Source organism: Coregonus clupeaformis, chromosome 9, assembly GCF_020615455.1.
Source record: "Coregonus clupeaformis isolate EN_2021a chromosome 9, ASM2061545v1, whole genome shotgun sequence".
NCBI classification, from domain to species: Eukaryota; Metazoa; Chordata; class Actinopteri; order Salmoniformes; family Salmonidae; genus Coregonus; species Coregonus clupeaformis.
In genome coordinates, this window is record NC_059200.1 from 29,239,638 (window position 1) to 29,383,816 (window position 144,179).

General features: G+C 42.9%; 8 protein-coding genes across 13 annotated transcripts in view; 4 read left to right on the plus strand and 4 right to left on the minus strand.

The window, feature by feature from the left end:
• Positions 1-2,186: 2,186 nt before the first annotated feature.
• Positions 2,187-48,984, minus strand: LOC121573792 (lysine-specific demethylase 2B). 2 transcript variants are annotated; one of them, XM_041886089.2, is made up of 21 exons: positions 48,627-48,984; positions 47,875-48,019; positions 46,871-46,949; positions 46,672-46,718; positions 46,039-46,217; positions 45,843-45,949; positions 42,094-42,187; positions 41,496-41,649; positions 41,179-41,294; positions 29,862-29,988; positions 29,123-29,532; positions 28,917-29,003; positions 12,976-13,212; positions 12,529-12,672; positions 8,351-8,437; positions 7,855-8,178; positions 6,453-7,513; positions 5,561-5,724; positions 4,694-4,855; positions 4,202-4,420; positions 2,187-2,809 (listed from the first exon to the last, which is right to left on the minus strand). In XM_041886089.2, exons 1-21 carry the CDS (start codon positions 48,657-48,659, stop codon positions 2,628-2,630), a joined length of 4,158 nt encoding a protein of 1,385 aa, XP_041742023.1. In that variant the 5' UTR covers positions 48,660-48,984; the 3' UTR covers positions 2,187-2,627. The 2 variants fall into 2 exon arrangements, with proteins under 2 accessions (XP_041742023.1, XP_041742022.1); XM_041886088.2 differs by having other exon boundaries at positions 7,855-8,187; positions 48,627-48,982.
• On the plus strand, positions 47,756-51,475 carry orai1b (ORAI calcium release-activated calcium modulator 1b). 2 transcript variants are annotated; one of them, XM_041886091.2, is made up of 2 exons: positions 47,756-47,832; positions 50,178-51,475. In XM_041886091.2, exons 1-2 carry the CDS (start codon positions 47,800-47,802, stop codon positions 50,736-50,738), a joined length of 594 nt encoding a protein of 197 aa, XP_041742025.1. In that variant the 5' UTR covers positions 47,756-47,799; the 3' UTR covers positions 50,739-51,475. The 2 variants fall into 2 exon arrangements, with proteins under 2 accessions (XP_041742025.1, XP_041742024.1); XM_041886090.2 differs by lacking the exon at positions 47,756-47,832 and adding an exon at positions 49,427-49,862.
• Positions 51,476-67,082: 15,607 nt separating this feature from the next.
• On the plus strand, positions 67,083-76,659 carry LOC121573794 (transmembrane protein 120B). The gene is made up of 12 exons (XM_041886092.2): positions 67,083-67,327; positions 69,318-69,436; positions 69,537-69,653; positions 69,740-69,799; positions 69,898-69,993; positions 70,093-70,182; positions 70,299-70,364; positions 70,527-70,588; positions 73,070-73,162; positions 73,765-73,829; positions 74,326-74,394; positions 74,631-76,659. Exons 1-12 carry the CDS (start codon positions 67,265-67,267, stop codon positions 74,745-74,747), a joined length of 1,017 nt encoding a protein of 338 aa, XP_041742026.1. The 5' UTR covers positions 67,083-67,264; the 3' UTR covers positions 74,748-76,659.
• Positions 76,660-77,315: 656 nt separating this feature from the next.
• On the minus strand, positions 77,316-89,172 carry LOC121573796 (rho-related GTP-binding protein RhoF). Of its 3 annotated transcripts, none has more exons than XM_041886096.2 (5): positions 89,104-89,172; positions 81,509-81,596; positions 79,502-79,611; positions 78,519-78,653; positions 77,316-78,307 (listed from the first exon to the last, which is right to left on the minus strand). In XM_041886096.2, the coding sequence occupies exons 1-5, from the start codon at positions 89,170-89,172 to the stop codon at positions 78,143-78,145; spliced, it is 567 nt and encodes a 188-aa protein (XP_041742030.1). In that variant the 3' UTR covers positions 77,316-78,142. The 3 variants fall into 3 exon arrangements, with proteins under 3 accessions (XP_041742030.1, XP_041742028.1, XP_041742029.1); XM_041886094.2 differs by lacking the exon at positions 89,104-89,172 and adding an exon at positions 88,448-88,615; XM_041886095.2 differs by lacking the exon at positions 89,104-89,172 and adding an exon at positions 82,624-83,144.
• LOC121573795 (histone-lysine N-methyltransferase SETD1B-A-like) lies at positions 88,735-110,809 on the plus strand. 2 transcript variants are annotated; one of them, XM_045222564.1, is made up of 17 exons: positions 88,735-88,821; positions 91,083-91,237; positions 91,556-91,654; positions 92,080-92,350; positions 94,423-94,544; positions 97,118-98,230; positions 99,922-100,662; positions 103,604-103,783; positions 103,928-104,212; positions 104,377-104,458; positions 104,572-104,991; positions 105,114-106,457; positions 106,679-106,845; positions 107,030-107,155; positions 107,266-107,385; positions 107,506-107,643; positions 107,774-110,809. In XM_045222564.1, exons 2-17 carry the CDS (start codon positions 91,097-91,099, stop codon positions 107,945-107,947), a joined length of 5,523 nt encoding a protein of 1,840 aa, XP_045078499.1. In that variant the 5' UTR covers positions 88,735-88,821; positions 91,083-91,096; the 3' UTR covers positions 107,948-110,809. The 2 variants fall into 2 exon arrangements, with proteins under 2 accessions (XP_045078499.1, XP_041742027.2); XM_041886093.2 differs by lacking the exon at positions 88,735-88,821 and adding an exon at positions 90,819-90,909.
• Positions 110,810-114,836: 4,027 nt separating this feature from the next.
• On the minus strand, positions 114,837-134,061 carry LOC121573798 (integral membrane protein DGCR2/IDD-like). Its single transcript, XM_041886097.2, is given in 12 exon segments — positions 114,837-116,188; positions 116,191-116,355; positions 116,505-116,741; positions 117,001-117,147; positions 117,350-117,553; positions 117,788-117,970; positions 118,151-118,227; positions 118,358-118,568; positions 118,730-118,828; positions 121,055-121,177; positions 122,293-122,325; positions 133,664-134,061. Coding segments are annotated over 12 exon segments (1,617 nt in total). The 5' UTR covers positions 133,746-134,061; the 3' UTR covers positions 114,837-116,132.
• Positions 134,062-134,335: 274 nt separating this feature from the next.
• On the plus strand, positions 134,336-135,765 carry LOC121573809 (testis-specific serine/threonine-protein kinase 1-like). Its single transcript, XM_041886119.2, has one exon. It carries the CDS (start codon positions 134,668-134,670, stop codon positions 135,760-135,762), a length of 1,095 nt encoding a protein of 364 aa, XP_041742053.1. The 5' UTR covers positions 134,336-134,667; the 3' UTR covers positions 135,763-135,765.
• A 98-nt stretch (positions 135,766-135,863) lies between these two features.
• The window catches only part of LOC121573806 (splicing factor ESS-2 homolog), a 14,342-nt gene continuing 6,026 nt past the window's right edge, over positions 135,864-144,179 (minus strand). The window contains exons 4-10 of the mRNA XM_041886113.2: positions 142,323-142,492; positions 142,044-142,161; positions 137,671-137,801; positions 137,412-137,514; positions 137,111-137,220; positions 136,880-136,995; positions 135,864-136,714 (exon numbers count right to left, since the gene is read on the minus strand). Of these exons, the coding sequence (XP_041742047.1) occupies positions 136,435-136,714; positions 136,880-136,995; positions 137,111-137,220; positions 137,412-137,514; positions 137,671-137,801; positions 142,044-142,161; positions 142,323-142,492 (1,028 nt within the window). The 3' untranslated portion in view covers positions 135,864-136,434. The remainder of the gene's footprint in view (positions 136,715-136,879; positions 136,996-137,110; positions 137,221-137,411; positions 137,515-137,670; positions 137,802-142,043; positions 142,162-142,322; positions 142,493-144,179) is intronic.

Here is a 144,179-nt window from a genome sequence, read left to right on the forward strand (position 1 = left end):
AACATCTGAATGATTCAGAGGAGAACTGGGTGAAAGTGTTGTGGTCAGATGAGACCAAAATCGAGCTCTTTGGCATCAACTCAACTCGCCGTGTTTGGAGGAGGAGGAAGGCTGCCTATGACCCCAAGAACACCTTCCCCACCGTCAAACATGGAGGTGGAAACATTATGCTTTGGGGGTGTTTTTCTGCTAAGGGGACAGGACAACTTCACCGCATCAAAGGGACGATGGACGGGGCCATGTACCGTCAAATCTTGGGTGAGAACCTCCTTCCCTCAGCCAGGGCATTGAAAATGGGTCGTGGATGGGTATTCCAGCATGACAATGACCCAAAACACACGGCCAAGGCAACAAAGGAGTGGCTCAAGAAGAAGCACATTAAGGTCCTGGAGTGGCCTAGCCAGTCTCCAGACCTTAATCCCATAGAAAATCTGTGGAGGGAGCTGAAGGTTCGAGTTGCCAAACGTCAGCCTTGAAACTTTAATGACTTGGAGAAGATCTGCAAAGAGGCCTGGAACAAAATCCCTCCTGAGATGTGTGCAAACCTTGTGGCCAACTACAAGAAACGTCTGACCTCTGTGATTGCCAACAAGGGTTTTGTCACCAAGTACTAAGTCATGTTTTACAGAGGGGTCAAATACTTATTTCCCTCATTAAAATGCAAATCAATTTATAACATTTTTGACATGCGTTTTTCTGGATTTCTTTGTTGTTATTCTGTCTCTCACTGTTCAAATAAACCTACCATTAAAATTATAGACTGATCATTTCTTTGTCAGTGGGCAAACGTACAAAATCAGCAGGGGATCAAATACTTTTTTTCCCTCACTGTAGATTATGCATGTATGAACGGCATTGACACATCCAGCTGAAAGTGGGAGGGTTTAAAAAAAGACTTACTAGTCGCCAAAGTTCCGGAGCGTGTCTTTAAAACCAGCATCTAAAGATATGAGAATCCCTTGTAAAAAATAAAAATAAAAAAAACAACTGGATGGTAATGTCACCAGCCTAGTATATGGAGACCGACAGATTCTTGGTATGCTTGATGCTTCCTCTAGCAAACGGTCACTGGTGCCAACTCACACTGGCTTGATAAACCTTGGAAAGTACAATAATATAAAAAAATTGTCAAACAGTGGAAATCGATTTTTCTAGATATTTAGAAATTGAAGTGGAGTAAAACAAATATCAAATGGAACAGCAGCACTTAAATAAATAAAATATAAAACACATGCAGAGAACAAGCTACTGCTCTATTGGCATACATCTTCAGAGAAGGTTTGAGTCTAAATAATAAAAAAAGGAACAGTGAGGCAGATTGAATAGTGTCAATCAAAATGGTACATGTAAATCAGTGCATTCAATACTGCACAAAAGTATGAAACACTTTGATTAAAATGAAAAAAAAATGTTCTGTATAATGCATAAACGGTGCATTGCAACAAAAGTACATAATGAACCAAATGAGAAAAACATGACCATTGTGTACATCAGGGGTGGCCAATCATTTTGGCTCGAGGGCCACATCAGCGTTTAAAAATTCAACTTTGGGCCACACAGATTAATTTTTTCGGACCGATTTGTTCGTCAAAAGCAATTTAGAGGCCAGAAAAAAAGGCAGTTATTTTAAAATATATAGGTCCATTATAATTTCTACATACTTTCTATCTAGTTTTAGATTTTCAAGAGTGGCCTGGAGTGTCTTTTTAACCCAAAATAATAATTCTTCATGGAAAGAGAACACCTGCTCTTTCCATGACAGACTGACCAGGTGAAAGCTATGGTCCCTTATTGATGTCACCTGTTAAATCCACTTCAATCAGTGTTGATGAAAGGGAGGAGCCAGGTTAAAGAAGGATTTCTAAGCCTTGCGACAACTGAGACATGGATTGTGTATGTGTGCCATTCAGAGGGTGAATTGGCAAGAGAAAATATGTAAGTGCCTTTGAACGGGGTATGGTAGTAGGTGCCAGGCACACAGGTTTGAGTGTGTCAAGAACTGCAACGCTGCTGGGTTTTTCACGCTCAACAATTTCCCATGTGTATCAAGAATGGTCCACCACCTAAAGGACATCCAGCCAACTTGACAGAACTGTAAGAAGCATTGGAGTCAACATGGGCCAGCATCCCTATGGAACTCTTGACACCTTGCAGAGTCCATGCCCCGATGAATTGAGGCTGTTCTGAGGGCAAAAGGGTTGCAACTCAATATTAGGAAGGTGTTCCTAATGTTTTATTCACTCAGTGTATATATTTGTTTTTACTCAAACCTCTCCGGATCCTTGGCCCACCCCGGTGTACATTCACTGCATGTTCATTTGCAGAAAGAACCAAAAAAATACTTCAATATCTTAGCAAAGACAAACGAAAATAAATGTATTTCCAGTAAAGCCGAGAGTCCTGTTGAAAATCCTGTTTTGGAAAACATTCTTGCTTCGGCAGCACAAGAGCCATTCAATGAGTACCAGGGCAACAGTCACTTTAAAATGTCTTATGCCATTTCCAATGTGGGTTGTACAACACTTTCTCCATGGCGATAACGCCACCCTTGCCAGTTCCTTATTCTAACGAGTGTCCTAGCTAGCCAGTGCATACAGTGCAGTCTTCGTCCACCTGCTGTTTGTCCACTAGCTGAGTTTCTGCAGTAGTTTCTCCTCTACTAGTCCAAACTGTACACTCACTGACATCTCAGCAATGAACTGCTCGCAGCCCTCTTTGGTCACCTGCTTGCAGTAGCGCAAGTCAATATGACAGATGCTTCCACAGCGCTTGAAGTAGGTCAGCGACTGGTCCGTGACTCTGTTGCACACTGCAGAGATTAGGGAAGGAGGAGGAACATACAGTATGAGGTTGATGTAATATGAGACCATTCATCATCTTCAGTTAATACACAGACAGATAGGCGCCTCCTATATACTTGATCATACCAGTCATTTGTTTTCTAGGATAAAGGCTCCAACCAAAACCTCACCATAGTCATGAGCATATCGAGTACAGTCAATAGGTGACAGCTTCCCCCATTAACAAGCTTTCATTGGGTTCCATCAGTGAGTGACTGACAGTGGATATTAAGACATCAGTGATGCCAGAGAGCTCATTAGTCTGCCTGCCACACGGTTCCCCCTGTCTGTCTGTCCCACATTGACCCAACCTTTAACAGCACTACTCAGGGAGAGGAGAACCATGGGGGTACTTCAGTTATGGTGTTTGGAATGGAGCCTAGTTTTACTCCACACCATGGCTCCAACTGTGCATAGACACAATTAAAGCTATTTATACTTTATACTGGCATCCATGGGGTCTTTATATGACTTTATGAGGCGTACATTCATCTCAGTAGGGAACATTTGTCGTCATTCATTCCTAACATCAAGGCGGTGACCCGATCCTGTAGGTTCATGCTCTACAACATTTGGAGAGTACGACCCTGCCTTACACAGGAAGCGGCACAGGTCCTAATCCAGGCACTTGTCATCTCCCGTCTGGATTACTGCAACTCGCTGTTGGCTGGGCTCCCTGCCTGTGCCATTAAACCCCTACAACTCATCCAGAATGCCGCAGCCCGTCTGGTGTTCAACCTTCCCAAGTTCTCTCACGTCACCCCGCTCCTCCGCACACTCCACTGGCTTCCAGTTGAAGCTCGCATCTGCTACAAGACCATGGTGCTTGCCTACGGAGCTGTGAGGGGTACGGCACCTCCGTACCTTCAGGCTCTGATCAGTCCCTACACCCAAACGAGGGCACTGCGTTCATCCACCTCTGGCCTGCTGGCTCCCCTATCTCTGCGGAAGCATAGTTCCCGCTCAGCCCAGTCAAAACTGTACGCTGCTCTGGCACCCCAATGGTGGAACAAGCTCCCTCACGACGCCAGGACAGCGGAGTCACTCACCACCTTCCGGAGACATTTGAAACCCCACCTCTTTAAGGAATACCTGGGATAGGATAAAGTAATCCTTCTACCCCCCCACCCACCCTTTACTCCAACCCCCCCCCCCAAAAAAATTGTTTGTAAATGTAAATGTAATTCAATAAGACCTATGAAGCAAATAATTAATGTTACAATGAGCAGACAATAGCCATGTCTGAATTCTCACCGGTATGTTCTAAATAGTGAATAGTACTGTTAGCAGTGAATACATTCTGACATAGCCAATGTCTATAGTGATAGTAGATATTGTGACATGGCCTTGTATGCTCCTACCGGAGAGGTTGACGTCAGTGAGCGAGTCTCTGGTGGAGGTCCCTGCAGCGGTCAGGATGTTGACTGACTGGTCAGTGACGTGGTTGCAGTAGCTCAGGTCCAGTCTGGTCAGCTGGGGCATGTATCGGATGAGGAGGCGCAGGGAGGTGTCCGTGATGTCCAGCCCGGCCAGACGCAGGTCCATCACGTTTCGCAGTTTACTCCTGTTGTCCAGCTGACCTAGGGAGGGAGAGAGAGACAAAGATTGAATGCATGTCAAGTTATTTTTTAAACCTTTCTTACTTCTACTAGGAGCAGAATCGAATGCAAGCGTTTCCAGCTGTGTGGCCTATAAAGACCGACACAAAGGGTCACCAAAGAGCACACTCAAGACCTGACATGGATGGGCTGCAGCAGCCTGACTGGACTGCAAAACAGATTGATATACTGCTCAATACTTCACACCACATGTCCAAATGGTCACTAACACAGTGCAGGATGGCGAGAACCTACCTGGTCTGTTGTCTGTGGGGGGTGAGAGCAGATCCCTCATCTGGGCGTCTTTGAGCCCCTCTACCCACTGGACATCCAGGGTGCGCAGCAGCGGGCAGCTGGCAGTGCAGAGGGCAGACACAGCCACCCAGGAGCAACCTGAGAGCAGCAGCATCCGCAGACCTGCAGGAACAACAAAACTCAACGACATCACTCACACTCTCTCTCAATTCCTACTAAACACACCCTAGCACTGTCAAAATGACAGAAACCAAACGCTATATTCATATTACAGAATTGGTGCTGCCTCCCTCGGACTAAGTCAGTCCTAACTAAGTAACTCGAAAACGTGTAACATTATCTGCTGCCCCTTTCAATCCTTTGAGGGGAAAAACAATCTTAATAGTCTCCAACAGTTCATTAACCTGAGGGTGCAAAAACAAGCAAACAAAAACCATCACTATGCAAATGTATTACAGTCGCTGCATAATTAATCCTGAGAAGAAACCGATAAGAAACAAAACAAATCCTCAGAAACACTCAGGAACCCCTGGGGATACAATTATTATGGAGCAGAGTCACAGACATAATGCAGCATTCTCTGAAACTTCCAGCTCACCCAACCAAGGAAACAAAGAGAGTGTTACATTATCCCCAAACTAGTCACATTAAATACGTTCTTATCAATGCTCTCAGTACAGAGAAGCCCAGTAACAGGCTGCAGTGGTGACACCAGGTTTGCAGTGTGTACCCAGAGCCATGGACAGAGACACAGTATAATGGCTCGGTGTATACTGTACATACCTATACAGTTCAGACCGTTCTATTATAAAGGCACAGAGGGATATGCACATTGCCTCAGTTACAACACTGCTGGCTGGTGTTTACCTGGCAGCCTGTTGATGAGCCAGCTGAGTTGCTTCTTGGAGATGTTGGTCCAGCTGAGGTCCAGAGCCACAGGCTGTCTGCGGATGATGCCACTCAGCATTAGGGGAGTGATGGATTTACAGCGGTTCAGATCGATCCGCGTCCACAGTCTCTTATCACAGCACCTGCGGAGGCAGGGACGAAGGTAACTACATGATCACACAGCCACCATAGCTACAACTGTGGAAAGACTACACTGAGGTGAGAGCTCTAGGCAAGCTACGAGCCTTACAGCTTAGTGTTCATACTGTCTTTCCAATGAACAAGGACCACTTTGAAAAACACAACCCACTATTCACAAGACTGATTTGTCCAACTTGGTATCAAACCCTTTGGTCTATCAGGCCGTGTCTAGACTTGACAGTTCATGCAGCTTTAGTATTCTGATAATGGAGTTCTGATCATGGAATTCCGAACACGTCATTAGTCTACATTTACATTTAAATGTGTCCACCATGTACACATTGTGTCCGTTCCCACACTATAATCAAATGCCAGAATGCATTCTACAAACGGTGGAATATCAAAATATGATAATAACAACAACTAATGGCAGTAGCTAACTACTGTAGCTAACTACTGTAGCTAAGTAGCCAGCTAACCTCTGTAGCTAGCAAGCAATGCTGAAGGGATTGCATAACACTAACCAAACAAAAGCATTTGAGGCCAGCAAACACGATCCCCACACGCAAGGAACGTATTTGAAAAAGTGCCTCTTGGTCCCAAAACACAAGTTGGGTGCCTGATCGCATTCAGACTAGACCCATCTTTTCAATGCAATCTTTGTATTCTGATAGCAGAAGTCGCATGTAAGTGTCAAGTGTAGACATGACCTCCGATAGCTACAGCTCACCATCTGTTCCAGGTCTTGCAGACGCGCATGCAGACACACAGGTCTCTGTGTGCGAGGTGGCTGAACACGACCATCCACAACTCCCTGCGCATCACGTGGGCCTGTCCGTCATCCAGGGGAAGTCTGTCTGGCGGGGGGCTGATGGGAGGCGGCCGGATCACGTGACGCTCCATCTGTACACACTTGGGCGGTGAGCGGCAGGGAGGGGGGCGTGGGCAAATGGGCGTGATCGGAGGGCTGCGGTTCCACCCCAGGGGCGAGAGCTGGCGGGGTGTCCCGTTCACCTCCCGCCCCCTGGGGTGGAGCCAGTCTCCGAGGTCACTGCTGCCGTTGTCGAGTGGCCGCTTGGGCTTAGGCTCCTCCCCATCACTCTCAGGCTCGGTCTTCATTGGCCTGTGGTTCTGATTGGCCAAGCAGTCCTCGGTCTTCAATGGTCGACGGTTGTGATTGGATAGGCCATCCTCAGTCTTAATTGGCCTGCGGTTATGATTGGTGGGGGAGTCCTCTGTTTTTAGTGGTCTGCGGTTCTGATTGGTCGAGGAGTCCTCAGTCTTCAGTGGTCGACGGTTGTTATTGGTTGGGCTGTTCTCCTTCTTCAGTGGTCTGCGGTTCTGATTGGCCAAGCAGTCCTCTGTCTTCTGGATCTCCTGGTTGAGCTCTTTGCTCAGCTCCTTGCTCAGCTCTTTGTTGGGGAGGCGGCGTCGCTGGTGTGCCTTCAGCTGGCCAAGTGTCTTCTCTGGGGCATCACCCCCCTCACTGCTGGGCCCTGCCCGGGGAGAGCTGGAGCAGGACTGGTCACTCTCTCTGGCTGCAGACGTCCGTAGCAGTGGACTCAGCATAGTCTTTACTTTACCGTCTTTCCTGTCCTCTACACCACCATCTTTCTCCTCTTCTTCCTCCTCCTTATCTTCATCCTCTTCTTCTCTTTTCCCTTTAGCTGCAACCCTGTCCCCTGTGTATCTGTCCTCCTCTTCATGGTCTTCGTCCTCATCAACTCTCTCTTGCTTGATGGGCCGTAACAGCTTGGGAGTGAAGGTGTCATCAGGTTTTGGGGGCTTCTTCTGTAAGGGAACATGGGGAGTATATGAATTACTCTGACATTCATTTGTTACAGTTTGAATTTGCATTTTTATAAGATCTTATTTATCATATATCTTTCTCCAAATAGTTTTATAAGATCTTATTTATCAAATATTTTTCTCAAAATAGTGTTTGACAAGTAAGTGGACTACGATTCTCAAATCAAAAGGGTTACTGTTTGGTAATAGAATCTTGACAAAATAAACTCTGGGCCTTATCTAATCGGTTTCTTATCAAATCAAGAGGAATGCTCAGTACAGACAGACACTTCAATATAAACTGAATTATCCATGGTCAGCCTAAAGCCTGTTGGATAAATTACCTTTTTCTTGACAACAGGAGGCTCGTCCTCATCTTTAATGTCGAACAGCTTCCTCTTCTTCCTCAGAGGGTTGTCCTCAGGCCTGGGTCGAGGATGGGGTAGCCCGCCCAGAGACAACATGGGAGAACGTTTCTTCAGAGGAGGATATTCCTCTGCTTTCCTCTTGGGGGTGTCATCACGCTCTGCCTTCCTCTTCACTGCAGTGGGTGACGTTGGCACACTGGGCGGGTCGGACTCTTCCTTGATGTCACGGTTCAATCGCGAGTCCTTCAGTAGCGACCCGGGAAGGTTGGACGCGTACTTGAACCCTGGTCCTCTTTTTTGCTTGACAGCCAAAAGGGAAGAAACAAGGGAAGACAACTTTATACCTTTTGCCTATTTGTTTTCTGGACACTTAATTCAAAATAATTTTTACAATAAATTTGATTTATTGAACAGTGCAGAGCCTAGATATTCTGCCAAGAACATTCATTTCCACACCCACGTAGATGCTTACTTTCCCGGTCTTCCCTGCATGGTTGCATTTTGGACACTCCCAGCAGTTTGGCAACTCTTCATTTACAACTCCACCAGAATTTTTAACCTGAACAAGACAGCACAGGTAGTGAGTGGGTGAAGGCGATAGTAAGCACAAGTAAAAGTGATACAGTTTGAAGCAAAGCTATCATTTATCATTTGCAGCATAAATACTTTATAGCAGGGGTAGGCAACTAGATTAATCTGCGGGTCGAATTTGTCGGAGCGGATGGTCGGGGGGGGGTCGGAACATAATTATAATTTGTACACTGCAAATTGACCACAACTTAGCCCCCCAATTTTTTAGCTGCGAGCAGCATTGAATGGGGTTCACAGGATGACAAACTACTGTATCTTCCTTCATGTGTACAAAATACAAAATCATTAGCGTTACATATGCAAAGTAGTTAACATACAGTGAGGGAAAAAAGTATTTGATCCCCTGCTGATTTTGTACGTTTGCCCACTGACAAAGAAATTATTAGTCTATAATTTTAATGGTAGGTTTATTTGAACAGTGAGAGACAGAATAACAACAACAAAATCCAGAAAAACAAATGTCAGAAATGTTATAAATTGATTTGCATTTTAATGAGGGAAATAAGTATTTGACCCCCTCTCAATCAGAAAGATTTCTGGCTCCCAGGTGTCTTTTATACAGGTAACGAGCTGAGATTAGGAGCACACTCTTAAAGGGAGTGCTCCTAATCTCAGCTTGTTACCTGTATAAAAGACACCTGTCCACAGAAGCAATCAATCAATCAGATTCCAAACTCTCCACCATGGCCAAGACCAAAGAGCTCTCCAAGGATGTCAGGGACAAGATTGTAGACCTACACAAGACTGGAATGGGCTACAAGACCATCGCCAAGCAGCTTGGTGAGAAGGTGACAACAGTTGGTGCGATTATTCGCAAATGGAAGAAACACAAAAGAACTGTCAATCTCCCTCGGCCTGGGGCTCCATGCAAGATCTCACCACGTGGAGTTGCAATGATCATGAGAACGGTGAGGAATCAGCCCAGAACTACACGGGAGGATCTTGTCAATGATCTCAAGGCAGCTGGGACCATAGTCACCAAGAAAACAATTGGTAACACACTACGCCGTGAATGACTGAAATCCTGCAGCAAGGTCCCCCTGCTCAAGAAAGCACATATACAGGCCCGTCTGAAGTTAGCCAATGAACATCTGAATGATTCAGAGGAGAACTGGGTGAAAGTGTTGTGGTCAGATGAGACCAAAATCGAGCTCTTTGGCATCAACTCAACTCGCAGTGTTTGGAGGAGGAGGAATGCTGCTTATGACCCCAAGAACACCATCCCCATCGTCAAACATGGAGGTGGAAACATTATGCTTTGGGGGTGTTTTTCTGCTAAGGGGACAGGACAACTTCACCGCATCAAAGGGACGATGGACGGGGCCATGTACCGTCAAATCTTGGGTGAGAACCTCCTTCCCTCAGCCAGGGCATTGAAAATGGGTCGTGGATGGGTATTCCAGCATGACAATGACCCAAAACACAAGGCCAAGGCAACAAAGGAGTGGCTTAAGAACAAGCACATTAAGGTCCTGGAGTGGCCTAGCCAGTATCCAGACCTTAATCCCATAGAAAATCTGTGGAGGGAGCTGAAGGTTCGAGTTGCCAAACGTCAATCTCGAAACTTTAATGACTTGGAGAAGATCTGCAAAGAGGAGTGGGACAAAATCCCTCCTGAGATGTGTACAAACCTGGTGGCCAACTACAAGAAACGTCTGACCTCTGTGATTGCCAACAAGGGTTTTGCCACCAAGTACTAAGTCATGTTTTGCAGAGGGGTCAAATACTTATTTCTCTCATTAAAATGCAAATCAATTTATAACATTTCTGACATGAGTTTTTCTGGATTTTATTGTTGTTATTCTGTCTCTCACTGTTCAAATAAACATACCATTAAAATTATAGACTGATCATTTCTTTGTCAGTGGGCAAACGTACAAAATCAGCAGGGGATCAAATACTTTTTTCCCTCACTGTATGTGCTAATATGCATCTACTGGCCAACATTGATTGCATAAAGGTTATTTTCTTAAACTCTTTAGGGACCATTGTGATGAGTCCAACAACCAAATTTGGAGTGAATCTAACTTTTAGTCCATGAGAAGATTTTTTATGATTATTTTAAGCAGTAGCGTTACATAGTCAAAAAAGTGAATCGTTAATAGTTTCCTTATTTGTTAAGATATCAATGCCAAACTTAACATGGTTCATCAATGTAATGTCTTTGATGACGTTACATTGGATTTACAAAGTGGATTTACAAAAGGATTTAAATTGACACATGAAATCTGATTTCCTGATTTATCAATAACTCAGCCATCTCTTAACTAATCCATTAGCTTTTCTCAAACTAAGGTAAGAGATGTACCATGGGCCTACATGCCGACTTATGGTTCATGAGAATACGTTTTTCCAAAAGGTTTTCCAAAATGTCAAGATGGAGGAAAATCTATCCTGATGGACCTTATCGGTCCTTGAGGCAAATGTATTCAACGTGAGTAAAGACACATACAGTGCATTCGGAAAGTATTCAAACCCCTTGACTTTTTCCACATGTTGTTACATTACAGCCTTATTCTAAAATGGCTTAAATTGTATTTTTTTCCTTATCAATCTACACACAATACTCGATAATGTCAAGCCCAAAATAGATTTGTAGAATCTTTGCAAATGTATTAAAAATAAAAACAGAAATACCTTATTTATATAAGTATTCAGACCCTTTGCTATGAGACTCGAAATTGAGCTCAGGTGCATCCTGTTCCCATTGATCATCCTTGAGATGTTTCTACAACTTGCCAAGAAACTGAAGATCTCGTACAACGCTGTGTACTACTCCCTTCACAGAAGGTCAGCATCCCGGAGTCGCCTCTTCACTGTTGACGTTGAGACTGGTGTTTTGCGGGTACTATTTAATGAAGCTGCCAGTTGAGGACCTGTGAGGCGACTGTTTCTCAAACTAGACACTATTGTATTTGTCCTCTTGCTCTGTTCTGCACCGGGGCCTCCCACTCCTCTTTCTATTCTGGTTAGAGCCAGTTTGCGCTGTTCTGTGAAGGGAGTAGTACACAGTGTTGTACGAGATCTTTAGTTTCTTGGCAATTTCTCGCATGGAATAGCCTTCATTTCTCAGAACAAGAATAGCCATTGGAACACAGGACTGATGGTTGCTGATAATGGGCCTATGTAGATATTCCATTAAAAATCAGCCGTTTCCAGCTACAATAGCCATTTACAACATTAACAATGTCTACACTGTATTTCTGATCAATTTGATGTTATTTTAAATGGACAAAAAATTGGCTTTTCTTTCGAAAACAAGGACATTTCTAAGTGACCCCAAACTTTTGAACGGTAGTGTATGTAAATGTAATATTTCAGTTTTTTATTTGTAATAAATTAGCAAACATTTCTAGAAACCTGTTTTTGCTTTGTCATTATGGGGTATTGTATGTAGATTGAAAACCCCCCCAAAAAAACAGTTTTAGAATAAGGCTGTAAAGTAACAAAATGTGGAAAAAGTCAAGGGGTCTGAATACTTTCCGAATGCACAGGTTCAAGTCTCTAAGTCAAACGGAGCAGCGGATATCGGGGTGTAAGTGAGACTGCTTATAACTGTGCCACCCAATCGGTGCCATTCTACTCATGGCCTCTTGTTTCTGTGTGCCAAATTAGAAAAAAAAGTTACTAATCTATGCTCAAGTTATTTGACCATGTCATGAAAAATATATATAATCTAAGAATAACAATAGGTTTCACAGCTTTGCTGTGAACCCCTAATAACAATAATTTCATACCATGATTACACGTATGTCAGTTTATTTTTATTTGTGGGAATACTTGGGAACAGATTTCCTAAATTAAACTCATTTTTTGGTGAATTCCTGATGACTTTACATTCTTTTTTGACCAAAAACATAAATCCTAAAAAATTGTAATATTTTTTTGGGGGGGTGGGGACAAAACCAAACCACTCTCGGTCGCCTGTTGCCGACCTCTGTTCTATAGGAGGAAGGGCAACCATAAACAAATACACTGCAGTAATGTAAGTGCTCACATTGAATCAAATCAGACAGATATAAGATGCTCAGTAACAGCATAATGTATTGAGCAGTTTACCTTGAGGCAGAGTGGATGGACTATCTCATTGCAGATGGAGCACTCCATGAGCATGAGGTTAAACTTGTCCTCCTCTTCCTCCACCGTGTCCTCCTTCCCTGCCTCCCCACACACCAGACACACTGCGGTGTGGGGCAGGACAGGCTGGAGACAACACAAACACTACATTAGCATATTATAAATCATAATCATATTATATGCCATTTAGCAGACGCTTTTATCCAAAGCGACTTACAGTCATGCGTGCATACATTTTTACGTATGGGTGGTCCCGGGGATCGAACCCACTACCCGGGCGTTACAAGCGCCATGCTCTACCAATTGAGCTACAGAGGACCACAAACTCACTCTCTATACATAGTCACCAGATAAAATGTCCACACACAAACAAAGAATGTCCAAATACTCTGCAGGTTAGTTTTAGTTTAAGATTAATAGGAGACCTACCGCGATACACTGCCTCATGATGCAGGATTGTTTCATACGACCCGGCCCTCCAAACTTCTTCATGTCTTTACAGAAGTGGCATTCTCCACACTCTGTCCTCAGGCACGCCTCACACTTCCGACAGCGCGTCCTCCTCCGCCGGGCGCCAGACGTGCTCCGGCTGGCCGACAGCTTGACCGCCGCCACAGGAGACGAGGCCGCCATTTTGGGTTTGGGCCTGTTGGGAGGTCTCTGCTGCTGAAAGGAGAAGAGGGAGAGGTAGGAGAGTGAGGTGTCGTTATAGTACAACAACACAAAACGTGAAAGCAAGGTCTGATACAGAGACAGATGGATCTGGGCCTATATTCACAACGCGTCTCAGAGTAGGAGTGCTGATCTAGGATCAGGTCCATATACTCTTGTTCATTATGATCTAAAAGACTGACCTTAGATCAGCACTCCTACGCTGAGAGGCTTTGTAAATACGGGATCAGGTCTGCAGGGTGTTGCAGTATTTGCTATAATATTGACCCCTGAATTCGCAGCTGATTAGGGAAACCAGGTGAATTGACTCATCTAATCAATCCCAGCAGTTGACCAATTCAGTTCTGAGTCACAAGAAGCAGAGCCTTTATTATGACCTGTGATACCCAGTTCGCTGGTCTAACCATCTACTACGGAAAACACAGAACCATGGACCGCACTCAAGTGAGAACATGCAATTTTTCTAACTCAAATCATCTGTACTCGAACATCTTAGAAGCTTGGTTTGAAAGTGTTTCCATGTTTCCCTAGCAACATTGTATGCCAAAACATGAACCACTAACAGTTTTACGTAACAGGGAGAAGGCATAAGTTTAAATGTGCTGTAAAATTAAATTGAAGGCAGTGAGAGATGGGGAGGGGAGGGGGGCTGCTTTGATGTGGAGCATTTTCCATTATTGAGTTATTTCTTCCTGACATAGTTTATTTTCCCCTCTGTTATTTCTGGCCCTGAGTCAACGCTGAGACAACATTGAATGTGCTGCTCATAAAACACACGCACGCAACGCACGTGCACACAGGTTACATTCTTTTTTTCTGGATCAAAAAGGGGCTTAGGTGGTGGGTGTGGCAGGGGGGCGTGGCAATAGGCATGGTCGGCCCATCGGCGCAGCTGAATTCGGTCCGGACCAGTCCATGGCCAAGAACATTTTAGAGGCCCCCAATCTTAGCGGTGTAGAAAAATGTTTTGCATTTTAAGCCAATTTCCTGCAATTCTACACATTTCTCCATGGAGCTGAGAGAAAATGTTGCAGTTTTAAAAGCTAATTTCCTGCGATTCTATGCATTTTGACATGGCTAATGCTGTGTTAAGCTCAAACATAATAACAAAATCAATACTCCTGAGTTCATAGTTTGTTTTATTTTCAATTCTCCCTGACTGTCTAGCTTTAATTTAGGTGAGTTAGTTCACAAAGATGATATTCTAATTATATATATATATATATATATATATATATATATATATACATACACACATACAGTGGGGAGAACAAGTATTTGATACACTGCCGATTTTGCAGGTTTTCCTACTTACAAAGCATGTAGAGGTCTGTAATTTTTATCATAGGTACACTTAAACTCTGAGAGACGGAATCTAAAACAAAAATCCAGAAAATCACATTTTATGATTTTTAAGTAATTAATTTGCATTTTATTGGATGACATAAGTATTTGATACATCAGAAAAGCAGAACTTAATATTTGATACAGAAACCTTTGTTTGCAATTACAGAGATCATACGTTTTCTGTAGGTCTTGACCAGGTTTGCAAACACTGCAGCAGGGATTTTGGCCCACTCCTCCATACAGACCATCTCCAGATCCTTCAGGTTTCGGGGATGTCGCTGGGCAATACGGACTTTCAGTTCCCTCCAAAGATTTTCTATTGGGTTCAGGTCTGGAGACTGGCTAGGTCACTCCAGGACCTTGAGATTCTTCTTACGGAGCCACTCCTTAGTTGCCCTGGCTGTGTGTTTCGGGTCGTTGTCATGCTGGAAGACCCAGCCATGACCCATCTTCAATGCTCTTACTGAGGGAAGGAGGTTGTTGGCCAAGATCTTGCGATACATGGCCCCATCCATCCTCCCCTCAATACGGTGCAGTCGTCCTGTCCCCTTTGCAGAAAAGCATCCCCAAAGAATGATGTTTCCACCTCCATGCTTCACGGTTGGATGGTGTTCTTGGGGTTGTACTCATTCTTCTTCTTCCTCCAAACACGGCGAGTGGAGTTTAGACCAAAAAGCTCTATTTATGTCTCATCAGACCACGTGACCTTCTCCCATTCCTCCTCTGGATCATCCAGATGGTCATTGGCAAACTTCAGACGGGCCTGGACATGCGCTGGCTTGAGCAGGGGGACCTTGCGTGCACTGCAGGATTTTAATCCATGACGGCGTAGTGTGTTACTAATGGTTTTCTTTGAGACTGTGGTCCCAGCTCTCTTAAGGTCATTGACCAGGTCCTACCATGTAGTTCTGGGCTGATCCCTCACCTTCCTCATGATCATTGATGCCCCACGAGGTGAGATCTTGCATGGAGCCCCAGACCGAGGTTGATTGACCGTCATCTTGAACTTCTTCCATTTTCTAATAATTGCGCCAACAGTTGTTGCCTTCTCACCAAGCTGCTTGCCTATTGTCCTGTAGCCCATCCCAGCCTTGTGCAGGTCTACAATGTTATCCCTGATGTCCTTACACAGCTCTCTGGTCTTGGCCATTGTCGAGAGGTTGGAGTCTGTTTGATTGAGTGTGTGGACAGGTGTCTTTTATACAGGTAACGAGTTCAAACAGGTGCAGTTAATACAGGTAATGAGTGGAGAACAGGAGGGCTTCTTAAAGAAAAACTTACAGGACTGTGAGAGCTGGAATTCTTACTGGTTGGTAGGTGATCAAATACTTATGTCATGCAATAAAATGCAAATTAATTTCTTAAAAATCATACAATGTGATTTTCTGGATTTTTGTTTTAGATTCCGTCTCTCACAGTTGAAGTGTACATATGATAAAAATTACAGACCTCTACATGCTTTGTAAGTAGGAAAACCTGCAAAATCGGCAGTGTATCAAATACTTATTCTCCCCACTGTATATATATATATATATGCTCAAAAAAATTAAGGGAACACTTAAACAACACAATGTAACTCCAAGTCAATCACACTTCTGTGAAATCAAACTGTCCACTTAGGAAGCAACACTGATTGACAATACATTTCACATGCTGTTGTGCAAATGGAATAGACAACAGGTGGAAATTATAGGCAATTAGCAAGACACCCCCAATAAAGAAGTGGTTCTGCAGGTGGTGACCACAGACCACTTCTCAATTCCTATGCTTCCTGGCTGATGTTTTGGTCACTTTTGAATGCTGGCGGTGCTTTCACTCTAGTGGTAGCATGAGACAGAGTCTACAACCCACACAAGTGGCTCAGGTAGTGCAGCTCATCCAGGATGGCACATCAATGCGAGCTGTGGCAAGAAGGTTTGCTGTGTCTGTCAGCGTAGTGTCCAGAGCATGGAAGCGCTACCAGGAGACAGGCCAGTACATCAGGAGACGTGGAGGAGGCCGTAGGAGGGCAACAACCCAGCAGCAGGACCGCTACCTCCGAGGAGCAGGAGGAGCACTGCCAGAGCCCTGCAAAATGACCTCCAGCAGGCCACAAATGTGCATGTGTCTGCTCAAACGGTCAGAAACAGACTCCATGAGGGTGGTATGAGGGCCCGACGTCCACAGGTGGGGGTTGTGCTTACAGCCCAACACCGTGCAGGACGTTTGGCATTTGCCAGAGAACACCAAGATTGGCAAATTCGCCACTGGCGCCCTGTGCTCTTCACAGATGAAAGCAGGTTCACACTGAGCACATGTGACAGACGTGACAGAGTCTGGAGACGCCGTGGAGAACGTTCTGCTGCCTGCAACATCCTCCAGCATGACCGGTTTGGCGGTGAGTCAGTCATGGTGTGGGGTGGCATTTCTTTGGGGGGCCGCACAGCCCTCCATGTGCTCGCCAGGGGTAGCCTGACTGCCATTAGGTACCAAGATGAGATCCTCAGACCCCTTGTGAGACCATATGCTGGTGCAGTTGGCCCTGGGTTCCTCCTAATGCAAGACAATGTTAGACCTCATGTGGCTGGAGTGTGTCAGCAGTTCCTGCAAGAGGAAGGCATTTATGCTATGGACTGGCCCGCCCGTTCCCCAGACCTGAATCCAATTGAGCACATCTGGGACATCATGTCTCGCTCCATCCACCAACGCCACGTTGCACCACAGACTGTCCAGGAGTTGGCGGATGCTTTAGTCCAGGTCTGGGAGGAGATCCCTCAGGAGACCATCCGCCACCTCATCAGGAGCATGCCCAGGCATTGTAGGGAGGTCATACAGGCACGTGGAGGCCACACACACTACTGAGCCTCATTTTGACTTGTTTTAAGGGCATTACATCAAAGTTGGATCAGCCTGTAGTGTGGTTTTCCACTTTAATTTTGAGGGTGACTCCAAATCCAGACCTCCATGGGTTGATAAATTTGATTTCCATTGATAATTTTTGTGTGATTTTGTTGTCAGCACATTCAACTATGTAAAGAAAAAAGTATTTAATAAGATTATTTCATTCATTCAGATCTAGGATGTGTTGTTTAAGTGTTCCCTTTATTTTTTTTTGAGCAGTGTATATATATATATATAGATAGATGTTGCTTCAATATATCCACATCATTTTCCTTCCTCATTTGTGAAGTGCACCAGTCCCTCCTGCAGCAAAGCACCCCCACAGCATGATGCGGCCACCCCTGTGCTTCACGGTTGGGATGGTGTTCTTCGGCTTGCAAGACCCCCCTTTTTCTTCCAAACATAACGATGGTCATTATGGGCAAACAGTTCTATTTTTGTTTCATCAGACCAGAGGACATTTCTCCAAAAAGTATGATCTTTGTCCCCATGTGCAGTTGCAAACCGTAGTCTGGCTTTTTTATGGTGGTTTTGGAGCAATGGCTTCTTCCTTGCTGAGTGGCCTTTCAGGTTATTTAGATAAAGGACTCGTTTTACTGTGGATATAGATACTTTTGTACCTGTTTCTTCCAGCATCTTCACAAGGTCCTTTGCTGTTGTTCTGGGATTGATTTGCACTTTTGGAACCAAAGTACGTTCATCTCTAGGAGACAGAACACGTCTCCTTCCTGAGCGGTATGACGGCTGCGTGGTCCCATGGTGTTTATACTTGCGTACTATTGTTTGTACAGATGAACGTGGTACCTTCATGCGTTTGGAAATTGCTCCCAAGGATGAACTAGACTTGTCGAGGTCTACAATTTATATTCTGAGGTCTTGGCTGATTTCTTTTGATTTTCCCTATGATGTCAAGCAAAGAGGTACTGAGTTTGAAGGTAAGCCTTGAAATACATCCACAGGTACACCTCCAATTTACTCAAATGATGTCAATTAGCCTATCAGAAGCTTCTAAAGCCATGACATCATTTTCTGGAATTTTCCAAGCTGTTTAAAGGCACCGTCAACTTAGTGTATGTAAACTTCTGACCCACTGGAATTGTGATACAGTGAATTATAAGTGAAATAATCTGTCTGTAAACAATTGTTGGAAAAATTACTTGTGTCATGCACAAAGTAGATGTCCTAACCGACTTGCCAAAACTATAGTTTGTTAACGAGAAATTTGTGGAGTGGTTGGAAAATGAGTTTTAATGACTCCAACCTAAGTGTATGTAAACTTCCGACTTCAACTGTATATATATATATATACACACACACACACACACACACACACAGTACCAGTCAAAAGTTTGGACACACCTACTCATTCAAGGGTTTTTCTTTATTTTTACTATTTTCTACATTGTAGAATAATAGTGAAGACATCAAAACTATGAAATAACACATATGGAATCATGTAGTAACCCAAAAAAGTGTTAAACAAATCAAAATCTATTTTATATTTGAGATTCTTTAATTAGCCACCCTTTGCCTTGATGACAGCTTTGCACACTCTTGGCATTCTCTCAACCAGCTTCACCTGGAATGCTTTCCAAAAGTCTTGAAGGAGTTCCCACGTATGCTTAGCACTTGTTGGCTGCTTTTCCTTCACCTCTGCCTTCCGACTCATCCCAAACCATTTCCATTTCCATTGGGTTGAGGTCGGGGGATCGTGGAGGCCAGGTCATCTGATGCAGCACTCCATCACTCTCTCCTTCTTGGTAAAATAGCCCTTACACAGCCTGGAGGTGTGTTGGGTCATTGTCCTGTTGAAAAACAAATGATAGTCCCACCAAACCAGATGGGATGGCGTATCGCTGCCGAATGCTGTGGTAGCCATGCTGGTTAAGTGTGCCTTGAATTCTAAATAAATCACAGACAGTGTCACCAGCAAAGCACCCCCACACCATAACACCTCCTCCTTCATGCTTTACGGTGGGAACTACACATGCAGAGATCATCCGTTCACCTACACCGTGTCTCACAAAGACACGGCGGTTTGAACCAAAAATCTCAAATTTGGACTCCGGACAAAAGGGCAAATTTCCACCAGTCTAATGTCCATTGCTCGTATTTCTTGGCCCAAGCAGGTATCTTCTTATTATTGGTGTCCTTTAGTAGTGGTTTCTTTGCAGCAATTCGACCATGAAGGCCTGATTCACACAGTCCCCTCTGAACAGTTGATGTTGAGATGTGCCTGTTACTTGAACTCTGTGAAGCATTTATTTGGGCTGCAATTTCTGAAGCTGGTAACTCTAATGAACTTATCCTCTGCAGCAGAGGTAACTCTGGGTATTCCTTTCCTGTGGCGGTCCTCATGAGAGCCAGTTTCATCATAGCACTTGATGGTTTTTGCGACTGCACTTGAAGAAAGTTCTTGAAATGTTCCGTATTGACTGACCTTCATGTCTTAAAGTAATGATGGACTCTCGTTTCTCTTTGCTTATTTGAGCTGTTCTTGCCATAATATGGACTTGGTCTTTTACCAAATAGGGCTATCTTCTGTATACCCCCCCTACCTTGTCACAATACAACTGATTAGCTCAAACGCATTAAGGAAAGAAATTCCACAAATTAACTTTTAGGAATGCAATTGAAATGCATTCCAGGTGACTACCTCATGAAGCTGGTTGAGAGAATGCCAAGACTGTGCAAAGCTGTCATTAAGGCAAAGGGTGGCTACTTTGAAGAATCTCAAATATAACATATTTTGATTTGTTTAACACTTTTTTGGTTACTACATGATTCCATATGTGTTATTTCATAGTTTATGTCTTCACTATTATTCTACAATGTAAAAAATAGTAGAAATATAGAAAAACCCTTGGATGAGTAGGTGTGTCCAATACATTATATTTCAACTTAGGCGGGCCGAAAAACACTTAGGTGTACGCAAACAACAAGAACAGACAGGCTATGCCTGGTCACTAAAAGAGAGGACCCACGTGATATTAGCTACTGTAAACAAACACTCATATTTTCATCATATTCAAATCACACTAATATTCATGTTAATATTTTATTTTATTTGTTATACTATTTTGATATTGAATACTGCACTGTAGAGTAGGGCTTGCAAGTTAAGCATTTCACTGTACTTGTGCAAGTGACAAATAAAACTTGACACATCCCCTGAGGGTACTGTGATCTCATCTATATTAGGCAGACTACTGGAGGTTTGTTTCTCTACTGAACACAAATACAAACGCAACATGTAAAGTGTTGGTCCCATGTTTCATGAGCTGAAATAAAAAATCCAGAAAGGTTCCATACGCACAAAAAGCTTATTTCTCTCAAATTTTGTGCACAAATTTGTTTACATGCCTGTTAGTGAGCATTTCTCCTTTGCCAAGATAATCCACCCACCTGACAGGTGTGGCATATCAAGAAGCTGATTTAACAGCATGATCATTACACAGGTGCACCTTGAGCTGGGGACAATAAAATGCCACTCTAAAATGTACCGTTTTGTCACACAACACAATGCCACAGCTATCTCAAGTTTTGCGAGAGCGTGCAATTGGCATGCTGACTGCAGGAATGTCCACCAGAACTGTTGCCAGATAATGTAATGTTAATTTCTCTACCATAAGCCAACTCCAACGTCGTTTTAGAGAATTTGGCAGTACATCCAACCGGCCTCACAACCGCAGACCATGTGTAACCACGCCAGCCAAGGACCTACACATCTGGCTTCTTTAGCTGCGGGATTGTCTGAGACCAGCAACCCGGACAGCTGATGAAACTGAGGAGTATTTGTCTGTAATAAAGCCCTTTTGTGGGGAAAAACTCAGTCTGAGTGGCTGGGCCTGGCTCCCCACTGGGTGGGCATATGCGCCCCTGCCCAGTCATGTGAAATCCATAGATTAGGGCTTAATGAATTAAGATCACCATGCGCAATGCAATGCGTCGGCTGGAGTGGTGTAAAGCTCGCCGCCATTGGACTCTGGAGCAGTGGAAACGCGTTCTCTGGAGTGATGAATCACGCTTCACCATCTGGCAGTCTGACGGACGAATCTGGGTTTGGCGGATGCAAGGAGAACGCTACCTGCCCAAATGGATAGTGCCAACTGTAAAGTTTGGTGGAGGAGGAATAATGGTCTGGGGACGTTTTTCATGGTTCGGGCTAGGCCCCTTAGTTCCAGTGAAGGGAAATCTTAACGCTACAGCATACAATGACATTCTAGACGATTCTGTCCTTCCAACTTTGTGGCAAGAGTTTGGGGAAGACCAATTCCTGTTTCAGCATGACAATGCCCCCGTGCACAAAGCGAGGTACATACAGAAATGGTTTGTCGAGATCGGTGTGGAGGAACTTGACTAGCCTGCACAGAGCCCTGACCTCAACCCCATCGAACACCTTTGGGATGAATTGGAACGCCGACTGCGAGCCAGGCCTAATCGCCCAACATCAATTTCCAACCTCACTAATGCTCTTGTGGCTGAATGGAAGCATGTCCCAGCAGCAATGTTCCAACATCTAGTGGAAAGCCTTCCCAGAAGAGTGGAGGCGGTTATAGCAGCAAAGGGGGGACCAACTCCATATCAATGCCCATGATTTTGGAATGAGATGTTTGACGAGCAGGTGTCGACATACTTTTGGTCATGTAGTGTATATACACTGAACAAAAATATAAAAACGCAACATGCAACAATTTCAAAGGTTTTACTGAGTTACAGTTCCTGTAAGGAAATCAGTCACTTGAAATAAATTCATTAGGCCCTAATCTATGGATTTCAAATGACTGGGAATACAGATATGTATCTGTTGGTCACAGATACATTTAAAAAAAGGTAGGGGTGTGGATCAGAAAACCAGTCAGTATCTGGTGTGACCACCATTTTCCTCATGCAGCGCAACACATCTCCTTCACATAGAGTTGATCCGACTGTTGATTGTGGAATGTTGTCCCACTCCTCTTCAATGGCTGTGCAAAGTTGCTGGATATTGGCGGGAACTGGAACACGTTGTCGTACACGTTGATCCAGAGCATTCCAAACATGCTCAATGGGTGACATGTCTGGTGAGTATGCAGGCCATGGAAGAACTGGGACATTTTCAGCTTCCAGGAATTGTGTACAGATCCTTGCGACATGGGGCCGTGCATTATCATGATGAAACATAAGGTGATGACGGCGGATGAATGGCACAACAATGGGCCTCAGGATCTCGTCACGGTATCTCAGTGCACTCAAATTGCCATCGATAAAATGCAATTGTGTTCATTGTCCGTAGCTTATGCCTGCCTATACCATAACCCCACCGCCACCATGGGGCACTCTGTTCACAACGTTGACATCAGCAAACCGCTCGCCCACACAACACCATACACGTTGTCTGCGGTTGTGAGGCCAGTTGGACGTACTGACAAATTCTCTAAAACAAAGTTGGAGGTGGCTTATGGTAGGAAATTAACATTACATTCTCTGGCAACAGCTCTGGTGGACATTCCTGCAGTCAGCATGCCAATTGCACACTCCCTTAAAACTTGAGACATCTGTGGCATTGTGTTGTTTGACAAAACTGCACATGAGTGGCCTTTTATTGTCCCCAGCACAAGGTGCACCTGTATAATGATCATGCTGTTTAATCAGCTTCTTGATATGCTACACCTGTCAGGTGGATGGATTGTCTTGGCAAAGGGGAAACGCTCACTAATAGGGATGTAAACAAATGTGTGCAGTATATTTGAGAAAATAAGCTATTTGTGCGTATGGGATCTGAGCTTTTTAGCCTACTCAAGTATTTCATATCTATTGCTTCTGATATTGCTATGTAGTCCAGATTGTCTCTTTCCAATTATATCTGACAAATGAATTGTCCATTTTTGATACTCTATATATTACTTGTTAATATGCATTGACTCCCCATTCGCCAGTCTCTAATTAACTATCTGCTTGCGCCTGTTGCGCCTGTTGCGCACAGCAGGTGTTTTAAGTACGTGTCTTCTTAATTTGTTTGTACAGCACGGATGAAGGCATAAGGCCGAAACGTATGCTCCGTTCATTTAATTTGTTTATTAGCACCTTGCACTTGCACTTTTTGTATTCTTTTGAGCATGGATTACATTGGGTTAATCCTCTTTATGGTTTTGAGTGCGAGTAGATATTTTCTCTCCCACGCACCAGCAGCCTTTCATTCTAGCCTGAGCGCTAACCCTCATACTGGCTTTCCATCTTTTATTTCAGCTCATGAAACATGGGACCAAAACTTTACATGTTGCATTTATATTTTTGTTCAGTGTATAACCTGGCTATGTACAGTATATGGTGATGGGCATGAGCTGTACCAGAGGAAATGCGGTTACTGTGTATTCAAATGGAAGGTATCCAATAGGCACTTGTTTCCACAGCAACCCACGGTACAGTACATGTGTTACTTCCCCCCCCACCCATCTTGTGATTATTCAGTTGGATAGGCCATGTACTGAGGAAATGCAGGTGAATGCTGACTGGCTGCTCAGAGCTGCACCAGCAACACTAGGTGTGTCTACTGCTTTATATTTCTTCTGAAGAGCATTAGGCAAAACACAATGCGTTAGTAAGAATAATAACAATATTGAAATTGCTAATTCACTAATCCCTTGATCCTCATACTAATTCACTAAGCCGTGCACACTCCACCTCCTCCCTATCCTCACTAAATGCCCAACCAGCGGGACTAGCAGGTTTTGCAAGAATAAATCCACAAACCGCTTTGGAAAGAATTTGCATGATGTAATGAGGTGTTTGAATTCAATGGAATGGTTATGTAATCATAACATTCTCCACCTAGCCTAGTGAGAGGAGCAAGAAGAGATGCGAAAAATCAGTGATCACAATTACAGCACGGAATGTAACAAAAACAGCCACAGGCAAATCAGGTGTATCAGATTTCTATAGCAACATCAGCAATGCACATTTTTCTAGGATCAGCATAGCAACAACAAACGTCCTACTATTCCTGTGACGGGTAACCAACCGAGTGCTGCTACCACTGGACAGAGAAAACACAAATAACCAAATCAGCTAAGAACATCAGGGTCAGAGGTTAAAACCTTGCCTTGTTCTAGACTTATCCTAAAACAAGTGGACACCAAGCAGAATGGCCAGGCTGGGGTGATCAGAGATCTAGGCAAAAGACAGGATTATTTTGGATATTGGGGCATCTGTAATCTGTGGTGGAATCCAAGGTTCTCTGTTAGGATTACAGACTCTAGGCCTGACTGAGCCAGAGAGGAAGTGCAGATAACTAAAGAAGACTTGTTTTCTCATGCCCTCTCTTGTCTCTCTGCAGCAGACATACAGTACAGTGAGCAATATGTTTGTAACTTCAAATCGCAGTATCAAATCACAATAAATATAGAATCGTGAGAATCATAATACATATCGTATTGGCACCTAAGTATCGTGATAATATTGTATCGTGAGGTCCCTGGCAATTCCCTGGCCTAGCATACACAGTGTTTTATGATCTATCTATGATCTGTCCTGTCACCTCCTTGACATATCGATGTTACAAGCAACCATAGACAAGGACGGAGGATCCATTTGCCCATATCAGATGTCCTTACCCAACAGGTTACCTGACAGCATTTAGAGATCTTCAAGTTAACCTGCCTCAAAAGGAGTAGATCTATCACTGTCAGATCGGACTTGAGCACAAAGGACCACGGACCTTACATGAGAAAATATGTTCCAGACAGCCCTCCACATTGTCCTGAAAGTCACCTAGTCTCACAGCAACACTCCTTGAACCAGGCGGTGTCAGAGGAAGGCCCTAAAAATTGTCAAAGACTCCAGCCACCCTAGTCATAGACTGTTCTCTCTGCTACCGCACGGCAAGCGGTACCAGAGCGCCAAGTCTAGGTCCAAAAAGCTTCTTAACAGCGTCAACCCCCAAGCCATAAGACTCCTGGCTACCCAGACTATTTGCACTGCTACCCACATGTACATATTACCTCAATTACCTCGACTAACTGGTGCCCCCGCACATTGACTCTGTACCGGTACCCCCTGTATAGCCACCCTACTGTTATTTTATTTTACTGCTGCTCTTTAATTATTTGCTATTTTTATTTTTTACTTATCTATTTTTTACTTAACACTTTATTTTTATTTTCTTAAAACTGCATTGTTGGTTAAGGGCTTTTAAGTAAGCATTTCACTGTAAGGTGTTGTATTTGGCGCATGTGGCATATAAAATTTGATTTGATTTAATTTAATTTGAAGGGACAAATACACAATAGGATTGGGAATCCTGTAGAGCAGTGACATAAGGGGGTACATTTCCCTCTACATTAAGGAAGTGAGACTAACTTTACAGAACCTGAACTGACCCATCAGTCACTCTCAGGAAGCTGGGGCACTGAGTGACATATGATGTTCCTCATCATATCCCAAATGGAGACTGTACGGGGAGCATGATATCTCCTTGCAAGGACGTGCAATGACATCAGAAATGTAGCTTATCAATCTCATCAGCGTCAAAGTCTTCCATGCCTAGTAGTTGGATAGCAGGTTTGTTATCTGTAAAATATGTACCGCATTCCCAGACCACACACACGTAGGTATGTTATGTAGCTAGGTAGTAGGGCCCTGTGTTTTGCTTAATCATGTCACATGACATGGATTTTAACCTTTATTTAAAGCTTTTTTATCAAAGCTGTCTCATTTCCCTTTTTATGTCTGATGGTCCAGAACCATCCTGAGACAATTGCTTTAACTTCTGGTCAAATTCTCATTTCTGGAAAAGGCCTAAAATAATGGTGAAAATCCAGGTCATGTGACATGATTAACCAAAACACAGAACCCTAGCTATAAGGTATGATGATGAACGTTGCTCTAAATCAGCATGCTATTCCAGAGGAGTAGGAGCAGGTGCCAGAGTGTAATAACCTACTGCGCCACAGTGGAACACAGGAAGACCTGCTCAATTTGAATAGCCCATATCCACAGGCACACACCCAATCACAGTCATACAGTACAAACACACACGATGTGTGATCTTAGATAAAACAACACCGCTGGTAAACCTCAAGAGGAAAAGCGAGTGAGGAATAATAGATGCAAGTCTCTCTCAGACTGAGGCACTGTGAGCGCCCAGAGGTCCTGTGGGATTTACAAGCCTATGGAACTTGATCTTGATATAACAAAAACTCAGACATTTATCTCAATCAATCTCTATCATTATCTCATAGACACTGTAAACAAATAAACTGCATCCAGACCGTTGAGATGGAAGTGACATGTTTTCATCTTATATTGAACACTGAAAACATGTACATCCCTATCGAACAGGAACACTACGTACAAAGGCTGTGCTGATATCAACAGCAAAAACAGGGAAGAAAAAAGATATTCCGCCATCTCATCTGTGCCGGGACCGAAAAGAATTCAACTGTATCCAATGATATCAACACACTCACAGTGAGTGTATAATTGGAAGGGGCTGTGGAATGCAGTGCTATGACTATGTAGCAGAGGAATCTATACACTAACACAATCTTCCTCACCGTTTACATGCACAATCTCGATGCTCATTTATGTGCCATAACCAATTCATACGGTACACATCAACTATATTTTATCTCATTATCATACACAATACAGGCACAATAAACCTATTAAATGCATCAGATTTCTTCTTCCCTGTTCATACATGCTTACACAAGCTCATACGAACCTATTAAATATTCATCTCTAATCTGAATCTTTCTGCCTGATCACACACACACACACAATCTTCATGTTGTTTATCTCGTTTCTCTTCCCTGTTCTGGATCAACCAGTAGCTGCCCTGAGGACTGACGCTGCTGTCTGAACGGTCTGTGCCTTCTCACCTCCTTACTGCATTTACCAGGTACACACACACACACACACACAACATGTAAATCAACCTACAACCACAGGGAAGAAAATAAAGAACAAGAGAAAGGAGGCTAACACAGAAACAGAAGCAGCATTTCTCTTCAGGTGGCTCCCTTTCCATACAACAATCAACCACTGCTCAGCTCAATTAACTGTGCCTCACACACAGACACATTCCTCTCCTCTGCTATGTCCCAAGGGGTTCAGTGCGCTAACCAACCTGCTCAGCCTCTGAGTCGTAATCCTCATCGTCAGTGCTCAGCGACATGGCCATGGCTGCATTTCATACCCTGACCAACTCACAGCAAACTGACATGGCTGCAGCCCGCCCCAGCCTGAGCCGCCTTCTCATCCAGCTGCTGTTGCCGTCTACCGCACAGCCCTCCCTCCTGCTCCACAATCACCAGCAAAGGCAAGACACACAGCAGAGCAGAGCAGGCTAGCTCATTAATAGGGAATGGCTAGGTCTCTGGGAGGGAGGAGTACAGGGAGACAGTGCAGCCAATGGGGAGTCCATATGCAGATAAAGTATTTGAATATGTGCAGTGGAGCCCCCCTTCTTCCAGTCAGGAAGAAGAACGCAGAACCAGTTTGGGGATATTCCTACATGAGCAGGATCACTGGCAAGGAAGACCAGACCAGTCCAGCCAATAGAGAGAGACAGATGGTGTTTTATTCCAAAAGGAGCACACAAAGAGCCCACAGAATCAGCAGCTGGCCTTTAAATTGACCGACGACAGGTAGGGGGAGCAGCAGACCACAGATTTCTATTCTCAAAATCCAGCACAATGCAGCTATGTGCTACTGTGTCCACATTAGACTGCTTTGTGAGGGTTTGATCTAGTCTGTTGCTTTCCTGCCTGCCCACTGCATCAGTGAATCTGGCTTTGATTGCTCTGCTCTGGCTTCTACTTTATGTCCAGCTGTACTGTAGTTGCTTGGAGCTTTAGATGCAGTACAGGAAGTTAGAAAATATCTAAAGGGCCTTCGCACAGACCATGTTCTATTATGCTACCACTCCTCCCCTCATTTCCCATTCTGTTTAATCAACACAACAGTAGAAGTGATGTCTAATGAGATGCAGTAACACAACAATTAAGCATTTTTGGACATTGATACAAAATAATAAATCAGACTTATTTGCAAATGATTTGTCAAGCTGATCAGTAGGCCTAGATCACCCATAAGGAGCATAGTTTTAGTTAACCTTTTATCAGTAAACACAAAGCCCTCACTTGGTAAACAAGATCACTCAGAACAGTGTTAATTATCCAACAATGACAGACACTGGATGAGACCCAGCTGTGACATGGAAGAGAAGAGGAGCAAAAAATACAGAATCTCATTATCTCCCTCGTTAGGCAATTCTGCAGCCCACTAAATCAAAATTATGCAAATAAGTACAATCTCTGCACTAGGGAAGAAGATCATCTAGTTTGAGAGACAGGAGAGTGAGAGACACACAAGTACCAAAACCACGACATGCGCCCTGCTCTACTGGGCCAAGACAGAGAATGAATATGGGCAGGCTTTCAGATGACAGATGAATGACAATACTGAGGCTACAAACACCGCATTCTCACCTTGGCAGACTTCTTGGGCCAGCACACCACAGGTACTCCAGTGGCAGCCATTTTGGGATCATCGTCTTCATGTTCCTTCAAGACAACCTGGGGAACGGGAAAAATATTCCAAAAATTCCTTTGTTTTGTAATGGTACGTCCAGATATTTACACAGAGACAGAAAATACATTAGACCGGAGCTGTATGAGCTGGACGAGGCACATACCTTCATGTCATCCAGCAGGGCCTGGGGGTCCTCGATGCCATCTGGGACACATTTCTTATTTTCGGGGAGTGCTTCCAGCTTCTCCACCAGGGCCTTAAGGCCCTTCAGTTCAAACTCAGTCAGATGAGTCCATTTACTCTGAGACTCTGAGCCTGGTGAGCCAGAGGGGGTTTTGGGGAACTCTGGAGGCTGGGTGGAGGTGTGGATGCAGCTATCCTCCAAGGCAGCTTTGAGGGGCTGAGGGCCACTGGGTTTACCCTTCCTGTTATCAGGAGAGCACGGGTCATCAAATGCTGACCTGTCCCCCAGTTCATCTCGTCCCTGCTGCGTCTCGCAGGAGTCCTCTTCGTCCATGTCCTGGCTCCGCGAGTCAGAGGAGGGGCTCTCAGTGCTCAGCTTCGTCTCCAAGTCTGAAGAAGAGCAGGAGGAGGATGAGAGAAGACTAAAGGACCAGTCAGCTGTGCTCCATGTGTAACCATTCCGGTCAAATTATAATTTCAGTCACTTTCATCATGCTAGCTATCGTTTCTGTGATAACGCAGTCTCACTGATTAAATAGAGGTCAGAGGGTGTCATAACATTGTCTCTTAGCAAAGGATTAGAGTGTTACCCGCTTGTAAGTGGTAATTACAACAAGAGTGCAAGGCAAGAGCTCTCGGGATAGAAGAAGGTTTGAGGCAGCATTCATGGACACCTCCGGGGCATTGGTTAAACAGCTCCATTAGCTGGGCTCACTCACCGATTAGCAGAGGCTCTCTGTGGAACTCCGGAGCGAGATGGGAGCGCTTGGTCAGACAGTGCACGTATCTCTCCAGGACATACCAGCACATTTCATTGTAGAACGGGTAGCGGAACTTGGAATGAACCTGAAACGAGTTTGGAGAGAAAGTGTCACTATCTAAGAGAACAAAAGGCTCCAAAAAGACAATGAGGGTAGTCATTCCTATGTTTAGTCTGCTACCATTTTGTAATGATTAACAAGAGTTAATGCCTAATCTTCACTGTGGGTCCGGTGGTTTATTTACTTCCTTCTGTGTTAATACTCAAGCAGTAGGCATAATGTCTGTGACTAGACAGTTATCATAGCACTTAAAAGTGAAATTTTCTCTAGGCTAAAACAAAACTCTTCGCTGTGATTGCATTGAAATATCCCCCACACACACACACACACACACACACACACACACACACACACACACACACACACACACACACACAGTTGAAGTCGGAAGTTTACATACACCTTAGCCAAATACATTTAAACTCAGTTTTTCAAAATTCCTGACATTTAATCCTAGTAAAAATTCCCTGTTTTAGGTCAGTTAAGATCACCACTTTATTTTAAGATTGTGATATGTCAGGATAATAGTAGAGAGAATGATTTATTTCAGCTTTTAGTTATTTCATCAAATTCCCAGTGGGTCAGAAGTTCACATACACTCAATTAGTATTTGGTAGCATTGCCTTTAAATTGTTTAACTTGGGTCAAACGTTTCAGGTAGTCTTCCACAAGCTTCCCACAATAAGTTGGGTGAATTTTGGCCCATTCCTCCTGACAGAGCTGGTGTAACTGAGCCAGGTTTGTAGGCCTCCTTGCTCGCACACGCTTTTTCAGTTCTGCCAACACATTTTCTATAGGATTGAGGTCAGGGCTTTTGTGATGGCCACTCCAATACCTTAAATTTGTTGTCCTTAAGCCATTTTGCCACAACTTTGGAAGTATGCTTGGGGTCGTTGTCCATTTGGAAGACCCATTTGCGACCAAGCTTTAAATTCCTGACTGATGTCTTGAGATGTTGCTTCAATATATCCACATAATTTTCCTTCCTCATGATGCCATCTATTTTGTGAAGTGCACCAGTCCCTAATGCAGCAAATCACCCCCACAGCATGATGCTGCCACCCCCGTGCTTCACGGTTGGGATGGTGTTCTTCAGCTTGCAAGCAACCCCCTTTTTCCTCCAAACATAACGATGGTCATTATGGCCATTATGTTTCATCAGACCAGAGGACATTTCTCCAAAAAGTACGATCTTTGTCCCCATGTGCAGTTGCAAACCGTAGTCTGGCTTTTCTATGACGGTTATGAAGCAGTGGCTTCTTCCTTGCTGAGCGGCCTTTCAGGTTATGTCAATATAGGACTCGTTTTACTGTGGATATAGATACTTTTGTACCTGTTTCCTCCAGCATCTTCACAAGGTCCTTTGCTATTGTTCTGGGATTGATTTGCACTTTCCGCACCAAAGTACGTTCATCTCTAGGAGAAAGAACGCGTCTCCTTCCTGAGCGGTATGACGGCTGCGTGGTCCCATGGTGTTTATACTTGCGTACTATTGTTTGTACAGATGAACGTGGTACCTTCAGGCGTTTGGAAATTGCTCCCAAGGATGAACCAGACTTGTGGAGGTGTACAATTATTTTTCTGAGGTCTTGGCTGATTTCTTTTGATTTTCCCATGATGTCAAGCAAAGAGGCACTGAGTTTGAAGGTAGGCCTTGAAATACATCCACAGGTACACCTCCAATTGACTCAAAAGATGTCAATTGGCCTATCAGAAGCTTCTAAAGCCATGACATCATTTTCTGGAATTTTCCAGAAAAAAGCACAGTCAACTTAGTGTATGTAAACTTCTGACCCACTGGAATTGTGATACAGTGAATTATAAGTGAAATAATCTGTCTGTAAACAATTGTTGGAAAAATTACTTGTGTCATGCACAAAGTAGATGTCCTAACCGACTTGCCAAAACTATAGTTTGTTAACAAGAAACTTGTGGAGTGGTTGAAAAATGAGTTTTAATGACTCCAACCTAAGTGTATGTAAACTTCGACTTCAACTGTATATATATATATATATATATATATATATATATACACACACATACATACACACACACACAGTGGGGGAAAAAAAGTATTTAGTCAGCCACCAATTATGCAAGTTCTCCCACTTAAAAAGATGAGAGAGGCCTGTAATTTTCATCATAGGTACACGTCAACTATGACAGACAAATTGAGAAAAAGAAATCCAGAAAATCACATTGTAGGATTTTTAATGAATTTATTTGCAAATTATGGTGGAAAATAAGTATTTGGTCACCTACAAACAAGCAAGATTTCTGTCTTTCACAGACCTGTAACTTCTTCTTTAAGAGGCTCCTCTGTCCTCCACTCGTTACCTGTATTAATGGCACCTGTTTAAACTTGTTATCAGTATAAAAGACACCTGTCCACAACCTCAAACAGTCACACTCCAAACTCCACTATGGCCAAGACCAAAGAGCTGTCAAAGGACACCAGAAACAAAATTGTAGACCTGCACCAGGCTGGGAAGACTGAATCTGCAATAGGTAAGCAGCTTGGTTTGAAGAAATCAACTGTGGGAGCAATTATTAGGAAATGGAAGACATACAAGACCACTGATAATCTCCCTCGATCTGGGGCTCCACGCAAGATCTCACCCCGTGGGGTCAAAATGATCACAAGAACGGTGAGCAAAAATCCCAGAACCACACGGGGGACCTAGTGAATGACCTGCAGAGAGCTGGGACCAAAGTAACAAAGCCTACCATCAGTAACACACTACGCCGCCAGGGACTCAAATCCTGCAGTGTCAGATGTGTCCCCCTGCTTAAGCCAGTATATGTCCAGGCCCGTCTGAAGTTTGCTAGAGTGCATTTGGATGATCCAGAAGAGGATTGGGAGAATGTCATATGGTCAGATGAAACCAAAATATAACTTTTTGGTAAAAACTCAACTCGTCGTGTTTGGAGGACAAAGAATGCTGAGTTGCATCCAAAGAACACCATACCTACTGTGAAGCATGGGGGTGGAAACATCATGCTTTGGGGCTGTTTTTCTGCAAAGGGACCAGGACGACTGATCCGTGTAAAGGAAAGAATGAATGGGGCCATGTATCGTGAGATTTTGAGTGAAAACCTCCTTCCATCAGCAAGGGCATTGAAGATGAAACGTGGCTGGGTCTTTCAGCATGACAATGATCCCAAACAACGAAGGAGTGGCTTCGTAAGAAGCATTTCAAGGTCCTGGAGTGGCCTAGCCAGTCTCCAGATCTCAAGCCCATAGAAAATCTTTGGAGGGAGTTGAAAGTCCGTGTTGCCCAGCGACAGCCCCAAAACATCACTGCTCTAGAGGAGATCTGCATGGAGGAATGGGCCAAAATACCAGCAACAGTGTGTGAAAACCTTGTGAAGACTTACAGAAAACGTTTGACCTGTGTCATTGCCAACAAAGGGTATATAACAAAGTATTGAGAAACTTTTGTTATTGACCAAATACTTATTTTCCACCATAATTTGCAAATCAATTCATTAAAAATCCTACAATGTGATTTTCTGGAAAAAAAATTCTAATTTTGTCTGTCATAGTTGACGTGTACCTATGATGAAAATTACAGGCCTCTCTCATCTTTTTAAGTGGGAGAACTTGCACAATTGGTGGCTGACTAAATACTTTTTTTCCCCACTGTATATATACATACATACACACACACACACACATATACACAAAAGGTATGTGGACACCCATTCAAATTTGTAGATTCGTCTATTTCAGCCACACCCGTAGCTGACGGGTGTATAAAAAAAAAAATCGAGCACACAGCCTTGCAATCTCCATAGACAAACATTGGCAGTAGAATGGCCTTACTGAAGAGCTCAGTGACTTTCAACGTGGCACCATCATAGGATGCCACCTTTCCAAAAAGTCAGTTCATAAAATGTCTGCCCTGGTAGAGCTGCCCCGGTCAACTGTAAGTGCTGTTATTGTGAATTGGAAACGTCTAGGAGCAACAACGGCTCAGCCACAAAGTGGTAGGCCACACAAGCTCACAACGGGACCACTGAGTGCTGAAGCGCGTAGCGCATAATAATCGTCTGTCCTAGGTTGCAACACTCACTACCGAGTTCCAAACTGCCTCTGGAAGCAACGTCAGCACAATAACTGTTCGTCGGGAGCTTCATGAAATGGGTTACCATGGCCAAGCAGCCGCACACAAGCCTAAAATCACCATGCACAATGTCAAGCGTCAGCTGGAGTGGTGTCAAGCTCGCCGCCATTGGACTCTGGAGCAGTGGAAACGCGTACTCTGGAGTGATGAAGCCTACAAGACGAGCTAAACAACTTCTATGCTCGCTTCGAGGCAAGCAACACTGAAGCATGCATGAGAGCACCAGCTGTTCCGGACGACTGTGTGATCACGCTCGCCGTAGCCGATGTGAGTAAGACCTTTAAACAGGTCAACCTTCACAGGGCCAGACGGATTACAAGGACGTGTACTCCGAGCATGCGCTGACCAACTGGCAAGTGTCTTCAATGACATTTTCAACCTCTCCCTGGCCGAGTCTGTATTACCTACATGTTTCAAGCAGACCACCATAGTCCCTGTGCCCAAGAACACCAAGGTAACCTGCCTAAATGACTGCCGACCTGTAGCACTCACGTCTATAGCCATGAAGTGCTTTGAAAGGCTGGTCATGGCTCACATCAACACCATCATCCCAGAAACTCTAGACCCACTACAATTTGCATACAATCTCTATTGCACTCAACACTGCGCTTTCCCACCTGGACAAAAGGAACACCCACGTGAGAATGCTGTTCATTGACTACAGCTCAGTGTTCAACACCATAGTGCCTTTCAAGCTCATCACTAAGCTAAGGACCCTGGGACTAAACACCTCCCTCTGCAACTGGATCATGGACTTCCTGACGGACCGCCCCCAGGTGGTAAGGGTAAGCAACAACACATCTGCCATGCTGATCCTCAACACGGGGGCCCCTCAGGGGTGTGTGCTTAGTACCCTCCTGTACTCCCTGTTCACCCATGACTGCATGGCCAGGCACGACTCCAACACCATCATTAAGTTTGCCGACAACACAACAGTGGTAGGCCTGATCACCGACAACGATGAGACAGCCTACCGGGAGCAGGTCAGAGACCTGGCAGTGTGGTGCCAGGACAACAACCTCTCCCTCAACGTGATCAAGACAAAGGAGATGATCGTGGACTACAGGAAAAGGAGGGCCGAGCACGCCCCCATTCTCATCGACTGGGCTGTAGTGGAGGGGGTTGAGAGCTTCAAGTTCCTTGGTGTCCACATCACCAACAAACTATCATGGTCCAAACACACCAAGACAGTAGTGAAGAGGGCACGACAATGCCTATTTCCCCTCAGGTGACTGAAAAGATTTGGCATGGGTCCTCAGATCCTCAAAAGGTTCTACAGCTGCACCAGAGAGAATCCCGACTGGTTGCATCACCGCCTCGAATGGCAACTGCTCAGCCTCCGACCACAAGGGCCAAGCTTCCTGCCATCCAGGACACCAGGTGGTGTCAGAGGAAGGCCCTAAAAATTGCCAAAGACTCCAGCCACCCTAGTCATTGACTGTTCTCTCTGCTACCACACGGCAAGTGGTACCGGAGCGCCAAGTCTAGGTCCAAAACGCTTCTTAACAGCTTCTATCCCCAAGTCATAAGACTGCTGAACAGCTAATCAAACTTATTTTTTTGCTGCTGCTACTCGCTGTTTATTATCTATGCATAGTCACTTTACCCCTACCTACACGTACATATTACCTCAATTACCTCGACTAACCTGTACCCCTGCACATTGACTCGGTACCGGTACCCCCTTTATATAGCCTCGTTATTGTTATTTTATTGTTGCTCTTTTATTTTTTACTTTGGTTTATTTAGTAAACATTTTTCTTAAACTGCATTGTTGGTTAAGGGCTTGTAAGTAAGCATTTCACGGTAAGGTTTTATTCGGCGCATGTGACAAATCAAATTTGATTTGATTTGATGATTCACGCTTCACCATCTGGCAATCCGACGGACGAATCTGGGTTTGGCGGATGCCAGCAGAGCGCTACCTGCCCCAATGCATAGTGCCAACTGTAAAGTTTGGTGGAGGAGGAAAAATGGTCTGGGGCTGTTTTTCATGGTTCGGGCTAGACCCCTTAGTTCCAGTGAAGGGAAATCTACAGCATACAATGACATTCTAAACAATTCTGTGCTTCCAACTTTGTGGCAACAGTTTGGGGAAGGCCCTTTCCTGTTCCAGCATGACAATGCCCTCGTGCACAAAGCGAGGTCCATACAGAAATAGTTTGTTGAGATCGGTGTGGAAGAACTTGACTGGCCTGCACAGAGCCCTTACCTCAACCCCATAGAACACCTTTGGGATGAATTGGAAAGCTGACTGCGAGCCAGACCTAATCGCCCAACATCAGTGCCCGACCTCACTAATGCTCTTGTGGCTGAATGGAAGCAGGTCCCCACAGCAATGTTCCAACATCTAGTGGAAAGCATTCCCAGAAGAGTGGAGGCTGTTATAGCAGCAAAGGGGGAACCAACTCCAAAAATACACATGATTTTGGAATGAGATGTTCGACGAGCAGGTGTCCACATACTTTTGGTCATGTAGTTTAAGAAACTAGTTGAACAATTCAACTAAGAAACATCATGATCGAGAAAACGGTTAAGTTAAATGACACAAATGCAAAACACACACTGGCAAACCAGAGGCCCTATTCAAGGCCAAGCTCTTCCATTCATTCCCATCCCTCCAGGGAGAGCTTGCCCTCTCATAGACACAGCAGCATGATCTGATTCCCACTCTCCTCTTAGAAACACAGCTATATTTATCTCGCTGTGATGATTTCACACAGATCAACACTTTTCAGTGATAATCCTTTCTTTCTCTAGCTCCATTTCTGTCTCGAGGTGTAAAAATAGAATGAACACAACGTGCCAAGCCCTGGGGAGCATATGAAACTGTCTCTATTTCTCTCATGCCTCTTTCCCAGCAGAAACAAAAATAGTCCTGTACTTTCTGCAAAGCTGACTCTTCCCACCAGCTATCCATCATATATGAGAAAGCTACATTTAGCCAAGTATCCATATAAATCTCAAAGCCTGCAGGACTTGCATCCATATCATTACAGTAACTACTCTGATCTTATAATTGGAAAGAATACCGGAATAAAAAGGGTGAAATCCTTCTAGACATTCCTTTATTTAGGTCATTTACAGTACAAACATACATACACACAAAAGCAATAGCCTCATATACACTATATTTCATCAACATAAGAAGCCCCTGGGAGTTTGTGTGAAAAGAAGAGAAACAGTCTTTCTGTCTCAGGCTGCCAGTATGTAATCTCATTTAACCCAGAACTCAAATCTTGCGTAATTTGGTCAGCTGCGTGGGTCCATATGTGTTAGAAATTGGGAGCTCCGATTTGCGAAGCCTCCACCCTTGCAAAAAAAAAAAAACTCAGCCAAAAAACCCTCCCCTCCTCTAATTTAACCTGTGTTTATTATCCCCTGGGTTTAAAATTGGTTAAGCACCGCCTTCGCCCAATCCTGATCCTTCCAAATAATCAATGTCAGATTCTTCGGTTTACGCGCAGAATCTGTCCATGAGAGATTTGCCAATATGAAACAACAAGCTCCATGATTAATTTCAGCCCTTGTAGCGCTGTATTCTGATTAAACATGAACCGCTGTCACAGACTATTTCCACATGAATATGGATGGCATTTTTTATAAAAGCACACCCGCAGGGGAGGGCACAGAGCTCATCCTCATCTGCACTATCATTAGCACATCAGCCCGTTCCTCATTTGGATGGTAATGAAAATGACTGCACTTTCAGCACTTGTGCCTATCCTGTGTCACATTCCTGCCTCGTTCCATTTCAATCCCTAGCTTCCCAACTGCTTCTTTCATATAGATTTCGGATTTCACCTATCCAGTTCAGATCTGTAAAAAAAACAGAGGTAGGGGCTGAGGAAAGGACTATCCAGTTCTCATACTCATTGACACAGCAAACTACAGTGGGGAAAAAATGTATTTAGTCAGCCACCAATTGTGCAAGTTCTCCCACTTAAAAAGATGAGAGAGGCCTGTAATCTTCATCATAGGTACACGTCAACTATGACAGACAAAATGAGAAAAAAAATCCAGAAAATCACATTGTAGGATTTTTTATGAATTTATTTGCAAATTATGGTGGAAAGTAAGTATTTGGTCAATAACAAAAGTATCTCAATACTTTGTTATATACCCTTTGTTGGCAATGACACAGGTCAAACGTTTTCTGTAAGTCTTCACAAGGTTTTCACACACTATTGCTGGTATTTTGGCCCATTCCTCCATGCAGATCTCCTCTAGAGCAGTGATGTTTTGGGGCTGTCGCTGGGCAACACGGACTTTCAACTCCCTCCAAAGATTTTCTATGGGCTTGAGATCTGGAGACTGGCTAGGCCACTCCAGGACCTTGAAATGCTTCTTACGAAGCCACTCCTTCGTTGCCCGGGTGGTGTGTTTGGGATCATTGTCATGCTGAAAGACCCAGCCACGTTTCATCTTCAATGCCCTTGCTGATGGAAGGAGGTTTTCACTCAAAATCTCACGATACATGGCCCCATTCATTCTTTCCTTTACACAGATCAGTCGTCCTGGTCCCTTTGCAGAAAAACAGCCCCAAAGAATGATGTTTCCACCCCCATGCTTCACAGTAGGTATGGTGTTCTTTGGATGCAACTCAGCATTCTTTGTCCTCCAAACACGACGAGTTGAGTTTTTACCAAAAAGTTCTATTTTTGTTTCAACTGACCATATGACATTCTCCCAATCCTCTTCTGGATCATCCAAATGCACTCTAGCAAACTTCAGACGGGCCTGGACATGTACTGCTTAAGCAGGGGGACACGTCTGGCACTGCAGGATTTGAGTCCCTGGCGGCGTAGTGTGTTACTGATGGTAGGCTTTGTTACTTTGGTCCCAGCTCTCTGCAGGTCATTCACTAGGTCCCCCCGTGTGGTTCTGGGATTTGTGCTCACCGTTCTTGTGATCATTTTGACCCCACAGGGTGAGATCTTGCGTGGAGCCCCAGATCGAGGGAGATTATCAGTGGTCTTGTATGTCTTCCATTTCCTAATAATTGCTCCCACAGTTGATTTCTTCAAACCAAGCTGCTTACCTATTGCAGATTCAGTCTTCCCAGCCTGGTGCAGGTCTACAATTTTGTTTCTGGTGTCCTTTGACAGCTCTTTGGTCTTGGCCATAGTGGAGTTTGGAGTGTGACTGTTTGAGGTTGTGGACAGGTGTCTTTAATACCGATAACAAGTTTAAACAGGTGCCATTAATACAGGTAACGAGTGGAGGACAGAGGAGCCTCTTAAAGAAGAAGTTACAGGTCTGTGAGAGACAGAAATCTTGCCTGTTTGTAGGTGACCAAATACTTATTTTCCACCATAATTTGCAAATAAATTCATTTTTCTCAATTTGTCTGTCATAGTTGACGTGTACCTATGAAGAAAATTACAGGCCTCTCATATTTTTAAGTGGGAGAACTTGCACAATTGGTGGCTGACTAAATAATTTTTTTCCCCACTGTAAGTGATCTAGACTTGTTTGTAAACTCAGCAAAATAGAAACGTCCCCTTTTCAGGACCCTGTCTTTCAAAGATAATTCTTAAAAATCCAAATAACTTCACAGATCTTCATTGTAAAGGGTTTAAAACACAGTTTCCCATGCTTGTTCAATGAACCATAAACAATTAATGAACATGCACCTGTGGAACGGTCGTTAAGACACTAACAGCTTACAGACGGTAGGCAATTAAGGTCACAGTTTTGAAAACTTAGGACACTAAAGAGGCCTTTCTACTGACTCTGAAAAACACCAAAAGAAAGATGCCCATGCTCATCTGTGTGAACGTGCCTTAGGCATGCTGCAAGGAGGCATGAGGACTGCAGATGTGGCCAGAGCAATAAATTGCAATCTCCATACTGTGAGACCCCTAAGACAGCACTACAGGGAGACAGGACGGACAGCTGATCGTCCTCGCAGTGGCAGACCCCGTGTAACAACACCTGCACAGGATCAGTACATCCGAACATCACACCTGCGGGACAGGTACAGGATGGCAACAACAACTACCCGAGTTACACCAGGAACGCACATTCCCTCCATCAGTGCTCAGACTGTCCGCAATAGGCTGAGAGAGGCTGGACTGAGGGCTTGTTTGCCTTTTGTAAGGCAGGTCCTCACCAGACATCACCGGCAACGTCATCGCTTATGGGCACAAACCCAGCGTCGCTGGACCAGACAGGACTGGCAAAACGTTCACTTCACTGACGAGTCGCGGTTTTGTCTCACCAGGGGTGATGGTCGGATTCACATTTATCGTCGAAGGAATGAGCGTTACACCGAGGCCTGTACTCTGGAAGGGGATCGATTTGGAGGTGGAGGGTCCGTCATGGTCTGGGGTGGTGTGTCACAGCATCATCGGACTGAGCTTGTTGTCATTGCAGGCAATCTCAACGCTGTGCATTACAGGGAAGACATCCTCCTCCCTCATGTGGTACCCTTCCTACAGGATCATCCTGACATGACCCTCCAGCATGACAATGCCATCAGCCATACTGCTCGTTCTGTGCATGATTTCCTGCAAGAGGAATGTCAGTGTTCTGCCATGGCCAGCGAAGAGCCCGGATCTCAATCCCATTGAGCACGTCTGGGACCTGTTGGATCGGAGAGTGAGGGCTAGGGCCATTCCCCCCAGAAATGTCCGGGAACTTGCAGGTGCCTTGGTGGAAGAGTGGGGTAACATCTCACAGCAAGAACTGGCAAATCTGGTGCAGTCCATGAGGAGGAGATGCACTGCAGTACTTAATGCAGCTGGTGGCCACACCAGATACTTTTGATTTTGACCCCCCCTTTGTTCAGGGACACATTATTCAATTTCTGTTAGTCACATGTCTGTGGAACTTGTTCAGTTGATGTCTAAGTTGTTGAATCTTGTTATGTTCATACAAATATTTACACATGTTAAGTTTGCTGAAAATAAACGCAGTTGACAGTGAGAGGACGTTTCTTTTGTTGCTGAGTTTATAAGGTGAGGCTGTTTCCCCATCCATCTTCATTGTAGAGACAGTTTAGTTTCACTAATGGTTTCACTAATGGAGAAGGTCAAAGGTGGAGTGAAGCGTCAGTACTGGGATACCTGTATGAGACAGCCTACCTTAGTCCTGTTCTCTATCTCATAGATGGAGAGTTGCATGGGAATGTTAAAGCTGTGCAGAATGTTGCCTCCGAACACCAGTGTGTCCTCGGGGGTGTAGACTGCATGAATCCAGCCTGAAACGGGACAGCCAGCCAAACATCATGAGAACCAGCTGACCCACTCAAAACATGCTCAGACATGCTCAGGCAGATAGACATGGTATGCCCAAACATGTTCTCAAACACATGCCCGAATAAAGCAGTGCATGTACTGTATGGTTTGTTACAATGATATTATGATAGGAATAGATCAAAACAAAATGCTAGGCAGCTCACCGGAGGGGATGAAGAAGGTGTAGCCCTGTTTTAGCTCAACTCTCTGGCAGCCATCTGCACGGTCTCCCAGGAAGACGTCACTCTGCTTGCCTGACAGAACCCAGTCCTCATACAGGGCAAGGTTATGAGGTGTCGGAGGCACCAGCCAGAACACCTGGGGACAGGACAGGGAGATAAAAGTTGGGGATGTGGCTTTGGTTGTCATCTAAAAACATGGGCGATATATTTCTATATGTTAACAACACTCAAGGTTACAGCTTATAATAGAGAAGTCAGCACATTTCGTAGATTTGCTCATCCTTTCACATAATGTTCTTCCCCATCGCTTCCTCTTCTTGCTCTAGCACGACCTTTTGCTAGTTTGTATAATGTGATCCCTCAAAGGTGTGCATACGGACACCCTAGCAACAATCCTCTGATTTCTGCTGACTCTGCAGCCGTCGCTGAGACAAACAGGGAACAGGTTCATTTGTAGCGCCTCTACAGAAATCGGATACATGTACAGTACCAGGATTGGGGGAGGGTATACCAGAGAGCCTCAGGATGCACTGTTGTTTGCCACATACTGTCTGGAAAACAAACAAACATGACAACTTACCTTTCCTCCCTTGAAAACGTGATACCACACAGACGTGCCCCCGAAATCAATGTGGAAGTCAGTATAGCAGCCCTTCACGCTCATCAAACAGTACCTACAGAGGGAGATGAGAGGGGTGGAGGATGACCCACTGCATCTGAATAGTTTTGATGAACTTGAGGGACCATATTTTCTTTGTTTGGTAGCCTAGCCGTTAAGAGCGTTGGGCCAGTAGCCAAAACGTCGCTGGTTCGAATCCCTGAGCCGACTAGGTGAAAAATATGTCGATGTGCCCTTGAGCAAGGCACTTAACCCTAATTGCTCCAGCAATTCGCTCTGGATAAGAGCGTCTGCTAAATGACTAAAATGTAACTGTAAAAAGACTATGGGCTAGGGGCTGAGCTGAATGAACATCATTTACATTTAAGTCATTTAGCAGACGCTCTTATCCAGAGCGACTTACAGTTAGTGAGTGCATACATTTTTCATCATAAACCGAAAATAAAAGATGTGCAGTATGGCCACCAATTATATAAAAACAGTGTGTTAGAAATGTTCAGTGAGCTCGTTTTGTGTTAAATGTTCTTACCCCAGAAACGATACAGTAATTGTACCATTTCAACATTCCAGTTGTGCATTGTACAACTGAATAAGGAAGCTATTTGGGCAAAAATGTCTTTGTGATTTATTCCTAAGAAACAAGCACTCAAACCACAATATCTGTTTGAAATCCACTACTCTCTACTACAACTGCCAGTACCCTATTCCAACACACACACAAAAATCAGTAACCACAAATAAGCTAACAGAATCGCTCACAACGGCCTCTCTTCTGGAAATTAATTGTGGAATGATTAGGGCTCCGTGGGACATAAATCATTCAGTGAGATAAGACTGAGGAGGAGAACAGGTCTATTAATAGAACGGGACCCGACCACTGACTCCAATAGCCTCATATAAACCAGACTGATTACCGCTGCGCTATAGTAAAACAATGTAAGCTCGCGAAATCAGGCGGCTTGCGAGGTTATGACTGAGGCTATGACTCCAGGGCTTCAGTGGAGAAAATGGAACACACTATCATTTAGGACTGGGACGATACCAGTATCGCAATATTTTTTCCATGACAAAAATGAAATTACAAGGCAGACCTAAACTCTAAAATATTGTGTGGTATAGTTTGGAAAATAAAAGAATGTGACTCTGGATGACAACATAATGATGTTTGTTTCCAACATTAAGGCTGTTTTCCTAAAGAAGTTAAATCCGCTTAGTGTTTTGTTTCCTTGCCACGATACTAACGAGTATCACAATACTTGTATTGTCCCGGCCATACTATCATTACAAGGCACATTATTGTTAGAGCCGCAGTCATGATTTTTGTTAGGTGGTTTGATTTGTATGTAGGCTACTGTAAAATGGTGCATCTGTTCTCCTGGTATCATTTTGCAGCCAGCACAGTCAGTCTACTCTCAAGGTTTCTCAGATTGAAATCAGCTAATATTATTGCTAGCTACAAGTGCATACCACACACTGAGTGTTTGATAGATAAAAACTGCCAAATAAAAAGTATGGCCGGGACGATACCAGTATCACGATACTCGTTAGTACCGGGGCAAGGAAACAAAACACTAAGCGGATTTAACTTCTTTAGGAAAACAGCCCTAATGTTGGAAACAACATCATTATGTTGTCATCCAGAGTCACTTTTTTTCTCCAAGCTATAGAACACAATATTTTAGAGTTTGTCTGCTTCGTGTTTTCATTTTTGTCATGGAAAAAATGGTGATACTGGTATCGTCACAGCCCTAGTAAAAAGGCTGTGATACTTCTAATCCAAAGCCTTCTACTGTGGATATGACAGGGTAGAAATTCCACTCTTCAAGTCATTGGTCAGCCAACACATGAGTAATGAATAAACCATATACTAATTCTATACCCGACACTGATCAACACAAACCCTGGTCCTGTTGTATGGGAAATAACCTCTCTTGGCAACATGAGTCTGCCAGGAAGTCTCAATAACATCAGGCAGCTGATCAATACAAGCTTGTTTGCCTCCTCTGATCCAGTCAGTCGCAGGAGCTCATTTACATTTACATTTTAGTCATTTAGCAGACGCTCTTATCCAGAGCGACTTACAGGAGCAATTAGGGTTAAGTGCCTTGCTTAAGGGCACATCGACAGATTTTTCACCTAGTCGGCTCGGGGATTAGAACCAGCGACCTTTCGGTTACTGGCACAACGCTCTTAACCCATAAAATACAGACCACTTCCCATCCTGTCAACGCGGCTAATTTTGTCCATACATATAATTCGATTTGGTCTAGTTACATTTTAGTCATTTAGCAGATGCTCTTATCCAGAGCGACTTACAGTTAGTGAGTGCATACATTTTTCATACTGGCCCCCCGTGGGAAACGAACCCATAACCCTGGCGTTGCAAGCGCCATGCTCTACCAACTGAGCTACAGGAGGCCACTACATAAGTCTATGGCTAAGTTATAGTTATCTAGCCCCGGTTGGCTCCTACAGTATGAGGCCAGTCAGACAGATACAGGCTTGTCATCCATCCCACAGCAGTGTATCTGCACCTTCCCACAGAGACACCGGAGGAGAGGGTTCACATGGGCTGGAGACCGGAGTATGACCTTGACTGAGGTAATGGTGGAAACTGCCAGTATAAGCACATTATAAATGCTCCCACTCAGAGGGAGAAGGTCACCTCATCCATATAGACACACATATCACCTACACTCAACAGAACATGTCAAGACACATAATACTGTATGGTTTACAGACTTCACTGAGGGCCCATCTGCTGAACCTGTGAGACACTCACAGAATCACACACACAGATCCCCAGCCTATTGCACTGCAGTTTCCTCTATGCAGCTCTCCTCTGGATAGAGAGTGAGCAGACCCTGGGCTATAGAAACCCAACATCCCCCTACAACACACCACTTACGATCAATCACACCAGCCCTTGAGCGTCTCCATTAAAGAGGGTGTAAATAAATCAAAGTAAAATGACATGGTAGAGTACTCCCGACATCTCTCAATCTGAACAGCTTTTCCCAATAAAAGACAGAGACGTACCCGATAGCTATTCCTCTCTCTCTGAGCCGGTTCACTCAGGACCCCCCCCGCCCCCCACCCCCATGCGCTGGTCACCGACCGGACAGGAGAGAACTGCTCCGGCTTTTATTTCTGCCCTGCACCATTTAGTAAAAAAGAGAGAGGAGTGGGAGACTGGGAGAAGGAGAGAGAGAATATTAGAGTGAAAGAGAGAGCTAGAAAGAGAGAGCAAGATAGAGAGAGGGGAAGAGTGAGGGTGAAAGGGAGGGCACAATTGGCTCTGGAGTGCCCCCTATGTCATAATGCTGGCAGCTGATTGGCTGAGGAGGAGCCATGCAGTCACTTCTGCATCCTGTGAAGAACCATGAAAGAGCCCTGCTGCCTAGCAACCATCTAGAACCATCAGAGGAAGTGAACGACAGCAGCGGAGTAAAACAGGGAGGGCTAAGGGACTGGAAACAGGAGGGGTAGGCTAATATTTCCTCCCTGCAAAGCAGCAATTTTCCGACAGCTTTTTTTTTAAAAATGTGGCCTGTGCTTCAGTGTTTTCCTGTTATGTACAATCAACTACATTTTCGTAACAGGTCAACACATCAAAAGAAACACTAGATAAAAAATCTAAAGAAACTTTGACATTGCATGGGAAATACCATGCAATAACTAACGGAATTTCTAAAAGACAAATTACTTACTTCTGTACTTTGGGGTACTTCATCTCTGAGATGACATTAGTGGCTTCAGTTTGTCTTTGTTTCAGTTTAAGGGGCCACATGTTGTCCACCCAGTCCACTAGATCCACCTATAAGAGAGTTGACAGTTGGCATTCACTATCAAATTTGCCCTCATCATAATGGATAAATGAATTAAAAACTGGCGCCGCCATCTCACCACAGTGGGCCTCTTGACGAGGTTCTCCAGTTTGGTGTGGCTGAACTCCAGGCTGATAACATTGAAGAGTTTGTCCCGCTCCTCCTCAGGCGTCTCGTAGTAGCGGACAAACTGAGCCATGCTCATCTCAGAGCCTTTCTGAGTGCTCACGTCCATCACGTCAACGGCACGACGGCTACCTGCAAACACAAACACAGCAGTCTTACTGTAAACCTGAACACTACCATGTGACATGAGAGATCTTATTAGAGGTCATTTTGCCTAAGTAAAAAGTTGCATTTAACTGTAACTGGTGTCAGTCTGACTTTCTATAATCTAGATGAATAGGCCTATATGTATTGTGTCTGCACTACAAATGTCTGGAATTTATCTTGGTAAAGTGAGTCATCTAATGTTTGTTCCATAAGTGAAAGAACCCTGCATTCCAGGCTTATAAAAATGTTTCCATCAACACCCACACACTTTTTGACTTGACACCTTTTCCGGTAGCATGCTTTTAATTCATCAACTAATGCAGGGTATTGTTGAGTACAGTGTGGGCACTGCTGTCCAAACTAAATTATGAGTCTAAGATAAGTATTTATGCAGTGAAAGGAATATGTATCATGCCTAATATTTCAAAGATAAACTTACCAACCAAACCTTTAATCTCACTGACGGTGAACTCCGGGTCTGGCATTCTGTATTTTTTTTAAAGAATAAAGTCAACATAAGCATATTAACTTCAAACCATTCCACAAAGACTAATATTTAACCAAGGCAAACAAGAACATTTAATAGGCTAAATAGGATTGGATTGTTCACACGTCTTCATATTGTACTCATCTCTCACCTGAGCCCCAGTCCATCTTTGGCTTTGAAAATAAGAGGGGTCTGAAGTGCCTCTCTCTGAACATACTCATAAGTGAAATCTGAGAAGAAAAAAATGTAGGTGTTCAATGGGCCATTATAACTTCAATATTGCACGTGGTACAGCAGAGTGCAATTTGTGTGCGTCTCAATGGCTGCGTTTAGACAGGCAGCCCAATTCTGGTCTTTTTTCCCCACTAATTGGTCTTTTGACCAATTAGATCAGCTCTGAAAAAGATCTGCAGTGAAAAGATCTGTTGTGATTGGTCAAAAGACCAATGACTGGAAAAAATATCAGAATTGGGCTGCCTGTCTAAACACAGCCATAGATTTGTGAGGACATCCTGCACAAAAACAAATTAACCAATGGGAACTTCTCCTCTAATGTGTGTGAATGCAATGGATGAAAAGGAAGAACATTTTAAAGGCCCAATGCAAACGTTTTTATCTCAATATCAAATCATTTCTGGGTAACAATTAAGTACCTTGCTGTGATTGTTTTCAATTAAAATGCTAAAAAAGAAACAAAAATACAGTAGCTTCTTAGCAAAGACCAATTTCTCAAGCAATCATTTTGCTAGGACTGTCTGGGAGTGGTCTGAGTGGGGAGGGGAAAACAGGAAAACTAGCTGTTATTGGCAGAGAGGTTTGGAATGCTCTTTCTTATTGGTCTATGAACTAATTTACCACCTGGTGATGTCACTAGGCAGGCCAAAACGCCATCCCACCAAAACAGGCTGAAATTTCAGGTGGTGTTTTCAAACAGCTCTTACACTAAATTGGCATTATCATCATTTTCACAGTATTATTCCAACCTCAGTGTGGAAATATATATAAAAAAAACACAGGAATATCACGTTTTTGACTGCGCTGGGCCTTTAAGCATGTCCAGTATGCACCTGCACACCAGTGATGAGTCTGCATGATGGGGGGGCAGTGAGTGTGGTAGGCTAACATTATGAATTAAACATTTTTTATTTTTTTTACCTTTGCCGTCCATCAACTGAACGAAATGTGTGTTGTACGAATTGCTAACAAGTTTCTCCTCCAGATTAAAACCCCTGACATTTGCAATTTCTTCAACGTCAGAGAAGTCCTCATTTTCGTCGTACATTGTCCGGCAGATGGAGCGCTAGTAGAGGAATGAAAATACATGTTATAAAAGTATCAGTCAATATTATTTATCATATCTTACCAATAATGTTCTCAAAATACTAGAGTATGTAAAGAACATGTAAGTATAGCTTTGAATAAGGGCGGTCGTTTCAAATTAGAAATAGCGTAGGCCAGGCAGTACATTATCTTATGTAGGCTAGAGAGAGATCACAATAAAACAGTGGTGCACGTGGCCATGCTGTATTTTTGGTTGTAGATTGGCCTTCAGCTGCAAACACCTTTACAGATGATTAAACAATGCTAGTTAATAACGTCAATTAATCGCTATGTCCAGGATAAACATTAACATAACGTACTAAGATGCACAACAATAACAACAACGTTGCGCAGTGAGTGGGCTTGTGAATAATGACGTCTATCATTTACCAAGTAAAATATAGCCTAAGTGACTACATAAAGCTGACGTTTGTCAATATTTTAACTTAACATAGGACGTCTTCTGATCTGAGGGTCACTGAAATGCTAACAAGCTATGCTACCACTGATATCTCAGCTAACCTAGCTAGCTAGTCCAGTTAAAAGCTAGGCTAGCTATGCTAGAATAGGGTAATAATGCTACACACCAGCTTGCGTCCAGAATCTGCACCCGCTTCCATGATCTGAGCCCTTGCCTAGTGTATCTGTTTAGCCCTTCATTTAAAAATGATAATAATCACATTCAAACTAATTATCACTGCGTTTCGACTCAAGTAAGTGGTAACCATATTTGTTTTGTGCTGGATAACGTCACCGATAGAATCAAAACATTGTTGGACAACGTCATGCGTCATCTCCCACAATACTTATTCTTCACGTCAACTATGAAAATAGTTCTGAATGTATAACAAACAAATACTATTACATTTCTTTCTCTGACTATTTCACGGTCTGTCATATACCTGCAATTTCATGCACAACAAAAGCTGCTTGGAGTCCGCATACATGCTAGCTCTAGTTTAGATCCCTCAATATGGATATATTGCATGCATGTACGCTATTGGGCACAATGGGCAGTGGGAACATTGTCTAAAATAATTCAATTGATTATTGCAATTTGTTAGTTAGTAGCGAGACATTTGTATCAACGTGTCATGCGAGTGGCTTCGTTATAATCATCCACTGTCGTTCAAATTATTATAAATAATTTGCAAGGATAACTGGCACTGTTTCATCGCATTCTTCACTGGCATACGTTTCAGATAGCCAGGTTCGATTTTCCACGAGTGGCCCTGCATGACTGACTAATGACAGTAATCAAATTATTGTATGCACTAGAAATATAGTTTCTGGGTAACTAATTACCATGTGAAACTTAAGTGATTTTTTTTTTATGATCCAACTCACTTATTATTATGGATAGGCAGACTTGTTCGTAGTTTATTAAGCTTTGCCGCAATGGCTTATGGGTGCAGCCAGCTCGAGCGAAACGACAGGGTGTAGGTGTTCGGTTCAGAGGCGGTGCGTAAGACGTAGACGGTATAAAGTTTAAACAGCATTATGCTTACAGTAGTTTATTGTCATTATTTAATGTCAACATCGCGCTAGCGACAATCGATGGAAAGTATCGTAACTGCTGCCAATTTCTACATCAATTTCTTTGGACACCGAGGATGTTATCGCTGGCTAGCTAACGCCTATCGTTATTATTAAACAGCCACATACGAATCAAACAACGCCTGTTCAGTCTATTCAATTTCAGCGGCACAATGAGTCTGAACGAACATTCATTGCAAGCACTGTCTTGGAGGAAGCTTTACTTGAGTCGAGCAAAACTGAAGGCTTCCAGTCGAACGTCTGCTCTACTGTCTGGGTTCGCTATGGTAAGGAATAAACTCGCCCAAAGATGCATTGCAGCAGAGGCAAGTCTTTGCTTTCCATAGCAGGATGACGGCTAGGCATCATCCAAAAGCAGAATCCTTGTATATTCATCTCATGTTGTATAGATTCTTTGCACCCCCAAGTTTTGCATTGCAGTTTTGCGTCGCAGTTTTGCATCATTTGGAAAGATCATGTATGGATGGAATTTTGACAGCACGTTTTTTCCCCCTTTATATATCTCTAGTTCCAGTCTGTCTTGTATGCTAATTTTCTCTTTGATACATTTCATAATGATATTACCCCTTTCTCCTCTCTAGGTAGCAATGGTGGAGGTTCAGTTGGACACAACCTATCCTTACCCACCTGGTCTCCTCATTGCCTTCAGTGCCTGCACAACTGTGTTGGTGGCCGTTCACCTTTTTGCCCTGATGGTTAGTACCTGCATCCTGCCTAACATCGAGGCAGTCAGCAACGTTCACAACCTCAACTCGGTGAAGGAGTCTCCACATGAGAGAATGCACCACCACATAGAGCTGGCCTGGGCCTTCTCTACAGTCATTGGCACCCTGCTCTTCCTGGCTGAGGTTGTACTCCTCTGCTGGGTCAAATTTCTACCCATTAGGCCTAAGAACCACAACCCCAACAATGGGACCATATCTGCAGGTGTGGCTGCTGCCATCACATCCACCTCCATCATGGTGCCTTTTGGCCTGATATTTATAGTCTTTGCTGTACATTTCTACCGTTCCCTTGTCAGCCACAAGACAGACCGGCAGTTCCAGGAGCTGGAGGAGCTATCCAACCTGACCAGGCTGCAGAATGAGCTGGATGGCAGAGGGGAGTCCCTCATGCAATCCCCCAGCTCTCAATTCCCCTGAAGACTGACCACTGACAAGATAGATATCTCTACCATGCCAATACCTTTGTCATTAGTTTGACATTTTCTATTAAAACACTGTACATAATCTGCTCATAATTTGTATGAAAGTGTTGTGCTACTCACTGTTTCAAATGGTCACATTTCAACATGATTTTTAAAAGAAGGAATCAAGTCAGTGTTACTTACATATAACTGTAAAACTATGCCACTTAACGCATGTACACATGTAACAGAAAAAAACAACACCGTCTTAACTGGCACTTGGAGTATTGTATTGCAGACAGTTTTTTAAATTCCATTTACCTTGCAGGTAATAGTGCATGAGGCTAAAGAGGGCTCATTAACATAATATCTGTATTGGGGCAAGGGGTCTTGCCTTATTGTTATGAGCACCACTGAATGTCTTATGGAGCTTTCAAGACAACTCGGAAACTCTGAACCTCCGAGTTAAAATTTTCGAAGTGGGAAACCCGGGCCTCATTTTTCTACAAGTTTCCAAGCCGGAAAAGTCTGAGTTCCGAGTTGTCTTGAACGCAGCATTACTTCTGTAAGAGGTGAATATGTTCCGTATTCAACCTAATGTTCAGATTTTTTCTTTTTACAGTTAATATTTGTGATATTAAATGTAATCAGCCTGCTTAAGTTATTTTTAGTCCAAATGTTACTGCATAAACTCTACAAGTAGCTTACATAGTAGTAAACTGTGGTATTGAAATAAACATTTTGTACAATGATTATTGTCTGAACAATGTTTTTGTGACATAGAAAAGCTTAAACATGCTGAAGTTATTTTCACTGCTGCTTAAACAGTGAATATAGAGATGAACTGCACATTCTTTCTCAACACAATTCAATTACATTTACATTGTTTAGCAGACGCTCTTATCCAGAGTGACTTACAAATTGGTGCATTCAACTTATGATAGCCAGTGGGACAACTGCTTTCTTTTTTTATGGGGGGTGGGGGAAGGAGGATTACTTTATACTATTCCAGGTATTCCATAAAGGTGTTATCTTCGTGAAGGTGTTATCTGTTGCTTTCATTTCCTGTCAAAAGTGCACCCTCTGTGACTTATTTGTACACTGAGTTGGTGGGTCTTGGTAAATATAGAAAAGTTTGGTCATAGGCACAGCCTTAAAAACCATGTAACCATTTGCTTTTTGTTTTGCTTCTAGGATACATTTTTGTAATACCTCAAGTTGCCACTGGGGCATGATAGACAGATGGCGCTGTGACCTCATTTCAAGTCTGATCATGTTCAGTGGTCCTGTTTCAGAGAAGTAAAGGTACTATGATCTTACTCATGATGTTGTGCTCTCTTTATTTGTTAAATGATGGCATTTCACTGCATGGTGTCCAGAGATGGAGCACTTTAGGGTGGTCCTGCTTTGGTATGTCCTATTCACTGTGGTATGTTGACTGTTTCCATTAAAACTGATCTCACATCCAACAGATGTACCTTAAGCAGAGAAAAGTGGGCCACCTCACCATACAGTGAATTGATAATCACCAGACCTGGGTTCAAATACATGTGTATTCTATTATTTGTTATTTAAATACTTATTTTCTGTGTATTTCTGTATTTTCAAATAATGTGGCCCGAAGCAACTACTTATTTTGGAAGTAATTGTAAAGTATTTTCAAATAATTTCCTATAAATAGCCTACTATTTGAAAGTATTTTCAAATACTATATTCAAATACCTGGATTAAATGCATGGAAGTGTATTTGAGTATTTTCAAATACCTGCCAATACTTTCCAAATACATTCCAATATTCAACTACTTGTCTTTTCAAAGAAATATCGGAATACTTTGAAATGTATGTGAAAGTAATTGAGATATTTGAAATAGTATTTGAACCATGGTCTGCTATTCACACAAGCATTTAAAGCAGGCTCAGCACCACACCTGCAACACCCAGTAAAGACAAACTTCTTTAAATGCTTCAAAAGACAACGTATGTACCTTAGGAGTTGTGTATATTGTCGTTGCCTCTTCTCTTCCAAAGTCTGACACGGTTCCACATTTGGCCACTCCGTCCACCCAGAAGCCCTCATAAAGCTGACCTTTGTCCAGGTAAAATAACTTCCCATGGCCATTCTTCTTCCCATACTTCCAGTTGCCTTCACATCGTTATTTTCCTTCATTCCCTAATTTGTGTTGAAGCCAATCTCAAAAGCCGACATACTGTTATAGTTTACGCCCAAATCCAAACCGAATTCATTTACTTTGTTTCACCAAATACATGTTTTATTAACTAATCGCTGTTGCCACATTAGTAACATTATGCAGTGTGCAGTATTTCTTTCTTTCAGTGTTTCATTGAATTACAGCCATATTGTCAAATGTAGGCTACAATTACTTCGTCTACCTCACCCATCCACTTACACACTGGAAATCAACTTTCTTGTCTTGAACGCACCCGTTGTGACAGTCATGAGACAGTCTTCCATGTATAATGCCGCTACCTAGACGAAACATGCCCTGTCAGTGATGTTTGTCCTTCAGCCATTCTCCCTCATATACAGTATAGTGGGAAAGGAAAAAAGTGTAGGCCCTATAGCTACATTCTTAGTACCTGTTGAAAGATTAACAAAAAAAATGGAGAGAACCAGTCACGGCCCAATGGGTCTAAATGGTGACGCAGTAAAAGCCAATTTATGCTTGATCCGAAAATGTGGTCGGAGGCGCGGTATGGATGGTGTGACTCAATTGCCGAGGCATGCAGTGGCCAAATTGAGCTCTGTACCGCATCGCCATGCGCAGCGCAAATTTTGTAGCAATGCAGAGGGCTCCGTATAGCTCCGCATTGACATGATTGTTTGATGGTAGGTGGGGGCGGGAGGTCTAGTATTTATACAAACTCACTTCCTTGACAACTTCCTTCACAACAGCTCTGCACTGAAGCGCAAGAAGTATGAATGCCCTGACTTCTGCAGAGGCCATATCACCCTAAATGCTGCACGGCCAATGCAGATATCGGGTTGACCATGTAGCGCCTTTAAGCCTAGGCCTAATACCTCAAGATAAATGATGTGTGCAAAATCTAGGCTATGTCATGCAACAGTAGTACCATGCTTCTTGCTGTCTAGCTAATCCCTTGTGTATTCATCTCCATTGACTGAATAAACAGTGTCGCAGTCCACACTTCTGTGGCTTTCTGTCCCCTAATTTTGCCAGGGGCTCCACTTTTCGAGTTTTCTTCAGATGAGGCATGGCTGAAAGCAAAATGTACATTGTTTGAAAAAGTTCACATCCTTAAAATTACAATCCTGAGTTAGTTTTACAGCCCAAATGCAGCCCCACCTCTTGGTTTGGGGGATGCTGTGGAAATGTAGTAACCACTCTAGAGCTAACTGTTAGCTATGGATCAAATCAATCAAATCACATTTTATTTGTCACATGCTTCGTAAACAACAGGTGTAGACTAACAGTGAAATGCTTACTTACTGGTCCTTTTCCAACAATGCAGAGTTAAAGATAAAAAATATCAAATAGAAATAGTGGCATGAGGAATAAATGCATAATAAGATGATAGTTGGCTCTGTATTGTTAGATTTCAGTGCAGCCTTTAATGTTATTGATCTTAAATTGTAATTGTAGGAACTCATTTGCTATGGCTTTACATCACCTGCCATCACATGGTTGGAGAGTTATTTATCCAATAGAACCCAGTGTTCTTCAATGGAAGCTTCTCTAACATCCGACATACAGTGCTATGTCCCTCAGGGCAATTGCCTTGGGCCAGTACTCTTCTCTATTTCTAAATGATTTGCCACTGGTCTTACACAAAGCTAGAATGACTATGTATACTGATGATTCCACAGTGTACATGTCAGCAACCAAAGCCAGTGAGCTCACTGAAATCCTAAACAAGAAGTTAGTCAGTATCAGAATGGGTGATTAATAATAAACTGGTCTTAAATACATCTAAAACTAAAAGCATTGTATTTGGTTCAAAACATTCTCTAAGACCTAAACCTCAACTAGAGTTGTGCATAAAAGGGTGTGACCATTGAGCAAGTTGAGGAAGCTAAACTCCTAGGTATAACATTGGATGGTCAATTATCATGGTCAAGTCATATTTACAAAGTTGTTGTGAAGATGGGGAGGGGTATGTCTGTTATAAAAAGATGTTCTGCGTTTTTGACACAAAAATCAACTGTTCGACTTGTTCAGGCTATGGTCTTGTCCCATCTTGATTACTGTCCGGTAATATGGTCAAGTGCAGCAAAGAAAGAACTAGCAAAGCTGCAGCTGGCTCAAAACAGAACAGCAGGCCTTGCCCTTAACTGCACATACAGAGCTAACATCAACAACATGCATGCCAGTCTATCCTGGTTGAGGGTTGACGATAGAGTAACTGCTTCTCTTCTAGTTATGAGAAGTATTACTGTAATGAAAATTCCAGATTGTCTGCGTAATCAAATAACATTCAGCTCAGACACGCATACATACCCCACAAGACATGCCATCATGGGTCTCTTCACAGTCCTCAAGTCAAAAACAAATTCACGGCCACACAGACACACTAACAAACTTTTTTATATATTTTTATTGTTTGTATATCGTTGTATTTTACATTTGTGTGACTGTCGTTGTCGATCAGTGTTATGTTACTTGTCATGTTTTGTGTTTTTTTGTGGACCCAGAAAGAATTGCTGCTGCTTTGGCAAATGCAAATTGGGATCTGAATAAACCAATAACAATAAACAATGAATAACGACAAAAAAAAAATAACATGACTATATACATATAATTGAAGTAGCTATGCACATATAGGTAGGGGTAAAGTGACTAGGCAATAGGATAGATAATAGACTGAGCTGTAGCAGCAGTGTTTGTGGTGAGTGTGAAAGTGTGAGTTGCGTCAGTATGCATGTGTACGCATGTTATATGTGTGTGGGTGTATGTAGTGTGTTCATTGTACAAGTAGTTGAAAATAGTTTATATTTTGAAGCTGTATCTACATTGATTGTTTACAATGACTGCTCAAATGACAAGCAAAACATAAACAAAATAAGAAAGAAATAGCTGATTCATGTGCCAACTTGCTGGTTAATGTTACCTGGCTAGCTAGCTAATGACCTGTTTATATTATACATCACTTTTACAGCTAAAAAAACATTAATACAAATTGTACCTCATATGTGTCCAAGCGAACAACTCCTTTTAGTTGTCTTAACTTTAAAAGCGAAGTAAAATTTGACATTAGGTCAAGATATCTAGCTAGGTGGTAAAAATAGACATGAATCATGATGAGTGGCAACCACTGAGGTATAGATGGATTAGCTGACATCACGAAAACAACATGCACGCTTAAATGGGGCAGAAGTCCATGAGTTGTTGTGATTCTGGATGGCCAGATAGCTACCAACAATGACAAGAAACTGCCATGTGGGGAATTGTAAGCAAGTGACTCGTTTCAGCTAGTTGAATCTTATTCTTGATACCATGACTTGTTTTGAGGCGTTTTGACGGATTTCATGTTAATGGTATTATGGCAAACATTTGCTAGCTATTTAACCAACAACTGTAATGATGTATTTGAGAGAAGTGCTCATTGTGTAAATGTATTTATGCTTTCAATAAACATTGGAGACAAAATATAGTTTACATGTTGTCAACAACCTAAGCCAGGGGTAGGTAACACTGTTCCTGGAGTGCTGCTGCTGCTGCTTCTATGATATAATGGCGGTCCGCAAACCAACGTTAAATGTGCATGCCGCCACCTACTGTGCTGGAGTGTGTGGTCAATCACGGTTTACAACATTTACATTGACATTTTAGTCATTTAGCAGACACTCTTATCCAGAGCGACTTACAGTTAGTGAATGCATACATGTTTTTTTTGTTTTTTTGTTTTTCATTCTGGCCCCCCGTGGGAAACGAACCCACGGGGGGTTCGTTTCTAAATCCTCCTACCTAACTCAGTACTTCTGAGAAAATAAAAAAAGACCCCTACTAACTTCTAATAGACCACCCTACACTTCAATCTTTCCCTCTCTTCAACATACTTACAACAATTTAACAACACATGCTCCACCGTTTCATCAACCATACACTCCAGACACAAACCATTCACATGCTTGCCAACCAGATGTAATGATGAGTTCAATGTACAATGTCCTAAGTGCAATCGAGCAAACACCACCTCTTCCTTCCTAATCTGACCTTTGAATCTTGGTCCACCTACCTTTGTTTGGAGGGCATATAAATGCCGGCCCTTGTGCTCAGAGTCCCATCTCTTCAGCCACACATCTATCAAAATGGCTCTGATCTTACATTTGGCGTCACCTCTACCCAGTGGAACATTAGTATAAATGATATCTAGTTTCAAAGCTCTTTTGGCTAACTGGTCTACAATTTCATTCCCTTCCACACCCGAATGTGCTGGGACCCAGCAGAATCTCACTACTACACCCATTCTCTCAATTCTCCATAATAACATTACTACTTCCAATAGCAGGTCACTACTATTAGATTTACCAGATGATAAACTATTCAATACAGACAGACTCTGAGCATACTATAATTCTAACAGGTTGTACGTCCTCCACCCACTGGAGGGCAACTATTATCGCCAAAAGTTCAACTGAGTATACTGACAGTCCATCTGTTAGTCTTCTACATATCTGCACATCAAATTCAGGAACGTAAACGTCTGCTCCTGTGCGCCCACTATCTGGGTCCTTGGATCCATCTGTGAAAAGCGGTAAAAAAGCATCTTCTACCAATGTAATTGTCAACCAGTTTCCCTATATCACCGACTTCTAACCAATCTTTCCTTTTCTCTACCAAGGTTAGATCAACAACAGGATCTGGGAGTAACCATGGAGGAACATCCTCTATCACCACAGAAGGGCCAACCTCTAACTCCCTCAAACCACTCTCATCAGCAAGCTTTCCAACTGTCCAACCAAAACCACTGCCTTGTCTACTAGTATATTCCCAACAGTCATCTAGAACAGTAGCAGTGGGATGCTCAACCTCACAGCTTTTCAACCTAACCCAATAAGCAAATGACCATTTTTTACGCCGTATATCCAAAGGTATCTCACTTGCCTCCACTAGTAAGGCACATACAGATGTTGATTTAAATGCACCAATGTATATCCTTAAAGCTATATACTGGATTCTGTCCAGCTTCTGAAGCCAAGTCTTCACTGCTGTTCCATAAACTATACACCCGTAATGAATTGTCGTCCTGATCAGAGCTCTATAAATATCCATCATCGATTGTCTGTCAGCACCCCATTCACTAGAGACCGAGCGCATAAGATTCACCACCTTCTTACACTTTGTTTCAACATTTGACGATCTTTCCATGTATATCGCTCATTGAACCATAGACCCAAATATTTGTACGTAGAAACCCTCCCCATAGGCTGTCCAAACAGAAACTGTATATTATCAGCAACTTTCTCCCTTGAAAAGAACATACAAGACTTTGCCACTGACAATTTAAAACCCCAGTCAATCGACCATCTTTCAACATCCACTATAGATTGTTGAATAGATTTGATCACGAGAGACATTCATTCCCCTCTTCCAAATAGCTCCATCATCAGCATATATGGAAACCCCAATACCCCTACCTACACTACCGTTCATAAGTTTGGGGTCACTTAGAAATGTCCTTGTTTTCGAAAGAAAAGCACATTTTTTGACCTGTGATGTGTCTGTTTCTCAAACTAGACACTAATGTATTTGTCTTGCTCAGTTGTGCACCGAGGCCTCCCACTCCTCTTTCTATTCTGGTTAGAGCCAGTTTGCACTGTTCTGTGAAGGGAGTAGTACACAGCGTTGTACGAGATCTTCAGTTTCTTGGCAATTTCTCACATGGAATAGCCTTCATTTCTCAGAACAAGAATAGACTGACAAGTTTCAGAAGAAAGTTATTTGTTTCTGTCCATTTTGAGCCTGTAATCGAGCCCACAATTGCTGATGCTTCAGATACTCAACTAGTCTCAAGAAGGCCAGTTTTATTGTATTTTATTGCTTCTTTAAATCAGCACAACAGTTTTCAGCTGTGCTACATAATTGCAAAAGGGTTTTCTAATGATCAATTAGCCTTTTAAAATGATAAACTTGGATTAGCAAACACAACGTGCCATTGGAACACAGGACTGATGGTTGCTGATAATGGGCCTCTGTACGCCTATGTAGATATTCCATTAAAAGATCAGCCGTTTCCAGCTACAATAGCCATTTACAACATTAACAATGTCTACACTGTATTTCTGATCAATTTGATGTTATTTTAATGGACAAAAAATGTATTTTCTTTTGAAAACAAGGACATTTTTAAGTGACCCCAAACTTTTGAACGGTAGTGTACATTCGAAAACACACCGTTAATCATATTGTTGAACAAAATAGGACTAATAGCACTGCCTTGAGGAATACCATTGTCAACTCCAAAGGCATCAGATAAAATGGATCCTATTTTAACTTGAAAAGGGTGATTAAATAAGGCCAAAACATTTACATTTACATAATTTAGCAGACGATCTTATCCAGAGCGACTTACAAATTGCATTCAACTTGTGATAGCAAGTGGGACAACCACTTTTTTTCTTCTTTTTTTTATGGGGGGTAGAAGGATTACTTTATACTATTCCAGGTATTCCTTAAAGAGGTAGGGTTTCAAGTGTCTCCGGAAGGTGGTCAGTGACTCCGCTGTCCTGGCGTCGTGGGGGAGCTTGTTCCACCATTGGGGTGCCAGAGCAGCAAATAGGTTTGACTGGGCTGAGCGGGAACTGTGCTTCTGTAGAGGTAGGGGAGCTAGCAGGCCAGAGGTGGATGAACGTAGTGCCCTCGTTTGGGTGTAGGGTCTGATCAGAGCCTGAAGGTAAGGAGGTGCCGTTCCCCTCACAGCTCCGTAGGCAAGCACCATGGTCTTGTAGTAGATGCGAGCCTCAACTGGAAGCCAGTGGAGTGTGCGGAGGAGCGGGGTGACATGAGAGAACTTGGGAAGGTCGAACACCAGACGGGCTGCGGCGTTCTGGATAAATTGTAGGGGTTTAATGGCACAGGCAGGGAGCCCAGCCAACAGCGAGTTGCAGTAATCCAGACGGGAGATGACAAGTGCCTGGATTAGGACCTGTGCCACTTTCTGTGTAAGGTAGGGTCGTACTCTGCGAATGTTGTAGAGCATGAACCTGCAGGATCGGGTCACCGCTTTGATGTTAGCAGAGAACGACAGGGTGTTGTCCAGGGTCACGCCAAGGCTCTTTGCACTCTGGGAGGAGGACACAACGGAGTTGTCAACCGTGATGGCGAGATCATGGAGCGGGCAGTCCTTCCCAGGGAGGAAGAGCAGCTCCGTCTTGCCGAGGTTCAGCTTGAGGTGGTGATCCGACATCCACACTGATATGTCTGCCAGACATGCAGAGATGCAATTCGCCACCTGGTTATCAGAAGGGGGAAAGGAGAAAATTAATTGTGTGTTGTCTGCGTAGCAATGATAGGAGAGACCATGTGAGGATATGACACAGCCAAGTGACTTGGTGTATAGAGAGAATAGGAGAGGGCCTAGAACTGAGCCCTGGGGACACCAGTGGTGAGAGCACGTGGTGCGGAGACAGATTCTCGCCATGCCACCTGGTAGGAGCGACCTGTCAGGTAGGACGCAATCCAAGAGTGAGCAGCGCCGGAGATGCCCAACTCGGAGAGGGTGGAGAGGAGGATCTGATGGTTCACAGTATCAAAGGCAGCGGATAGGTCTAGAAGGATAAGAGCAGAGGAGAGAGAGTTTGTTTTAGCAGTGCGGAGAGCCTCCGTGACACAGAGAAGAGCAGTCTCAGTTGAATGACCAGTCTTGAAACCTGACTGGTTTGGATCAAGAAGGTCATTCTGAGAGAGATAGCAGGAGAGTTGGCTAGAGACGGCACGCTCAAGAGTTTTGGAGAGAAAAGAAAGAAGGGATACTGGTCTGTAGTTGTTGACCTCGGAGGGATCGAGTGTAGGTTTTTTGAGGAAGGGTGCAACTCTCGCTCTCTTGAAGACAGAAGGGACATGGCCAGCGGTCAAGGATGAGTTGATGAGCGAGGTGAGGTAAGGGAGAAGGTCTCCGGAAATGGTCTGGAGAAGAGAGGAGGGGATAGGGTCAAGCGGGCAGGTTGTTGGGCGGCCGGCCGTCACAAGTCGCAAGATTTCATCTGGAGAGAGAGGGGAGAAAGAAGTCAAAGAATAGGGTAGGGCAGTGTGAGCAGGACCAGCGGTGTCATTTGACTTAATAAATGAGGATCGGATGTCGTCAACCTTCTTTTCAAAATGGTTGACGAAGTCATCAACAGAGGGGGAGGAGGGAGGGGGAGGAGGAGGAGGATTCAGCAGGGAGGAGAAGGTGGCAAAGAGCTTCCTAGGGTTAGAGGCAGAGGCTTGAAATTTAGAGTGGTAGAAAGTGGCTTTAGCAGCGGAAACAGAGGAAGAGAATGTAGAGAGGAGGGAGTGAAAAGATGACAGGTCCGCAGGGAGTCTAGTTTTCCTCCATTTCCGCTCGGCTGCCCGGAGCCCTCTTCTGTGAGCTCGCAATGAGTCATCAAGCCACGGAGCAGGAGGGGAGGACCGAGCCGGCCGGGAGGATAGGGGACATAGAGAGTCAAAAGATGCAGAAAGGGAGGAGAGGAGGGCTGAGGAGGCCGAATCAGGAGATCGGAGGGAGAAGGATTTAGCAGAGGGAAGAGATGATAGGATGGAAGAGGAGAGAGTAGCGGGAGAGAGAGAGCGAAGGTTGCGACGGCACATTACCATCTGAGTAGGGGCAGAGTGAGTAGTGTTGGAGGAGAGCGAGAGAGAAAAGGATACAATGTAGTGGTCGGAGACTTGGAGGGGAGTTGCAGTGAGATTAGTAGAAGAACAGCATCTAGTAAAGATGAGGTCAAGCATATTGCCTGCCTTGTGAGTAGGGTGGGACGGTGAGAGGGTGAGGTCAAAAGAGGAAAGGAGTGGAAAGAAGGAGGCAGAGAGAAATGAGTCAAAGGCAGACGTAGGGAGGTTAAAGTCACCCAGAACTGTGAGGGGTGAGCCATCCTCAGGAAAGGAACTTATCAAGGCGTCAAGCTCATTGATGAACTCTCCAAGGGAACCTGGAGGGCGATAAATGACAAGGATGTTAAGCTTGAATGGGCTAGTGACTGTGACAGCATGGAATTCAAATGAGGAGATATACAGATGGGTCAGGGAAAAAAAGAGAATGTCCACTTTGGAGAGATGAGGATTCCTGTGCCACCGCCGCGCCGACCAAATGCTCTCGGGGTATGCGAGAACACATGGTTAGATGAGGAAAGAGCAGTAGGAGTAGCAGTGTTTTCTGTGGTAATCTATGTTTCCGTCAGCGCCAAGAAGTCGAGGGACTGGAGGGTAGCATAGGCTGAGATGAACTCTGCCTTGTTGGCCACAGAACGGCAGTTCCAGAGGCTGCCAGAGACCTGGAACTCCACGTGGGTCGTGCGCGCAGGGACAACCAGATTAGAGTGGGAACAGCCATGTGGTGTGAAGTGTTTGTATGGCCTGTGCAGAGAGGAGAGAACAGGGATAGACAGACACATAGTTGACAGGCTACAGAGAAAGGCTACAATAATGCAAAGGAGATCGGAATGAAATGAACTAAACATCTGGGAAAGCGAGAGAGTGGGGCCTCCCTCACTTACGTTTCAAAACCCAGTTATATAATCTCCCAACAATACCAAGTCTTTCCATCTTAATCAGTAGGCCTTCTCTCCACATAGTCATAAGCCTTTTCAATGTCAAAAAAAGACAGTAGCCATTACTTCTTTCATGACCAGAGTTTTTTCAACTTCATTGCTCACCCAAGTAATCTACCTTTACAGAATCCACTTTGACTCAATAAACCTCTATGTTCCAGGAAATATGACAATCTTTTGACATTTTTTGACCCACAACCAAAACTGGAATTCGAGTGGACTTGCTTCTTCCAGTCATCTTCTTCAACATAGACCATACATCCCCCAGCTCAGTACCTCTGCCTATTGTAGAGCAGAACTGTCTCCATGCATTTATCTTGAAAGACTTAATGACCCTATGTACTAAAGCTCTCTTCCTTTGGAAATCAACAAGATTCTCAGGAGTCATATTCCTACGCAACACTCTGTAAGCCCTATTTATTTATTGAATAGCCGCAGTGCACTCTTCAGTCCACCAAGGAACCATCTTCCTTTCTCACCCACTTCTCTCATTGGTACATATAAATTCGCAGCACTCAAAATCAGAGGTCACAGAGGCAGCACATAAATTCAGCAAAAAAAGAAACGTCCCTTTTTCAGGACCCTGTCTTTCAAAGGTAATTCGGGAAAAATCCAAATAACTTCACAGATCTTCATTGTAAAGGGTTTAAACACTGTTTCCCATGCTTGTTCAATGAACCATAAACAATTAATGAACATGCACCTGTGGAACGGTCGTTAAGACACTAACAGCTTACAGACGGTAGGCAATTAAGGTCACAGTTATGAAAACTTAGGACACTAAAGAGGCCTTTCTACTGACTCTGAAAAACACCCAAAAAAAGATGCCCAGGGTCCCTGCTCATCTGCGTGAACATGCCTTAGGCATGCTGCAAGGAGGCATGAGGACTGCAGATGTGGCCAGGGCAATAAATTGCAATGTCCGTACTGTGAGATGCCGAAGACAGCGCTACAGGGAGACAGGACGGACAGCTGATCGTCCTTGCAGTGGCAGAACACCTGCACAGGATCGGTACGTCCAAAAATCACACATACGGGACAGGTACAGTTACAGTTACAGTTACACCAGGAACACACAATCCCTCCATCAGTGCTCAGACTGTCCGCAATAGGCTGAGAGAGGCTGGACTGAGGGCTTGTAGGCCTGTTGTAAGGCAGGTCCTCACCAGACATCACCGGCAACAACGTCGCCTATGGGCACAAACCCACAGTCGCTGGACCAGACAGGACTGGCAAAAAGTGCTCTTCACTGACGAGTCGCGGTTTTGTCTCACCAGGGGTGATGGTCGGATTCGCGTTTATCGTCGAAGGAATGAGCGTTACACCGAGGCCTGTACTCTGGAGCGGGATCGATTATTTGGAGGTGGAGGGTCCGTCATGGTCTGGGGCGGTGTGTCACAGCATCATCGGACTGAGCTTGTTGTCATTGCAGGCAATCTCAACGCTGTGCGTTACAGGGAAGACATCCTCCTCCCTCATGTGGTACCCTTCCTGCAGTCTCATCCTGACATGACCCTCCAGCATGACAATGCCACCAGCCATACTGCTCGTTCTGTGCGGGATTTCCTGCAAGACAGGAATGTCAGTGTTCTGCCATGGCCAGCGAAGAGCCCGGATCTCAATCCCATTGAGCACGTCTGGGACCTGTTGGATCGGAGGGTGAGGGCTAGGGCCATTCCCCCCAGAAATGTCCGGGAACTTGCAGGTGCCTTGGTGGAAGAGTGGGGTAACATCTCACAGCAAGAACTGGCAAATCTGGTGCAGTCCATGAGGAGGAGATGCACTGCAGTACTTAATGCAGCTGGTGGCCACACCAGATATTGACTGTTACTTTTGATTTTGACCCCCCCTTTGTTCAGGGACACATTATTCAATTTCTGTTAGTCACATGTCTGTGGAACTTGTTCAGTTTATGTCTCAGTTGTTGAATCTTGTTATGTTCATACAAATATTTACACATGTTAAGTTTGCAGTTGACAGTGAAAGGACATTTCTTTTTTTGCTGAGTTTACATCAACCATCCTCTCTAAAGACAACTGTCCAACAGACTTTAAGCAATGATCACCAGACTTTTCCCAGTCTGCTTTATGAAAGCACCATCTTCTGAATGGTAACCCTATCTGGAATAGTAACATCAAAGTTCATGGTACACGAAATCGGGAAATGATCACTTCCAACAGTAGAATCATTCATTACATTACATTCATACATAGATGCAATAGAGTTAGAAGCCATTGTGAGGTCCAGGCAGGATGTAACCCCTCTAAAAACATCAACTCTTGTACCACATCCATCGTTAAGACATACTAATGCTCTTGTTTCCATCATATCTTCCACAATAGTACCATTAGCATCTGTATGTGTGCTTCCCCATAAACTATTACGTTCATTAAAGTTGTCGCACCATATCTCTCTAGAGCCCAAGTCTCCTGATATTTCATCAAACATCGCTACAGACAGTTGACGACAAGGGTTGCAAAAATTGTGTAACTTAATATTGCTACCTGCACTGTAGATTTTCACCATCACACATTCATATTCAGATGGGACAGTTATATTACGATATACAATACCTCTTATGAACGTAGCACAACCACCAATTGATCTATCAGATCTGATTGAACAATAACCAGGAATAATAAAATCAAGATGTGGTCTAAGCCATGTTTCTTGAACACATATCACATCAGGTTTGATCTCTAAATCTATTACATATTTCTTAAACTCCTGACCGTTAGCAATAAAGCTTCTGGCATTCCACTGAACGATAACAAAAACCATAACTCTAATTATCATCATACTGAGACATTCCATCATTAGTATTATTAGGAGTCAACATATCAACAATCATGGCGACAGTAACATCTGTTACTCCTAAAAACTCTGGTGCTGCTTCCACAATGATCTTCAACTTGGCAGTTCTTCTTTCCACAAACGCAGTCAGGTTTATAACCTTTCCAATGAAGGCTATAATGTCAATCTGATTAACTATTAAGGTGTCCTTTGAAACTATACATCTGTGAGAGCAAGATGTCTGAGTAGGTCTCGTATCTGTGTCTGGACCAACAAAAGCAACATTTCCTACAGTAGGTCCACTTATTCCAGGAGTAACCCTATTATCTCCATCATTCTGCCTAATAGTTCCACCAATCTGCCTTGCAGCCTCTGCATAAGAGACATTATGAGTTATTTTATATATTTGGGCCTCTCTAGCCTGTTTCTGCACCTGGCATCCACCAAATGCTGCACTGTGTTCCCCCCACAATTACAACATTTAACCTTGACATTGTTCCCACATTCACCATAATCATGTTCCCCTCCACACTTGGCACATATTTTCTTTCCTATGCACAAAGCCGCTACATGTCCCATTCTTTGGCATTTAAAACACCTTAATGGAGGTGGGACAAACTCTCTAACAGTGAAAGCCAGGAAGCCCATCTGTACTTTCTTAGGTACAACCTTCTCAAACATAAATAATACTGACAGGCTTTCACTTCTCTGCCCCTCTTTCTTACTGAACAGCCTTTTGGCTTCAACCACTATGCCCCCCTCTACATTTTATTTTATATCATCTATGGACATAGATCGTGGAACCCCAGAAATGACCCCTCAGCTTAGCCGAACCTCCAGGGACATGACTTGTGATTTTCTTCCCCATGAGAGTTTTCATTTTCAGAATATTCCCTTGCTGAACATGGTCAGCACAGAATGTTAACAGTCTACCAATGAACCGGGCTAATATTACTTCCTCTATCTCTTTCTTAACGGCATTGGTTAATCGAATAGGGTGTAGATGAGACCCCGTGGTCACATCAAACACGATTACAACTTTCCATTCCAAGATTACTTTTGTTTTTCACTACCTTCACCCTCTTCACGGTCTCTTCAATTTTTTCCTTTTCACCACAGACCATCCAGGTCCATGACTTTCATCATCCCCGCCCATACCATCAGAACTATCATCCATGTCGAGCACAGCTGTTGCTAAAACCGCCTACCACAATATAGAACGATGGATTCTATTTCGCTTCCTTGTTTGAAGTCGAACCTTGCGCGTCCAGGTTTACGCCTCCGCAGAAAGTTCCACTCTCCTTCTTCTGTGTCTGCTTCTTTCTGGAGTGCTGCAGGTACTGCAGGATTTTGTTCCAACTAGGCACCACACCTGACCAACTGAGCCAATTGATCAGTTCAATGATTGCCTAAATTCAACACATCTGGTCTTCCAGTTCGGTCTTCCAGTTCAGTTACTCCAGGACCAGGGTGGCATACCCCTGATTTGCACTAACCCTGTCTGTTTTGCCCCATAGTTGTGCACGAGTCGATTTTGTTGCTAAACAACCAACCTGTCTACAATGAATGGTGGCAACAGTCAGTGACCAAGTGTTCTATCCCCATAGCAACCAACTTGCATAGATGTACACATTTTTCACGCTGAGTGAGAAACTTTCTCAGTTCTTGTAAATGTGTCATTATATTGCTCTTCAAATCATTATCCAAAACATTTTTCTCAAACAGTAATGTGAAACTGTTATTGTAGTAGGGGTGCCTGTCTAGTATGAATATTTCTGCACTTTTAGAACTGTGACGTCACAAAGGTACATTTGACAGTAGTGGGCGGTCGGACGCATGCGCACAACGTGGAATTGGAAAATAATCTTGAACAGCTGTAGCTACCATTCTTATTATACCTCAGTGGTATCTACCAAAAATACTAGTAACTGTCTGCTGCTGTATTGTAGCCATCTGTAGGTTCTGTACAGGGAGTCGGAGGAAGAGAAATAGTTAGCTCGTGCCGCTAACTGGCACAATGTCACTGCAAAGGTGTCAAACTGATTGGGAAGAAATTGACCAAGAATATCAACAATTACAGGTAGGCCTATGTGAAGCCGGTTTGACAGCTAGCTAACTTTAGTGCGTGGCGTGGACTACCGCCAGTTCGCAAGAGAGGAGAATGATATAGCTACGATTGTCAACTCAGTTTGGTAGCTTGCTAGCTAGTTAGCTTGCTAGCTAGCCTGTTAGGTAGTTAGCTTTCTATCTAGCCTGCTAGTTAGCTTGCTAGCTAGCCTGCTAGATAGCTACCTTAGTTAACCCAGCATACTAACTTGACAAAAGGTTATCAGTTAACGTTATTATTAGACACAATATTTATTTTGTATTCAGGAACTTTCCAATATAATTATGCTGAACAAAAATATAAAAGTAACATGTAGTGTTGGTCCCATATAATGAGCTGAGCTGAAATAAAAGGTCCCAGAAATTTTCCATATGCACAGAAATATTTTTCTCAAATGTTGTGCACATTTGTTTACATCCCTGTTAGTGAGCATTTCTCCTTTGCCAAGACAATCCATCCACCTGACAGGTGTGGCATATCAAGAAGCTGATTTAACAGCATGATCATTATACAGGTGCACCTTGTGCTGGGGACAATAAAAGGCCACTCTAAAATGTGCAGTTTTGTCACACAACGCCACAGATGTTTCAAGTTTTGAGGGAGCGTACAATTGGTATGCTGACTGCAGGAATGGCCACCAGAGCTGTTGCCAGAGAATTTAATGTTCATGTCTCTACCAGAAGCCGCCTCAGTCATTTGGCAGTACGTCCAACCGGCCTCTCAACCTCAGACCACATGTATGGCGTTGTGTGGGCGAGCGGTTTGTTGAAGTTAACGTTGTGAACGGAGTTCCTCATGGGGCGATGGGGTTATGGTATGGGCAGGCATAAGCTACGGACATCGAACACAATTGCATTTTATCGATGGCAATTTGAATGCACAGAGATACCGTGACGAGATCCTGAGGCCCATTGTTGTGCCATTTATCCTCCGCCATCACCTCATGTTTCATCATGATAATGCACAGCCCCATGTCGCAAGGATCTGTACACAATTCCTGACAGCAGAAAATGTCCCAGTTCTTCCATGGCCTGCATACTCACCAGACATGTCACCCATTGAGTACGTTTTGGATGCTCTGGATCGACGTGTTCCAGTTCCTGCCAATATCCATCAACTTCGTACAGCCATAGAAGAGTGGGACAACATTCCACAGGCCACAATCAACAGCCAGATCAACTCTATGCGAAGGAGATGTCTCGCTGCATGAAGCAAAATGGTGGTCACACCAGATACTAACTGGTTTTCTGATCCACGCCCATACCTTTTTTTTAAAGGTATCTGTGACCAACAGATGCATATCTGTATTCCCAATCCATAGATTAGGGCCTAATGAATCTATTTCAAATGACTGATTTTCTTATGAACTGTAACTCAGTAAAATCTTTGAAATTGTTGCGTTTTTATATTTTTGTTCAGTATAGTATCCTGGGGTATGCAAGTCAGGTTTAATTGAATTGGTGCAGATTTAATATCTGGAAATTTGGCCAATGAATGGCAAATGTTAACTAGCAAGAATAGCCTGTTGAAGTAATAATAACCAGCAAGCAAACTTAAGTTGTTTTTTATAGTGAAATCCCCCAAATTGTAACCTTGGCGCAGTTAAATCAGTCAAACCAATGCAGGTATGTAGCAAATAAGGGTCACTTTACCCAGGGCGCAGTGGCTTCCTTCCCTCTCATTTCCTTATTGACACCACTTGAAAGGACAGGATAAGTTCAATGATATTGCAAATGCAATGCTGCCTTCCATCCACCTGTTATATTCTGCATGATCAAGGATTAGCCTTAAACTCTCCTTAGAAATGAAAGGGGGATCTGTCCTAGACCTGAACCTATCCATCACTGCATGCCTAAACTCTATCTTTGGTGAAAATAATTGCCGATTTCACAGACTATTTGCTATCAACATATTTGAGTACTGGTGAACAATCTTCGCTTATTTATTTACATTTTATTTCTAGGAAACTCACAAAGTGTACAGACAGAAGCTCGATGAGCTCACCAACCTCCAGGCAACATGCAGCAGTGCCATTAGTAAACAGAGGAAGAGTCTAAAAGACCTCAGGCACAGTCTGTGCAAGTAAGTAGCCCACTCTTAGTGCTGGCAGTTGACACGGAATGGTTGTCTTATTTTCCATAACTAGGACCTGAGCATTTAATAGTTTAATTTTATTCTACAGGTGCACAAAAACAAGTGATGAGAAAGAAACGGAACTGATCAAAGACATCCAAATGCAAATTAAAGACAAAGAGAATTTCTTCTTTGATATGGAAGCCTATTTGCCAAAGAAGAATGGGTCAGTGTATTTGAGGACATGATTATTTAATTTTTACCATATGAGGGTGTCAAAGCATATTGTAAAATGTTTCAGTCTCTTTTCAGATTGTACTTAAATTTGGTCCTTGGCAATGTGAATGTAACACTTCTCAGCAACCAGGCAAAGTAAGTGTGTTGCTTCCGCTTTAACAAAATATCTGTATTCAGTCACATCCGCATGGTTTCTGCATATGACCCACTGTTTGTTCTATTCTCTGGAGCAGATTTGCCTATAAAGATGAATATGAGAAGTTCAAGCTTTTTATGACAATAATCTTGATGTTTGGGGCCATAACCTGTCTCTTTTTGCTCAATTACCGGTGAGTTGGTTACATTATGCCTTTGATGTTTCCTCGTAGCATCTTTTAATGTTTAATCAAAGCAAAGTAGTTGTAAATGTCTGTGTTTTGTTGTTGCAGTGTCACAGATGAAATCTTCAACTTCTTGCTGGTTTGGTACTACTGCACTTTGACCATAAGGGAAAGCATCCTCATGAGCAATGGGTCCCGGTGAGCTACTAAGCTTTTTATGTGACTATTTATTAAGTCAGTGAGATCAAAATACTATACTTGTGCCGACCTAGTTCTGCTTCTTAATTCTAATTCCACTCCATGTGTCCTTTCAGGATCAAAGGGTGGTGGGTCTCCCATCATTACGTCTCTACCTTCCTATCAGGTGTAATGCTTACCTGGTAAGTGCTTTTATTTATTTTCAACTTAAATTAATTGCTGTTGGTCAAAAGCAAAACATCTGTTGGCAGTTGCCCTCAAAGTTTTTCTGACAAGCAGTTTGATTGATAAATGTTATGCGATCACATGTATTGATTGGTTGCTCTGTCTGTTTCTTCTCAAAGGCCAGAGGGGTCCATGTATCAGATGTTCAGAAGTCAATTCCTTGCCTTCTCCATTTACCAGAGTAAGCATCTACTTTCTCTATTTATACTGAACAAAAATATAAACGCAACATGTAAAGTGTTGGTCCCATGTTTCATGAGCTGAAATAAAAGATTCCAGAAATCTTCCATACACACAAAGCTTATTTCTCTAAAATGTTGTGCACAAATGTGTTTACATCCCTATTAGTGTGCATTTTTCCTTTGCCAAGATAATCCATCCAGCTGACAGGTGTGGCATATCAAGAAGCTGATTAAACAGAATGATCATTACACAGGTGCACCTCATGCTGGGGACAATAAAGGCCAATCTAAAATGTGCAGTTTTTTCACACAACACAATGCCACATACAGTGGGGAGAACAAGTATTTGATACACTGCCGATTTTGCAGGTTTTCCTACTTACAAAGCATGTAGAGGTCTGTAATTTTTATCATAGGTACACTTCAACTGTGAGAGACGGAATCTAAAACAAAAATCCAGAAAATCACATTGTATGATTTTTAAGTAATTCATTTGCATTTTATTGCATGACATAAGTATTTGATACATCAGAAAAGCAGAACTTAATATTTGGTACAGAAACCTTTGTTTGCAATTACAGAGATCATACGTTTCCTGTAGGTCTTGACCAGGTTTGCACACACTGCAGCAGGGATTTTGGCCCACTCCTCCATACAGACCTTCTCCAGATCCTTCAGGTTTCGGGGCTGTCGCTGGGCAATACAGACTTTCAGCTCCCTCCAAAGATTTTCTATTGGGTTCAGGTCTGGAGACTGGCTAGGCCACTCCAGGACCTTGAGATGCTTCTTACGGAGCCACTCCTTAGTTGCCCTGGCTGTGTGTTTTGGGTCGTTGTCATGCTGGAAGACCCAGCCACGACCCATCTTCAATGCTCTTACTGAGGGAAGGAGGTTGTTGGCCAAGATCTCGCGATACATGGCCCCATCCATCCTCCCCTCAATACGGTGCAGTCGTCCTGTCCCCTTTGCAGAAAAGCATCCCCAAAGAATGATGTTTCCACCTCCATGCTTCACGGTTGGGATGGTGTTCTTGGGGTTGTACTCATCCTTCTTCTTTCTCCAAACACGGCGAGTGGAGTTTAGACCAAAAAGCTCTATTTTTGTCTCATCAGACCACATGACCTTCTCCCATTCCTCCTCTGGATCATCCAGATGGTCATTGGAAAACTTCAGATGGGCCTGGACATGCGCTGGCTTGAGCAGGGGGACCGTGCGTGCGCTGCAGGATTTTAATCCATGATGGCGTAGTGTGTTACTAATGGTTTTCTTTGAGACTGTGGTCCCAGCTCTCTTCAGGTCATTGACCAGGTCCTGCCGTGTAGTTCTGGGCTGATCCCTCACCTTCCTCATGATCATTGATGCCCCACGAGGTGAGATCTTGCATGGAGCCCCAGACCGAGGGTGATTGACCGTCATCTTGAACTTCTTCCATTTTCTAATAATTGTGCCAACAGTTGTTGCCTTCTCACCAAGCTGCTTGCCTATTTTCCTGTAGCCCATCCCAGCCTTGTGCAGGTCTACAATTTTATCCCTGATGTCCTTACACAGCTCTCTGGTCTTGGCCATTGTGGAGAGGTTGGAGTCTGTTTGATTGAGTGTGTGGACAGGTGTCTTTCATACAGGTAACGAGTTCAAACAGGTGCAGTTAATACAGGTAATGAGTAGAGAACAGGAGGGCTTCTTAAAGAAAAACTAACAGGTCTGTGAGAGCTGGAATTCTTACTGGTTGGTAGGTGATCAAATACTTATGTCATGCAATAAAATGCAAATTAATTACTTAAATCATATAATGTGATTTTCGGCAGTGTATCAAATACTTGTTCTCCCCACTGTATGTCTCAAGTGTACAATTGGCATGCTGACTGCAGGAATGTCCACCAGAGCTGTTGCCAGAGAATTGAATGTTACTTTCTCTACCATACGCCGCCTCCAACGTCATTTTAGAGAATTTGGCAGTACGTCCAACTGGCCTCACAACCGCAGACCACGTGTAATCACGTCAGCCCGGGACCCCCACATCCGGCTTCTTCACCTGCGGGATCGTCTGAGACCAGCCACCCGAACAGCTGATAAAACTGAGGAGTATTTCTGTCTGTAATAAAGCCCTTTTGTGGGGAAAACTCATTCTGATTGGCTAGGCCTGGCTCCCCAGTGGGTGGGCCTGGCACCCAAGTGGATGGGCCTATGCCCACCCATGGCTTCTCCCCTGCCCAGTCATGTGAAATCCATAGATTGGGGCCTACTGAATTTATTTCAATTGACTGATTTCCTTACATGAACTGTAACTCAGTAAAATCATATACATTTTTGCATGTTGCGTTCATAGTTTTGTTCAGTGTGTGTATATATAGTAAAACATTCTAATAATAACCTGCACAATATAGCCTAAATTACTGTAATGTAAGTGCATGTCATTACTCATACATTATTGATTGTAAAAGTGTTTGATTTATTTATTTATTCATCGTTATGTTTTTCAGGCTTTGTGCATTTTCTTCAATATTACTACCAAAGTGGCTGCTTATACCGGTTACGTGCTTTGGGGGAGAGCACTCAGTTGGACCTCACAGTGGGTAAGATGAGCTCCTTTGCAGTGAGGACTGTTTCTAAGGCTTTCTTATTGGTTATGACTTGGGAAACCCCTTGTGAGCTTTTGAACCATTTACAAGACATTTGTGTGTGTGTTAATAGTTGTTACAATGAAGTGGGCCACAAGCAACCCCATGACTGCAAAAATGGGACAAAGGTGGGGTTTTACCCTTGAGCAAGTTGGTTCTCTTCCATGTTGAGTGAAATCCCAGTTGTCGGAATACCTTGCTTAACGTCATACACTCTTTGAATCTCAAGTTTTCCCTTCTACTGCACAACATTTTAATTATGATAGAAATACACTAGAAAAATGTATTTCTTGCTGACCAGAGTGAGCTGATGGGGAACATCTCGCAATCAGTTTGCAGCTGCCCGTTGAACAGAGTATTGGTTCTGACATACAAAATGTTTAGCTCTGTTTTTGGTATAGCTTACTGTACTCTCCTTACCATGATGTGTCTAATGATTAACCTGTACCCCTGACAACGCTAGTTGAACTGGATGTTAACATGCTGTCTTTCTGTAGTTTGTGCCTTACTGAATGTTAATTTTCCCACCTTAAGTAATGTATGTGTCTGTTTTGCAGAGGGGTTTCAGTCATGGATGTGGAGAGGACTCACCTTCCTCTTGCCATTTCTGTTTTTCGGCCATGTAAGTCAAACACAGGACTACCACACAGCTCCTAAGTATGGGCTTAGTTTAGTTTAGAGGTTGTTTTACATTTATTCCACCTTTCTACTACTTTCAACTCAAGACATTGGAGTATCAGGCTTAATCTTTTCTCAACAGTGAGGAACTTAAACACAATTGTATGAAATGGTCATAAATGGTCATCCAGGGAGGAGGTCAGGTTAGTCTGGGTGTATGCCAGCGTGTTTCACACAGACTGGGATGAGAGTGGGGTGGGGAGACGGTCAACTGGAAGTAAAGATGGTATTGCAAAATCTGTCACTATTGTAAATGATAGTCTTGTCCAACATGATTGCAAAGCTTTAATTTTGTTCCTTATTCCAGTAAATAAGATGGTGATTTTGGCGGTTTATACATTTACATGTACACACTCCAGGGCAAGCTACCATGCTTGTGTGCTTGAATAAGGTTTTAGGTCTTGGACTGAGCTTTTCTCTCTCTCCAATCCCCTTCACAGTTCTGGCAGCTGTACAATGCTATGACTCTGTTTCGGTTGGCAGGACATGAAGACTGTAAAGAGTGGCAGGTAAGGACAGAAATACTACCCTACAATCTCCATAAAATCCCTTGTTTTTAAATACAATACAGTACAACATGTCTCTACTTCCAGCCCCTGTCTTGTGCAAGCTCGTCTAGAATTTTCTTGTAACCTATGCTCATTACAAGACTACTCTCTGACGCTGGAAGTTAAACTTTGTAGTCATGACATCTAGTATAATGACATCACATGTCATTCCTAATGCTTTTGTTTGTATCTTTCAGGTATTTATGTTGGCACTGACATTTCTTGTCCTATTCCTGGGGAATTTTCTCACCACATTGAAAGTTGTTCACCAAAAGATCCAGGAAAACCCAGAAAAGGTGCAAAAGCAGGAGTGAATGAGTCTGACTACAGCTCATACCTCCAAGTGGCCAGTAACCATGAAGCAAAATGGCACTTTGACACGCACAACCGATGGAAAGATTGACTGCAGAGGCTTTGTGCCAGGAAAAGACAGAGCAGAGAGACCAATGTGTCTCGGACGTTGATGACAGCTGCAACATTAACCAATAATCTTGGCTGAATGTGCTTTTGTTTCCGATAACTTGTCATTGTCCTTGCTACACGTGCAATCACAACACAGAGCAGCTTTCGTCTGGCAGATGAACCACTGCGATCCTGGACCGTTTGAGGCTTGATCCTTTTAGATTTAGAGTGAGTGGACAGACTGATTAATTATGTTCTTCAAACTATATGCAACTCAACAAAGACAGGTAACATTAGGTCAGGGTTTCCCAAACTTAGTTCTGGGCCCCCACGGGTGCACATTTTAGTTTTTGCCATAGCACTACAAAGCTGAATCAAATAATCAAAGCTTGATGATGAATTGGTTATTTGAGTCAGCTGTGTAGTGCTAGGACAAAAAACTAAATGTGCACCCAGGGGGGTGGCCCAGGACTGAGTTTGGGAAACCCTGCATTAGGTCATGAGAAAGGTGAGTTTACCTACAAAGTATATGTACTGTGTGGTCATGTCACTACTTCACACAGCTGTTATCGGTATGGCATTCAAATATGTCCAGGGCACAGCCATTTCTTCACTGTTATTTGTAAGTGTCTGTTGTTTTGATATGTTTTTCAGTAAAGATGCATTCAACTATTTATTTCTCCCCGCAGTGCTGTTAAAAAGTAAACCTGTTTGCTTATCTCTGGATATTGACATGTCTACGTGTCCATATTATATCAAGTAAAGCCTGCTTCTTATTTCAGCAAGGTACCAGCCAGGACTTAACTGATCATAGACATTTACACATTTTAACAGCAGCGGTTTACTACCATTGTTTGGGTTGATTTGGTAACCATAAATTACACAGGCGTTCTATTTTAAAATAATGAATATATTAATGATACTGACCAAGTTTGAGTATAAAAGGATTTCTCTTCCTTCTGTAATGGTCTGCACCTTGTTAATCTGAGTGCCTGGTGGTGCAACTTTTCAGATAGTGGATTCGGCATAGAGACAAAAGTCCATATTTTTTTAAATCCTGTAATCTGGTTCAAAATGATAACCCTTTTATTTAATTATTATTTGAGAGACTTGTCCAATTCAGGTTGTGCAAGAAGATGCTGGTTGTTTGAGTTTTGCTGCTATGAGCACTGGTACTGTGAACAAATGATTGGCAATAATGTCTCAAGCACGGATGTGCTGGAGTGATCAAGTGTATATAACTCTGCTGAGATACAATGTATGTATGTATAGTAACGCGTCAACTGATCTATGTACAAATCTCAAGAGCTTTTGTACCCATTTTAAGCATTATTTAATTTTGAACTGTATTATTAGATGTGCATTTGAAAAAATGGATTGGTCTGAACAACGTTAGTACTTAGTGACAGGGCTTTCTAAATGCCTTATCTCTCCTTGTAGCCTGTCACAATTGCGTGATGTATGTTTTTGTTCCATTTGGAATCAAGTGTTATGTTATTGACAAAATATAAGGTCTTGGACATTAGTCTTGTTTTCATTTTAAAAATCCATTATGCTCTTGAAGGGAACCACTATTTTCTTTACAAAAGCTATAGCATGTTATTAGACCAAAATGTTAAATTCAGTCTAACGTCAAAGCTGCCACAATAGATCCTATTTCCTCAAGTATTGTGAGTTTGGTTTAATGTTGATGTCATGGATTGTCCCATCATAAGACTAACTTGTGCCTGAACGTACACTTGTAACAAGAGACACTGGATAAAATAATGTAATTTATGCTGTTTCTTACTGGCTGGAAAACAAATAAAACACATCTGACTCAAAGATTGTGTCTTTTCATTACGTTTAGTTGTGGCAGTTGATTGAGTAATTGATTGGGCTGTTGATTGTTATTGTTATTTTCAACATATGACTTATGTTAATGTTGAATCAGCTTTGCATGATGGTAAGAGGGAACAAACTTGTCAGAGCTCCCGAGTGGCGCAGCGGTCTAAGGCACTGCATTTCAGTGCTAGAGGCGTCACTACAGACCCTGGTTCGATTCCAGGCTGTATCACAATCTGGCCGTGATTGGGAGTCCCATAGGGTGGCGCAAAATTGGCCCAGTGTCATCTGGGTTTGGTCGTCATTGTAAATAATAATTTGTTCTTAACTGACTTGCCTAGTTAAATAAAGGTTAAAAATGGTTTACATACATGGATATATGGCCCTGTGTAATGTAATTTTACAACTAGCAAATCATGTAATGTGTTTCTTTGCTAAACATATATTTATCAATCAGCATTCCCATTTTATTCAGTTGTCTGTCTAACTAGGAAACACTGCCTTATCTGTTTTTTCATAGCAACCACCACTAGTGGGCACTGTCATTTAACTTAGTGAACTGCAATAAATATTTGTCCAGACTCCAGCTTTGAAAGGAGCTAATTTCTATCAGCTTTCAACCACAGTAGTACATTGAAAATTGTCCTGACAATGTAAAAGGTGCAGCATCACATTGTATTCAGAGGATGGTGCACTGTTTACCAACATGCTTAGTAAGCACGGTCACTGATTAGTACTTATTATCCTCTGCAGAAAGGGTAAGCCGCTTACATGAACATGTGTAATAGGGATATTTTCCATGAGTAGGTATCAACTAACAGAAGACTTCCTGAAACAAATCGTGCCAGGTGATAGTGATCAGTGGGCCAGAGCCGTGATTGTATCAAGGAAGAGTTATTGAAGGTAACAGTACAGTAAGTAGGTCAGTGCATTGTCCTAGAAATGGAACTGCTACAAACATTTTTTTACAATCAACCACTCAATGATAGTGAGAGATGTTAAAAAAATAAACTAATAAATCACAGAAGGCCAGCAATAGGCATAACAAATCCTTTATAAAAGTAAAAATAGCAATTCAGTAATTGATAAAAGGATATTTGAAAAAAGTATATGAAGCACAATCTCACTTTGCTTTTATATGCCAATTTACACCCTGGTCTAATGTGGAAATATCCATTAACAAAACCACTCTAGAATCCCTGCATAGACCTTGCGCCCACAGAACTAGCAGGAATTCCATCTCTGCCCTAGAAGATCTTACCAGACATTAGTTCAGTGTTCAATATCATTGTCCAGATCCCAAAGGCATGAGTTGGCTGGGGATGGAACAGGCTCTTGTTGAAATTGAATTAGGATGACCCAGGATGTGGCAAGCAGTTGTTTATAAAAGCCAAGCAGCAGATTGTGTAGCTTTGGCATGTAAGACCAGAGGACAGGGTGTCCCGTTGTGTCAATGGACTTCAAGCCTTTCACTAGAATGAGGTCACAGGACGACACAATGCCTCTTCTTCGTACGGTGTCTTGCTCTGCGGCTGGATGCCAGTGCTTTTTTGGTGGCATCTCTGAAAACATCCTCTACGTTCTCCCGGTATTTGGCTGAACATTCCAGATAAAGCTCAGCACTCATATGCCGCCTTGTCTCCTCACCCTGTGGAACCAAACAAAGAGCATTCACTGGATGACAGGGAGTACTAGATCAGAATTGGAGACTGGTACACAGGGCAAATCAGAGAAGGTTTTCTAGGATCAAGCATTTGAAGGCCATGATCCATAATTCAAATGAAATGGTTAAAGTCAAAGCACCACACCTCAAGTTATGTGTATAAACCCTGTCATCAGGAGGACAGGTTGATCCTCACCTGTGTGTAAGTGATAGGAGCCTGGTCCATGGCTTTGAGTCTCCTGGTACGCTCCTTATCCTTCCTCAGGTCAGTCTTACAGCCAATCAGAATGACAGGAACATCGCGACAGAAGTGGTTAACTTCCGGGTACCACTGCGTGAGACAGCAGAACACAATAGTGAATGTAGAGGTCGGAGGTCAAGGAAGGAAGGAGCTCAAACTGTCACATTGGGATTACACTCGGGATCATGGTGTTTGCACTGTTTTCATGTTTTCATTGACTGGACCCATGAACAACTAGCAATAAGGTTTATCAATGACCCAACGGAGGAAACAGATACTTATAAAATAGCAGACAAAAATACTACATTGACAGGTTGTTTGGTTTGGCTCTACGTCCACCCAGGTATCGGTTCTACAAGTAGGCGTGTTTTATTTTGTATTTACCACCCCCCCCTCCCTTGCTGTAATGTTTTGTGCTTACAAAGTCTCACTCTGACTGCATTCCCCTTGATTTATTCACATGGTTTGCATTCATGGCTCTGTATTGACATTTCCCTGCTCATTGAGGGAGGCTTCCAGCACAGTCCTGTTTGTTTTTCAGGCCAAGCCACTGGGGTTAAAGTTAATGTGCTCTGGTTGAGTCACAAGTAGCGAGCAAAGTCAGAAGAATGTACATGTTCATATCAAAGTCAATCTCCAACAATCATTCATCAAACTAAATTCCTGCCTAGACGTGACATCTAACAACTGATAAGCGATGAACTCGCAATCCCTTTCCCACCTCTGTGGTGACTAATGTTGTGCTTGTTTGTACAGACAATACTCACTAGATCTATTATGCACTGTACTGGGATCGTAGCAAAACATGCAGGCCCTTAAATTCACTGTGGTTAGCTGCTTACTTAGCATTCATTGGCTGTTGTTGGGCAGAATATTAATGTCATTGGCTGTCACTGGATAATGTCACATCGTAGATGAATCATGATCAATGAGCTTACCTTGATTAAGACATTTTCAAAACTGGTGGGGTTGGTCACGTCATAACAAACTAACACCAGGTTGGCATCCTGGTAGGAGAGTGGCCTCAAACGATCGTAATCATCTTGGCCTGAAGAAATTGACATACAAATACACACTCAATGTGAAGTGTTTGGTGAACTTATAGAAAGAAAATAGAGACCATTTTTTCTTCTTCTAACAACCTGTAGTATGGAATGAGTTGATACTGAACCATGCTGGGGGTGAGTTATAAAACCACATCCTGGCTTCAACTTCCTTTTCCTGTCAAATAAAGTGGCTGTTCCGGCAGTTAGGCTAAGATAAGCCGATGACGCACAGTGGAGACACTGTACTATGACATGTGATAGGTTGTCCTTGGAAACACCAAAATCCGCCCCCAACATAGTAAGTAGATCATTCTGCCACTGTTATTAGTCAATACGTGAAATTTACATTTCTATAGGGGAGTGGTTTGCATTATCCAGTATTGATAGAGAACAAGTATAAAGTAATTTCTGAAACTAACTTCTCAGGAAGCCAAGTATTCCACTAGTCTGGATAAAACCATAAAATGCACAGTGTACAAAACATTAGGAACACCTTCCTAATATTGAGTTGCACCCCCTTTTGCCCTCAGAACAGCCTCAATTTGTTAGGGGCATAGACTCTACAAGGTGTCGAATGCCTTCCACAGGGATGCTGGCCCATGTTGACTCCAATGCTTCCCACAGTTGTGTCAAGTTGGCTGGATGTCCTTTGGGTGGTGGACCATTCTTGATACACACGGGAAACTGTTGAGTGTGAAAAACCCAGCAGTGTTGCAGTTCTTGACACACTCAAACCGGTGTGCCTGGCACCTACTACCATACCCCGTTAAAAGAGATTTAAATATTTTGTCTTGCCCATTCACCCTCTGAATGGCACACATACACAATCCATGTCTCAACTGTCTCAAGGCTTAAAAGATCCTTCTTTAACTAGTCTCCTCCCCTTCATCTACACTGATTGAAGTGGATTTAACATGTGACATCAGTAAGGGATCATAGTTTTTGGAACCATTTCCTTGTTTGACCGCTAGGTTTTATGGGTAATATGACTCATACTGTGGTACTCTATTTATGATTTACAATATCCATAACAAGGAGCTGAAAAACTAGAAAATCAAGTAAACAATTCAACAGAATAAAGTTATTATTTAGAAGCTAGTGCCACGTAAATGACAAAATTAAGATTTTCAATTCAATATCTAGCCGTTTGAGCTGATAGTCTGAGCTTTCGTTGACAATGTCTTGTTGAAAGTATCGAAGAACCACTCAGATGCAAATACAGCTACAAACATAATTTCTATAGATGAGCCTCCACCACATCCTCTGTCACAGCAGCTTTCTGCAACACTGCTGCTTGTCATTGCATCAGTGCTCTGAGAGGGCAAGGTGTAATATTTAGTGAGATGTGTCATACTCATAGTTTACAAAAACAATTTAATTGGGGGGGTGGTGGGTGGGTTAGTATAAAAATTTGTACAATTGTTATTAACTACAAAGTCAGACAGTAAATCTGCAATACTCCATTATGACATTTCAACGCAACACATTGCTTGGAGAAAAAGTTTCCAGTCATAGAGATGGTCATAAGACACTAGTCCCATGTCTGTTTTGACGGTTTATTCTCCAGAAAACAAGAGGATAAATAAGTCACAATATTTTTTTTCACAGATGGCTATATTAGTTTCTAATTGAAAGCATTTTAGAATCTCTGTTCTGAACCCAATGTTTGGATTGCATTGACCTCTGACACAATTATATCCTTCTATCTAGCTTTATGTTCCACCTAGCTGATCAAAGATATGCTACCAGAATACCTCTGCTCAAGCATGACAGGCAAGGTGACTCCACACCCACAGAACAATGATCCACACCCTACATACCTGCCCATTGTGCAGGAACAGAACCCTCTTCTTGATCTATAGATACTTAATAATGATTATGTTGGATAGGGGACCTTACCAGCTGTGTCATAGAGGTTGAGCCGAATCTCTTTCCCTCCATACGTGACTGTGGTGACATATTTCTCAAACACAGACGGAGCATACTTCTGTTTAACAGAAATGACAAAGGGAGAAAGAAATTCAGTATTTCAATCATTTTGAATTTCATCAACGGGATACTGTAAATGCACACAATTGAGGCAATGTAATTAAACCAAAACTGGATAAAGTGCCATAGATCTTATATACATGTAATGTTCTGTCTAGGAGAATAACTTCATTATGTCTCCCGAGTGGCACAGTGGTCTAAGCTGTGGCACAGTGGTCTAAGCTGTGCCACTAGAGATCCTGGTTCGAATCCAGACCCATGGGGCAGCGCACAATTGGCCCAGCGTTGTCCAGGGTAGGGGAGGGAATGGCTGGCAGGGATGTAGCTCAGTTGGTAGAGCATGGTGTTTGCAACGCCAGGGTTGTGGGTTTGATTCCCACAGGGGGCCAGTATGAAAAATTAAATAAATGTATGCAAGTTGCTCTGGATAAGAGCATCTGCTAAATGACTAAAATGTAATTATGTTACAAATCATTATCTTTGGAGAAGGAAGCCTATATTTAGAATAGTGTTACTTATTTGTGCTAACTTACCATTACTTTGTTTGGGAGAGTTAATGCAGTGAAAAATGAATATATTTGCATCTAAATTGTTTAATTCAAAAGGTTGTTTATACTGGAACGGACAGTGTTGGTATTACAGTCTGAACTTGAATAATGAACTAAGCATAAATCTGCTGACCAAAACTTAAAATAATGGAGATGGCGATAAAATAACTTGTTTTATTTGTATTAAGAAATAAGTTAGTAAGATGAATGATATAAACAATATACTTTTACATTCATTTCATGATAGAGTGGAGATAATCATTAGGCTACTTTCATGACAGGAACAAAACTCTGAGTATGGCTTGGTGATGTCACCCTCAAAAGGGCACAAATTAATAATGACTGAATATTATTTTTATTTTATTTTTAAGGGTGATTATCTTAATCTAAAACAATTATGTTCATGAACACACTTACTTCCTTATTCTAATAAGCAAACATTTCAAGAGATGCCACTAGATGCCATGCTGTCCTTACCTCTGGAAAGTCTCCTTTGGCATACACCATTAGAAGGGATGTTTTCCCACATCCCCCATCACCCACAATAACAATTTTTAGTTCTTCTCCCTTCTTAGCGTTGCCATTGCTAGTCACAGTACCGTTCTGTGTCATATCTCCTTTGTAGAGTCCAACAGGTCGCAGTCAGACAGAAGTCAGGATAAAGTCAGTCCCTCCCAACTGAGTCTGAACACATGTCAGTTCTACCCAATGTAATTCATAAAGAGAACCTGAGCCTGGCTAAGTGAGAAGAATGAGTGTCAACAAGAGGAACACACCAAGCTCAGGCTCATCTTAAACAGGTGTCTCACTCTGTTCACCACTTAATGGTCCTTTCCAACTTCAGTTATTTCCTAGTGACCCTGAACACTCTTCTCTTCCTCATCAATTTGTTCACTGGAAGCGTCTCTGTGGTAAAAGCTCAGTCACGCAATAGAGTCAGTCTACAGCTGCTCGCTCTCTCTCCCTCCTGCTCTGTAGTCATCTGGCCTGTCCCATCACATCGATGGGCGGGGGCTGAGGCTCACACTGAGGCACTGCCTCTATTTAGAAAGGTGTGTTGAATGTGCTACAGCAGAGTTCTGTGCCCTCCCCCTCTGTGCCCTCCCCCTCACTCTCATAGTAGAAACCAATAATGATCAGTGGTATCTGAAGTATTTGTGCTCTGGGATATAGAGAGCTATAATTGAGTGGCCTCGGATGAAGAGAGTGGGGTTAGCTGGGGTCAGGATCACACACAGGCCTAGTAACATTTGACTTGACCTAGTAACCTGTGCCTATACCTTGAGAACACTCTTATTTTATACTGAACAAAAATATAAATGCAACATGCAACAATTTCAAAGGTTTTACTGAGTTACAGTTCATAAGGAAATCAGTCAATTGAAATAAATTAATTAGGCCCTAATCTATTGATTTCACATGACTGGGAATACAGATATGCATCTGTTGGTCACAGATCCTTGTGACATTGGGCCATGCATTATCATGCTGAAACATGAGGTGATGGTGGCGGATGAATGGCACGACAATGGGCCTCAGGATCTCGTCACGGTATCTCTGTGCATTCAAATTGCCATCAATAAAATGCAATTGTGTTCGTTGTCCGTAGCTTACGCCTGCCCATACCATAACCCCACTGCCACCATGGGGCACTCTGTTTACAACATTGACATCAGCAAACCGCTCGCCCACATGACACCATACACGCTGTCTGCCCACTGCCCGGTACAGTTGAAACCGGGATTAATCTGTGAAGAGCACACTTCTCCAGTGTGCCAGTGGCCATCGAATGTGAGTATTTGCCCACTGAAGTTGGTTATGACGCCAAACTGCAGTCCGGTCAAGACCCTGGTGAGTACAACGAGCACGCAGATGAGCTTCCCTGAGACGGTTTCTGACAGTTTGTGTAGAAGTTCTTCGGTTGTGCAAACCCACAGTTTCATCAGCTGTCTGGGTGGCTGGTCTCAGACGATCCCACAGGAAGCCGGATGGGGAGGACCTGGGCTGGCGTAGTTACGCGTGGTCTGTGGTTGTGAGGCCAGTTGGACATACTCCAAAAACTCTAAAACGACGGAGGCGGCTTATGGAAAAAAAGTAAACATTAAATTATCTGGCAACAGCTCTGGTGGACATTCCTGCAGTCAGCATGCCAATTGCACGCTCCTTCAAAACCCCAGCACAAGGTGCACCTGTGTAATGATCATGCTGTTTAATAAGCTTCTTGATATGCCACACCTGTCAGGTGGATGGATTATCTTGGCAAAGGAGAAATGCTCACTAATAGCGATGTAAACTAATTTGTGCATTACATTTGAGAGAAATAAGCTTTTTGTGCGTATGGAAAATGTTGGGGATATATTAGTTCAGCTCATGAAACATTGGACCAACACTTTACATGTTGCATTTATATTTTTTTTCAGTGTAGTTAGAGATATGTAATTTACCACCATGGAAGAAAAAGCTCTTCTTTGTGTTGATTCATACAGTATATCACCCTGTGTGGTTCTAGCCTGGGTGCCAGTCAGTTTTGCTAACATTCCATGAATTGTATTCCATGTTATATGCCAAAGTTTAGCATGACAGGAGTGGCAAGGAGTGAATGATAGCTAAACAGACTGGTTCCGCTGAGCCCCATTGAAATTATACTGAAAATGTGACCACTAAACCACTAGTAAGTTGAGCACTAAATCATATTTTTTCTTAGAGTAAAGCTACAATGTATTTTAAAATCATAATCTCTGAGTCTTCTTAATTGTGTCAGTTATCACAACCATCAATGTCAAAAACTCAAAGAAAGCATAACAGACAACTGATTAATTTATATTTATTTGCAGTTTAAATGTATATTTCAATGAACATTTCAAAAGAGCAAGTACATTTGAAACACAATCTCTTTAAAAAAGGTAGCAGGATAACAATGATATTTCAATTCACATTTAATAAGAAGAAAAAGAAAAAATATATATATATTTAACCTTTATTTAACCAGGTAAGCCAGTTGAGAACATGTTCTCATTTACAACTGCGACCTGGCCAAGATAAAGCAAAGCAGTGCGATAAAAACAACAACACAGAGTTACATATGGGGTAAAACAAAAAAGTCAAAAATACAACAGAAAATATATATACAGTGTGTTCAAATGTAGCAAGTTATGGAGGTAAGGCAATAAATAGGCCATAGTGCAAAATAATTACAATTAGTATTAACACTGGAATGATAGATGTGCAAGAGATGATGTGCAAATAGAGATACTGGGGTGCAAATGAGCAAAATAAATAACAATATGGGGATGAGGTAGTTGGGTGGGCTAATTTCAGATGGGCAGATAGCCTACCATTGGGTTGTTTTTTATGTAAACGTTTAAAAATGTATAATTGTATGTAACACTCAACCTATTGCTTCATTGCCACCTACAGGAATGTCACCAAAGGGAATATTTCAAGTAGGTTTGTCATGTAGACTTCCCGACATACAAATGTGTGTGAAAAGCAATATGGAGAGAAAAACCGAATAAAACATATATTTAGTTTGGATAGCATATACAGTTTGTGGCAAAATAAATACAGACCCAGAGAAAATAAAAGCAAAATACACACAATAGGTCTATGTACATTTCTATCAGCATATTTTTCTAACCTAAATAACAGATCAACGAATCATGGAACAACGAATGGGATTTATGTGAAGTGGAATGTTAGCCTATATGAATAATAGCGTTGGCTTTTCTGTTATTGCGTCAATATCAATAAACTTTCAATATTCACAATAGATTGGAGTAAAATAATGTTTAAAATCCTAGTAGGCCACTATTGCCTCTCTCCTGTCCATTTCGGACTGTGTGCGATTGGTCACGCTGTAACAGTGGAGGCCAAGCTCGAAGACATGTTGACAGCCTCCACAGAACGATTACAACATTAATTACATGGACCATTGTGATTTGGATAGTGTTGGATGGAAATCAATTGTTTATGCAACAAAATGTAAATCTTAAAATGTGATCTTTATTTTCCTGTAACATACTTAAATCACAATTCATGAGCTAAAATGCCGTCTTGCATCCAACAGAAATCAACGGAACTCCTACTATTTTGATAATTGAAAAACCCTGCCTATAATATTTTCTATTTCTGTGGGACTGAAAACCAGATTAGAAAGGCCAAAATGCATGCGATTATAAAAAGACGTGTTGAAATTGCCGATTTCAATGTTAGTGGGCCAATAGATTTTGTAACATTTAACAGTGGTTTTTTTTTTTTATGGGAGATTATCTAAATTACCCCTGGTCGATTTATTTTTAGGTCAATTGTATTTTGTCTATAAGTTACAGGCTTTAATTGTTGGTTGAATAATGTTTAAATTAATTATTCTAAATTAATTACTCAAAAGGGTTTCGGAGTTGGCTATCAAATGTGCAGAAGCTCAAATTTTTATATTTATACAAATACATCCTGACAAAAACCCTATCAAAAACAGCTGCATAAATTAACTTAAAACCAAATAAATATAAAACGAATTTAGATATGCTGTGTTTGAAAACACTAATCACTGACTGTTTTTTAAAGGCCTAAATAGCATGCCTGCATAGAACAGCTTGACATACAAGGGTCCGAGTATAGGCAAATAAATATACCCTACTGTGCTGCGAGCAGTCGTTGGTCTTCTGCCCATTCCCTTTTTTCTGGGTGTGCTTTAATGTGTTCCTTCTCTGCTTGCGTAATAACAGCTGGTCGGTTTTGCCATACAAAAAGCCTATATACCATGATTCAGTCGGATTTAACAGTGCTCTGCCGGTCATATAATATGAGACATTTGGGTAACACTTTTTATTTTTAACATTACTTCCACTCTAGCTGCTTCAATAATAGCAAAAACAAGGTCTTCGATCATTTGAGCACTGAAAGGGAGCGGATGGAATGGCCTGCATGTTCTATTCCATAATGCATGGTTCTACTCTCTACAAGAAAGGCCCATCGACTGCTGGTATCTGGCATGCCCAACGCGTCTATTTTGTTTTCAGAGGGTGTAAACAGCAGTTTGTTGTATGCCTGGTTTACAGCGTTGCATGGAGCCTCGTGACCTTATGGTTCGACACTTTTTACCCTTGGCCATTTACGCAGCAATTGTGCAATAGGAATTGAACCCTGCCTCGAAAAACAAGCTCCTCTACAGTTGACTAAAACATTTCCGACATGTAGACTATTTCTCTGTTTCTGAAACATAACAATGAGGTTGTTTAGCCGCTGTGTTGATCATGCGATTAAGATAGATCAACATAATCCATGGCATATGCATAGCAACTGTAACCATTAGAGTTCAACTGGAGACACTTTAATACTCAGGAAAACACACATACAGTGCACATACACAGGTTTGTTCCTATTTTTCTCCTTTACCTATAGGATGGATTACATCTTGCTTGTATGACATCTCCTAAAATCTTCTTGAGTAGCTGATCAACACCTCGAAATACAACATCGAATCATTATCTTGAAGGGGAGACAGAGTACGAAGAAGTCTGAAATCCCCTTTGAGTATCCTGAAAGAAATACAGCACTATGTTCGAAATGGTTTCTTCTGACCTTATATGGCTGTGTGGGTGCAGTTCTATCATACGCTTGGCAAGCGGCCAGATCCTCAGATTACTTATGTTTGCCAAACTCGTTTTAGGTCTGTCAACTACAGCCCTGCAACGAGACGACTGGACTGAATGTGCCATGTTTCTCTGCTCTGTCGTTTCAATTCTGCTGTAGACTACACTTTTACACACATACACCAGTTGAAGTCATATTTCTTGCGCACCATTGATACATTTCCAGTATGCAAACAGGGACCTGTGTGTGGGACTGCAGTTCTTTTTTGCGAATGACTACCTCGCCCAGCAATGGCGCAGCAACTTAACCAGCACACAGTTATCTCCTTTGTCTGTGAAGAAGCCATTTTGAAATTGAGAACAGAACAGCAGAGACAGAAGCCATTAAAACGAAAGTACATATGAAAGGTCGTTTTTGGACAAGGGGGAGCATTGAGAGGTCTACCAGATTCATTTTACCCCTAAAATCATTTGTGTTCCCAATAAGATATCTTTCTCTTGGATTACATGTTTTAATTAACTGTAAGTTTATTATTAGCATCTAATTCCAACAACATTTCACAATTTGTACAGTTTAATTTTACAATATAATAGTTGTTAATGAGATCAATTTAGGTAAATCCCTCCTTGGTGAACCTGTCCTAAAACAATCAAATGTAACATTACTGTTGTTTAGAACTAATGCATTGAGACAGCTCAAAATCCATTACCTTTAAAATGACAAGATTTCCATGGCAGTAGGTTATGTCGTTTAGGTTTATTTGTGATATCTTCAAATTCGAGAGTGGGGGATTTGACTGCAATCCTGTCTTCAGGAAGAGAGAGGGGAGCTGGTTTGCATACTGCTCTAACTGATGCTGCTTGAAGATTTTCAGCATTTGCTATTCGTTGGTCAAATAGCAGTCAAGACTAAGTCAAAATCCTTCAAGATAAATAGCTTTGGGCTAATTGTTTTCTTCCTTTTTAGGAGTTGCATCCCCACCCATCCTTTAAACCACTATAAGAGGATCCGAAGATGGGAATGAAAACGTTCAATTTCCCCCTGCATTTAGGCCTGATAAATGTATTTCCTCACAATGTTAAGGTAAATATATTCATTAGAGTTTCATTTTTCATCTGCTTCCAGTTTGAGTCAATATCTATGTGGTGAGCCTTTGAGGATACCAATAAGTGTAGGATTGTGTCTGGAATTCTACAGAAATGTAAATATTCCCATGAAGCAACATCAGGTACATTTTACCCTCACATTCGTTCTGTCTAATGTCAAAATGTATAGCCTACTGCTTACTATGAGCTATTACAAAACATGCATAATTTGACAAATGTAGTGCATGAGCCATCATTTGAAAGAAGAATACTTACTAACCTTCATGGTATTAAACGTCTCTGTTGTGTAACTAGATGGTGTACCATGTGAAAGATGAGAAGCAACCATTCTTGAATGTAGAACAAGTAAAGGGGGTTAGTTGAGTACCAACAGCCAATTTCCAGTTATAAATGATTCAGCATTTTTGCTAAAGGCCATTTGCTCTCTGGCCTGCTTTATGTGCTGACATTAGAGGAGCAAATATAATTAGCCTCTGATGGATATAGTTAAAACAGTATGAAAATGAATGTATTGAAGAGAGTTGGCAATTCTACTGACACCATTACTCCCAAATGATCAATGTATGATAGAAGTCAATAAAAATAACAGAATAGTGATACTTTAATAACAGTAACTGCCCATTTCCTACATATACAAAAGGTAATAAAATTTTACTTACACATGCTATAATCATACATGGCCATTTACAGTGCAATGTCAACAAAATGCCATTATACAATTGTATTATACATTTACTGTGCTTCTCTTCATAACAACTTCAAACTACAAGCTGTTTATTCACAATACTTTTTTCTTTTTTTACTTTAGAATCCAAAATAATTTTATATGGGTGTGCCATGACCTAGTTAGGACAAAGATGGATTCCAGGCAGAGGAGAAAAAGGTTAAAAATGTCAAAGGGATAACATCCAGTATTTTATCTTCCTTCTTCTCCATCCTGTCAATGGGGAATCATTGTTATTTATCATAGTCCAGAAAGAGATGAGGAAATAAAGTATAAGATCCCTTTTGAAACAAAGGAAACCCATATTGGCCATTGAGTCCCATTTCAGGAAAATGGCTGCTGAGAGCGCGCCCAGCCCCCTCTCTCTGCTCTCTGTTGAAAGATTCCTCAGCCGTGCCTCTAATAGCAGAAGCTAAAATGGTGCTTCGCTCTGATTGGCCGGTGGAACTGCTACTGTTAACCAGCCAATTGCCCAAGCACTGTAAAATACCAAGCAGTGGATGGCACATCTCCTCACCCAAACGTAACACAAAATATCAAAAAGTCCCTTAAACAGATTAATAATGCAAAACGTGTGTCGATTAAAATAAACAGTTACTTTAAAATCGACCCATATTTGGCCTTTTAATATTATAAGGGTATTACAGACAATATGCGCGTATAGGTTATAATGTAGGCCTAGTCTATAGTCTCAAAATATATTTCAGTTATGTTTTATTTATGTAAAATAGTGTAAACACACCCAACATTTTTCCTGCGAAGTTGCCCATAAGCACAGCTCTAGGGTCAGGTTTAATATCCTAAGGCTAACATTTTCAATCAGGAATTAAAACGTAATACTGACCCTAGATCTGTGCTTAGACAGAACTTGCATCGACCAATGTCCATCTTGTGTTTGCTGTTTGAGTAAAAGTAGGCGGTAGATTCAACACTTATTTCATGCCCAATGTGCGAGCTAAAGAGCCACTATACAACAACTTCTAATATCTACATTTAAATGCAATACGTATCTTGATTTATTAATGTTTTTTGTGTTTAAAGGTGTCCAATAATATTACAAAATGTACGCATATGTAAAGAACCTCAAATCGAAAGTGCGAATGGTATGAGGGGTAGCGAAGCTCAATACTATTGTGGGAGAGATAGAAACCCCAGACTGGAGGCACAATATGTGTTGGCTCGCAAAAAGGGAGGCAGTATCCTTTGAATCATGTAATGTAATCAGTAAGATCAATTATCTCGCCGTTTGATTATTAAAATAACGTTCGATCGGACAAAACATGTCCAAGCCAGGGGAAAGAAACAGACTAAACGAAGACCATGGCAGAAAGCAGAGTTCAAGTAAGCTTGCTCTTTTTTTCCTTCCTCTGTAATGTCTGTTTCTGTAACTGGGATACGCTTATAATCCCCATTTTCTTCCTCATAGTGTTTGCAAAGCTATCGCTACAATGTAACCTAACGAGTGTTTGTGCGCGAGTCTGTGTTGCTCTCATCTTCTTGACATTTCTACACAGGTTTGGCAAACGGCATGGACAACCACCATCCCGTTTGCAGTTCGGGGGAGAAACGAAGTCACCATTGTAGAAGTTACAAGTTGATTATTGACCCAGCGTTGAAAAAGGGATCGCACAAATTGTATCGCTATGATGGAACGACTTTTAACATGCCCGTAAGTGTTACATCCGTATTCGAAAAGAGAAACACTTAGCTACATTGTTGCAGTGTTTGTCTCAACGATTGATACATTGTTAGTGGGCTTGACACGTTACTTTCTGCACCTGACAGAGTGCATCAGAAGTGTCACTATCCCGTCGTTACAAACGCAGTCAAAGGTTTATCTAAACAACTCGAATCAACTCTAACCTTTTTCTTGAATGAATGTAGCGTTTTCTGGTGTAATCCCCTTCTTGATATCGGCAATCGGCGCGTTATATTCTTCATATTGTCAGAATTCTTGAATGGTTACATTTTATAATTCATTCTACAGAACCCTGGGATGCCACCAGTGGAAATCGTCCGAGACCCGAGAATCGGTCGTCTCTGGACGAAGTACAAGGAGACGGATCTCCCAGTTCCGAAGTTTAAGGTAGGATAATCAGTCACACCCCCTCTCAGATCTTGACAAAATGTGCCATGCTTTTTATGTTTTGGGGCTATAGACTTTTATAAGGTTCCGAAGTTTTAAGTAGCCTGACACACCCCCTCGACGTTGTTGATAGAAGTGTCATGCTTTTTATTTAGGATTTAGTGCTCCAGACAGGCAACACATGCTAAGCTATTGTCCCTTACATAATAAACACATTTCGCATGTTGTATGTCAAGACTATTCTATCGTGGTTATTTGGTTTCTCAAAATGTAAACTGCAGATGTCCAAAATGTTGATATTTAATCGGGCATAGGCTACATTAACTTTCTTTTTGTTTGTCACATTGCAGCGTGTAATTCAGGTTTCAATATGCTGTAGTAAAATGTAACATTCATCATTTAATGTAACTATTTTCTTTCTTCAGATTGATGAATGTTACATCGGCCGTGTGCCTCCCAAGGAGGTGACGTTTGCGAGGCTGAACGATAACATCAGAGAAGGTTTTTTGACTGACATGTGCAAGAAATTTGGGGACATAGAAGAGGTGGAAATTCTATACAATCCGAAGAACAAAAAGCATTTGGGAATAGCCAAAGTTGTTTTTGGAACTGTAAAAGCAGCCAAGGATGCTGTCCAGACTCTTCACAACACGTCAGTTATGGGCAACATCATCCACCTAGAGCTGGATCCTAAAGGTAAGCAATCTTTACATGGGCTAAATATATATGAGTATTTATAAACAACGTGCAATTAATTCTCAGTTGTAGAAACAAAATGTACGCATATGTGAAAACACTATCCTTTATTTATAAAATGTCACTAATTTCATTTTTAGAGGACAACATTTAGTCACGTGTATAGCCTACGTTTACGGTGGTTGCTTGGTAACCAGAGCACTTGCATCTGAATGTCAGTGCGATTTACATGGGATTCAGCTCACGAGCATCAGTGTGTGCAAACTGCAGAACGGTATTTTTCGACTTGAATAAAAATAAAACATAGTTTCGTTTGGTTTATTTGATTTATATCCAATTATGGCAGTCATCATTGAATTAGTTATAGCTGTTTAATTATTTATGTGCACAGGGACGCCTATAATAAAGGCCTATAATAAAATAATGCAATAATTATTTAGATTTTTTGTTTGACTAATTCTAAACCAACTTTATAGCCGAAATATAGTTTTCTTGATTTCAGCCTATCATTAAACAATATTTTACTTGTTCACACTGGCTGCATTTTACCATGTTAATATATTTGGATAATTTGGCTATTAACATCAGTAATGAAGGACTTTCACCTATTTCCCTGGCAAAATTGAATATCGTTTATCATATTTAGAATTTACTCGTGTCATGACGCTGTAAGTTTTTTTTTCCCGCGTTCAACACAACTGGGAACTCGGAAATCTCCGACATCAGTGCTTTCAAGACAACTGGGTACTCGGGGGGAAAAAACGAACTCCGAATGGGGGGAAATCGTTTTGAACGGTCATCCAACTCGGAATTCCAAGTTGGACATTTGGGCATCTTTCTAGAGCTCTGACTTTCTGACCTGAAGATCACTGACCTCATGAGTTCCTAGTTGTTTTAGAAGCACCACTATTCTCGTAATCTCTTAAAGAGACAGTGGTTCCTCTTACAGCAGCAGAGGGTCATAGGGATAGTGATCAGTGACGCATTTAATTTAAACTGGTAGCTTGGAGATCAGCAGAAAATCTAAGGCCTACTGAGTACCAATTTATCATTATAATTTCACCTGCCTGCAATAGTACGCATATATCCCTGAAATTGATTAATCAATTAATAACTTCCATGTGTAGATGCTGATTTTTAAATGTACAACTTGAATTAAATGTCACTAGAACATTTGCCTTGTGGAAAATTCCACATGCAGAAAGAACTCATCCTGTTTTCAAATTTTATTTTAAGAAATACATTGAATAATATATCACACATTCTTGCATTATTGTGTATTTATTGCTGTGAATGATGTTCTTCTAACACACCTCTAAGGTCAGCCTGGTCTCATAGACTAGACAGTACACTCAAATGAGTATAATATGTTATGTTTGGTATGGTTACATAAGACAAGGTTACTTAACGCAAAAACGAAAGGAGGGTGGTTGGTCGGGCGTAAAATGTGAAGGTCTAGCACCCCAAAGGTTTCGTGTTTGAATCTCATCACGGACAACATTAGCATTTTAGCAAATTAGCAACTTTGCAACTACTTACCATATTGCACCTACTTAGCATGTTAGCCACTTAGCTAACGTTAGCCACAACTAATTGGAATTTGTAACCGTAGAGATAGAGGACTCATCTTTGTATCTGTGCCATTATTGCATATGTCACAGCATGGGCAGTGCCATTGAGGCAATCTCCATTTTGAAGTAGTACATTTTATTCTTCAAGATTGGCTGATCCTGCCTGATGACCCGGTTGGACATGACTCCAACAGTTGGAAGTGGGAAGTCCCACCCAGTTGACTACATTAAAATGGTGGAAGTCCTCAATGGCACTGCCCATGCTAATACTGCCTTTTGGCCACGAGAGACCTCTATCATTCTCTATGTTTGTAACATACAGTATCATACGAAATGGATGATGGACATCCACAAATTTCATACATACCATACCAAACGTAACATATCATACTAATTTTAGTGTCCCAGATTTTTGTTTACTATGTTACCCCTGAGTCCAGGTTGCTAAGGCTACTGAGAAATATAATTTGATTGAACCATATCTTAACTTTATCCATCCAGGTGAGAATCGCCTTAGGTACTTCCAGCTACTGTTGAATGGCACCTTCACCCCTCGGACACTTCCGGTGGGTGGAGAGGAGGCCAGACAAGTGTCCCCTCGTAGCCTGGCAGAGGCTCTTCTGGTAAGACCACCACTTTTATGTTGGATGTTTAGCAGCACTATGTTATGTTGTATTTGAGACAATTTGCAAGTGTTCCAAAACAAGCTTACAGGAAAGGTAAGCATGTTTAATTTGTCTGAACATTTTATTTGATTTACTTTTTTATGTTTGCATAACTAGTCTCTCTGCAGTGCCAACTGATAGGCAAGGCCCTGGCCTAGTCTCTTGAACAGATTGTAAAGTTCTGCGCATAAGCCTGGGTCTCTCAGCTTTAAGGAGCTTTGCATTATTGAAAATGAAAAGTGTCCCATAGTCAACTGCAGACCAGCCAATATGAGTTTATTGTATGTCACCAGAAAGGTATTTCAGATGAAGGCATCATTTAGTTAGTGGGGAAAAAAGTATTTAGTCAGCCACCAATTGTGCAAGTTCTCCCACTTAAAAAGATGAGAGAGGCCTGTAATTTTCATCATAGGTACACGTCAACTATGACAGACAAATTGAGAATTTCTTTCTCCAGAAAATCACATTATAGGATTTTTTATGAATTTATTTGCAAATTATGGTGGAAAATAAGTATTTGGTCACCTACAAACAAGCAAGATTTCTGACTCTCACAGACCTGTAACTTCTTCTTTAAGAGGCTCCTCTGTCCTCCACTCGTTACCTGTATTAATGGCACCTGTTTGAACTTGTTATCAGTATAAAAGACACCTGTCCACAACTTCAAACAGTCACACTCCAAACTCCACTATGGCCAAGACCAAAGAGCTGTCAAAGGACACCAGAAACAAAATTGTAGACCTGCACCAGGCTGGGAAGACTGAATCTGCAATAGGTAAGCAGCTTGGTTTGAAGAAATCAACTGTGGGAGCAATTATTAGGAAATGGAAGACATACAAGACCACTGATAATCTCCCCTCGATCTGGGGCTCCATGCAAGATCTCACCCCGTGGGGTCAAAATGATCACAAGAACGGTGAGCAAAAATCCCAGAACCACATGGGGGGACCTAGTGAATGACCTGCAGAGAGCTGGGACCAAAGTAACAAAGCCTACCATCAGTAACACACTACGCCGCCAGGGACTCAAATCCTGCAGTGCCAGACGTGTCCCCCTGCTTAAGCCAGTACATGTCCAGGCCCGTCTGAAGTTTGCTAGAGTGCATTTGGATGATCCAGAAGAGGATTGGGAGAATGTCATATGGTCAGATGAAACCAAAATAGAACTTTTTGGTAAAAACTCAACTCGTCGTGTTTGGAGGACAAAGAATGCTGAGTTGCATCCAAAGAACACCATACCTAATGTGAAGCATGGGGGTGGAAACATCATGCTTTGGGGCTGTTTTTCTGCAAAGGGACCAGGACGACTGATCCGTGTAAAGGAAAGAATGAATGGGGCCATGTATCGTGAGATTTTGAGTGAAAACCTCCTTCCATCAGCAAGGGCATTGAAGATGAAACGTGGCTGGGTCTTTCAGCATGACAATGATCCCAAACACACTGCCCGGGCAACGAAGGAGTGGCTTCGTAAGAAGCATTTCAAGGTCCTGGAGTGGCCTAGCCAGTCTCCAGATCTCAAGCCCATAGAAAATCTTTGGAGGGAGTTGAAAGTCCGTGTTGCCCAGCGACAGCCCCAAAACATCACTGCTCTAGAGGAGATCTGCATGGAGGAATGGGCCAAAATACCAGCAACAGTGTGTGAAAACCTTGTGAAGACTTACAGAAAACGTTTGACCTGTGTCATTGCCAACAAAGGGTATATAACAAAGTATTGAGAAACTTTTGTTATTGACCAAATACCTATTTTCCACCATAATTTGTAAATAAATTCATAAAAAATCCTACAATGTGATTTTCTGGATTTTCTTTTCTCATTTTGTCTGTCATAGTTGACGTGTACCTATGATGAAAATTACAGGCCTCTCTCATCTTTTTAAGTGGGAGAACTTGCACAATTGGTGGCTGACTAAATACTTTTCTTCCCCACTGTAAGTTAGTCGTTTTTCCAGCTTCAAATATTTGTTTGGTGAAAAATGTTGCCCCATGCCTGAATCATTGTAACTGCGCTGTACTCTAGTGAGTCCCTGTGACCCCCAGCCAATCTAAAATGACACCCTTATCTCTAATCCAGTTTATCAGTGCAGCAGGTGGTAAAATGTAAATGTAAATGTAAAATGGGGCCCAGGAAGGAATTTTGTCCAGAACCTCTGCCTGCCTGCAGAGGAAAGGGGCAGAGCTGTTGTAAGCCTGCCTGTACTTTGAGCCATAGCCCTTCTGCACAGCTTCTCCTGCAGGCAATGCTCGGCTGTCTTCAGCGTTTTGAATTAATGCATATTGGGAAGTGTCGCAAAAACTAAAACCTGACCCTACATCTTTAGATATAATTATTGGCCTGTTAAGTGAAATCCTAACAGTTGCTGTGTGCTCAAGATGCATTCTTTTCATTTTAAAACCTTTAACTTGATTGTGACATTAAATGGGCAATGTAGCCATGCTGATGGATGTTATATAGGTTAGGTTTCCGCAGTTGAATGTATGAAGTGCCTTCTGTGAGTGTGTTTCCTAAGCAGAGTTTGGTGTGTTCCTCCCCAGGCCTGTGAGCCCCTGCGCCGGCTCTCTGAGAGCAGCTCGTCTGCTGCAGTGGGAGGCACAGTGACCCCCAGCAGCACCGCCTCCAACACCACCCCTCTGTCCCAGGACACGGCCTACTCTAGCCTAAGGCAAGACACTCCGCAGTCCCAGGGCACCCCACACACCCCTCGCCAGACCAGTACCCCCTTCTCTCAGGACTCCAACTATTCCAGCAGGCAGGCCACCCCAGCCTACCAGTCTAGCCGGGCCGAAGGCTCTGGAGGCTACAAGTCTCGCAGACACGAGAGCAAGTTCCAGGATGCCTACAACCGGAGACCGGAGAGGCGTTATGTCCATGGCACTGGGGGATCAGGATCCTCCTCCTACCGAGGAAACTCTGAACAGTCTGCCTTCAAGCAGCACCAACCTGCCCCACCTGAACCCCCTCCCTCTTCCTCATCCTTTGCCCACACACCACCTCCCCCTACCAGTGCCAGCTTTAAGTCTGCCTTTTCTCCCTACCAGCAGGCCCCAATGCCCCCTGCGTTCCCCCCCTCAGAACCTCCGTTCCACCAGCCCGTCCAGTGGGAGGCAGAGTACCGGAGGCCCCCCATGGCCCCTGCCACTGACTTCAAGCCAGTCAAGGATAAGCCAGCTACTCCACCCATTCCAGAACCCCCACCTGAACCCAAGGCCCACCCCAGCACCCCCCCTGCCCGGACACCCAAGCACTGCCCCCACTCCCCCGGCACACCAACCCTGGAGTCAGAGCGAAATAGCCTGGACTCCCGTATTGAGATGCTCCTGAAGGAGAAAAGGACAAAGCTTCCCTTCCTTCCTGGAGGCGACTCATCAGACACTGATGTGCGTATGGTCTGCAGCCCCATCTCCTCCTCTTCCTCTCAGCTGTCCCCCATCCCTCCTTATGGGGGCACCCACACCTCTCTGCCCTCTAGCACGGGCCTGGAGGACGTCAGCCCCACGCCCCTGCCTGACTCGGATGATGAGGAGCCCATCCCTGTAGCAGGCTCGCTCCTCAAGGGAGTCAGCTCTCCAGACCATCTCAATGGGAAGAACGCCAGTGACCTGAAGGATGGTCGCCTCGGACACCACACACCCACAGACAAAATGGAGGTAAGAACCAACAGTATCATCCTTACTTTGGGTAGATGCAATGTTTAGAAAGTGGAAGATGGAAATGGGGAACAGATACTCCATTCCATACATGACACGTTATTGGCCACAGTAGGAGTATTGCTGTGGAGATGTCTGCTTGCAGCCGGATCTATTTGGCAGCTGCAGTGGGGGCACCGGAAGTAAACAGGAAGTGAACAGGCTTCAGTGTCTGATAGTAAGCCTGCACTTTCCCTTTAGTTTCATTCTTCTGTCTGTATACTACTAGAGGAAATGTTTCATTCTGGTTTCACAGCAAACAGTGACAAAATGAGTGACCGTTTTTATGGGTCTTGGTATGCTGTGAAGTTATCAACAACATACAGTGAGTGATACAGAACATTTGAGTGTTGTGTTTTTCCCCTGCCATCAGAACTAGTTGCCTCATAAAAATATACACTTCATACATTCGTCATGTACTTTGAAATCTGTTTTCTATTTGAATGGCTTTGTGTTTGCAAGCCATGTATTAATCATTTTGCAATAGATGCAAAGCTGCTATTTGCTAGTGTATTCTCTACCTGGCACAAGAACACATTTCATCCAAAACTCCAAACTGGGGACATGCATCAGAGAAACGTCAAGCAAAGGTTTTAACCTGATCCCAGATCAATTTGACAGGCAAAGTAAGTGGCAGTACAGTTGCAGTACAATTTTAGGGCCTAATAGGCTACCTCTATCGGTTCAACTAATATTTGATAGTCAAAGAAAAATACTTTAGGAAGTAACTCTTCTCTTGATGTGTAAACGGTTATTTTCCTCATGTTTGGTACTACTCACTGTTTGTAACTAGCCTGTGCCCTGGTAATAGTAGGTCCACACCCAGTGCTGTGACTGAGAAACCTGACTCACTCTTCTGTTGGAGAATAGAAAACACTTTCACTTCCTCTTTCTAACACTCATGGGACGAGTTGCCAGGCTGGCTGTTAGCCCCATTCAACACTCAACTCACCACTTCCTGGTTCTGTTGAGCCTGACAATCAGGATTGGCCATACATCCCTGTATGTTTTATGTTATCACAAAGCAAACATTTCAATAAAATGGCCAGTTTGGCACACACACGCCACTCCCCAGGCTTTTTGAGTCTTTGTGGTTTTGATTGTTTCATGAATCATGATTTCATTGCCACCCAGATATGATGTATCAATGAAAGCTAAGATTAATGGGCTGTGGGATTAATTTGTCATTATTCATGTTCATGTCATTATTCATGTAAGCATTCATTCAGAATTAATTGTTACTGAATCTATGACAATAGCCTGGTTGCTCTGCGATATTGTTTTTTTTGTTAGTTTCACACAGCTATTCAAGGGCATTAAATCAATACTTGTGCTAACACTTGGCTGAACGTATTTAGACTTGGCTCATCCTTCAAATAATTAGCTGTTCATGATTTGAAGGATTAGCAAATAACCACATGCTGCTAAATGCTAGTAGTGCCTTTTTAGACACTAATATCAAGGTTAGTGTTAGACAACCTGTGTTTGGACTTTACTTAAGGGACTGGCAGGGTTGACTATTTATTATGATATTATAGGGATGTGTAGAGAAGCTAGAAACTTTGCTCATTATGTGGATGCTTCCAATATGACTATCAGGTTATGTATTGTAGAGAGATGTCCTGACACCTTGTCCTGTCTCTCCCACACAGAGCCATCAGTCATCTGGGGAAGACATGGAGATCTCGGATGAGGACGACATGCCAGGCACGCCCACGCACAGTGGCGACTGTGTCAAGGGAATCGTGGTCAACTCTGCTGTGTCCCCCATGCAGTCCATGCCCCTCCCACCCCCCGGGTTCCCCCCTCTACCCCCTCAAGCGGGTTTCGGTCTTCCACACCACCTCTCTGCTGTTCCGGGCCCACACCTGGCACCTGGAGTGCCCCACCCCATGCTGCCTCACCTCTACCCCCATGGCATGGTGCCCATGATGCAGATGGAGCTGATGAGCTGCCTGCCTCAGTGGGGCAGCGTTCACATGTCCTTCCAGATGCAGACCCAAATGCTGAGTCGCATGGCCCAGACCCGGGGGCCCTATCCCTACCCACAATTCATGACCGCAGGAGGGGCCGCTGCAGCCGGGTCAGCAGCCATGCAGTTTGGGGGTCCCTACCCACCCTTGTCCATGAGTAGCACCCCAGCTGCCAGTGCAGGGGGCCACAGGCAGCAACCCTGGCCCCACCCCAGCATGCCCAAGTTCAACCCTGCTGTTCCTCCACCGGGCTACGAGGCTAAGGAGGACCCTCACAAGGCCACCGTGGAAGGAGTGCTGCTGGTCATCGTCAAGGAGCTGAAGGCCATCATGAAGAGGGACCTCAACCGTAAGATGGTGGAGGTGGTAGCCTTTAGGGCCTTTGACGAGTGGTGGGATAAGAAAGAACACTCAGCCAAGGTGAGTCATTCTTTAAAGCCAGCTGCTATGTATATAGGTGTGTATATATATGAGTGTGTGTGTGTGTGTATATACAGTGGGGGAAAAAAGTATTTAGTCAGCCACCAATTGTGCAAGTTCTCCCACTTAAAAAGATGAGAGAGGCCTGTAATTTTCATCATAGGTACACGTCAACTATGACAGACAAATTGAGAAAAAAAAATCCAGAAAATCACATTGTAGGATTTTTAATGAATTTATTTGCAAATTATGGTGGAAAATAAGTATTTGGTCACCTACAAACAAGCAAGATTTCTGGCTCTCACAGACCTGTAACTTCTTCTTTAAGAGGCTCCTCTGTCCTCCACTCGTTACCTGTATTAATGGCACCTGTTTGAACTTGTTATCAGTATAAAAGACACCTGTCCACAACCTCAAACAGTCACACTCCAAACTCCACTATGGCCAAGACCAAAGAGCTGTCAAAGGACACCAGAAACAAAATTGTAGACCTGCACCAGGCTGGGAAGACTGAATCTGCAATAGGTAAGCAGCTTGGTTTGAAGAAATCAACTGTGGGAGCAATTATTAGGAAATGGAAGACATACAAGACCACTGATAATCTCCCTCAATCTGGGGCTCCACGCAAGATCTCACCCCGTGGGGTCAAAATGATCACAAGAACGGTGAGCAAAAATCCCAGAACCACACGGGGGGACCTAGTGAATAACCTGCAGAGAGCTGGGACCAAAGTAACAAAGCCTACCATCAGTAACACACTACGCCGCCAGGGACTCAAATCCTGCAGTGCCAGACGTGTCCCCCTGCTTACATTTTACATTTACATTTTAGTCATTTAGCAGACGCTCTTATCCAGAGCGACTTACAGTTAGTGAATACATATTTTTTTTATACTGGCCCCCCGTGGGAAACGAACCCACAACCCTGCCCTCCTTCAAGGTACCACCAGACACTTTTAGGATTGACTAAGAATATGTCTAAAGGTCTCTGGCGCTTTGGAACCCACAACCCTGTTGCAAACGCCATGCTCTGTCAACTGAGCTACATCCCTGCCGGCCATTCCCTCCCCTACCCTGGACGACGCTGGGCCAATTGTGCGCCGCCCATGAGTCTCCCGGTCGCGGCCGGCGGCGACAGAGCCTGGATTCGAACCAGGATCTCTAGTGGCACAGTTAGCACTGCGATGCAGTGCCTTAGACCACTGCGCCACTCAGGAGTACAATGCCCTGGACATGCTTAAGCCAGTACATGTCCAGGCCCGTCTGAAGTTTGCTAGAGTGCATTTGGATGATCGAGAAGAGGATTGGGAGAATGTCATATGGTCAGATGAAACCAAAATAGAACTTTTTGGTAAAAACTCAACTCGTCGTGTTTGGAGGACAAAGAATGCTGAGTTGCATCCAAACATCACTGCTCTAGAGGAGATCTGCATGGAGGAATGGGCCAAAATACCAGCAACAGTGTGTGAAAACCTTGTGAAGACTTACATAAAACGTTTGACCTGTGTCATTGCCAACAAAGGGTATATAACAAAGTATTGAGAAACTTTTGTTATTGACCAAATACTTATTTTCCACCATAATTTGCAAATAAATTCATAAAAAATCCTACAATGTGATTTTCTGGATTTTTTTTCTCATTTTGTCTGTCATAGTTGACGTGTACCTATGATGAAAATTACAAGCCTCTCTCATCTTTTTAAGTGGGAGAACTTGCACAATTGGTGGCTGACTAAATACTTTTTTCCCCCACTGTATGTATGTGTATATATATATATATATATATATATATTGTGTGTGTGTGTGTGTGTGTGTGTATATATATGTATGTATGTGATATATATATATATATATATATATATATATATATATATAATGGTATGTGTATATATGTGATGGGATGTATAGACATTATGGACAGTATATGGATAGAATATTTAGTATATCTGTACAATACGCAGGACAGAATAGTGTGTGTATATATACAGCAATAGTTGAATAGGATGGCATTGACTAGAATACAGTATATATATATATATATATATATATATATATATATGAAATGAGTAAAACAGTATGTAAACATTATTAAAGTGACCAGTTTTCCATGTCTATGTACATAGCGCAGCAGCCTCTAAGGTGCAGGGTTGAGTAACTGGATGTTAGCCTGCTAGTGACAGTGACTAAGTTCAGTGCAGGGTACTGGGTGGAGGCCGGCTAGTGATGGCTATTTAACAGTCGAATGGCCTTGAGATAGAAGCTGTTTTTCAGTCTCTCGGTCCCAGCTTTGCTGCACCTGTACTGACCTCACCTTCTGGATGATAGTGGGGTGAACAGGCCGTGGCTCGGGTGGTTGATGCTCTTGGCAGTGTGTCCTCGGTGATGCGTTGGGAAGACCGCACCACCCTCTGGAGAGCCCTACGGTTGCTGGCGCGGTGCATTTGCCATACCAGGCGGTGATACAGCCCGACAGGATGCTCTCAATGGGCCTGTAAACTTTGGTTTAGCTCAAATATACTGTATCTCCCTAAATCTTAATGCTAATGGTAGAATGTGGCCATTGTTGCTTGGATACAAAAGAATGTTTTGGAGGAAAGCCTCATTTAAAACTCCTGGAATGTTTTGAATCAGAAAAGCTCAGCTAACCTTGAATATTTGCTAAGTTGAATGCACACTAGCTAGGTAATGATTGAAGATTTATTTGAATGTGTTGAAATGATGGACTGTGGGGAAAACAAGGTAGACATATCAGAGCGATATATTTAGAGAGTTTGGTTAATTGAAATGGATGAAATATTTGAGTTTTACTTAGCTATTTCACAAACTCTGGCTGACATTTAATTGTAATGACATGGCTATTCTAGCCAAAGGTTCTCCTGCGTTATCTAGCCAGATAGCTAACAGGCTTTCATATGAGTACCATGTTGTTGTTCATCCTCCAGGCGTCCCTGACCCCGGTGAAGGCTGGCGAGGGGAAGGAGGAGGAGAAGGAGAAGCCCAAGCCCAAAGAGACCATGGGCTCCAGTCTACTGGAGAACTGGAACAAGGGAGAGGGCCTAGGCTATGAGGGCATGGGCCTGGGCATCGGCCTCCGAGGAGCCATCCGCCTGCCCTCCTTCAAGGTACCACCAGACACTTTTAGGATTGACTAAGAATATGTCTAAAGGTCTCTGGCGCTTTGGAAAATAGTTATATAATTTTATGTTTGGCATAGTGCCTTTGTCACATCAGTGGGAGAGATTATGAATGTGTTTGTGTGTGTTCAGGTGAAGAGGAAGGATCCTCCTGATGCTGCCTCCACTGGGGACACTAAGCGAGCGCGGCCCTCCACGCTGGTGGATGATGAGCTGGAGGACATAGCAGAGCTCCCAGAAGATGGGTCCAGGGTGGACGAGGACAGTGCAGCTTCTCGGAGACGACATGCCCGGCCACTGGAGCTGGACAGTGAGGGAGAGGAGAAGGTAGAGACCTCTGGAAAGGAGGAGTCCCTGTCCGACAGGGAGGAGGAGCCTGACGAGACGGAGGTCTCTGACAGGTTGTCGTCGGCCAAGGTGAGCTGTCAGTCCAATTACCTAGAATGGGAGATGAAATGTTGACCACTACAACCTTCAACAGGTGCTTCAGCTCATTGGGAGAAGACAACCTGAGGCATCATACTGTAGAACCATTTTTTTTTTTACAATAGCTTTTAACCTCTGGAATTGAACCTTTTCAGGAGAGTGGAGAGGAAGAGGATGATGACGAAGATGAGGCAGCCTCATCCAGTGACGGTGAATCATCTGAGTCGTCGGATGAGGGTAAATACACGCTGATGTCAATGACCGTAGTTAGTTATTTGGTTCTCTGTGTGTAAACGCTGCCTCTGTAATTGTCCTATCTCTATGTTTCTCTCTCCTCCTCGCTCCTTCAGACCTTGCCAGTTCAGCATCCTCTAAAGTCGACTCTGACTCCTCTGCGAGTGGGGACTCCTCCGAATATGAATCCAGTTCAGAAGAGGAGGCAGAGGAGGAGGAGGAGGAGGAGGAGGCGGCGGTAGACGTGGAGAGTCTACCGGATAAAGACGAGGACCGAGTTCGGACCTCTTCATCCTCCTCCTCTTCGTCGTCCTCATCTGAGGTGGAGGTGGAGCCCAAGGCCCCCAGCACGCCCCTAGGTCCTCCCCCAGAGGACGAGCCCTCAGAGCTGGCTGATTTAGAGGAGGACCAGAGGCCTGGGGAGAGGCTGAAGCTCAAGCCCAACCACAGAGCCATCAGTGAGGGGGAGGAGGCAGCGGAGCCTGGCCGGACCAGCCTGGAGGACCTCCGGCCCCCTTCACCCAAAGGAGTCCCAGGTCTTAACCCTCTCCTATTACCTAACCACACAAGCTTCATGTTTCAGTTTCCGTTTCAGATGTTGCACTCTGCATATTGCTTTTAACTGACAGTTTGTCTTGACATGTTGGTTGTCTTTCAGCTGAGGAGCAAGACATTGACCTGGGAGTCACCATCCCTGTATTTAAGATGGATCCCCAGGACGATGTTACTATCCTGCGGCCGCCCACGCCAACAGGCTCCCTGGCTGACAGCGACCAGGACACTCGACCCAAGGCCCCCACAGAGGACGAGGATCTGCCCTGTACGCCAGGTAGAGGGGCTCCTGCATCCCTGGAGCCCGACACAGCCCTCCCTAGATCCCTAATAGTCCCATCTATGCACATCCCCCTCCCCACTACCCCGGCCATGGAGGGCCACTCCCTGCTGCTGCCTCCTCCCGGCCCCCTGCCGGACCTCCCCCTCCCATTTAGGGCCAGGCTGTCCACAGACGAGGATGTGCCCCACACCCCTGGCAGGGACCTGATGGACCGGGCAGGGGGCCTGGGTAAGTCCCAGAACAGCACAGAGAACGTGCCCGTCACGCCTGGCAGTGATGCCCCTCTGACTGGCAGCAGCCTGGCCAGCCTCGGCTCCCCCCACATATCCGGCAGCCCCTTCTCCTACCCTGCCCAGTCTCCCGTCCTGAGCGCAGGTATCCCCCGAACCCCCGGTAGAGATCTGACCTTCACCCCTGTCTTCCCAGACCACACAGCCCTGGCTGCTGGCCTGCCCATCCACTGGAAAGCCTCTTCAGAAAGCCTGCTGTTCAGCACCTTGGCCAACCAGACCCTGCCCCATGGCTCCCTCCAGGGAGAGGCCTTAACCAGCGTGCCAAAAGACCTGCCTGCTGTCCCAGTCTTAGACCTCCCTGTGCCCCCTGACGCAACCCCGCCTAAGAGGAAGCCTGGGCGACCCAAGAGTAAAAAGGCTGCAGCGCTGACCTCTCCTAAGACTGAGTTTATAGAGCTCTTGGTGACTCCCACCTCCATGCCCGCATCGTTGCCTCATGATGCCCAGCTCAGAGAGTTCTCTGCGGACACGGTTGCTGCAGCCACTCTTCCTGACATCCCCAGCTGCGCTGGGCTAGACTCCTCCACAGTGGGCCTGGACTTCAGGGTAGGGGAGACGGAGCTGCATACGGTTTTGCCCCCCGATGACCGGTTCCTCCCCTACAACGAAGAGGAGCACATGCAGAAGCCTGCCCGTAAGGCGCGGCGAGGGTGGGAAGAACTGCTGCTGGCCAGCCACTCCCCCGTGACCACGCCACCGTGGCCCCACTACGTTCCGCGCTCAGAGTTTGAGGAGATGACCATCCTGTACGACATCTGGAACGACGGCATCGATGAGGAGGACATCCGGCACCTGCAGGTCACCTACGACAAGATGCTGCAGCAGGACAACGGCAACGACTGGCTCAACGACACACTGTGGGTCCAGCACCCTCATATCCTTTACTACTGGCCGTTACTAATATTACTGCCAATATACTGCTAGTGCATTACTAATTGCTGTTCCTTTATTGTCCCTTTGTTACTGGTCTTTTAGTATTGCTCAGTCATCAAGCATTTTAAAAAGTAGTAAATTAGAAATGCTTGGTCATGGTTTTACCAACCCTAGGTCTTACCTTCTCCAAAAGCCTTTTTGTTCCCTTGACTCCCCCTGTACCTACCAACATCCCAGCGGTGAAGAGGAAGAGGAGGGACGATGGCATGAGGGATCATATGACTGGCTGTGCCCGTAGCGAGGGCTACTACAAGATCGACAAGAAGGACAAGATCAAATACCTCAACAGCAACAAGCACCTACTGGAGGAGGGGCCTGTAGACATGCAGGTGGGTTTTAGCAGTGGGTTGATGTGCTTGAGTTCACATCAGCAGGGTGTCTGTTCATCTGTTTGTGTCTTGATGCATCTGTGTTTGTCTAAAGGTGAAGTAGGAGCTCATTCCTCTCTCTCTTTTTCTCTCTTTTCTATCTCTATCTCTATCTCTATCTCTCTCTTTCTCTTCCCCCCTCCAGGGCATGAGTATTCCCGCACAGCCCCTAGTCTCCACCAGAGCTGGCTCTGAGCGTCGGTCTGAACAGCGCCGCCTGCTGTCCTCTTTCAGCTGTGACAGCGACCTGCTCAAGTTCAACCAGCTGAAGGTACCAAAGGCCAAACACAGCCCACACACAACTACTGTTCTTTTACACTGTACGTGTGTCAATGCAATACTGTGTCACTTCAATTTGTCTTTTTTTACACTCTTCCCCAGTTCCGTAAGAAGAAGATCCGGTTCTGTAAGTCGCACATCCACGACTGGGGCTTGTTCGCTATGGAGCCAATTGCTGCTGATGAGATGGTGATTGAGTACGTGGGGCAGAACATCAGACAGGTGAGTAGAACACACAACTCTCTTCTCAGTCTGAGGGAGGTGATGTACAGATGGGAAATCCAAAACATCATGCCATGTGTTAAGCAGGCTGAGTATAAACCCATCCAATCCTGTATCCAGGTGATTGCTGACATGAGGGAGAAGCGTTACGAGGACGAGGGCATTGGGAGCAGCTACATGTTCCGTGTGGACCATGACACCATCATAGACGCCACCAAGTGTGGCAACTTCGCCCGCTTCATCAACCACAGCTGCAATGTAAGTGTCTCTTCTCCTCTCAAGAGCTGGAGCAAAACGTAATCAAGTCAATGTCAATGAATCTACCCAGTTTCACGGTGCTAGGCTAGCAAACACATGGATGCTAACACCACTGTGTTGTTCTTCTCAGCCCAACTGCTACGCTAAGGTGATCACAGTGGAGTCACAGAAAAAGATTGTCATCTACTCCCGACAACCCATCAATGTCAACGAGGAGATCACCTACGACTACAAGTTCCCCATTGAGGATGAGAAGATCCCCTGCTTGTGTGGGGCAGAGAACTGTAGGGGAACGTTGAACTAACGTTAGCCCCTGGCCAAGGGGCAAACCTCCTAGAAAACAACAAGCACTGTCCCAACAAACGTTGTCCCATTTCCTGGACACAGACAGAGACGGCATGCTAAAAACACAAGGACAGAAGAGGAGGGGTGGAAGAACCAGGGATGAAAACCAACCATCGTCTGGCTACAGTGCAGCTACCTGTCTGGGACTGTTTTTATACGAACAGATATTAACTCAAGATTGTTTATGTTTCTAGGTGCTCTTTAAAACAGAACTAAACATGGGTTTTCTAATAGTCTCCCAGTGACCCTTGAATTTCCACAATGCTGTACCATCTGGCTTCCTGGTGCAGCACTCTTAATTGTCCCTCTTCCATTCAGCATGGTTCCCCCCTTTCTGGTCTTGGCTTATACAGTTTTACCTACTCCCACTTTTTTCATAAGCTTTATGGAGACCACGTGGTACGTAACCCCCCATTCTACCCCTACACACACACACACACACACACACACACACCATAAGCTGCTCATTGATACTGTTGACACGCACAATGAAAACACTTGTTGCTGTGGGAGGGACACAGCCTCCCCCATGGGAGACGACACTTTTTTCACCATGTGGTGGTCATAGTGGCACAGACAGAAAGTAGGTTTGGGGTCCTGAGAAATGGGTTTGCTTCCCAAGGAGAAGCCTGCGTGGATACCTTCACTTGCTTAACACCCCTTTGTTTTTATAGTAAATGCAGAAAACATATATAATTTAAGCTACAGAATGGTTAATTGTGTCATCAATTCACAAACGTGGATATCACTGGAGATTAATCCACACCTGCTCATACCAGCAAATAATATAGAGTATGCTGCTGTCTGTTACTTTATGCAAAATCAAGGAATACGCTTTCAAAGATTTACAAATGGTATTAAGGTTTATTCCAATGGTTTTTCCATCATTTCTGATGTTACTCTTACCGTCTTGTCTTCCCCAAAAATACTATGTGCTGCCCTCTGTAGGCCGTATTGTAGAAATAGTGAATGGGGAAAAGAACACAAGATGGGTACTGTAGAAATGTATTTACACAATTGAACCTTTACACCGTATTGTAATGTAGTATAGTGTTTTCAAAAGCGACCATAGGCACATAATTCCTTCCATAACAAACTTAGTTATCACTGCACAGTGAGACTGCTAATCGAAGTATACAGATTGTATTGAAATGCTTTGACTTTATGATGCCTTCTCACCTCCAACATGACATCCATCCACAACAGACTGCTTGTTGAGGTTCCCATGTAGAAGGGTTATAAAACTGATTCACCATTTAAAAGACTCTGCCTGTCCTAGGAAATGGTTCAGATCAGTACAGCTGATGAGTGAATAGCGATTCAAACTCGAGTACTATTAGGTTTGCATACTTTTCTTCCTAAAGCTCATCCAATGCTGTCTGGAAACCAAACCGATGCCCACTGCATTTCCAGTGTTTATCTTGAGAAAAGCATTTATTCAATGCACTATAAAGTTGACAACATGACAATGATAGTAAATATAGGTGAAACCTAGCTAAATGGAACTCCAATGTTCTCTATGAAAGCACACAGACTGCAATTAATCAGGAACTTTTTACATTATAATTACCTTGACAAAAGCCTTGAAATGGGGAGTGGGATGTGGCTAGAAAAGAAGTCAGTTTATGAATTGAAGTTTATCATAAGTGCCATATCCATGTGTAAGCTTCTGGGGTTTTCATGACTACAAGGCAAAAGTGTTTCTGAAAGCTGCCGCTTGCAACTGTGTTAATGCGCATGCACTTATGAAATGCTGTCTATTTTCACCCGTGTGAATGTGTTTGTATTGTGTGACATGAATGTGTACGTGTGTTGTTTTCCCTCACGGTCTGGTGGTGTGTTGATGACTGGTTTAGGTGTCCTCACCTCATGGTGCTTTTTCAGCCCTCACTGTACAGATAGCTCAGTGTTCTACTCGCCATACAGAAGTGTTTCTAATCTAAAACAATCCATCAGATCTTGCTCTATCTAATCATCACCACACTAAGAACCCCAAGCTCCAATCTTCTGTTTGTGTATGTTTGTCACGTGGGTATTGTCTCTTGTCATTCAGTTTCATGAATCATTAATATTTGTGAATGCACTAGAGGCTTGCACTTCTGCTTACGCCCTCCTAGCCAATCAGAACTCTGAAGACCAAGTAATTAATTGCTTCTCATTCAGTTGGATAGCTTATAAAAAAATGTAACAGTGATGTTTATATTGTACAGGATCACTTGTATAGAAGACCTGAAGCTTTTTTTTTGTCACATGGAGAATACTTAATGATGCATCTTTTTTTTTCTTCTTTTTTTTAAACAAAAAACACAGTATTTAATGTGGTATTTTCAGGGATCAGTAAAAAAAAAAAAAGGAATCTGTAAAAAAAAATTTTCCAAGGGTTGAATTGTTTATTTAAAGCAAAGGTGCATCTTGTACAGAAAAAAAGATCTCCACATCCCTTTGAAAGATTGTTTCTTGTAGAAACGTCTTCATTTCCTTTCTAATCTTAAAATATATCAATACTTTAACTGTGAATATATATATATTTTTGTTCCTGGGGATTTGCTACATAAATACAACTCGGAGAGATCTGTGTCAGACAGAGCTGGTGAATGTGGAGCTGGTGGCAGTATTTTCAGCTTGTGTCAAGCTTTATTTTTTATTTTCTGTTGTAAATTCTATGAAAACTTGTTTGCAGTGTGAAGAAGGGGAAAAAAGCATTATGGTGCAGAAATGGCATAGGAATGGGGTGGAATCACCAGCCTGTTTCTCATGTCTATTACACAAAACATTTATGAAAAAGAATCATGGAAAATAAAGGCATTTTTTTTCCAAATGATTACGAGTTAATTTAACTAAATGTAATGCATTACATTTCAGTGTTCGGACAGAGCAATTACTGGATGATCCAGTTTTATGTACAAAATAAATAAAGGTTCCTTCATGTTGGAAACCTCAATGGAGAACACATGCATAACTTCACCCACGATGAGCAACATGAATAAACCAACATTCAGAAATGGGGAGACACTGTCCTTGGATAAACAATGTCCTTCTGTCAGTGTGTAGGCTACAGTTGGGTTCAGGACCAAATTATGTGATTTCTCCCCCATTTCAAGCAGTCAGGCAGTGTCAATCGGGATGCAAGGGACTCCGACTGAGTATGATGTCAATCACTTTATATTATCAATAGCGTCAAGGTATGGTCAGTAAAAAACAAATAACATTTTATTGGTCACATGCGCCGAATACAACAGTTGTAGACTTGGCAGTGAAATGCTTACGTACGAGCCCATTCCCAACAGTGCAGAGTTAAGAAGTAAGACAAATATTTGCTAAATAAAATAGGAAATAGTAACACAAAAACAATAACCAGGCTATATACAAGCAGTACCATTACCGAGTCAATGTGCAGGGGTACATTGTTATCCTCCATGACACAATACACACTTAAACAGCATGTGCGCAATAACAGCTGCCTACCTTGGAAAATATGAAGGACATTTACAACAAACCTGTTACTCACCAGTGTGTGAACCTGTAATAAACGTCAGGAACGTTATGGTTGCCGAAATCATTTTCCAATAAACAAGCACAGCACCTCAATAGGTCTAATTAAAGTCTAAATAAAAATCTAAGAGGCAGGGCTAAGCGGTGTTTAGGGTTCTGTTTAGGGTGCTGCTATGGGAAGCAACACACATCTCACTGTTTAGGAATTTTCCACGTCTCATCTTAATCCCCTGACATTTGGTCACAACGGCTGAAGGATTTCCTTGACAAATGCCAAGACTGATGAAGCATGTATAGCCTAGGCAGACGTAGGTAGGCCTATTCATCCTATGGTATCAAGTTCTCTGCTATCACTACATGCCTAACACAACACAAAAAAGGCAGCTATCCTTCATGATATAATTTATTTGGCATTTGATTAGATGTACATATACCTCAGAAAAATACATAAAGAAACCCCTGCAAAAGCAAACAATTACAATTTAAAAGCTATGAAATAAAATAATACAATTAAATGTATCAGCTATTGCATTTTTTATAACACATTGAAAGTTCCTTTTTCACTCCACCATTTTGTCTATCAATAGCAAATCAACTAGTGTAAATGCAGCAGTTGGGGTTGGGGTCGGGGTCAGGGGTTCCAATGCATTAATCTACATCAACCTGTAGGAAAGCATCTGTGAGCTAAACCTGGGCCGACATAAAATGTTTAAAATTATAAATCTGTTGGAAATAAGTTCTCTCATCATGCCTAGACTAAAACATGCACTGTAGGTCCTACAATAAGATGAAAAAACACAAACCAAAAATAGAGAGATCTGATCCCCAAACACCATACACCAAAAGTTTAAGATTTATTTTTTTTACAATTCATGACATGATTTCCTTGGACAATCCACAAAAGGATTGTCTATGCTGAAAAAATTACAAAACAACTAGAGAACATAAAAAAATGCTACATACTGTATATAAACACACAATACACACATAAAGCTGCGATTCTCAAAGCAGATCTTCAGCCATTTCAATGCTGCTGGTGATAGACTTCAGCCAAATAGATGACCATGCTATGTAGATCCTGCCTGGTGAGGACTTGGACCAAACTAGTTCCAAAACCCTCATAGGAGTCCTAGTGCTTTCATAGGCCTGGCATTGTAGCCTTCTAAATCCTTTGGCCTTTCAACTCTACAGGTGAACAAGCAAGACAGAAGAATTGAACAGGGCTCTCACAGGTCTATACACCTCATGAGTCACAATGGGGTCAAAATATGTGGCTTTGCTAGTAGTATTTTTTTTTTTTACTACAGCATTCGACTTTCCTGTCTGTCATTATCATGAAACAGGAGAAAGGGGGATGGCAACCCAATGCCATCTAGGCTACTGTTAAAACCTAACCAGGTAAACCTCCAATGTCATATCACCTTTGCCAAGTTATAGTCTGAATCTAAAATACACTGAGATGACAATGTACATTGATAAGAAAATATATTACAGTGGATACAATGGCAGCTTCCAAAAACGACACAATTGATGATTCTTACACTTCCCCAGGTTATCAGTTATGCTTGCAAAATATATTCAGTTTTAAAATACTTTTTCATGACATTGAAAGCAAATGCACAGAGCTACGTGGCAAACAGGTGATGTGCAAAATGTTGAAAAACAAAGTTGTGTTTTTATATACACATGTGCAGACATACAGTGAGGGGAAAAAAGTATTGGATCCCCTGCTGATTTTGTACATTTGCCCACTGACAAAGAAATGATCAGTCTATAATTTTAATGGTAGGTTTATTTGAACAGTGAGAGACAGAATAACAAAAAAATCTTTAAAAACACATGTCACAAATGTTATAAATTGATTTGCATTTTAATGAGGGAAATACGTTTTGACCCCTCTGCAAAACATGACTTAGTACTTGGTGGCAAAACCCTTGTTGGCAATCACAGAGGTCAGACGTTTCTTGTAGTTGGCAACCAGGTTTGCACACATCTCAGGAGGGATTTTGTCCCACTCCTCTTTGCAGATCTTCTCCAAGTCATTAAGGTTTCGAGGCTGACGTTTGGCAACTCGAACATTCAGCTCCCTCCACAGATTTTCTATGGGATTAAGGTCTGGAGACTGGCTAGGCCACTCCAGGACCTTAATGTGCTTCTTCTTGAGCCACTCCTTTGTTGCCTTGGCCGTGTGTTTTGGGTCATTGTCATGCTGGAATACCCATCCACGACCCATTTTCAATGCCCTGGCTGAGGGAAGGAGGTTCTCACCCAAGTTGACTGTACATGGCCCATCCATCGTCCCTTTGATGCGGTGAAGTTGTCCCGTCCCCTTAGCAGAAAAACACCCCCAAAGCATAATGTTTCCACCGCCATGTTTGACGGTAGGGATGGTGTTCTTGGGGTCATAGGCAGCATTCCTCCTCCTCCAAACACAGCGAGTTGAGTTGATGCCAAAGAGCTCCATTTTGGTCTCATCTGACCACAACACTTTCACCCAGTTCTCCTCTGAATCATTCAGATGTTCATTGGCAAACTTCAGACGGGCATGTATATGTGCTTTCTTGAGCAGGGGGACCTTGCGGGTGCTGCAGGATTTCAGTCCTTCACGGCGTAGTGTGTTACCAATTGTTTTCTTGGTGACTATGGTCCCAGCTGCCTTGAGATCATTGACAAGATCCTCCCGTGTAGTTCTGGGCTGATTCCTCACCGTTTTCATGATCATTGCAGGTGAGATCTTGCATGGAGCCCCAGGCCGAGGGAGATTGACAGTTCTTTTGTGTTTCTTCCATTTGCGAATAATCGCACCAACTGTTGTCACCTTCTCACCAAGCTGCTTGGCGATGGTCTTGTAGCCCATTCCAGCCTTGTGTAGGTCTACAATCTTGTCCCTGACATCCTTGGAGAGCTCTTTGGTCTTGGCCATGGTGGAGAGTTTGGAATCTGATTGATTGATTGCTTCTGTGGACAGGTGTCTTTTATACAGGTAACAAACTGAGATCAGGAGCACTCCCTTTAAGAGTGTGCTCCTAATCTCAGCTCGTTACCTGTATAAAAGACACCTGGGAGCCAGAAATCTTTCTGATTGAGAGGGGGTCAAATACTTATTTCCCTCATTAAAATGCAAATCAATTTATAACATTTTTGACATGCGTTTTTCTGGATTTTGTTGTTGTCATTCTGTCTCTCACTGTTCAAATAAACCTACCATTAAAATGATAGACTGATCATTTCTTTGTCAGTGGGCAAACATACAAAATCAGCAGGGGATCAAATACTTTTTTCCCCTCACTCACACATAAGCACAGTCAAGTAACAGATTGGTAAGACATAATTAAATTTAGTATTCATCGTTAATATGATTTCATGAAGAGAACGCTTTATCTAAAGAAGTTTACTTTTACAAATTTCATGATGGGGTATAAAACAGTAAGTAACTACACATGAAAATCTAACCTTAATTCACACTCACCATTGACATTCTCTTTCATGTGGTGAACTATTGACTAACATGGGGGACCCATCATCTATCTTCTTACCCAAGAAAAGGACACAATACTCAACCAATGAACATCTACTTCAACAAGAACTCATGAACAAAATGCAATATTGTAGCAAGATTCTTGTAAAAGTTGTAGTTACCTCATAAAAAAGACATTAACACACAGCAGTGTGTTAGCTGGAGCTAACAATAACCATACCTAAATATTTCTGCAAGGTTACAAAACCTCTTGTAGCAGAACCTCTCATTTTTCTATTTACCATTGTGATATCAATCTGGAACACGTCTTAGCATATCAGATTGATTGGAGAGGGCAGAAATCCAAGTTCAGAGGCAATGCTTGGGACAGGAAAATAATGTATTTCTTTCATAGAGGAGACTTGGGAGAGAGAGCTAAGTCATGTGAGTCATTGTCTCTGTGTTGTCTTTATCGCACTGCTTTGCTTTATCTTGGCCAGGTCGCAGTTGTAAATGAGAACTTGTTCTCAACTGGCCTACCTGGTTAAATAAAGGTGAAATAAAAATACAAATTGTCAACAACTGACAATCCAAGCTCTGCCTCGGCCTCCAGGACATAAACAGTAGGATGCAAACTAAGAAATGCAAAGGACTTAAGCTGAAGTGGATCCATCTAACCAACACCCCCCCCCTTCATTATTAACTGGTGTAATGCCTGAGGGAGTATTTATATTGGGGTCAATCTTGAGCATGAAGCTCAAACAAACCAAATAATTCAAAAGCGTTGTCCAAAGAAAACTACAAAACTAAGCACAGCCTGGTGTAGTGTTGTCTGTCTTCTCTGTACAGAATAATCAGTCTTCCATATCCTTTTGATTGTCTTACTCGCCCGTCTGTGTTCATCTAGAAGAAAGCGGTCTGATCCAGTGCCTTTCTCCCAAGTTCTGACAGACACCCACTTGGTTTCAGTTCACCTGTTTAAGAAACACACCAGTCCGATTCTCCTCACACCTCAAGAAGTGGACTGGTCCATCAGTCTACCCTGATACCGTCTCTACACTGTCTATTGCCATCCCATTCCAGTCTCTTCCCACCCTCTCCTCTAACTAATGGACCCCCATCTGATGGACCAGTCTGGCAATGTCCTCCTCTCTCAGTCTGTGGGTTCAGACGGGAGCAGCACCCCCCCCCAGTCCTATACCACGGTGCTTAGGGAGGAGCTGCTGCTGCAGTCTACAGGCATGGAGTCAGGGGCGTGGCGGGCCCCACCAGGAGGGTGCTGCTGTCGATGGAGTCCTCCCGTTCCTGGGGGGACATTGGCACGGGGTCTGGCTCGGGGACATGTGGCGCTGGGGCATCTGTCATGGCATCTACCACGTCCCTCATCTGACTAGGGATCATCTGAACACCATGGCGTGCTGTGGAGAACAACAAGAACAGTGATGACAGGGTTCAGAAACAGTTAAGATACTCAACCTAGTATGTGAGTCTAGTAAAAAAATCACAAATGTTACATCACAGGAAGTGAGGAAAACACGTTAACATTAACAGCACAGTGTGATCCTACCGAGGTCCACATAGAGGATACTGTCTGGGTTGATGGAGGCGTCGTAGGGAGGAGGGGGGTCGTCTGGGTGCTGGATGTCAGGGTATTTGTAGGCAGCGTAGGGAGGGGGAGGTTCCTGGAAATGAAATGCGCCTCTCTCTCCATCATCAGAGAGGTGCAGGGGAGTGAGGCCAGTGCCAAAAGCGTCCGGGCCATAGTCAAAGCCTGGGACTCGCCGCCCAAGGTTGAAATGGTGCACTGAGGATAGAGAGAGCAAAGAGAAAGACAGAGTGAGACCAATTGAAACCAACCAATCATCATTCAATGCAGTTGAATGCATAAACATTTGAATACACTGAAGTACCAGAGACAGGCTAGAAGCTAGAACAGGCTGGTAAGGAGAGGCGTTCCCTGTGTTTGTTCAAAGGCCAAACAGGGCTTTTCCCCCACGGGATGGCAGCGAACTTGGTGCCATCTGTTGTTTGTAGGAGTGTGATTATATGATGTGTACGGTTACCTCCAATGAGTGTTTCGATGCGCTCGCGTCTGCGCTGCCGGAGCCTGTGCACCATGAAGAGCAGCAGAGAGAGGATGAGGAAGGAGGAGATACAGCTAACGATCAGACGCATCCCACTGGCCATGGAGTCAAACAGGCTGCTGCCTTCTAAAACACAGACAGGATCTACATTTTTATACATTTCAAGTGTTTCTGAATTTTCTCTCCAGAAATTACAGCGCCAAATATTGTTGAGCAACATGACAGGACAAGAGAGATTCAACTTAAGAGCTCCACCTTGTGGAACATTCACAAACACCCATAGTTTCTAGTTTTTGTTCAGGGAATTGTGGGAGTAGTTAGATAGTACCTCGGTCCAGGCAGGTGAACTTGCAGCACTCCTTGGGGTCCTTGCCGAAGTTCTTGCAGCCCTCCGGCCGATTACACAGCGCAGCCACACACATCTCTGGCTCGCCTTCGTGACATGTGCAGCTCAGGCACGGGTCTTCTCCCTTAGGGGTGAAGTAGTACCCCTCGGTCACCACCTGGTCCTTTATGTCCACACATGTCTGCCCTGTTAAAGACAATCAAAGGTTTAAGACCAGAACCAACAAAAAACCATACCTACACTAACACAGGATGCTGGACTTCCCTGATTTGGGTACGCATTACAGCACCCAAGAATTTCATGAATCTTATGACTCAAACAACCAGGTTTCAGCTGAGCATCTACACTTGTTCCAATCAAGCTACTTTGATCTCCTGTGAAGATGCATAGGTCATTGGGTTTTGATAAGAGCAGACGTACTACTCTTGCACAGAAAGGGGAACTTCTTGTAGCAGTTCTCGGCGTGCCAGCTGTGAAGGCCGCGCTCGTTCATACTCTTGATCTGGAAGCGCTGCAGCTGGGCACAGAAGACATTGTCCTGGGTCGGAGATGCCTCTCCGAAATTAGTCAGGCCCTCTGGCGGCAAGAACACCTGCATCGACCCTGTAAGGGAACAGAGAGAGAAAGAAACCAGATGAATCGTAAGACAAATACAGGTTTAATGCTTTGACCAATCATGGTGGTTAGAGCATAACAATGAGTTGCATCTGCTCCTTTTTGCTTATTTTCAGCGGGATTCAAGCACAATATACTTTAATTAAAATGAACAATGTCCGCACCCACCTTTATATGACACTTCCCAATGGCCCTCCAGTGAATGGTTCTGATTGGTGATTACATACTGGTAACCCACCCAGAACCTGAAAGAGAAAGTGGATGAAATAATAACAAATTAGTCTGCACAGTAAAGAATCTGCTTCAGCCTTCAGGCATTCATATCAACACTATTACTTAATGTAACACATCCTTAGCAAACACACACACACTCACTTGCACTGGTCTCTGCGCTCGCACACTTCCTCGTCGAAATCCACCTCAATCTTGAGGATGAACTGCAGTTCCTCGTTGGTGACGAAGGTCGCCAACGAGCCATTGACTTTCTGACAGGTGTCCACAGCCTGCCAGTAGTTCTCATTCCTCAGGTACACTTTGTAGCAGCTGGCTGTCTTCTCGTAGTGATGCCACCCACTAGGGCACTTCTCTGTGGAGGGGAAAAGTGCTTTAGAGCTCCTACAATAAGTCCAGTAACAAAACTTTCCATCGGTTCTTTTAGCAACAACAAATACAAATATTTTTTGCTAATTTTTTGGGATGAGCAGTGAGTGAAGGATTGATGGAGGGAGAGTTAGACGTTGGTCTTACTGTTAAAGCGCACAGGCTGGGCCACACCGATGACGTCTTCCACTTGGTCAAACTCGTTACCAAACCCATTGGCAAAGTGTAATGTCTCCTCCTTCATGGCTGAAAGGGAGGACGAGAGAGAGAGAGAGAGAGAGAGCGAGCGAGAACAGAAGAGGCAGTATTTAAATAGAAGGAATGTACTGTGGTTACTGGCTGCAGTTCATAAAAAACCTTCTGAAGACAGCTTTGTTTATTGTGAAGGAACTTCTCATTAAGGGGATGAAGAAACTGCTTATTTAGTCCATTCACAGGTCATCAATGGCAAAATAAATACATATAAAACAATTTCTGGTTTTTGCCACCATTTATCAAATAATGTAATATGCACACAGTCAAGATTAAACAAGATGGCCGTGTTATAGGAGGTCACATGCTATGTGTGTACCCTATTATGCAGCCAGAGATCAGCGCTTATTCAGGAAGTAATGGAAACAAAACGATTTCCTTCAACCGCTTACTACTGCAATATGGAACCATATCCCCAAGAGAGATCAAAAAACAAAGCTCTCAATAAAAGGTGTTGAGAAAACATTTACTCAGAATGAGTTTGGTGTTTCCCCTGACATTTAGAAAGTTGTTTCTAAGAAATATAGATCGGCTCTGACCGCTGTTCAAGATATGGCTTATTGTAGTATTTTGGGGATGTACAAAGTCTCTGTCCTTCACTTTGGAGCATGCAATACAATAAAAATGGACATAGTCACATGATTGTTTGTAGTGAGTGGGGGATAAGAGGAAAGAAATCGATAGTTACATATCACAATATTATTTTGGAAAATACTGTATTGACAATTTGACTCCAAGTATCAATTTGTATTTTTAATAATAATAATAATAATAATAATAAAATGTTTGCTAGGTAGCGTTAGCTAGCGCTAGTCAGATGTACCCGAGCCAGAACTCTGGTATTTTTCATCCTATAGCTTGTTCTCCATCTTGTTTTTAAAATAGTGAGCCTTCAGAAAATATTCATACCCCTTGACTTATTCCACTTTTGTTGTGTTACAGCCGAATTCAAAATTGATTAAATTGATTTTTTTCCTCACCCATCTATACAAAATACCCCATAATTTCAAAGAGTCAATAATACATGTTAGAATCACCTTTGGCAGCGATTACAGCTGTGAGTCTTTCTAGGTACGTCTAAGAGCTTTGCACATCTGGCTTGTACAATATTGGCAAACTATTATTTTTTAAATTCTTCAAGCTCTGTCAAGTTGGTTGTTGATCATTGCTAGACAGCCATTTTCAAGTCTATCCATAGATTTTCAAACCGATTTAAGTAAAAACTGTAACTAGGCCACTCAGGAACATTCAATGTCGTCTTGGTAAACAACTCCTGTGTATATTCGGCCTTGTGTTATAGGTTATTATCCTTCTGAAAGATCAATGTCTCCCAGTGTCTGTTGGAAAGGAGACTGAACCAGGTTTTCCTTTAGGATTTTGCCTGTGCTAAAAAAAAAACTTCCTAGTCCTTGCCGATGATAAGCATATCCATAACATGATGCAGCCACCACCATGCTTGAAAATATGAAGTGGTACTCAGTGATGTGTTGTGTTTGCCCCAAACATAACGCATTATATTCAGGACATAGTTAATTTCTTTGCCACGTTTTATGCAGTTTTACTTAGTGTCTTATTGCAAACAGCATGCATATTTTGGAATATTTTATTTTGTACAGGCTTCCTTCTTTTCACTGTCATTTAGGTTAGTATTGTGGAGTATCTACAATGTTGATCCATCCTCAGTTTTCTCCGATCACAGCCATTAAACTCTGTAACTGTTTTAAAGTCACCATTGGCCTCATGGTGAAACCCCTTAGTGGTTTCCTTCCTCTCAGGCAACAGTTAGGAAGGACACCTGTATTTTTGTAGTGACTGTGTGTATTGATTGATACACCATCCAAAGTGTAATTAATAACTTCACCATGCGCAAAGGGATATTCAATGCCTGCTTTTTTAAATGTATTTTCAAAAATCATGTTAAACACTATTATTGCACACAGTGAGTCCACGCAACTTATTACGTGACTTGTTCAGCAAACTTATTTAGGCTTGCCATAACAAAGGGTTTGAATATTTATTGACTCAAGACATTTCAGCTTTTCATTTTTTATTAATTTGTTTTTTTTAAACAATTCCACTTTGACATTATGGGATATTGTATGTAGGCCAGTGCCACAAAATCTAGATTTAATCAATTTTAAATCCAGCCCTAATTGTTTTGAAAAGGGGACTAGAGTTCAGGTTGGAGTCTGGGTAAAGGGTTAAAGATGTTTCACTCACGGGGGCAGTCCAACTCATCGCTCTTGTCCTCACAAGCCGTCCAGCCGTCACACTGCCAGGACATCGGGATGCATTGCATCTTCCCACTGCGGCAGGCAAACTGTCCAGGGCTGCAGCGCAGTTCTGAAACACACCACAGAAGGAGGCTAAAGACATCACACAGTGCCCCCTGTAGTTATGACATGGTCACTGCAACACAGCTTTTATTCTCTCCCAGCCCTGCTAACCAATTGAAAATAACTGAAAGACAAGTCTATGAAAGATTTAGCATTTCCAGCTTTTAGTATCATTACGGAGTCATGTCACTGACTGATAAATAAGAAAAAAGGTTTTCACCATTTATCATGCACAATACGTTAACAATGCACCTGATGCTTTCTATAATAAAAAATGTCTAGCAAACAAATGAATAAAATAAAGCATCAAGGGAAAAACTGGAACGGAATGCAGCAATATCTCTCAAGTATTTTGACTTAGTTCAATTCAGGTCTGGTGCTTAAAATAAAACATATTAGCTACATCTAAACACTCATATCATTATCACTAAAACAGGGGTTATCATTGTGAGTGTTTTTGAGAACTGCGCTTAGAAACAACTCACAAAAATATAATGAGAAACAGTAGAAATGAGGGACATACATTAGGGCCTAACAATGTATCTAAAAAAAGGCCTTCCCAAAAAAGGTGTTAGCCTAAAGGGTCCAGAACAAGAACAGTTAGCATAAAGGGTCCAGAACAAGAACAGTTAGCATAAAGGGGTCATATAACAGAATAAGACAAGACCTAAGCATAACCTTATTTTACTTTAGTGTCTACCCCTATATCCATTAGTAACACAGGGGCAGTATTAAGTGGGTCAGCGTCTCTGAGCCATGTGTGATTAACATGAGACTTGCCACAGCATCAGGGGCTGCCTGTCAGGGCTTCTCCCGTGAGGTGAGGGAGTATTAGGCCTAGCTGTTTAAGAAAGCAAATATAACTCTTCCCTCTATGGCACTGAACAGATAGTCTAGACAATAACACAGGATTCTTTGAAAATAGCTCAATATTGTTGAACGAGTTGATTGCATAAAAACTGTTAAGAGAAAATACTGAGTTAATGGAAAAACAAAGCACTGCTGTGAATGGGAATATTCAGAGGCACAAGCTGAGGATAGAGAATAGAACAAAGTAACCCAAATAGCTGGAGACTGGCAGACCTATATATACACTGCACTAACAGAGGAGATGCTGCTTACCTGACAATAATCTTGCCAGAGCTAGCCTTGGACCTGAAACAAAACAAAAAGCAATTTCTGATGAACTAACCCTTTAAATCTCAACACATTCCTAGTTGGGAATGTTCCACCACATAATATATGCTATTTAGCAGACACTTTTATCCAAAGTGATATACAGTCATGCGCAGCGTGCATACATTTTACGTATTGGTGGTCCTGGAAATCGAACCCACTACCCTGGCGTTACAAGCGCCATGCTCGACCAACTGAGCTACAAAAGGACCACACCATTTTTTATTTGATTTAACCTTTATTTAACCAGGTAAACCAGTTGAGAACAAGTTCTCATTTACAACTGCGACCTGGCCAAGATAAAGCAAAGCAGTGCGATAAAAACAACAGAGTTACATATGGGGTAAAACAAAAAAGTCAAAAATACAACAGAAAATATATATATATACAGTGTGTGCAAATGTAGCAAGTTATGGAGGTAAGGCAATAAATTGGCCATAGTGCAAAATAATTACAATTTAGTATTAACACTGGAGTGATAGATGTGCAGAAGAAGATGTGCAAATAGAGATACTGGGGTGCAAATGAGCAAAATAAATAACAATATGGGGATGAGGTAGTTGGGTGGGCTAATTTCAGATGGGCTGTGAACAGGTGCAGTGATTGGTAAGCTGCTCTGACAACTGATGCTTAAAGTTAGTGAGGGAGATAAGTGTCTCCAGCTTCAGAGATTTTTGCAATTCGTTCCAGTCATTAGCAGCAGAGAACTGGAAGGAATGGCGGCCAAAGGAGGTGTTGGCTTTGGGGATGACCAGTGAGATATACCTGCTGGAGCGCATACTACGGGTGGGTGTTGCTATGGTGACCAATGAGCTAAGATAAGGAGGGGATTTGCCTAGCAGTGATTTATAGATGACCTGGAGCCAGTGGGTTTGGCGACAAATATGTAGTGAAGAACAGCCAACAAGAGCGTACAGGTCACCGTGGTGGGTAGTATATGGGGCTTTGGTGACAAAATGGATGGCACTGTGATAGACTACATCCAATTTGCTGAGTAGAGTGTTGGAGGCTATTTTGTAAATGACATCGCCGAAGTCAAGGATCGGTAGGATAGTCAGTTTAACGAGGGCATGTTTGGCAGCATGAGTGAAGGAGGCTTTGTTGCAAAATAGGAATCCGATTCTAGATTTAACTTTGGATTGGAGATTCTTAATGTGAGTCTGGAAGGATAGTTTACAGTCTAACCAGACACCTAGGTATTTGTAGTTGTCCACATACTCTAGGTCAGACCCACAGAGAGTAGTGATTCTACTTGTATTGGTCGAGTACACATATTTTGCAGATGTTAATCACAGGTGCAGTGAAATGCTTAGGTTTCTATCTCCAACATTGCAGTAATACAAAAAACACACAAATCCAAAAGAAAGAAATGAAGAAATATCAAATGCACAATGTCAGAGTCCAGATACACTACATGTACAAAAGTATGTGGACACCTGCTCATCGAACATCTCATTCCAAAATCACGGGCATTAATATGGAGTTGGTCCCCCCTTTGCTGCTTTGCTGCCTCCACTCTTCTGGGAAGGCTTTCCACTAGATATTGGATATTGCTGCAGGGACTTGGTTCCATTAAGCCACAAGAGCATTAGTGAGGTCAGGTACTGATGTTGGGCGATTAGGCCTGGCTCGCAGTCGGTGTTCGATTGGGTTGAGGTCAGGGCTCTGTGCAGGCCAGTCAAGTTCTTCCACACTGATCTCAACAAACCATTTCTGTATGGACCTCGCTTTGTGCACAGGAAAAGGGCCTTCCCCAAACTGTTGCCACAAAGTTAGAAGCACAGAATCGTGTAGAATGTTATTGAATGCTTGGCAAACTCCAAGCGGGCTGTCATGTGCTTTTTACTGAGGAGTGGCTTCCGTCTGGCCACTCTACCATAAAGGCCTGATTGGTGGAGTGCTGCAGAGATGGTTGTCATTCTGGAAGGTTCTCCCATCTCCACAGAGGAACTCAGGATCTCTGTCAGAGTGACCATCGGGTTCTTGGTCACCTCCCTGACCAAGGCCCTTCTCCCCCGATTGCGCAGTTTGGCCGGGCGGCCAGCTCTAGGAAGAGTCTTGGTGGTTCCAAACTTCTTCCATTTAAGAATGATGGAGGCCACTGTGTTCTTAGGGACCTTCAATGCTGCAGACATTTTTTGGTACCCTTCCCCAGATCTGTGCCTGGACACAATCCTATCTCGGAGCTCTATGGACAATTCCTTTTGACCTCGTGGCTTAGTTTTTGCTCTGACATGTACTGTCAACTGTGGGACAATATATAGACAGGTGTGTGCCTTTCTAAATCATGTCCAATTAATTGAATTTACCACAGGTGGACTCCAATCAAGTTGTAGAAACATCTCTAGGATGATCAATGGAAACAGGATGCACCGGAGCTCAACTTCAAGTCTCATTGCAAAGGGTCTGAATAATTATGTAAATAAGGTATTATTTATTTAAAAAATTATACATTTGCAAACATTTATATAAACCTGTTTTCGCTTTGTGATTATGGGGTATTGTGTGTAGATTGATGAGGAAAATGTTTATTTAATCAATTTTAGAATAAGGCTGTAACATAACAAAATTAGGAAAAAGGGAACTTTCCGAATGCACTGTTGCTTTAAGATATTTTATAATTTATCTCCCTCCTAAGGAGGAAGGATAATGAAAGTTCACAGATGTAACGAGTAAAGGTAGATCTATCAATTAGTTTGTGTTTTTAATGACATCAACTTCGTTTATAATGTATTATTAAGGGATTAAAAATCAAAAAAATCTGTAGTGGGAAATCATAGTAGTCACAAACCACAGTTGGGTTCACAAGTTTAGACAGTACAGTAAATAAAAGTACAGCACAGTTCAGTACATAAATGTATGAATGTGTTATTCAATGCATTTCTATAGGCTATAGTAGAAAAGGCCAAATTCAATATTTTATCCCCCCCCAAAAAAAAAGATATATTTTATTACTTAAAGGGGTCCTAAAATTCCAAATCTAATAGCTAAATGATTCATGGTATGACTATCTTAAAACAATTCCATATGTTAGCTTAGTAGAACCCCTCCCAACGGCTTTTAGAGGTTAAACCCCACCCATTGCCACCTGAACACCTGTTATACTGACAGAGTAGGCTAATCTCCAGTCAATGACCTTAGATACACTCTGAGCCAACAATATAAAAAAATTACAGCATTTATGCCATTGCTTTTATTCAACTACACAAACTAGGCATTTCATGAGGATCAAGAGAGTGTGTGAGCTCAAAAACAGATCTCAGGTGTGCAAAAGGCAATAATATCCCAAATCAGGCGTAATATAAAAGGGTATTTGAAATGAGTATGAGATCGTTCTAACCTTCCTAATGTTGTCAGAGCAGCTTACCGATCACTGCACCTGTACACAGCCCATCTGTAATTAGCCCACCCAACTACCTCATCCCCATATTGTTATTTATTTTGCTAATTTGCACCCCAGTATCTCTATTTGCACATCATCTTCTGCACATCTATCACTCCAGTGTTAATACTAAATTGTAATTATTTTGCACTATAGGCTATTTATTGCCTTACCTCCATAACTTACTACATTTGCACACACTGTATATAGATTTTCTATTGTGTTTTTGACTGTACGTTTTGTTTATTCCATATGTAACTCTGTGTTGTTGTTTTTAATCGCACTGCTTTGCTTTATCTTGGCCAGGTCGCAGTTGTAAATGAGAACTTGTTCTCAACTGGCTTACCTGGTTAAATAAAAGGTGGGGAAAAAAAGTGGGGGAAAAAGGCTTCAGGGAGACAACACCGCTTCTTCCTGCAGATTGATGATCAACAGATATGGTCAAGTGGAGGTGAGTGGAGCTATTTGATCAGAGATGGAGCACTACCACAAATCTGAAGGTTCTGTGTTCTCAACCACAACCACACCACACACAATCACTGCATTATTATTAGTATCTAGCTAGGTAGCTACTGTAATAACTATAATGCAATGGCATGTCTTACTTGATGGTCACATGCATCAAAACGAGACTACAGTATAAACTAAAGGTCAATGCAAAGTGAGTAGCAAGTTGATGTTGATGGAGAAGCAACTACAATGCTTTTCGTATTTCAGGTAGATTTAAAATCAAATTAACTAACTAAGGCCACAACGTTAGATAGCAATCTATAGCTAACCTAAAGCAACAGATGGGCCAGTCTTGTGTCGCTCCTTCGACGTAGCAAGCTAACGTTAGCTGGCTAGCTAGCTCTCTGGTGTAGCTTCACGTGCATGTAGATGGGTTGGTTGTTTAGCAACAAAACCGACACGCGCACGCAACTATGGGGCAAAACAGACAGGGTTGGCTTAGATTGTTGACAACGTGTAAAACAGAATTTGTCTCCAAAGATTATTGAAAAAATAAATACACTGCTCAAAAAAATAAAGGGAACACTTAAACAACACATCCTAGATCTGAATGAATGAAATAATCTTATTAAATACTTCTTTCTTTACATAGTTGAATGTGCTGACAACAAAATCACACAAAAATTATCAATGGAAATCAAATTTAATCAACCCATGGAGGTCTGGATTTGGAGTCACCCTCAAAATTAAAGTGGAAAACCACACTACAGGCTGATCCAACTGATGTAATGTCCTTAAAACAAGTCAAAATGAGGCTCAGTAGTGTGTGTGGCATCCACGTGCCTGTATGACCTCCCTACAACGCCTGGGCATGCTCCTGATGAGGTGGCGGATGGTCTCCTGAGGGATCTCCTCCCAGACCTGGACTAAAGCATCCGCCAACTCCTGGACAGTCTGTGGTGCAACGTGGCGTTGGTGGATGGAGCGAGACATGATGTCCCAGATGTGCTCAATTGGATTCAGGTCTGGGGAACGGGCGGACCAGTCCATAGCATCAATGCCTTCCTCTTTCAGGAACTGCTGACACACTCCAGCCACATGAGGTCTAGCATTGTCTTGCATTAGGAGGAACCCAGGGCCAACCGCACCAGTATATGGTCTCACAAGGGGTCTGAGGATCTCATCTCTGTATGTAATGGCAGTCAGGCTACCTCTGGCGAGCACATGGAGGGCTGTGCGGCCCCCCAAAGAAATGCCACCCCACACCATGACTGACCCACCGCCAAACCGGTCATGCTGGAGGATGTTGCAGGCAGCAGAACGTTCTCCACGGCGTCTCCAGACTGTCTATGACTAGGGTGGCTGGAGTCTTTGACAATTTTGAGGGCCTTCCTCTGACACCGCCTGGTATAGAGGTCCTGGATGGCAGGAAGCTTGGCCCCAGTGATGTACTGGGCCGTACGCACTACTCTCTGTAGTGCCTTGCGGTCGGAGGCCAAGCAGTTGCCATACCAGGCGGTGATGCAACCAGTCAGGATGCTCTCGATGGTGCAGCTGTAGAATTTTTTGAGGATCTGAGGACCCATGCCAAATATTTTCAGTCTCCTGAGGGGGAATAGGCTTTGTCGTGCCCTCTTCATGACTGTCTTGGTGTGTTTGGACCATGATAGTTCGTTGGTGATGTGGACACCAAGGAACTTGAAGCTCTCAAACTGTTCCACTACAGCCCCGTCGATGAGAATGGGGGCGTGCTCAGTGGTGTCCGTCTTCCGTTTCCACACGCAGATAGCTAATTAGCAAAGGTAGTCCACTAGGTCTTCCATCTGTTTTCCATTAACAAGTGCTGTAAACGTGGAAATATGGCCGTGTGGGAAACCTAAACCTAACAAAGGTGTGTAGTAATTTAACCTTTAAAAATATATATATTCCAAGCATTTGCCTCTAACCCTAGGAAGCTCTTTGCCACGTTCTCCTCCCTGCTGAACCCCCCTCCCCCCTACTCCCTCTCTGTGGATGACTTCGTCAACCATTTTGAAAAGAAGGTTGATGACATCCGATTCTCGTTTGTTAAGTCAATGACACCGCTGGTCCTGCTCACACTGCCCTACCCTATGCTTTGACTTCTTTCTCCCCTCTCTCTCCAGATGAAATCTTGCGACTTGTGACGGCCGGCCGCCCAACAACCTGCCCGCTTGACCCTATCCCCTCCTCTCTTCTCCAGACCATTTCCAGAGACCTTCTCCCTTACCTCACCTCGCTCATCAACTCATCCTTGACCGCTGGCTATGTCCCTTCCGTCTTCAAGAGAGCAAGAGTTGCACCCCTTCTCAAAAAACCTACACTCGATCCCTCCGATGTCAACAACTACAGACCAGTATCCCTTCTTTCTTTTCTCTCCAAAACTCTTGAGCGTGCCGTCTTTAGCCAACTCTCTTGCTATCTCTCTCCGAATGACCTTCTTGATCCAAACCAGTCAGGTTTCAAGACTGGTCATTCAACTGAGACTGCTCCTCTGTGTCACGGAGGCTCTCCACACTGCTAAAGCTAACTCTCTCTCCTCTGCTCTCGTCCTTCTAGACCTATCTGCTGCCTTTGATACTGTGAACCATCAGATCCTCCTCTCCACCCTCTCCGAGTTGGGCATCTCCGGCGCTGCTCACTCTTGGATTGCGTCCTACCTGACAGGTCGCTCCTACCAGGTGGCGTGGCGAGAATCTGTCTCCGCACCACGTGCTCTCACCACTGGTGTCCCCCAGGGCTCAGTTCTAGGCCCTCTCCTATTCTCGCTATACACCAAGTCACTTGGCTCTGTCATATCCTCACATGGCCTCTCCTATCATTGCTACGCAGACGACACACAATTAATCTTCTCCTTTCCCCCTTCTGATAACCAGGTGGCAAATCGCATCTCTGGCAGTGTGGATGATGGATCACCACCTCAAGCTGAACCTCGGCAAGACGGAGCTGCTCTTCCTCCCGGGGAAGGACTGCCCGTTCCATGATCTCGCCATCACGGTTGACAACGCCGTTGTGTCCTCCTCCCAGAGTGCATAGAGCCTTGGCGTGACCCTGGACAACACCCTGTCGTTCTCCGCTAACATCAAGGTGGTGACCCGATCCTGTAGGTTCATGCTCTACAACATTCACAAAGTACAACCCTACCTTACACAGGAAGCGGCACAGGTCCTAATCCAGGCACTTGTCATCTCCCGTCTGGATTACTGCAACTCGCTGTTGGCTGGGCTCCCTACCTGTGCCATTAAACCCCTACAACTCATCCAGAACGCTGCAGCCCGTCTGGTGTTCAACCTTCCCAAGTTCTCTCACGTCACCCCGCTCCTCCGCACACTCCACTGGCTTCCAGTTGAAGCTCACATCTGCTACAAGACCATGGTGCTTGCCTACGGAGCTGTGAGGGGAACAGCACCTCAGTACCTTCAGGCTCTGATCAGTCCCTACACCCAAACGAGGGCATTGCGTTCATCCACCTCTGGCCTGCTGGCCCCCCTACCTCTGCGGAAGCACAGTTCCCGCTCAGCCCAGTCAAAACTGTTCGCTGCTCTGGCACCCCAATGGTGGAACAATCTCCCTCACGACGCCAGGACAGTGTAGTCACTCACCACCTTCCGGAGACACTTGAAACCCCACCTCTTTAAGGAATACCTGGGATAGGATAAAGTAATCCTTCTACCCCCCCTAAAAAATAAATATATATATATATATAAAAGTGGTTGTCCCACTGGCTATCATAAGGTGAATGCACCAATTTGTAAGTCGCTCTGGATAAGAGCGTCTGCTAAATGACAAATGTAAATGATATATATTATTATTCTCGCCGATATGAAAAATACATTCCTTATGTTTCCAAAACCGTACAAGAGTCTGGGCTCCTAACAAAACACCCCGGGTCAGAAGATACTACCATCAATAGGCGCTAAAGCAGTTAGCTTCTATAGATGTGGTAAAGAGGTCAATGGAACGTAGACCTTGGTGGATAGAAGGACGCCGGATTGGCGCACATTCAACAAATCTGATCTAACAAAGTGGATATTCGTAAATTCCGTCATGATTGATGTATTGTAACAGGAGCACAATGTGGTTACTAAAGTCCGATTTTGATATAGTTGGCTGTTTTCGCTGCATAACATTTAGAAGTTGTTCCTTTTCAGGTTTACCCTTACAAAAAAAGACTTGTTTTGAAACTGCATTAAAAGTGCAGTAACTGCAGTCGACTGTGGTATTTTAGATGCAGTAATTGCAGAATAACTGCAGTTATACTGCACTGTAACTGCAGTTACACTTCAAAATTACTGCAGTAAAAAAAGGTGTTATTTCATAGAAAAATCACTTTTTTTTTGTCACATACGTGTTTAGCAGATGTTATTGCGGCTGTAGCGAAATGCTTCTAGCTCCGACAGTGCAGTAATATCTAACAATTTCATAACATATACCCAATACACACAAATCTAAGTAAGGAATGGAATTAAGAATATATACATATGGACGAGCAAAGACAGAGCGGCATGGACTAAGATACAGTAGAATAGTATAGAACACAGTATATACATATGAGATAAGTAATGCAAGATATGTAAACATTAAAGTGACTAGGGTTCCATTCCTTAAAGTGGCCAGTGATTTCAATAGGCAGCAGCAGCCTCTAGTGTGCTAGTGATGGCTATTTACCAGTCTGATGGCCTTGAGACTGAAAAACTGCTTCTCTCGGTCCCCGCTTTGATGCACCTGTACTGACCTCGCCTTCTGGATGATAGCGGAGTGAACAGGCAGTGGCTCGGGTGGTTGATGTCCTTGATGATCTTTTTGGCCTTCCTGTGACATCGGGTGCTGTAAATGTCCTGGAGGGCGGGTAGTTTGCCCCCGGTAATGCGTTCGGCAGACCGCACCACCCTCTTTAGAGCCCTGCGGTTGCGGGTGGTGCAGTTGCCGTACCAGGCGGTGATCCAGCCCGACGATGCTCTCAATTGTGCATTGTAAAAGTTTGTGAGGGATTTAGGTGCCAAGCCAAATTTCTTCAGCCTTCTGAGGTTGAAGAGGCTCTGTTGCGCCTTCTTCACCACACTGTCTGTGTGGGTGGACCATTTCAGTTTGTCAGTGATGTGTACGCCAAGGAACTTTAAGCTTTCCACCTTCTCCACTGGGGTCCCGTCGATGTGGATAAGGGGTGCACCCTCTGCTGTTTCCTGAAGTCCACGATCATCTCCTTTGTTTTGTTGACGTTGAGTGAGAGGTTATTTTCCTGGCACCACACTCCCAGAGCCCTCACCTCCTCCCTGTAGGCTGTCTCGTCATTGTTGGTAATCAAGCCTACTACTGTTGTGTCGTCTGCAAACTTGATGATTGAGTTGGAGGCGTGCTTGGCCACGCAGTCATGGGTGAACAGGGAGTACAGGAGTGGGCTGAGCATGCACCCTTGTGGGGCCCCAGTGTTGAGGATCAGTGAAATGGAGGTGTTGTTTCCTACCATCACCACCTGGGGGCGGCCCGTCAGCAAGTCCAGGACCCAGTTGCACAGGGCAGGGTTCAGACCCAGGGCCTAGAGCTTAATGATGAGCTTGGAGGGTATTATGGTGTTGAATGCTGAGCTATAGTCAATGAACAGCATTCTTACATAGGTATTCCTCGTCCAGATTGGATAGGGAAGTGTGCAGGCGATTGCATCGTCTGTGGATCTATTGGGGCGGTAAGCAAATTGAAGTGGGTCTAGGGTGACAGGTATGATCCTTGACTAGTCTCTCAAAGCACTTGACAGAGGTGAGTGCTACAGGGCGATAGTCATTTAGTTCAGTTACCATTGCTTTCTTGGGTACAGGAACAATGGTGGCCATCTCGAAGCATGTGGGGACAGCAGACTGGGATAGGGAGATATTGAATATGTCCATAAACACACCAGCCAGCTGGTCTGCACATGCTCTGAGGACGGGACAAAGGAAGCCTTGTGAGGGTTAACACGCTTAAATGTCTTACTCACTTCAGCCAAGGAGAAGGACAGCCCACAGTCCTTGGTAGTGGGCTTGCGTCGGTGGCACTGTGTTATCCTCAAAGCGGGCAAAGAAGGCGTTTAGCTTGTCTGGAAGCAAGACGTCGGCGACGTGGCTGGTTTTCCTTTTGTAGTCCGTGATTGTCTGTAGACCCTGCCACATACGTCTCGTGTCTGAGCCGTTGAATTGCGACTCCACTTTGTCGCTATCCTGACGTTTTGCCTGTTTGATTGCCTTGTGGAGTGAATAGCTACACTTTGTATTCTGCCATATTCCCAGTCACCTTGCCATGGTTAAATGCGGTGGTTTGTGCTTTTTGGACGCAGTATTTGCAGAATAACTGCGGTTATACTGCACTCTAACTACAGTTATACTACACTCTGCACTCTGACTGCAATATCTTTTCGTAAGGGTTAGAAAGAGTGACTGCTAAATGCTAACTCCCGTTCGTATAAACTGGTAGCATACATAAATCGGTGGTGGTAGTCAGTCGTTAACTGCAATGCAGTTGACTGTTTAGTTTAGTTTATTTGCACAAATAGAAAGACAGTTTGTAACAGTAAAAAAAAAAAAGTATGTGCAGGAGGGGGTAAAAAGCCCAAAAGGGCTTGTCGAGTAACCCCCCTAATAGTAATAAATCACACAGATTCAGAAGTGTGGACAAAAACGATGATATGAACATGTATTGGGGTTGACATCCATACAAGCACTATATTCCGATTTTTACATCAACATAGTGTGAAATACACATAAAAACAATTGCATAAATGTAGGCTAATTTTGATGGGGGGCAAGAGGTATTTCCATTGTTTGTGTTGAATACCATTACCCTCTTTACCGCATCTATGAATGGGGTAGGCGGACTGGAGCTCCGACGTCACATAAAATTATGTTTTTATCCAAAAATACTGATGTCGTGTGTAATTGCGGGCTGTTCTTTGGATGCTGAAATCAGTCGTTTTGGATAGAAACGTAATTGTATGTAACGTCGGAGCTCCAGTCTGCCCACACTAGTCGCCACTCAACTCCATCGTATCATGGAGTTGAGTTTAATCGACTACTCGCGAACTAACTACTAACTAGTACTGGGGTTTCTGGAAATAACCGAGTACCCCAAATTCAAGTAGCTAATGTTAGTTAGATAGCTAAAGCTGCATAATACTAAACTTTCAGCAGGCTAGCTACAACTCTCGAGCCACACCGACGCTGGAACTGCAAAATATAGTTAACTTAAAGCTCAATATTTAACCATATCCCCATACAAAAACAAATGTTGGCTAAAATAATTTACGTTAACTAGCTACGCAATAAATGGCTAGCCAGCGAGCCACATAACACCGCACACTGTTCAGCACTAGCTAGCTACAAACGCCATCTACACTAACTAAATTCCCGTGCAAATAGGCCTACCATAGCTCACGGGCAAACGAAGTAAGTTAGCTGACATTGTGACAAATTACAACCAATTGTATTTCACCGGTCTTACCTGCCCGTGGTGGGTCTGTTAATGTGAGGACGAAGAGGAGAGAGAGGAGGACGTAACTGCTGCTGTCAGCCTTTGGCAACATTTATCCTCCATTCATAGTAACTCCTCTACTCAGAAATAAAATAAACCTAGACCTGAACCAACGCGTTGGCTTCGACCCTATAAGCACCAAAGATAGTTGCTAGCCATTCAAAGAGCGGTAGAAGTAGTAAACTAAACATACAAATATATGCAATATTGTTAGCAAGCGCGCTAACTAGCTACATCATTATTCGAATGCCCTTATTTTCGTTCGGCCTGTCCAAATGTATTCCAGAACAGAAATAAAACAAGATGGCTCCATTCCTCAGTCACAACAATCCAAAATACCCCACACAGCCTATCAGATTGCGAGTTGGGGGCGGAGTTTTGTAAGGTTTTTGTATACAAATGTGTTACAGTAGCTAACAGAATTGTATCCAGAGTGAAACAGTATTCATTTTTGATTCATTGGTTCGTTTTGAGTGATTGCAAATTAGGCTACACTTGAAATTCAACAACTTCATGGACAACAGATTTTTTTAAATAATGTTATAAAAATCTTAAGCATGGGTATTGAAACGTTTCATGAAAAGTAAGGAAGTTATTTTTGATCAATTCACACATTATGAAAAATGTATATATATTCTTAATGTATACATGTAGGCATCATATACAATTCACTCATGTTATAACATCATTTTAGATAACATGCAATGACTGGCAAATGAGCCATGTGCCTAATGGCATACATCAATGACTACTTTTGAGAAATTAAACATTCCTTTATTACGCAAATTAACATGTAATAGAAACAAACTTCATACGTAATTTCCCACGTTAGTGATGATAAATTATAGAATGTTAGTCACACATGGGGTCAATGTTACTATTTTTGATATCCAACTATGAACGGAGATCAACATGGTGTCAATAATGGTGTAATAAAACATTCACCAAAATAGTTCGGGTCGTCCTATTTAGCCATGGATGACTCACTGGTGCTTAAAAAACGGGGCTATACATTGGGCATCAGTTTAGGCGAGGGGTCGTACGCCAAAGTAAAATCCGCTTATTCCGAGCGTCTGAAGACCAATGTTGCAATCAAAATTATTAACAGAAAAAGGGCGCCGAAGGATTTTTTGGAGAAGTTCTTGCCCCGGGAACTTGAAATTCTTGCATCCCTAAACCACCGCAACATCGTCAAGACCTTCGAGATCTTCGAGACTTCAGAAGGCAAGGTGTACATGATTATGGAGCTTGGTGTGCAAGGGGACCTACTGGAGTTCATCAAATTCAGGGGTGCTTTGCCCGAAGATTTCACCAGAAAACTGTTTAAACAGCTGTCACTTGCAATACAATTTGCACACGCCCTAGATGTTGTTCACAGAGACTTGAAATGTGAAAACCTGCTATTGGACCAAGACTTCAACCTCAAAGTGTCAGACTTTGGATTCGCCAGGAGGATCAATTATGATGATGATGGACAAATGATTCTCAGCAAAACTTTCTGTGGCTCTGCAGCCTATGCATCACCAGAGGTATTACAGGGGGTCCCATACAACCCCAAAGTGTATGACGTTTGGAGTATGGGGGTCGTTCTATTCATAATACTCTGTGGGTCTATGCCCTATGATGACTCCAATATCAAGAAGATGCTGAAGATTCAGAAAGAGCATCGCATTGACTTCCCACACAGCAAAGCTGTCCCAACAGAGTACAAAGACTTGATATATCGCATGCTTAACCCCGATGTGGCCCGGAGGATAGAGATTGACGATATCCTTGAGCATGTATGGGTGCAGTCAAAATACAAATCACATGATGGTAGTAAGATACGGGAAGATGGGCCTTCCACATCGGAAGCAGCTTGCTCCAAAAAGGAAAGGAAGGGTGAAAGTAGTAAGAATGAAAGTAAGCATCCTCATGGTAATGAGAACAAGAAAGGAGCGAAAGCAGAGGCTGAGGCCGAATCAGAACCTAAACCTTCTGTGGAGAGCAAAGAGGTGGCTGGACCATCTAAGCACGCCAAGAAAAAATCGTCCCCCGATGCAAGGAACAACATCCCTGCTGATTCCTGATGTTGAAATCCTGGATTTATTCCACCTGAATAGTTCATAATAAATGAAGCATACATATTTGTCAAGATGAACCATATATATTTATAGTAAGAAATAAAAAAATAAAAAAACATTTTCTGTTGAGTCTGCTATGATAAAAGGTGAGTGTCAACATTTGGGGTTTACAAACAAATCACTCCAAGGCATTTTTTTTTTGGTTGAGGACTGAAATATTATATTGCAGAAAGAGGCATACAAAATAGAGGCTTACATTTTAACATATTTACAAAAATCAACAAAGACTCATCATAACATTCACCAAGATTAAAATCATATCAGTCTAGGCTATGTACAATTATATAATCTCTTTGGAACCCACAGATTGTAAGTTATCCAGTCCAGGTTTCTAACACAGTACATACTATGAATTTCTGTCCAACACCCTAACAGTAATGACCTGAGTTTTCCAACTATCATTGAATTCAGAGTTGGTATTTTGACTCTGCCCTTCACTGTGCACAGACTGTTCCAGCCATAAAAGGCAAGTCCATCAAATCCAGGTGGAGGGCATGAGGTGGGATAGAGAGCCCACATGGCCAGTAATTTGCATGATGACAACTTGCTTTCAACATGATGTAGGAGTTCACTTCCTCAAGATAACAACTGTTCTTTCTCAGTTTTGCTTTACTCCACTCAGAAGAAGTCAGAGGCTTTCCTCCTCTTGGGAAGCTGCAGTAGGTCGTCTGTGATGGACGCTGGGTCCTGGGAGACAGGGGTCCTGGCTTTGCTTGGTGTCGGAGTGCCTGAGGGAGTGGCTGGACCACCCAGGGGGGTCTTGGAGCCTGCTCCTCTGTGTGTGGGCGATGGTGTGTAGCTTGCCCTTAGAGCTTTGTCTGTGTATTTGCTGGAGGTCCGGTTTACAAGCCTCTGAAGGGCAGGGGTCAATGCTGGGCTCAGTCCTTTTGGGGTGAGACTGAAAGACAGAAATTAGGTTCAAAATAATTAATAAAAGCATTTTAAAATGACAAAGAATTTTGTATAACAAGAGGTCATAGAATTGAGCTATGAAAAAACATGATATTTTGCAAATACAAAGATCAAAGCAATTTAGTTATGTAAATCCTCAATCCGTTTTTACCTTGCAAGGTTTTCTGTGACCTTTCGCAATGCTTCTTGCTTCTTTGCCCGGTTTTTGGCAGCAGCCTCATTGGCCATTTTCAAACCCAACCTCTCTCTTCTTCCTGGTTCTGGAATCTGTGTGTCAGATTATCTCAGGTTAATAAACTGCTCTGAACAAACACTTTTTTTTGGGGGGGGACAGCAAAACAAAACAAGAAAAAATTAACAACTGCCAGCCATCGGCTTGTACCTTAAATGATGGGCCGATGTTCCTCTCTTGAAACGGTGAGTCAGACCCATCCAGGCGAAAGGGGGTGCTCTCTATCTCACCCCAGGTCATCAAGGGGGACTCAGCCATACCTGGTAGGACCATATCAGGTTAGGGGAGTTTAGTTTTTATGCAGTTGGAAAAGTTTTATGGAAGCCTCTCTAACAGCACCAAATGTTGGAAAAACAAATATTCTTACCCAATAACTAAGTATTTCTGATAGTTATTTTGTTGTTGAGAATATTGAAAGTGATCTATACTTGAACATAACATAACTACTTACCTGGGGAAGGGCAGGGAGTTCCTTCAAACCCATATCCGTTCACGTTAGGGGAATCCTGGGCATTAAGTTCTTTGCCATCTGGGCCTACTTTACCCTGTTTAAACTGGAGATAAACACTCAGTCAGATAAATCATTCAGGATCAATCCATTTCACTTGATCTTTAGATACCCTGACCTTTCTCTACTTTAAAATCCCTTGACTAAAAATAGGATACAACCATTTACTTAAAACCAATAACTTGTCAGGCAAGCACTTTACCTGTGCATTGAGGGCTGCAGCCTGTTGAAGCTGGCATTTGTTAAGGGCTTTGCTGAAGGGGTCTCCCACAAAGCGAGTGTTCTTGTGAATCACCTCCCTGGGCTTCTTGAAGAGTGTGTCATCCTGGACACCTTATTAAAAAAGACCATGAAGGTGTTCATCTCAACTCATACAACATCAAACACAATTCATCATGTACAGTGCCTTCAGAAAGTATTCACACCCCTTGACTTTTTCCACATTTTGTTGTGCAGCCCAAATTCAAAATTGATTAAATATAGATTATTTTTTTTGTCACCGGCCTACACACAATACCCCATAATGTCAAAGTGGAATTATGTTTTTAGATATTTCTACAAATTAATTTAAAATGAAAAGATGAAATGTCTTGAGTCAACAAGTATTCAACCTCTTTGTTATGGCAAAACTAAATAAGTTCAGGAGTAAAAATTGACATTAATAGTGTTTAACATAATTTTTGAATGACTACCTCATCTCTGTACCCCACACAATTACAATTATCTGCAAGGTCCCTCAATCGAGCAGTGAATTTCAAACACAGATTCAACCACAAAGACCAGGAAGGTTTTCCATTGCCTCTACCTATTGGTAGATGTGTCAAAATAAAAAAACAGACATTGAATATCCCTTTGAGCAAGGTGAAGTTATTAATTACACTTTGGATGGTGTATCAATACACCCAGTCACTACAAAAATACAGGCGTCCTTCCTAACGTAGTTGCCAGAGCCTTTAAAACAATTACAGAGTTTAATGGCTGTGATAGGAGAAAACTGAGGATGGATCAACAAAATTGTAGTTACTCCACAATACTAACTTAATTGACAAAGTTAAAAGAAGGAAGCCTGTACAGAATAAAAATATTCCAAAACATGCATCCTGTTTGCAGTAAGGCACTAAAGTAAAACTGCAAAAAAAATGTGGCAAAGAAATTAACTTTATGTCCTGAATACAAAGCGTTCTGTTTAGGGCAAATCCAACACAACACATCACTGAGTACCACTTCATATTTTCAAGCATGGTGGTGGCTGCATCATGTTATGGATATGCTTATCATCAGCAAGGACTAGGGAGTTTTTTAGGATAAAAATAAAAAGGAATACAGCTAAGCACAGGCAAAATCCTAGAGGAAAACCTGGTTCTGTCTGCTTTCCAAAAAGACACTGGGAGATAAATTCACCTTTCAGCAGGACAATAATATAAAACAGAAGGCACAACATACACTGGAGTTGCTTACCAAGATGACATTGAATGTTCCTGAGTGGACTAGTTAGAGTTTTGACTTAAATCAGCTTGAAAATCTGTGGCAAGACTTGAAATGTCTAGCAATGATCAACAACCAACTTCACAAAGCTTGAAGAATTTAAAAAATAATGTGCAAATATTGTACAATTCTGGGGCCTCATTTATCAATCATGTGTAGGAACAAATCTGTGCGCAAACCATGCGTGTGATCATTTCCACGCAAAGTGTGAGATTTATCAATATGAACGTTTTTTTGAGAGTGTGCATACATTTACGGACAGCCATGACCATGCGTATGCACAGTGCCAAGTCGTGGAACAAGGGAACTGATTGTCAAGCATAGAATTGGGAAAACATAAGTTGAAAATGTTTGAAATTGTGAAAGCAATAATTTAAAATGTTTTTCGATGTAATTGTATTACCATTGTAAACTCATGCATTTGTTACGATAATAATCCATATAAAGTCAAATCAAATTGTATTTGTCACATGCGCCGAATACTAATTCAAGTGCAGTAATTTGTTAAATTAGAGGGACGTGTGAAAGTGAAACCATTGTTGAAATACTATAGAAGACTGAGATAATGGGAAATCGAATGAGAGATGGCTGATCTTGCTCTGTTGGAAGATTTGGCACAGGTTGCATTTAGCAGAGCAAGTTTTTAGAGACAAGTGGTATGTTTTTTTGCAGAAAGTACAGATTGGCTCATCAGATATCGTTTCCCAAAACCAATTTTATAGGATCTTTGCGAGGATTTAAGATCTACTTTAGAAAAGCAAACATAAGAAATGCTGCTGAATGTGGTGGCAAGGTGGCCAGTTGGAACGCACGACTCGTTCATTCAGCAAAACAGCAATTTTGGCCTATACGCCTACATGAGGGAGCAGTTGAGGATGGATGGCTTATTGGTGAATGTTGCCTATTCATTTGAAGTATATTTGCCATAGAGCCCCACAGTGGAGGTGTCATAATACCCATAAAACCTAGCGGTCAAACAGGGAAATGTTTTAAATCGTTTTATCAATATATTCGAATCCATTTACTCTCAGATTCGAATATGCGAATTAGCACCAAAGTAAGCGGCAGGTAGCTTAGTGGGTAAGAGCGTTGTGCCAGTAACCGAAAGGTCGCTGGTTCTAATCCCCGAGCCGACTAGGTGAAAAATCTGTCGATGTGCCCTTGAGCAAGGCACTTAACCCTAATTGCTCCTGTAAGTCGCTCTGGATAAGAGCGTCTGCTAAATGACTAAAAATGTAAAATGTAAAAATGTAAACATCATGCAAAACTACAAATCCCTGCAAGCTCCTGCACGTAATCTCTAGCTGACACCTTTGCTAACAGGTATTCTGTCAATTTTAAAACGTGCACAAGACAGTTAACAGAATTGTCCATTTAAAGAAATGTAGCCAATTTATTCATTACTACTTTTAACTAACATTAGATAGTTAATCCAGAGATTCTTACCTTTGCCTTGATTCAGCAGTCTCGCCCAGATCATCATGGCATTTGTAGTTCTTTATGATAGCCACATTAGCAGCTAATTAGCGTTTCATTTTTTTGGGGTAAATACAGGCTAATATATTGATAAAAGTCACCTTGTCATAGAGAGATTTACACAGTTATCAAAACGTCACGCCAGGGTAAGCCTACACAAAACACAGCCCTTATTTTAAGTGTTTCTAAAATCTCCTATGGGAAAAATGAATGGTGGAAAAACAATTGGAACCATTTCCCTGTTTGACCGCTAGGTTTTATGGGTATTATGACTCCTACTGTGGTACTCTATTGCTAAAGCAACTTGAATTGTCCTGATGGTCCTCTCTTTGAAGCTATGTTTTATTTGTGCTGGTCAAGAAACAACTGAGTGAGCCAAATAAAACCCTTTGGTTGTACTCAATCTCTGACACTAGCACCTCTATTTCAGTCTCTGAAAAGTTTTTTTCTTCTAGTTTTTTTTGGTTGTGCTGTTGTATTTCATGGTACGGCATTGTATATTCCCCATGTGCTTTAAAGGGATGATTTTTACCATATATGGTTAATTAGGGGCGTTTCGAAATGCAAATAGCCAAGGTCGTGCACAAGCACTGAGGCCGAGAATAATTGGTATTTAACAATGGTTATCTCCTATCGGTGTGCGTATGACGCTCGTAGGATTGTTTGATAAATCACACTTCTTCCATACGTACAAACAATTAAAATTCCATTCCTAAGGAGTATTTTAGAATCGTTTCTACGCAATATTGATAAATGAGGCCCCAGGTGTGCAAAGCACTTAGAGACTTACCCAGAAAGACCCATAGCTGTAATCGCAGCCAAAGGGGATTCTAACATGTATTGACTCAGGGGTGTGAATACTTATGTAAATGAGATATTTTGTATTTCCTTTTAAATACATTTGCAAAAATGTCTAAAAACATGTTTTCACTTTGTCATTACGGGGTATTGTGTGTAGAAAAAATATATATTTAGTCCATTTTGAATTAAGGCTGTAACACCACATTTTTTTGAATAAGTCAAGGGGTATGAATACTTTCTGAAGGCACTGTAAGTAAGTACCAGCTTAGCCTATAGCAGGGATCATCAACTAGATTCAGCCGCAAGCCTATTTTTTTCTTGAGCGGATGGTCGGGGGGCCGGAACATAATTACAATTAATTTGTAGACGGTAAATTGACCACAAGAAGCCCAAACAGATATAATGCTCGACTAAAACATAATAATTTCAAACCTTGCTTACATTTGTATACGATCACATCTCTCTATTATCTGAGGGAATACTTGGGAACAGATTTCTTAAATTAAAATCACTTGTAGCTGATTCTGTTGTTTTTAGTCTATTATGTCCAACAACAAAACACTTTTAAAAAACAATTGTTTTTTTTTGCTCAGAAAACTTGGGGGACCAAATAAAACCACCCATATTTGGCCCGTGGGCCGCCAGTTGAGGAACCCTGGCCTATAGTATACATAATATGGTGTTCGTATGTGCGACTCCATGGCTTTATGCACCCCATACAAAGCACATTATAATCAAGAAAGATAAAAGGAACATTTCTCATGCAGGAAAATAACTGTTTGTCTCATCCATTATAAAAACATCAATCCTCACCCTCCGGATAGTACATAAGGGCATTCTTTGCTTTGTACTCCCAGGTCTCCAGTCCTGCCTTTACACACTCAAGGGCCTGCTTCTCTGATGACGGAAGTGCAAGGTTTTCTTCATGCCGCTAAAACAAGAAACATGCTGTTATAACATATGTTGCTTTCATATATAACATATATCATTGCTTTCAACTCATGAAATAACACTCCAGGAGCATTACATACTACAACATTTGAGTAGGGTGCAATTCACATGTGATCAAATGAGAGTTTATGGCAAGTGTACCTGTTTAAATTCAGCCTCTGCCTCATACAGCCACGCATGCCTCAACTTCTCCTTGTCTTCTGCTAGAACCATGATCTGCTCAAAGGATGCATTATCCTCGCTTGTGTTCTTAGCCAGGAAACGATCAAGACAGGGCAGCTCTTTCTCTTCCTCGTCTCCTTCCTTATTCACTACAAACACACAATATTAACACAGGGAATACATCTTACTGCTGTAATTGAGTTATTTACATAGTACTATAAGAAATCAACGACCAATTACCACTAGATTATAACGGCTGGAAGTTCTATTTTCTAAATAGTATTGAGAGCCATTGTAAAGTTGGGTGTCCTTAAGCTAAGCATACATTATAGGACAACAAAAATCTTTACATCTGGGGAGCAGTCACATTATGCAAATTGTCTACATCATCTTGTAATCCTAAAGTCTGCAACTGGTGTGCTCACATTACACGAGTTTGCTCACATTGCAACCTGCCTAGATTCCACCAAATCCTGTGATTTCCTGATGCGTCATCGTTGCCCTCCTACTCTGTGGCTGTAGCCGAGCAACAGATTACAAGTTGCACAAATCGTATCGTAGCACAAATCAAATCATATTTTATTTGTCACATGCTTTGTAAACAACAGGTGTAGACTAACAGTGAAATGCTTACTTAAGGGCGCTTCCCAAAAATGCAGAGAAAGAAAACAGAGAAATAATAGAAAAGTAAAACACGTCATAGTAAAAGTACCGTAATAATAAATACACAGTGAGTAATGATTACTTTGCTATATACACAGGGTACTAGTACCGATTCGATGTGCAGGGGTATGAGGTTATTGAGGTAGATATGTACATATAACTAGGAATAAAGTGACAGATAATAAACAGTAGCAGCAGCGTATGTGAGGAGTCAAAAAAGTTTGTACAAAAAGGGTTAATGTAGATAGTTAAATAGTTAACCAAATAGCTACCCGGACTAACTATTTAGCAGTCTTATGGGATGGCTTGGGAGTAGAAGCTGTTCAGGGTCCTGTTGGTTCCAGCTTTGGTGCATCGGTACCACTTGCCGTGCGGTAGCAGAGAGAACAGTCTATGACTTGGGTGTCAGGAGTCTGACAGTTTTTAAGGCTTCCTCTGACACCACCTGGTATAGAGGTCCTGGATGGCAGGTAGTTCGGCGCCAGTGATGTACTGGGCTGTACGCACTACCCTCTGTAGCGCCTTGCAGTTGCCATACCAAGCGGTGATGCAGCCAGTCAAGATGCTCTTAATGGTGTAGCTGTATAACTTTTTGAGGATCTGAGGGCCCATGCCAAATCTTTTCAGCCTCCTGAGGGAGAAGAGGTGTTGTCTTGCTCTCTTCACGACTGGTGTGGTTGGACCATGATCCTTAGTGATGTGGACTCAGAGGTACTTGAAGCTCTCGACCCGCTCCACTACAGCCCTGTCGATGTGAATGGGGCGTGCTCTGCCCTCCATTTTATTAGTCCACACTCAGCTCCTTTGTCTTGCTGACATTGAGGGAGAGGTTTTTCTCCTGGCACCACACTACCAGGTCTCTGACCTCCTATAGTCTGTCTCATCGTCGTCGGTGATCAGGCCTACCACCGTTGTGTCGTCAGCAAACTTAATGATGGTGTTGGAGTCGTGTGTCCACGCAGTCAATGGGTGAACAGGGAGTACAGAAGGGGTCTAAGCATGCACCCCTGAGGTATTTGGTATTTTTGGTATTTTATTAGGATCCCTATTAGCTGTTGCAAAAGCAGCAGCTACTCTTCCTGGGGTCCACACAAAACATGAAACATGACATAAACCAGAACATTAATAGACAAGAACAGCTCAAGGACAGAACTAAAGGCACACGTAGCCTAC

What these genes read in the sequence shown, in the direction of transcription:
- LOC121573792 (XM_041886088.2), bottom strand. Translation starts at nt 48,659, where the DNA reads ATGGAAGCGGGTGCAGATTCTGGACGCAAGCTG. An exon ending in TGCAAGACCTGGAACAGATG is followed by an intron (nt 5,725 to 6,452) that starts GTGAGCTGTAGC and finishes CTGCCTCCGCAG; the next exon opens with GTGCTGTGATAAGAGACTGT. An exon ending in CACTGACGTCAACCTCTCCG is followed by an intron (nt 2,810 to 4,201) that starts GTAGGAGCATAC and finishes TAATCTCTGCAG; the next exon opens with TGTGCAACAGAGTCACGGAC.
- orai1b (XM_041886090.2), top strand. Translation starts at nt 49,749, where the DNA reads ATGAGTCTGAACGAACATTCATTGCAAGCACTGTCTTGGAGGAAGCTT. An exon ending in TACTGTCTGGGTTCGCTATG is followed by an intron (nt 49,863 to 50,177) that starts GTAAGGAATAAA and finishes TCTCCTCTCTAG; the next exon opens with GTAGCAATGGTGGAGGTTCA.
- LOC121573794 (XM_041886092.2), top strand. Translation starts at nt 67,265, where the DNA reads ATGTCACTGCAAAGGTGTCAAACTGATTGGGAAGAAATTGACCAAGAA. An exon ending in AAGAATATCAACAATTACAG is followed by an intron (nt 67,328 to 69,317) that starts GTAGGCCTATGT and finishes TTTTATTTCTAG; the next exon opens with GAAACTCACAAAGTGTACAG. An exon ending in TGCCTTCTCCATTTACCAGA is followed by an intron (nt 70,589 to 73,069) that starts GTAAGCATCTAC and finishes TATGTTTTTCAG; the next exon opens with GCTTTGTGCATTTTCTTCAA.
- LOC121573796 (XM_041886094.2), bottom strand. Translation starts at nt 88,615, where the DNA reads ATGCTGAAAATCTTCAAGCAGCATCAGTTAGAGCAGTATGCAAACCAG. An exon ending in CAACCTCTATGACACAGCTG is followed by an intron (nt 79,612 to 81,508) that starts GTAAGGTCCCCT and finishes CAATTTCTTCAG; the next exon opens with GCCAAGATGATTACGATCGT. An exon ending in TTGAAAATGTCTTAATCAAG is followed by an intron (nt 78,654 to 79,501) that starts GTAAGCTCATTG and finishes TGTCTCACGCAG; the next exon opens with TGGTACCCGGAAGTTAACCA.
- LOC121573795 (XM_041886093.2), top strand. Translation starts at nt 90,849, where the DNA reads ATGTCCAAGCCAGGGGAAAGAAACAGACTAAACGAAGACCATGGCAGA. An exon ending in TGGCAGAAAGCAGAGTTCAA is followed by an intron (nt 90,910 to 91,082) that starts GTAAGCTTGCTC and finishes ATTTCTACACAG; the next exon opens with GTTTGGCAAACGGCATGGAC. An exon ending in TCCGCCTGCCCTCCTTCAAG is followed by an intron (nt 103,784 to 103,927) that starts GTACCACCAGAC and finishes GTGTGTGTTCAG; the next exon opens with GTGAAGAGGAAGGATCCTCC.
- LOC121573809 (XM_041886119.2), top strand. Translation starts at nt 134,668, where the DNA reads ATGGATGACTCACTGGTGCTTAAAAAACGGGGCTATACATTGGGCATC.